At 57.0% G+C, this 118,201-nt stretch overlaps 3 protein-coding genes and 1 long non-coding RNA gene across 9 annotated transcripts; 1 reads left to right on the top strand and 3 right to left on the bottom strand.

Moving 5' to 3' along the window:
- Window positions 1-265: 265 nt before the first annotated feature.
- Window positions 266-29,079, bottom strand: NECAB2 (N-terminal EF-hand calcium binding protein 2). Its single transcript, XM_042968088.1, has 13 exons — window positions 28,855-29,079; window positions 26,325-26,349; window positions 21,444-21,552; window positions 19,338-19,363; window positions 19,091-19,188; window positions 8,932-9,068; window positions 6,779-6,897; window positions 6,537-6,616; window positions 3,814-3,867; window positions 3,162-3,274; window positions 1,650-1,727; window positions 1,109-1,200; window positions 266-770 (listed from the first exon to the last, which is right to left on the bottom strand). The coding sequence occupies exons 1-13, from the start codon at window positions 29,077-29,079 to the stop codon at window positions 742-744; spliced, it is 1,185 nt and encodes a 394-aa protein (XP_042824022.1). The 3' UTR covers window positions 266-741.
- A 1,799-nt stretch (window positions 29,080-30,878) lies between these two features.
- Window positions 30,879-62,721, bottom strand: OSGIN1 (oxidative stress induced growth inhibitor 1). Of its 6 annotated transcripts, XM_042969676.1 has the most exons (8): window positions 62,606-62,721; window positions 44,587-44,694; window positions 44,034-44,132; window positions 37,587-37,691; window positions 36,140-36,276; window positions 35,149-35,340; window positions 34,789-34,880; window positions 30,879-32,177 (listed from the first exon to the last, which is right to left on the bottom strand). In XM_042969676.1, exons 4-8 carry the CDS (start codon window positions 37,651-37,653, stop codon window positions 31,229-31,231), a joined length of 1,437 nt encoding a protein of 478 aa, XP_042825610.1. In that variant the 5' UTR covers window positions 37,654-37,691; window positions 44,034-44,132; window positions 44,587-44,694; window positions 62,606-62,721; the 3' UTR covers window positions 30,879-31,228. The 6 variants fall into 6 exon arrangements, with proteins under 6 accessions (XP_042825610.1, XP_042825611.1, XP_042825606.1 ...); XM_042969677.1 differs by lacking the exon at window positions 44,587-44,694; XM_042969672.1 differs by lacking the exons at window positions 44,034-44,132; window positions 44,587-44,694 and having other exon boundaries at window positions 62,606-62,676.
- A 108-nt stretch (window positions 62,722-62,829) lies between these two features.
- On the top strand, window positions 62,830-63,511 carry LOC122234258. The gene is made up of 2 exons (XR_006212029.1): window positions 62,830-62,941; window positions 63,205-63,511. It is a non-coding gene; the product is annotated as an uncharacterized LOC122234258 (long non-coding RNA).
- An 8,735-nt stretch (window positions 63,512-72,246) lies between these two features.
- MLYCD (malonyl-CoA decarboxylase) lies at window positions 72,247-86,943 on the bottom strand. The gene is made up of 5 exons (XM_007082888.3): window positions 86,407-86,943; window positions 79,031-79,143; window positions 78,020-78,176; window positions 75,276-75,425; window positions 72,247-73,490 (listed from the first exon to the last, which is right to left on the bottom strand). Exons 1-5 carry the CDS (start codon window positions 86,941-86,943, stop codon window positions 72,957-72,959), a joined length of 1,491 nt encoding a protein of 496 aa, XP_007082950.3. The 3' UTR covers window positions 72,247-72,956.
- Between the last annotated feature and the right edge of the window lie 31,258 nt (window positions 86,944-118,201).

Genomic DNA, 118,201 nt, shown 5'->3' with positions numbered 1-118,201 from the left:
GCTGTAAGCTCTGTGCCTGGCCGCTCGTGGACCCCGGCACGTCTTTCCTGGGCTGATTTTAGTCTGTACCCTTTTGTTGCTGGGTTCTGGGAGTCCCAATGCATTACCGAGCCAGAGGGTGATCCTTGGGGCCTCAGGGAACTTTGTAACAGGCACCAACTTGTCAAAACGCGTACCGTCTTACAGATAAGGAGACAGGGTGTGATGTGGTCAAAATTTCACAGCTAAAAAGGGGCCCCAGACCCCGTGACAGCTTCACTCCTCTAGCTGCCGTCACTAGAGCACGCGGAAGAAAAACACAGCACGCGGCCGTTCCCGACCAGAGTTTATTGGGGCCTGACGGCCGAGCACGGCACGGGCTACGTGGGCTCTACTGTCCTGTGCGGCCCTGGCACAGGCCTAGGTTGGGCACTACAAGGTCTCGGCTCCTACCAGGACGCTAAGGCAGTGGCCAGCGGAGGGGAGGGTCATGCGCGGCCACTGGGGTGGGGGTTCCAGGAGGCCTCCCTCTCCCTGCTGCCCTCTGGCTCCAGCAGGGGTCTGGCAGCTCCGAGGCTGCTCTGCCGATGGGGGTGGGGGGGGGGGGGGGGTCTGGGGGGACGGCAGGGGTTCTCCTTCACTTCACACAGCAGGGAACTACATTCTTGTCTGGAAGTACAGTGAAAAGACGGTATGTGTACCAAAGTTTCTAGAAAACAGGGGGCAGGGTGGCAGGTTCATCCGAAGGCCTCGAGGAGGTGGTCAGTCACGGCCCAAGGTGCACCAAGCAGCTGGGAAGGGCGGGGGGAAGACACGTGAGGCAGAGCAGGTGGCCTCTTTCCCCAAGGGGACCACGGCCAGGGTGGGAAGCACATGTCTGGCTTGTGGGGAGGTGCTTGCTGGGGGCCCTAGGAGCCAATTCCAAGGGGGGGAAGGAATGTCTGGGGGGAGGGAGTAGGGGTACAGGGGGGCACCTAGAGCCACCCTGACACTCTGCCCTCTCCCTGCAGCCGACTCTCCCACTCGTTGAGATCGTAGCCCTGCCCTTCGTGTTCAAGGGCTGGCCTAACACTCCAGCCCTGGGTCTCCCTCCTCTCTAGGACCCCCTGCACACCCAGCTTCCCCGTACCTGGCACCAAGATCCGGGAGAAGGCCTCAGGCTGACTCAGCGTGTCCACCTTGACGTGCCGGAAGGCCTTGCACACGGGGCTCTGCAGGTGCCTGTGAGTCGGGGGATGGGGGGGGGGTGTTGAGCCTCCACGGGAGCTTGCGAGGAGGCCCTGCCAGAGACGGGGGGGCTTCCCCTGCCCAGGCAGCCCGGCTCGGCGCTTTCAGCCCTGGGGGGAGGGGAGGCTGACGGCTCTGGCCTCGGAACAGCCAGTGGTCGGTTGGTGGGGAGAACAGCCAGGTCCTTTCTGGAGTTTTAGCCACAGGGGTAGCAGGTAGCAAATGCGAGCAACCTCGGCCACCAGGGTGGGCCAGGAACCCGGGTTCAGAGCCCAGCTGGGGGAAAGGGGGTCCCTCCAGAGGGACATAGAGGCGTTCAGGGCCCCTGTGGGCCGCGTGAGGCCAGCACTCTGCAGCTGGAGGCCCGAGGAGCCAAGGACCCTTGGTGACCTGCCCTCCTTCCCCCCCCCCCCTGCCCAAGGAGGCTGCGGCAGACCACTCACCTCCTCCATTCCTCCTCCGTCTCCCAGAACTCATAGACCACGAAGGTGAGGCCATCAGCCAGCCTCACTGCTGCGATGCTGGGGAGAGAGAGGCTCCAGCTGGAGGGCTGCCCCCCAAGAGCCTGGCAGAGGTGGGAGGGGCCCCCAGCACTGCCCCTCTGGTGTGTTCAGTGAGGATCCCCAGCACCTGATGCCAGGCCCAGTCCCAGAAGGTGGCCAGGAAATACTCACTGAACGAATCGCAACGAAACGACACTTGAAAAGGCCTTACCGCCATTTAAAAACCCCACCTTTCAAAATAAAAACATCTTCCTTCTCCTGCCTTCTCTGTAATTGTTTCATTTAATCCTTATAACTCTCCCGTGACTTGAAATTGACCCAGCAACGGGGCGGGGGAGGCCAGGCACCTGTTCCTTCCTGTGTGACCATGACCTGTGTGCCTCCAGGGCCGGGAAGGGACTCCCCAAGTGAGAAGGCGGCTGGCCTGGGGTGTTGGGTTCCTTCCTCGCTAACCCTGGCCTGACCCACCCCCCACTCAGAACACAGCCTGAGCCTCCAGGAGGAGAGCTCTCTCGCGCGGCTGCCGATCGCCGTGTCATTCCAGGTAATTCCATGTTTCACCGGACAGGAGCCGGGAAGCAGGACTGCTAATGGCATCGTTAGTTCACCAGCTCCAGCCTCCGACCACACCTGGAGCCGGGGCTCCCCCTCCCACCCCCCCCCACCACCAGATACACGTCGCCTGCCAGTCAGAACCCATGGCCCTTTGCGCCGCTTGACAAAGGTCATGGGGGCAATGGGGACTATCTGCATTTGGTTACCGGGGGATGAAAGCGAGCCCGGGGACCGCATCTGCCTGGCCGACAGCACACAGCAGGCGTTGGGGGCGCGCCCGTGGGCAGGCAGGCGCAGGGTGCAGGGACGACGGTCATTCCACAGGCGAGAAGCCCCTCGGCGTCCTGCTCCCCCCTCCTCCCACGTTCTCCCCCCACCATGAGCTCGCGATCGCCCACCTGCACGACCGCACCTGGCCTGCCGTCCTAGCGTGGCCCGGAAGGACCTGTACGACGCCCCCACCAACGCTGCTGGCCGCCTCCTGACCCTCCCGCTTGGCCCCCAGCACCGTCCTGTCGGTTCGGCCTTAGGGCCTCTCCCCGCCCCTCCCCCATCCCAGCCGCTAGCTGGTCCCGTCAGCCCAGCTCCAGAGCCCAGGTCACTCAAAGACCCGCCCGGACCGCGGGGCCTCTCCTGGCCGCACCCGTCCCCGCTCACCCCTCCTTCACACAAAGGAGACCTGACCAGCTCTGGCTCGAGCATCTCCGACACGGTCCCTACCAGCCCCCAGTCCTTTCCTGTCGTCACAACCGGGCCGCTCGAGGCGCTTGCTATGTCCCCAGGTCTCGGCTCCAGCCGATGCCCCCCGCAGACCGCCCTCCCCCCCGGTTCTGCGGCCGCTCCTCGCCCGGCCTCATGCACGTACGGCCCCCCACCTGGATCAAGCAGGTCACTCACTGGAAGCAGGTCCTGGCCCCCGCGGTCCCCCGCAGGTACTGGCGCAGGGAGTCCACAAACTCGCTCAGCTGCTCGGGGCACACGGCCATCTCCTGCCGAACCAGCTGCAGGTGCTGTGGGGACACAGGGGAGTGAGCGCCCGGCCACCCCCGCTCTCCCTGCCCGAGCCCCGGCCTCCCCAGACCTTCCGTCAGAGAAGACAGGACAATTGGGCCAAAACAGAACCCAAAACCCCTCCTCGCTCACGCGAGGGCTCATTCTTACGCCAAAAGTGGACCAAATGGCTAAAAGCAGACGACAGCCACGCCCAAGCAGGACACCACAGGAGGGTGTGCACAGAGGGGCTCTGCGGCCGCCGGGAGCTGCCCGCCCGGCACTCTGGTCCGAGACACCACAAAATCAGGGCCCAGCAAGATTGGCTTCTGGTCGGGTCAGTGTGTGGGGTCACTGTCCCGATCACTTCGCCCCGGGGCCAAACTGTTGTTGATCAGAGGACACCCCTGGCTGGAGAGGCGTCCAGGGCCTAGGGCCGCATCTCCGCTCGTGGTGGTCGCAGGGGGTGACACCAGGGGGTGTCAAGGACCTGGAACTCAGTCCTGGCTCCGGCAGGGATGGGGCCACAGGAGAGGGGCAGGAAGGGAGCAGGCCTCACCATGTTGGTGCCTTCTTCATCTGAGAGGCGCTGCTGAAGGTCAAACCAAAGGGTCTGAAACAACAAAGCACAAAGACGTGTCGGAGACCGAGGCCCCCTCCCCCAGGGAGGCCTCCAGCACTACCACAACGAAACCGGAGAGTCCAAAGCCAGCAGAGAGCTCCAGCCTCTGCACCCCCAGGTTCCAGGGGCTCTGGAGTCCCTGGGGCCAGGCCTCGCTGGGCCACCTACCCTCCAGACACAGGGCCGGCTCTGAAGGAGGCTGGGAGGCCCGGCTGGGAGACGGACCAGAGGAAGCGGCACAGATCGTTTCCGGCCTTGGCATCTGAGAAGCGCAGAAGCCAACCAGACCTAGGCAGAGGGCATTCGGCCAGGGGCGGGGTAGTCTTGGGACAGGACAGTTCTGAACCCAGGATGCCGCTGCCAGCGGCCCTGAGATCCCCCGTCGGCTGGCCCATCACCCCACGTCAAGACCCCCGGTGCCCCGTGAACCTGATAACGGTCTGAATGGGGTGGTTGTGCTAACACTGGCCTCCGGCAGGCCTCGAGCTACATGCTTCACGAATACATCTTGTCTAACTTTCCCGACTCCCGGAGGTGGGCGCGGCCCCACCGTCAGCTCCAGGAAAGCAGGAACCCCGGGCGCGCTGTCACCGACTCACACCGGAGTCCAGAACACAGCCCCCGATGGGTACTCGGCAGTTTCGCAGCGCACGGCCCCGGGGGTTTGAAGCCAGGGCTCTCTCCCCCGGACCCACAAAACCGTGATTCTTCTGCAACTCGGGCGAGCGCCCGGCACCCCATCAGCCCCACCCAGGCAGCGCCAGGCCCAGGTTGGCACGAAGAGGGCGGAGCCCCCTGCCGGCCCCGGATTGGCCCCCGCGGGCGGCCCGGACCAATCAGAGGCCAGCAAGCGGGGCCCCGCCCCGTCTCCAGGACACCCAGGTGCTCCGCGGTCTCCAGCCAGCTGGTTGTTAAGACGACCGGAGGCTAAAAATAAGCTTCAAAGAACCTCCCTCTGGAGGCGCTGGGAGTTGTTATGACAACCCGGCCTCGGGGTCCCGCGGAGCCTTTCCCACCGCTCCCACTCAGCTGCGGGCTTCACGGGAGGGGGGATCCCACCTCGGCCTCAGCCCACCTCCCCCCCACCCCCACCCCCGTCTCCAAGTCTGGCCTCAGCCCCCCTCTGCGTGGGGGGAGCCCCCCACCCCGCCCCCATGAAGCCCTGAGAAACCCCAAGCCCATCAAACTGCTTTTTTGCCCTTGCGCAAAAGATGTCAAAAAAATTCAGAAAAGCGGGAGAAATGTAAACTCGCTCAACCGTACGGTTCGGAGATGCCCGCCGGCTTGGTTGACGTAGGGGTGCTGGTCCCGTGCGTGTGCACAGGCTTGGCGTCGGAATAGGGGTGACGACGCCTAACAACTGCTAACATTGCAATGCTCACGACGGAGCAGGCTCCGGGCTAAGCCATTAAGGCTTCATTTTCTTGGGGCGCCTGGGCGGCTCAGTCGGTTAAACGTCCGACTTCGGGACAGGTCATGATCCCCCGGTTCAGGGTCTGGAGCCCCAGGTCGCGCTCGGTGCTGACAGTGGAGAGCCTGGAGGCTGCTTCAGGGGCTATGTCTCCCTCTCTGCCCCTCCCCCACGTGTCTCTCTCTCTCTCTCTCTCTCTCTCTCTCTCTCTCAAAACTAAAATATTAAAAAAAAAAGACATTTTCTTTAATCCTTACAACAACCCCATGACAAGCGCTAGTCTGAACATTTTCTCTGTGGTTAGAGCAGGAATCTGAGGCTCAGAGAGGGCAAGTCACCGGCCCAAGGTCACAAAGCTGCTAAATGGTATAACCAGGATTTAAATATGCGCAATCTGATACCTGAGCCCTTTGGTAAACCTTTAGGCAACCTGTTCTCTTTCTTCCGACACATGGTCATTGTTTGGGCTGAACTGTATCCTCTCCCAAATCGGAAGTTCCAGACCCATCTCCCCCCCTCCGCCCCCCCCAGCACCTACGAATGTGACTCTGCCTGGAAATAAGGCCTTTGAAGAGGTAATTACGATGAGGTCACATGGGTGGGCCCTAATCCAACGTGACCCTGATGGTGTCCTTGGAGATGAGGACAGAGCCGAGCATTGAGGGAGGATGCGTAAGGACACAGGGAGGAAGTGACTGTCCTCATGCCCAGGAGAAGGCAGCCCTACCCCCAGCCTGAGCTCGGACTTCTAGGCTCTAATGTGACGGAAGAAATGGCCCCGGTCTGAGCCCCGCCTGTGCTACGTGGTCACGGCGGCCCTGGGAGACAAAGGCGGCCATACCGCGAGGACCCGCCGAGTCGTGAAACAGCCTCTGAAGACAGGACTCGTGTTTGAGAGATCTATGAGGGCCTCCTCATTCCAGAGGACTCTAAGCTCTCCTGGGACGCCGCCGGGACCCCCCGGCCCTCACCCACCACCCTGCTGCCTCCTGGCATCCCCAGGCCGGCCTGAGAGCAGAGGCGCAGGGAACCCTGTCCCCTCCCCGCACACGCCCCTGCTGACTCTGTGTTCCTTGAGACGCCCCTCCTGGCTGCCCCTTGCCCGGGGCACCTCTCCAGGACAGGTACGAGGGACAAGGGACATCTTCCCCCCAGTCCTGGTGGCCAGGCTCCCAGGCTCCTGCCCGGACTCCGGGCGACGCTGCACCTGCTGGGGGCAGCGGAAGGGGGCGTGGCTCCGCAGGCTTACCTTGTTCTCCAGCCGCCCTATCAGCTCTGCCAAGCGGCTGATCTGGGCTTCGAGCCCCTCCTCCTTGGGGTCCACGGTGACTAGGGGACAGGATCGGAGATGCTCATGGGGGGAGGGGAGGGCAGCCCCCTCCCCCACGCTGTCCCAGTCCCGCTCGGAGGCCCAGGCTGCATCCGGGCCGCTGTCAGAATTCCCCCCCACCCACCCCGTGCTCCCCACCCCAGGCCGCCACACTCTCTCACCAGGCGGAAGACTCTTCCCTTGTTCCGCGGCCCCCAGCTTGTGGTTGGGGGCCTGGGGGGGAGCGGGGCCGGCACACCAGGTCTCCGCCGCGCCGTGGCTGGGTTTGCTGTGGTTCTGTCTGCAGTGTGAGCGGAGGAAACACACGCTGTGAGGGAGGCCGCAGGGCCCCGTCCGCTCTCAGCAGCTTTGGCAAACGTTAGGCAGCGGCCGTGAGCCCAAACACAGGGCACTTGACCCGGTCTGGCCCTGTTCCTGCCAGGCGGGCGTAATGGCCTCTGTGTCGCGGCAGAGTCGTCGAAGCCCGAAGGCAGGTGACTTCACCAAGACCACCCAGCAGCTGGCAGGGCAGTCAGGATCGAACTTCACTGCATTCTAGGACCACACGGCCCAGCCCCGTCCCCGAGAGCGTCAGTTCCGGGGCTGGGGTGACGCTGAGCCAGGCCCCCACCCCACTGCCTAACTCGCAGCACCCCCTCCCCCTCCCTGTGCGGCGGGGAGCCCGGGTCTGTGCCCGCGAAACAGCCCGCCTCTCTGCAAAAGGGAGCCCTAAGACACGGTCCAGAGAGACCATGGAACAGGACAGAAACATCCATGATCCTGACCTCAGCCGGGCCCTAGAGAGAGGGGCCAGGCCCCGTCCCCCGTCCCCTGTCCGCTGCCCCCAGGCACACCGGGGTGCACACAGGTGCACGGCCCTGGCACGCCCTGCCAGGCACACGCGGCTCACCCAGCACGTGCCTGGCACGACAGTAGGGGCTCAATCGACGCTCGGTGAATTCCCGGACACCCGCGTGCCCAGAGATGCTGGAAAACTCACCGCAGACATCCAGATACACCCAGACACACACAGCAAACGCGCCCTGTGCCCAGCCCCCCTTCTGCACCTTGGTGCCTGCCTCTCCCCTGTGCCGGGGGGCCACCCCAGCCTTCCGGGAGACGGCGGAGGCCACGGAGTCTTTGAGGCTCCACAAACCAGTGGCAAACTGCGGCGGGAGTCCCCCAGGGGCAGCGGGGCTTTGAACCAGTGGCTGGCGCCTGGACGGGGTGGCCTAAGGGGACTTTGCAGCCCGGAGCCTCAAGAGCTGAGATTTGGGGCAGTTTGAGGTTGGAGTTTGTGTCGGGAGGTGTCTCCCCTTTGTGAACTGCACCCCCCCCCCAAAGTCCCACAGGAAGGTCCCAGCACAGGGGCGGGCAGGTGTAACCGCCCGCCACGGAGCTGGCGCTGGGCAGGAAATCAGCTACAATTGGGCGGCAGCCTAATCTACAGCAGGAGAAAACACCACGTTTTTCACCGAGAGAGTGACCCCAAAAATGAAGGAAAGCGAAGTGTCAGCTTCCAGAGCTGTGGCCGTCACCACCGGGGATGCTCAGAGTCGCGGAAGCAGAGTTCTGGGCTCATTCCAATCCGGCAGGCGCGGCCCGGGGCCCGGGATCTGCATTTTACCTTTCCCAGGTGATCTGCCCACAAGGGGCTCAGAATAAACAAATTTTGGGAACAGTGTCACCGAGCAGCTTTCGCGACCGTATCCGGTTGGGACCAGCCCCCGCCGGCCAACATTCACATGCTCAACCCCCGACCCCGCACTGGACAGCAACCCATATCCTGGCTGGGCCGAGCCTCTGGCTGTGAATGCACAGCCGGGCACAGCCATCCGAGGCCCAGCAGTGTAGACATCTGGCTGTTTTTCTCGTCTACCCGGATTTCTTTATGGCCCCTCTGCACCAGACGCATCGGCTGCTCTGGAAAGAAAGGGCGAAGGAGACTTGGTCTGAACTTGGGACGGCAAACGTGAGGGCTGGTGACCCCAGGGCCTGGCATTGCTGGCTGGCAGGAAGGACTCCTCCTCTCTGGACACCAGGCTTTCCCTTCCCGACACGGCGCTCTGCCTGAGTTGGGACCTCAGGGCCTTCTCCCCGGCACTCCGGACGCACGTACCCCACGCACACCCGGCATTCTTCTACGCGCACGCGGTCTCCTCACGCGCACTGAAGACGCAGGCACGGGATCGTCCCCACTTGACAGACAAGCGCGGCGCCCGGCCCAAGGCCACTCAGTCCCCAAGCACACGACCCGGCCCCAACAAGCAGCAGGTGGCCGCGTGTGCGTGTGAGACACATGCCCACGTGACCCTGCGAGGTCCCAGTGACGCACCGGATCTGGCTGGTCTGTTCTTCAATGGCCTCCACCGCACTCTCCACGGAGCTCAGCAGCGACTGGATCTGATTGGCCGTCTCCTTCAGGAGAAAGCGGGTCACAAACTGGTCCACGTTGCTCCCGCCCTCGTACACCTGTGGAGGGAAAGAAAGGGGCACACGTGGGAAAGGGGTTAGGGAGGGAACTTGGGTGTGGGGTCTGGCACGGAGCGGGATGGCGGGGGTGGGGGGGCACCTGGGGCTGGTGTCTCTGTCTCGCAGGAGGACATGGGGACCCCAGCGCCTCCAGCTTGGAGCATCAGGGAAGGGGCTATGGATTCAGAGATGGCGGTTTGAGCCCTGGCTTCCCCATGTACTCGTTCCTGCCCTCTACGACCACGGTTGGAGTCACTTTAGTACCTATCCTACAAGGTCCCATGGAGGACTGGGTGACAGAATGCGTATAAAATGCCTGGCACAGGCCCTGTAACATAGCAAATACTCAACGAGCGGCAGCTGCTGGGATAAAGATGATGTTAATACCGACGATCGTGGAGGGGGGAGGAGGAGGAGGGGGGGAGGAGGAGGGGGGGAGGAGGAGGAGGGGGGGAGGAGGAGGAGGGGGGGAGGAGGAGGAGGGGGACGAGGAGGAGGAGGAGGGGGAGGAAGGTGACGGCAGCGATGCTGATACTGGGAGAGATGGGGAAGACGATGATGGGGAGGGGGAGGTGGTGATAAGGGTGGTCGTTGGTGGTGCTGTTCTTGCGGACAGGGGTGAAGTATGTGGGGAGAAGAGTAAGTGACCCTACCCCCTCCTTCCTCCCAGGAGGCTTCCTTGGCCTCGTGGGCCTTCAGGATGCTACGCAGAGAAATGAAGGAAGACTCAACAGCGACCGGCTGGGGACGTCCAACTGGCTCCTCCCAAGAAAAAGCCCGAGACTCAGTGTCAGAAGCCTCCTCCCGGGTCCTCCCCTCCCCTCGGGTCAGCAGGGAGCCTGGGGGGCACCCAGAGACGAAGATTCAGAGGCCACGAGGAGAAGAACTCAACTCGAGGGAAAAAGAAGGAAGAGGGTTTCCACAGACTTCGCGGTGGCGCGGCTCTCCCCTTTTGTCGAGAGTCTGCGGCAAAGACCTTCCCCAAGGCTTCCGGATCCGGCTGAGAAGCCTTTACGGCACAACTGAGGTTCTGGCTGAGCCAGGTCACTCAAGGATGGTAAGGATCCCGCTGGGCCCTGAAACCCTGTGCGACTCTCCCGCCTCCTCGGCCGAGACCCCACCCTCCCGAGCCAACCGCCCGGCACTTTGGAATTCCGCCCGGTCCCCGGCAAGGCGAGGAAAAACAGGGCTCTCAAGGAAAGCAAATTAAACCATCCATCACTCTGACTGGGAATTGATTAGCAACGAGGGCACGAGGGAAACACGGCTGGAGACAGAGAGGGAAACAGAGGCAGGGGAGGGGAGCACGGGGAGGAGAGGCACACACGGGGAGGCGTGGAGGTGGCCACCCTACGCCAACACCGGAGACGGGTCCCGACCACACAACAGTGGCACAGAGTACGTAAGGTTCTGCTCGCCTAATGCGTTTCGATTATTGATTATCCTCCCTAGCAAATAGTTGAAACCACACTCAATCCGGTGATCAACGGGCCCTGGACAAACGAACGGCCAAAACGAACGAGAAGATGCAATGTGCTAAGAAACTGAAACGCAAAGAGAAAGCCTGCTAGGAGCCATCAAGCAGAAAAATGAGCTGAAGTGAAGTGTGTTAAGAGCACTCGGCTCAAGTGACTGAGGGTGCAGCTAGCGATCCGTGAGCGTAACCCGTTAGCTGAATTCCAAAAAGACACGTGACTTTCAAAGGAATAAAAATGCAGGGGCGTCTGGCTGGCTCGGTTGGTTGAGCATCCGACTCTTGATTTCGGCTCAGGTCACGATCTCGGGGTCGTGAGATCAGGCCCCGTGTGGGGCTCCGCACTGAGTGTAGATAGAACCTGCTTGGGCTTCTCTCTCCCCCCGCCCCACCGTCTCTCTGCCCCTCCCCCATTCATGTGCATGCATACACGCGTGTGCACGCACACACTCTCTCCAAATAAAAAAAAATGTTTAAATTTTTAAAGGACTCAAAATGCAGCTTTTACGGATTTCTCCTCCACCATAATCAATGCCTGCCTCAGCCAACAGAGCAACTCCACCGATTCCAGAGGGAAAGGATCAGATCTGGGAATCGCGTGTCGTGTAGACACACGACTCCTCTTCGGGGTATAGGGCGATATTCGGAAATCTGCAAATTTCTGACGTGTTACCACATGAGCACCTTTCCGGCAAAAAACTGCCTGGGAGTCTCCCCCCCAAACACACACATATCTAGGGCTGAGTCAAAGAAAACAGTCTTGAATAGGGAAGTCATGGAAGGAAGGGGCAGTGATGCAGCCGATTAAATGTAAGGTTGCAGGGTCAGGAGACGAAAACGTTCATCGGCGATAGTTTAATTCCAGTCACACTGGATTATGTCAATAAAGACCGGAGAAGTATGGAAAAAAAATATCTGAAAAGCTCAAAAACGCCTTGAACTCCTCAAAAGGGAGTAGATGTTTCCGATTAGCTAGGGATAAAAACACAATGAGGAACGTTCATGGTGCCAGGGGTGCCTGGGTGGCTCAGTTGGCTGAGGGTCATCCGGCTTTGGCTCAGGTCGTGATCTCACAGTTCATGAGTTCGAGCCCCGCGTCAGGCTCTCTGCTGTCAGCGTGGAGCCTGCTTCGGATCCTCTGTCCCCCTTTCTTTGTCCCTCCCCGGCTTGTGCGTGCTCGCTCGCTCTCTCTCGCGCGTGCGCAAAAATAAACACCCTAGAAAGAAAAGGGGCGCCTGGGTGCCTCAGTCAGTTAAGTGTCCGACTTTGGCTCGGGTCACGATTTCGCAGTTTGTGAGTTCACGCCCCCCGTCAGGCTCTGTGCTGTCAGAGCAGAGCCTGCTTTGGACCCTCTGTCCCTCTCTCTCCCCGCCCCTCCCCTGCTTGCTCTCTCTCTAGCAGAAAATTCACAGCACCTGTTTCAGAGGTTGTCCACGAAATGAAAACTACAGCATCTACCCAAGACCACAATCAATGCTCTAAACAAAGCTGACCATCAAAAGGCCACAGGTCAAACGGACAAGGGAAGCACACAAAACGGGAATCGTGAGAGATTACGAGAGCAGTTGGGACAGACCGATTACGACAATAACGAAACGCGGCCTAAATTCCCTCACGTAAAGATACAGTCCCAGATTTGATGAAATGAGACCCAAATGGAGGCACATCGAAACCAAAACAGCACCGAGCGATTTCCAAAGAAAAGTCTGGGCAAAAGTCCTGTCACCAGATTTGGTCAAATGAAGACGTTGCACGAGAAGATAGGATTTAGAGAACACGGTATCGCACAAGGTGAGAAGGGTCACGAAACAACGGCAAGAGGCATTCTGCACAGCAAGGGCAGGATGTCACCGCACCATCATGCAATCGGAGAGGATATTGCTATAAACATGGAGGTGGGGATTCACATGGACACAGCCACTTTTAAAAAATTTTTTTTTCAATGTTTATTTTTGAGAGAGAGAGCGCGCATGAGTGGGGGAAGGGGCAGAGAGAGAGGGAGACACAGAATCCGAAGCAGGCTCCGGGCTCCGAGCTGTCAGCACAGAGCCCGACGCGGGGCTCGAACCCACGAGCCGTGAGATCATGACCTGAGCCGAAGTCGGACGCTTAACCGACTGAGCCGCCCAGGCGCCCCGGACACAGCCACTTTATCAAGCAATTGTGCTTTCTCTCCAGAGCCTTGCACCGTCGCAGACGAGGGGTCTGGAGTTCTTTCTTGTCCAGCAAGAGAGCGGACGCAGAAATGAATACGAGAGAGGCTAAAGTCTGGGAGGAGACAAGAGCCCCGAAGAGGAATTTCGTCTCCGTATTTGAGGTCTCAAGATCTTACACATGTGGTAACCATGGAGAAAACAATCGGACAGTAATCATTAACTTGTGTGACTAAGAAGCAAAGGGTCTGGGGGGGGGGGGTGGGGACAAGCGGTGTTTGTGATCAAGGTACACATCTGATTGGCATCAGATGGAAAGTAATTTCCTGCAGGTGATGGAACAAGTTACTCGTGATCCCGGTACAATATCGCGCTAGCTAACCTCCAATGCTTTCGCCCAGTGGTGGCAGCTTTCCGCTCTAAGCTTGTTTCCAACCCATTTAGGTAAATAGAACCTATTTCCCCACATTGCACGGCTCCTATTCTTTGACTCAGTCATTCCATTTACGATAATCTGTCCCTAAGAAATCGTGCAAAATGAGCACAAAGGCTCATGTCCTGAGGTTACAGTATATATTCACATTAGCAAGAACCTGGTAATCATCTAATACGCCCCAAAACAGAGGAAAAGTAAATTTAAGTAAGAATGTTTAAAAAAAAGATGCTTCTGGACAGTTTTAATCACATAGGAAAAATGCTAAGATATTAGGTGGAAAAAGTACAAAAAATAAGTTTTGTACACAAGACAATATTAAATATGTTAAAGAAATACACATGGGAAAAAAGGTTCCGAGGTAATAAGAAACATGTTAACTAACAGTGGTAAGGAATGGTGGGAGTTACAAATGGTTTGAACTTTTTCCTAATACTCTTCTTTATTTTCTAAATTTTACAAGCTGAATATGTACCATTTATATGATAAAAAAAATAAAGGTCTATATGCATCAAACAACATGGCTAAAAACCTAGTAAGGAAAACCATTAAAAACACAGAGTAAATAATTTGGTGTGACAAATTAGCTCTTCATTGTCCCATAGGGGAGATAAATTGGACGATAAATAAGGATGCAAACACCATTGTTAGGGGCGCCTGGGTGGCTCAGTTGTTTGAGCATCCGACTTTGACTCCGGTCGTGATCTCTCAGTGTGTGAATTTGAGCCCCACATAAGGCTCTGTGCAGTGCAGAGCCTGCTTGGGATTCTCTCTCTCTCTCTGCCCCTCCCCTGCTCACATGCTCTCTCTCAAAAATAAGTAAAACATTAAAAAAAAAAAAAAAGAGCATTGTTAGGTAAATGTGAAAGTCTTTTTTTTTTTTAATTTAAACAAATTTTTTCATGTTTATTTTTGAGAGAGAGAGTGAGCAGGGGAGGGGCAGAGAGAGAGGGAGAGAGACACAAGGCAAATATGGAAGTCTTTATTTTTAAGTTTATTTAAAAAAAATTTATTTTTTAATGTTTATTTATTTTTGAGAGAGACAGGGCGTGAGCAGGGGAGGGGCAGAGAGAAAGAGAGGAAGACAAAGAAGCTGAAACAGGCTCCAGGCTCCGAGGGGTCAGCACAGAGCCCTATGCGGGGCTTGAACTCGGGAATGGCAAGATAATGACCTAGGCCAATTTGGATGCTTAGCTGCTGAACCACCCAGGTGCCCCATAAGTTTAATTCCTAGACAGAGAGAGAGAGTGAGCACGAGTGGGGAAGGGACAGAGCGGAGAGGGCAAGAATCCCAAGCAGGCTCAGGCTCTACACCGACAGCTCAGAGGCCGACGCGGGGCTCGAACCCACAAACCGTAAGATCGAGATCTGAGCTCAAGTTGGAGGCTCACCGGACTGAGCCATCCAGCCGCCCTAGCGTGAAAGTCTTTAAAACGGACAAGAAAGATTACTGGGTTTCCTATCAGCAGGCCCTGTGGGTTAACTAAATCTTCCCTTGTTTGGGGGCTCCTTTTAAAACTCCGCAGAATGTACAAGAGAGATGATGCTGAAAAATAACTCTCATCCACAGCGACGCACAGGAATTTTGTCTGGCGGAATGCAATTGTCGCCGTCACCGTGGACAGTGCCCGGTTCTGCACCGATTCACAGATTCGCTCAGAGCTCCTAGTTGCCTCTATCCATGGTGCGTGGCCTTGGAATTTTCCTTTGAGCTAGCTGTAACATCCTGCTGGTTCTCACGTTAATTTAGGAGTTTTTAAAAATATTCATGTTGCCTTAAAAAAAAAATGGGGGGGGGGGGAGCTTGTGGCTGGCTCAACTGGCAGAGCACGTGACTCATGATCTCAGGGTCATGAGTTCAAGTCCCACACTGGGCGTGGAGTCTACTTAAAGCTAAAAAAAATTGGGGCACCCAGGTGGCTCAGTCGGTTAAGTGCTGGACTTCGGCTCAGGTCATGATGTCATGGCCTGTGGGTTTGAGCCCCGTGTGGGGCTCTGTGCTGACAGCACGGAGCCTGCTTTGGATCCTCTGTCTCCCTCTCTTGCGCTGCCCCTTCCCCACTCCTTGCGTGCTTGCTCTCTCTCAAAATTAAATATTAAAAAATGTTTAAAAATTAAAAAAATTAAAACTTAAAAAATTAGAATATTCAAGTTCTGTATATTGAGAATAGAAAACTAAGACAACGTAATTCTTTACTTTCGTTATTCAGTCATGATAAGATCATAAATTAGATCATGAGTACCTTAAAAATATTTTTTTTTAACGTTTGTCTTTGAGAGAGAGAGAGTGTGAACAGGGGAGGGGCAGAGAGAAAGGGAGAGACAGAATCTGAAGCAGGCTCCAGGTTCTGAGCCATCAGCACAGAGCCTGATGCGGGGTTCACACTCACGAAACGCGAGATCATGACCTGAGCCAAACTCCGACCCTTAACTGACTGAGCCACTCAGGCGGCCCCATCGTGAATAGCTTTTTAAGTAAATAGTGGCAATATGGTAAATGATATAAGGATTTTGCGTGAAAATCGTACCCCCAATCCAAATAGATGTAAGTAAGTGATATGAACTCTGTTTCTGGGATTAAAAAATTATTGAAGAAAATTCCCACCTGCAGAGAAAAAAAAAGGCTCAACTGATTTTTCTCAATTTTGAAACAAAAATTTACAGTGGCTGGTGTTGTTAACATCCGTAATACAAATTAAAATGTTGGTGCTGAAAAAATGAAATAGCTCTACTTGTACAAGAGACAGCATTTCACCTTTGTATAGTGTATCTTTTAGGAGCGTATACGTCATAACAAAGAAAAGCCAAGTTATTTTCCCATTTCATGCTCTGAAAAGATCCAGGTCATTTTCTCAAGCGTCCAAGAGATCATTAAAAAAACAACTTGGGGCACCTGGGTGGCTCAGCTGGTTGAGTGTCCAACTCTGGATTTCGGCTCAGGTCATGATCTCACGGTTCATGAGTTCGAGCCCCGCGTCGGGCTCTGTGCTGAACGCTTGCTCAGAGCCTGGATCCTGCTTCGGATGCTGCGTCTCCCTCTCTCTCTGCCCCTCCCCGGCTTGCACTCTGTAAATGAACTTTACAAAGTTCCCTGAAAGTAAATGAACTTTATCGAACATGCAGTGCCTGTTTTGTGCCAAATAAGGTTTGAGATTTTTGAAAAAAATCATCGACAACATACGACGCATAACTGATCACAAAACCGAACACGGCCGTGATAGGTTTCGGGAAAACTAGCTAACACGGGCACAGAAAGTGACATTTCACTGAAGCTAGGGTTGACCTTGGAAAAAACTACTAAGAGACTCTTCTCCCCCCGTTTATACCTCGACCCCAGCCTCGTGGATAAATTCTTTCGGTCTCTGAACGGAAAAATGACTCTGTGATAGAGAAGCGGGTTCACACACAGCAGATATTCAAAAGGCCTCAATTTCTGAGAGAGAGAGAGAGAGAGAGAGAGAGAGAAATCGCTTGGCTAGCGGGAGGGCTGCAGAGCGGTGTGGACGAACTCGGCGACACTCCAGTTCTATCACAGGTTGATCACAGGAAGTGAAGGATTGTTCCACAGACAAGACTCTAAAAATAGAATCCGCCCCATCAATCGCTTCAGAAAAATCACGTAATCACAAAGGCAATTTAAAAACTTCACTACCACCTCCTAAGACAAAATTTAACGAAGGGAAGGCAGAGATAATGTTTTGCTTTTTTCCGAACAGGCTGAGAAGGATTCTAAAAAAGGAGCTGGTATTAATATTGTAATTAGGGGAGAAATACTGGAGACACGCGCTTGAAAATCAGGGGCAAAACAAAGAGAGCCGAGGTAGCACCGGGAACAGGACTTCGGAACGGCGGGAGGGGGGGGGACACAGAGATCAGGGGGCCGCACAGCAGAAATGAGTCAGCGCGCCGGTTTGCAGCTCACGCCAGGACTGCGCGGCAACAAAAAGCAAACGGGCCAACCCAGGTCGGTGACGAAGCGTTTGAAGTAACCAGGGAGCTGAGCTGCGTTTCTACCGCCGGAAAGCAGTTCGAAAAAAACGCAAGCGAAAGAACTGCCCATCACGGCTGCAAAAACCATCAACTCGGCCGCTAAAAACACACCATCACGTGCGCGTGCTTTCCGAGCGCAGGGTGTCCGAAACCGGTCCGAGGTGAACGGGGAGATAGGAAAATGCTCTCCTTGGTGGGGAGTTCGGTGTCCCCTCTGAACAGTTCACGGCCAAAGACCAGGAAGTAACCACGCGCGTTCGTGTCGTCGCGAGACGGCACTGCTGGGAAGGGGCTCCATCTCCGGGAGCCCCGTGGGGCCGGGCGGTGAGGGTCCCGCAGCCCGTCCGGAGCCGAGCCGGGGTGACGCCCTTGTCCGCGCAGGGATTGCAGAGCCTGGGGTCCCTTCCACCCACCGCCCACCTGACACATTCAGAGCGTCCAACCACAGTCCGGGCAGACGAACGACGACAGGCGACCGGTCTCACACGATATTAAAATACGCTCGAGAAAAGCGAGACTCATGACGGCAGGACACGACCACAGGAACGGAAACGTGGGTTGAGTGGAGGCGCGCGATCAGGCCCAGCAATTCTGAGACCGGCGGGAAGACAGGGACGCCCTAACACACGGCAGAGGACCCCCTGAAAAACCCGAAGACGCTGATACCTCTGACGCACCGAGTACCGTCTGAAACACACACACGGAATCGGTCTTACGTCCGCCTGGGCATACAGCAGGAGCCTAATGAGAAAACGGTCACCTCTGCTCTGTGCCGGGCCCCGAGCTAAGCACCTGAGAGACCTTATTTCATTCGACCCCCGTAAGGGACTCTAAGGTGAATGCTGGAGAAACTGAGGCCCGCCGGGGGGCAGCGACTGGCTCGGGGCCCTTCAGCCAGGTCTACATGTCCCTCCCGTGTGTGTCTTGCTCCCGACCCCCACCCCCCCCACCCCCCACCCCGCCTTGCTCAGCGTGCGAGGCTCCCCTCCCGGCTGACTGAGCCTCCAGTCACCCCCGGCCCGGCCCGGAGTCCGTACCTCCTGCCGGGTTCCTGACCCCGCTCCCTTCTCCTTCCGGCCAGCAGCTGTGGCCATCTAGCTATGGACCCTGCAGGGATCACCCTTCCGAGCCTGTTTCCAGAGCTCTGAAACGGGGGCAGCGACAGGGTGACAGTGGCCACGCACAGGGCAGCAGCGAGGATTAACCTGAGCGTTGAATCCCGGCCATCGCGGGTCCTCAGCCAACTTAGCGCCTCTTCTCCGGACGCAGCGAAGGGACACGGCCCCCCCTGCCCCTCCAGCAGCCACCAGCCCAGCGGGGTGTGGACTCGGAGGCTGGGGGACCGGCTGCTTCCGCCCACGTGCGCGTCAACAGAGAAGGCGCGACGTCCGGCCCCCACCCTGGCCCCGGCGCCCCGCCTTCTGTCCTCCTCCAGGGCACATGCTAACAAGGGGGTGACAGGACTGGGGGCTGAGCCGCTGGAGCCACACGGGAGACCTCTCCCCAGGCCACGCGGGGGTCCCCGCACCGGGCCTGCTGCCTGGACAGGGTTCACACACCGGAAACCGCCTGAAACCTAGATCGGGTGCAGACGCGTGAACGCGCCCCTTTCGCTCCCCATCCTGCCTCGTGACCCGGGGAAGAGGGTGAGATCGTTAGGGTCCACACCTGTCCGAGGACCCTGGCGGGCTCGGGCCGGCTGCCGCTCCCTCTCCGCGACGGCAGGCCCGGGGCCGGGCCCAATTCCGGGACAGGGCCTCACGCGCCAACCTGCCGCTGGCCAGGGCCGGTCACCGACCCAGTGCGTTCACTTCACAGCTGAACCCGGCTCCCTGCGGGAGCCCCAAGGAAAGCCCACCCCGGACCCAACCCCTGTCGCCACAAATCCAGGCACCCTGGGGTGAGGACGCCCCGTAAGAACCCTAACCAGCACTCAGACCTCGGAGCCCCAGGGCCGCCCACGCCTACCCACCTTCTTGGTGTAGCCCATGGCCTTCAGAACAGAGTGATTCAAGGTCTCCAAGGAGGCCAGGACGTCCTCATAATCCCCCATGTGGTCCACAAAGTAATCTGAGGGAGGGGAAAGCAAAGGTCAGGGGTCACAGGAGGAGGATTCTACCCCAGCCCTCGGGCCTTCCCGTGCATCCCACCTGTGCCCCCGGGACTCCCGGGTCCCATCCCCCGACCCCAGTCCTGGTCCCTGCAGATCGGGCACCTACCACACAGCTCCTTGGTGTCCACGTGGCTGCAGAGAGAACGAGGGAGACTCAGGTCAGGCCTGTCCCGTCCCAGCCGCCCTCCCCGCCCCCCTGCCCCAACAGCACGCAGGGCCCGGAGCTCGTCAAACACCTGCCGTGCCTCCTCTCGGGACCATCCTACGTGCCGGCACCTGAGCCAAGTTCACAGGTGAGGCGCAGCAGGTAAAGGATGCCCTGCCCCCCACCCGGAAGGACAGAGCAGGGATCCACCTCTGCGTGACCTCTGACCCCACTACCACTCATTTCCTCTCCCCTGCTGCGCCGACCGTGTCCCGAGCGCATAGGACCAAGAATGGGGCTAAGTCAGGGGCTGGGCAAAGGGAGGGAAAGGGACAGAAGGTGGAGGGCCCAGGACTCTGACAGGCTGTCAACAAAACTCATGCGACACGCCGCCCCTCGGCATCCCTGCCGGCTGGGTCCTGGGCCAGCCGTCCTCGTGCCCACCCCAGCCCTGGGGTCCCGTGGCCCCGTTCCTAAGGCGTGGAGAGGACTGGGCCCTTCCTCGGAGGACGCTAAGCACCGAAATGCCACCCAGGCTGGTGAAGGTGCACGTAGCAGCCTCAGAGCAGAGACGTGACGGCAGGGTGTGCTGGGGGCGGATGCCAAGGGACCCGAGCGTCTGTGCAGTTCTGGGAGCCTTGCCCTGTCTGGGCGCCAGCTACCTCACTGAGAGAGGAGGGGCTCCCTGGGGTAGAGAGCTCGGGGAACCCCAGGTGCCCAAGATGCTTTCTGGGAGAAGGCTCCTGGGGCCCCATAAACCTGGGTTCAGAGGCTTTGCCAGCCCTGTCTTGGGAAGCTCCTTGAATTCCCACCACACGTTAAATGTTCTGACGAGTCCCGCAGAGAGGAAGCCTGTTTCGGTTGGGCTTAAACTAGGATTTTTACCACTCTTTCTGATCCACGTGAACCGTTTTGGGCAGAAAACCTACTTAGCATCCCAAGGAGCAAATGTTTATAGGTCACACCCCAGGGAATGCTGGAGAGACTCATCCTAGAAGCCTTTAGAGTTCTGACCTTCTAGAAGGTCATGGCTAAACTCTCTGACCGATGCCTCCACTCGCCCTGGCCCTTTCAAAGCTCCCTGGGGATCACAGAGGCCTCCATCCGTCTCCAGAAACAAAGCCCTTCACTGGGTCTACAGCAGAAAGCTGTTTCTTTGACGCGGCCTTCCTTGGACAAGGACGCCTGGCCACCTGGTCCCCAGCCTGTGCCTCCCAGGACACTCAGCCCCGGCCTCTGGTCCAGGTGGCTACTGTACCGGGTCCCTTGCAAACAGGCTCGGTAGCAGCTCCTTGTCCACACTAGGCCAGTCTGTCTCAGGGGACCCCAACTCATCAAATCTGCTTCACGCAGCACCCCCCGCCCCCGGAACTCGGGTCCCCATCGCCTGAGTGGGGCCCGAGGAAGGTGACCGGGTGGGGGGCGGAGAAGGGGGCTGGGGCATCCCAGGCAACGAGGGAGGCTGCCAGGTCGGGCAAGCGTGAGTGGAGCATACACTTGGCACTTGACTTCGGGGTGGGTGAGGCCAGAGTTTCCGGTTAGTTCTGAGACGCAAGCTCGGGGGGTTATGACGGGTTGCCTCGGACACCGAGCTAGAAGCCGGGTAGAAGGGAGAGCCAGGGTGCGTATCTGGTCGGTCCGGTCGAAGACAGGACCGGTGAGGACCCAGGTGATAAGAGTTGACCCTGGAGCCGGGGTCACTCACACCAGGGCTTGAGTTCGCAGAAGGGTGACGTCACTGCCACTCTTCCCTTTTCGTTACCCTGCGTCCGTGCTGCAAGACGTAGGGTCTCTTCTTCTGTAGCCACGTGTGCTCAGAAGACAACTTTGCCGGCACAACAGCGTCCTGCCCACGCCCCCAGGTCACCCCAGCCGGCAGTGGGACGGGGGGTGGGGGGGTGGCCAGACAGATCCGAGGTTTGGGTCAGCCAGCGTGGGGGTGTTTCAGGGGTCCTGCTCCTCCAGGGGGGTGGGAAACGGAGACGGCTCACTAGCTGCCGAGGAAGAAGCTCCCCCCGCCCCACACCCGCCGGACGCCCCTGCCCCGACAAGAGGGACCTCGCTCACTTGGTGTTGTCAGAGTCGATGGTGTGGAAGAGAGCCTCCAGATCCTTGTCATCGAGGACGCCATCTGCGAAGAAAAGCTGGAACTCCTCCAGGGACAGCTTCCCATCGTCTGCGAGGGAGGGAGGGAGGAGAGAGGGCAGCCGGTGTCTAAGAGATAAGACATCCCAGATCCCGACAGTCCCCCGGCCACCGCACCCCAGCCAGATCCTCTGTGCCTGCCCCGGGACTGCCCGAAGTGACCAGCACCCTCCGGCGCACAGAAAATCCCCGCCTTCTCCAGCTAATTCCCAAGCCGACACATCAACACCCTCTCGCAGCTGATCCCCGAACCCACGGCGACTGCAAGCAGTAGCCAGTTGGCTCAGGCTCACGACGGCCACGGTCAACACACACACAGCCCCTGCTCCCTGCCGGCTCATCTCTCCCCTGATTCTCCTGAGCACCTGCGGTGGGTACCGTTGAAGGCAGCACCACGGCAAAGCCGGGCCGTCTGAGGACCCTTCTCTCTTGCTTCCAGATGCCCAGACGACCCCCGACCCATATCTGCATCATCTCCAGCCCCAGCACCCAGGTCCTGACTCAGGGGAGGGGACACCCTCTTTCCTCTCTGCCCCATCCGCAGGGCAGACCCCGGGCCCACACCTTCACAGCTGCCAGGAGGGAGGGACTTCTCACCCTGCCACCACGAAGACACCAAACCGCAAGGCAAGGAGGGGGCGGGCCTGGCAGGGGGCCAGCCTCTGTGGTCCTGAGATGGGAGGGGCCCCACGGGTCACTGAGGGGCTCCAAGCAGCCAGCGACTCTGGGAGAGGCCGAGGGAGCTCCCACCCTCAGCAACTTGCACTTGGGCACACCTGCTGCGAGCTGACCTCTGCCCCCTGCAGCCACGACCCCTTCCTCAGGGAGCTCACGCTCCTTAAAGGAGCCGCGTCTGTGGCAGGCAGTTGGAAGTGAGGGAGAGGGCAGCCCCCAGCCCCTCCACGCAGACCTCCTTCCATTACTTCCAACCAGGCTGCAATCAAAGCCCCTGCAAGCCCACCAGGGTCTGCGTGGGTTAGAAAGGGATGGCCCTCCTGGGATGGGAGGGAGAGGCAGGTGTGGCCCCGTATCAGGACTGGGCCACACGAAGGCAGGCTGGATCTGAGGTCCTCCCTTCCATCCTGAAGGGGCCCGACCATACACGGCAGGCCCAGCTGGGCCCAGAGCAGAAGGATTCTCTTGTATCGTATTTTTTAAGAGTGTTTTTTTTTTTTTTTTAGTTATCTATTTGAGAGAGAGAGAGAGAAAGAGAGAGAGAGGGCGCTGAGCAGGGGAGGGGCAGGGAGAAAGGGAGAGAGAGAAGCCCACCCAGGGTCCGCATTGCACGCTGAGCCCGACACGGGGCTTGACCTCATGACTGAGAAACCATGACCTGAGCCGAAATCAAGAGTCAGACGCTTAACCGACAGAGCCACCCAGGTGCCCCTTTTTAAAGATTTTACCTTTAAAAAAAGAAAAGTTTATTTTTGAGAGAGAGAGACACACACACACACACACACACACACACACACACACACACACACGCAGAGTGTGAGCCGGGGAGGGGCAGAGAGCGAGGGAGACGGAATCCGAAGCAGGCTCCAGGCTCCCAGCTATGAGCACAGTCTGACCTGGGGCTTGAACTCACGAACCACAAGATCACGGGGCGCCGAGGGCGAGTCTGCGCCCTGTGGACGCGTGCTGACTGACCGGTCGTGGTGGCCAGGGGCACAGAGTCGGGGTGGGGGTGGGGGGGATCTCCCTGCCCCCATCTCCTCCTGCCTGTCCTGCCCGGGCACCTCCATCCGGGGTGCCCTGTGGAGGGCAGGCAAGAGACGCCCGCCGGGCCTCCCGAGCACGGCCTTCCTGGCTGACATTTCCCTTCAATGTCCTGCCACAGCCCGGATGAACCCAGAGCGGCTAATGAGGGGAGAAACACCTGCCCGGGCTTCTGTGCGATCAGAGGCACAGCCCCGGCCCCCCCACTCTCAGCAAGGACCCCCGAGCGGGTGGCCGTGTGCGGGCGTCTTGGCTAATGAGCACGAGCTCAGCCTCTGTCACGGGGACCTTTCAAACGGCCGCAGGCTGCCAGCGTCCACGTCCCTGGGGACAAACGCACCCTGGCGCCCGGCGGTCTGCTGGACGCCCCGTGCCGCCCTTCCAAGGCCCCAGACCCCTGACCCTCGGCCTCCCCTCGGGAGCCTCGACGGGTCTCTATCTCAGCGCAGAAGCCTCTGTCCTGGGAGCCGCCAGAGCGCTCGGCCCTGGGACCCCAGGGACTTAGGGGAGGGGACCATACACTGCCTGGCACCCCCCCCACCCGGCATCTGCCGCAGCGGACGCGGGGGGCAGGGACTGCGTGAAGTCACTGCGTGCGTAGTTCTAGCCGCACTCACTCCCGGCCAGACGTGTTCTCAAGCCAGGCTGGACGGGGTCAGAACTGCCCAGGCTGCTCCCCAGCCAGGGGTCTATGGTCCCGCCCCTGCTCGGTCTGGGCCTCGCTTTTGCCGTCTGTAAAACGGGGGCGGGTGCTTCTTACCCCAGCAGGAGCACAGTGAGGCCCCAGTGAGGTGCCTAATGGGTGCCCCATGGCCCCTGGCAGCTCCCCGGATGGAAGGCACACGTGGGAACCCCACACCTGTGGGCAAACCACGGCGTCCGCGGCCACGGGCCGTGCTGGGCTCAGGGTCTCCCATGGCAGGTGTCCCCGGGTCCCGTGCCGGCTCCACCAAGGCCCTCTGAGAGGGGACTAGTGTCATCACGCCCACTTACAGATGGGGAAACCGAGGCCCCAGCTGACTGGCCTGAACTCACAGAGCTGCCAAGTGGCCGAGCCGGGACTCGAACCCAGGAGTCCCTGTGACACAGAAGGGACTCTTCCCCGGAAGCGCCCCTGGAACCGACATCACACTCCCGCATTAACCCTGGGGACAATCCCCCCAGGGCCACTCGGCGGTGGCCAGGAAGACCCGAAGCCCCGGGAGGAGAATGGGCTCGGCCCCTCTGGAGCCCATGGAGAGAAGTCAGGGGACCCCAGAGCAGTCCCTGGGGTGGAAACTCGGCCTCTGACAAGGCAACAAGTGACGAGGAGGAAACCCCACCTGTGTCTGAGGGCGGCCAGTGAGCCACCCGCCCACGTGTGCCACACACATACACCCACACACACAGGGCCACGCGCACTCAGTGTGTCGAGCGGCAGTTACAGAGACACGGCCGTCTGGACCCACGGACACCCTCCGGGAGACGCACAGCCAGACCCACAGCGCTGCGCCCCAGGGTCGTGCACCCGCGCCCCCCGCATCGGCAGACCCGTTACCCGTAAGCCCACAAACGTCTGCTGGGGACCTCCTGCGTGCGAGCATCGGGCCCATGCCAGGGACAAGCCCCGAGTCCTGCCTGTCAAGTGCTCACGACGTGCCACAGGGTCCTGGCCAGCACATGACGATGGCCACGCGGCCCAGGCCACTGCACTCTGAGGTCTCCAGAGAGATGCCCGTGTCAGGGATCAAGCCCCTTGACCTGCTCTGTAGCCTCTGAGGCTGCGAGAAGAGCTGCCACGACCCCTTCTCGGGTCACTGAAGCCCCCCCCGCCAGCCCCCTCCCTCCGCCCTGCTCCGCACGGAGCTGCTGTGGAGAGTCCTGTGTCCCAGTCGGCCTGGGAGGCGCCGCTGTCATGCCCGAGGAGGGGGACAAGGGACGGAGACCCCTGGCTGTGCACCCCAGCCCCCGAGGCCTCACGTCGCACCCCCAGCACCATGGGGGGCGGCAGGTCAGCAGTAACCGCCGGGGTCAGGGAGGGAGGGGTTCGGGGGACCCGGGTGAGAGCTGCCGCCTTCAACTCCAGCCCGTGCAGGAGGCGCTGGGGCCTGAGGGCCCTGGGGACAGGCACCGGGCCCCCTGTCCCCCACCCTGCCCCCCGGCAGGGGCCCTGACACTTGATCAATTTTCCCAGCGAACAAAACAAACCGTGAGTGAGCCCTGCTTGATTCTCTCGGGAACTCTGTCGCCACATCTCCTCGCTCCACAGCCAAGGCAGTTAGGTGAGTTAAGCGTTCTCACCCCACTTTAGAGATGGGCAAGACCGAGGCCTGCGGAGAGACCGTGCCTTGGTGACAGTCCGGGGAGAGTCGCCCGGGGCCCAGCGATGAGGACAGCGGTGTTTACAGGAAGCGGTACTGACTTGTGCTGCAGCTGTGAGGCTCAGACGGGCCTTGCGAGGCTGGGAGGCGGGAGCCTCTCCGAGAAGTCAGGAGAAGTCTGACTTCTCTCTGCTGGCCACGACGGGCCACTCACGTGGCTGGGGAGGGGGCGTGACGTGGGGAAAAGCTCGGGGGTCTGCAGCACAACCTTGACTGCCTTCGTGCAGCTGGGTGGCCCCGGGCAAGTCACTTAACCTCTCTGGGCCACTCCGGAATCGTCAGGACAGGAGCGGCAGCCGTGAGCGTGTGAGGTCACGGTGAGGAAAGAGGCACCAGGGCCGAGAGTGAGGCTGGGGGCTTCCGTGAAGGGTGGTCCCTGGGCACCCCCCACCCCGGGCCGCTCTGGCCCAGCCCAGCTGCGTGAGGGCGATGATGGTTCACCAGCACGTCCCGCACGACAGACGTCTTGGCATCCGAGACGGCCACACGCTGAACCCCCGCGGCATCCCTACCGCGCGGGAACTACGGGAATGCCCCCAGACGCAGATAGGGAAACTGAGGCACAAGGCAGCACCGGCCTGTGGTGTTCTGACCTCCGAGGCCTGTACTTGTCACCGGCAGGTTCAAGGCCGTCCACGCCCCCATCCCTCGGCCCTCCCCCCGAGGCGCCGGGACGGGAAGAGCCGGGGCCTCCTTCAGGGGACAGCCCGGGAGGGGAACTCACCGTTTTTGTCCGCACGTCGGAAAATCTGCAGGGAAGAGAGGTGGCGTCAGTGAGGGGCCCAGAGGGGCGGGCGCCCTCCAGCGGCCTCTGACTCATCTCGAGATCCCCCTCCTCCCGGGAGGAGACCCCGGCTGGGATCCAGGGCGGGAGGGATGGGAGGGATGTTTCAGGCGGAGTCCTCCCTGGCGCCGGGGAGGAAGCAGCGCCCACTCGCCTTCTGTGCCGCCAGCCCACCCACGACCGCACTGACAGACACGCGCACGCACACGTGGACACACGCACGCTCACACCCAGCCGCGGGCCCGCGGGTGTGCCTCCGGAGCCACTGGTCCACGCGGCTTTCCCACCGTGCCACGCTCGGTCACACGCTCAGAAGCCGTGTCCCGTGGACGCGGCCACACGCCTCGCACCATCGCACCCCTCGGGGAGCCCCGGTTTCCTCCAGCGGGGTGGCTTAAGTCTGAACAGAGGCGTCTGCTAAGGGGACCTGGGGGGGGGGGGAGCCTGGTGACTGGACTCCCCAGGGGCAGGACTGGATTATTTCTCGGGTGGGGGAGTGGGCGGAAGCAGGCCACCAAGAGCTCAGAAAACCAGGTGCACTGCAGGTGCAAGTCTCTGGCTGCCGTGGGAGGGGATGGGGGGGGACAGCCCAACCCCCACCCCCCAAACATGAGCCGAGACCCCATAACCCCCCCCCACCCTGTGGTATTTTTGGGAGCGGATGAGCCACACTGATAAGAAGGGGGAGGGGGAGGCTCCACCCCCTCTGGCCATGCTACCTTGGGCCCAAGCCCTCAGGCCAAGGACAGATGTCCCCCCCCATCCCTCCTAGCACCAGACACGGTGACAAACTGAGGCAGCAGTTCAGGAAGGGCTTCTCAAACATCACCCCCTCCCCTTAGCTGAAACCCTAGTCTGGGGTGCTGAGCAGGAGCAAATGTGGCTGGGGCAGAAGGGGGACAATTATCAGAGCACCGGGGCCCTCCCCCAAAGCCCCATCGTGGGCACTCCACACCCTTGCCCCTGACTGCAAAGTTCCCCGAGGCCAGGGTCCCACCCTCAGGTGCCCCCCTCCCCATGCCTCAGGCAAGTCAATGGTGCAGACCACGTGATGTGGCTCCGGGAGTCCGCTCGTCACCCCATTTCCTAGATGAAGAAATGGGGTCTCGGGGGCCCGCACACGCCAGCTTGAAGAGGGCACCGGAGCTCACTAACCCGTACTGTTAGAAGCAGGAGGGGTGTGGACAGGGCTTCCCTACAAGGGCAGGCCCAGAGCTTTCGCCTCGAGAGCTAGGCTGGGGGTCCTGAGGGAGAGGATCCATCTGTGCATGTGTGTGTGTGTGTGTGTGCGTGCGTGTGTGTGTGTGTGTGTCTGGGGGCGAGGCAGCCACAAGCACCCACGGCACAGCTCGCCCTTCCCCGCCCAGCCCTCTCTGCCTGGAGCCAACTGTGGGTTCCAGGAGACAGGAGGTTCGGGAGGGGAGAGGAGATCTACGCTCCCAGCCAACCATCAAACACACAGACACAACTCTCCCAGAAACCCAGCCCGCACAGGACCCTCCTCGGGACACGCACATCCTAGGCTCCGCTGTTACCGGGTGGGGGTGGTGCCCAGGACAGAGCCCCCCTCCGCCTCCCCCGGGGAGCCTCCCCCCACCAGCAGTGAAATCTCCCTCCCACTCCTCGGGAGTGGGTGGCAGGATGAGGTGGGCTTCCCAGAGGTGGGTGGCTTGGGTCCCAGGGGGAAGGGGGGGGGCTTGAGTAGAGGGGATGGAGGATGGAGGGGGCTCCGAGTGGAGGGGGGGGGCGTCGGGGCCGGGATCCCAGAGGTGTCCAGGCTCAGAGCAGATGGGGATAGTCCTAGCTGTACTCAAAGGAGAGGGGAAGACAGGGGTGGGGAGGGGGCTTCACTTTCAAAGAGGTGGTGGCTGGGGTGGAAAGGGGCTTTGGGGATGAGAACACAAGGTCTCAGGGTCTACCGCCAGAACGAGAAAAGGGAAACCAGAGTTAGGGGTTGGAAGGGGGGGGGGTGGTCTCAGAAAAGTAGCGATTCAGGCGATGATCCAGGATGGAAAGGAGGAGGGGGCCGGAGGCGGCAGGTGCTCGCATCCGACAGCGGATGGGGGTAAAGGAGGAAGTGCAGGGCTGGGGAAAGGGTAAGGGCTCGGCCAGCTTAAAAGTAGGGGGGCGGTGGCCGGCAAAGGGCTCCAGGGCTCGGAGAAGGTGGGGATCCCCAGAAGTGGAGGGAGGGGGCGGGTGGAAGGGGATCGTCCTGGTCCAGCGACAAGACTAGACCGGGATGGAGACCCGCCGGGACTTGCAGGGGCTGGGGTCGCGCTCTGGGACGCAGAGGGGCCGGGTGCGGGTCCCGCTCCGGGCCGCCGAGGGGAAAGCGCCCGGGGAGGGGGGGGGGGTCCCCCGCCGGGGGAAGAGGGGGCCTCGCGGGTCCCGGCGGGGACGGAGGAAGGCGGCGTCGGGAGCGCCCCTGGTGGGAGGAGGGGGCTCGGGGTCCCGGCCGGCGCGTACTCACGTCCAGGATGACGGCGGTGCCCCCGCGCGGCGAGCCGGGCCCCGGGCCGGGGCCGGGGTCCGCGGCGGGGGCGTCGGGGGCGTCGGGGGCCAGCGGCGCCCGGGGCTCGCCCATCCTGGCGCCCACCCAGCGCAGCAGCCCGCCCAGCGCCCGGCCCTGCGGCGGCGGCTCCCGGAGCAGCCTGTGCGCGCCGGCCCTGCACAGGCGCGCCGCCCGCTCGCACATCGCGCCGCGCCCGCCGCCGCCGCCCGGAAGCCCGCCGACCCCCGCCCGGCCCGCGGCCCGCCCCCGCGCGACCCCTCCCCGCCGCCGCCGCCGCCGCCGCCCGCGCCGCCCGCGCCGCCCCGCCCTCCCTCCCGCGGCCCCGCGGCCGCGGCCACCGCGGGGACGGGCCGACACCGGGGGACTGGGCGGGGGCGGGCGGGGGCGCTCCGCCCGGACCCCGAGCCACGTGCCTCGTGTCCACCGCCCCACCCCCTCTGCCCCCCACCCCCACCCCGGGAGCCGGGCGCGGCGGCCGAGGGCTACCCGCGGGGGCGCCGGTGCTGGGCGCCGGACCCCAGCCCCGGCCACGGAAGGGACCGCCCGGTCGGCGCCGGGTTGGGGGAGGGGGGGCGTCTGGCTGCGCGGCAGGGGGCGTCCCTGGGGGCTGTGCCCCCCGAAAGTCTCCCGCTGCCCCCCCTCCCGCAGGTTCCCCCCACCCCACCCGCGGCGCCTCCGCAAGGGCCGAAGCGCGGGTGTCCGGCGAGTCCGGAGCGCCCTCTGCTGGCTGAAGCTCCCGAGATCGGTGCCCAGGCGCTGGGCCTCCCCCAGCACTCCCGCGAGGGCCTGCATGCCTCCTCAACCGTCCCCCACCTCGTCGCACAGCGCCCAGACCAGTCTTTGCACCAGAACACTCTCTTCCTCTCACACCCCTATCCATCCATCCATCCATCCATCCATCCACCTGTCTTTCCATCCATCCATCCATCCACCCACCCACCCATCTATTCATCCATCCATCCATCATCCATCCATCATCCATCCATCCATCCATCCACCATCCATCTATCCATCCATCCATCATCCATCCATCCATCTATCCATCCATCCACCCATCCACCCATCTATCCATCCATCCATCCATCCATCATCCATCCATCATCCATCCATCCATCCATCCACCATCCATCCATCCATCCACCATCCATCTATCCATCCATCCATCATCCATCCATCTATCCATCCATCCATCCATCCATCTATCCATCCATCCATCCATCCATCTATCCATCCATCCATCCATCTATCCATCCATCCATCATCCATCCATCCATCCATCTATCCAGCCATCCCTTCATCCTCAACGGGTCCGAAGGATGAGTTAAGGAGCATCCACTAGATCCTAGGCCCGTTGGAGGCACTGGGTTCCACTAGTGAGCAGAACAGACAGGGCTGGGGGGGTGGGGTGGTGTCCTTGGCCTCCTGCAACCTACACCCTGGTGGGCAGAGTCAGATACGGGAGCGATTCCACAGATAAACCAACCCCGAAAGCTGAACTGCCATGAAGAGGCAGAACCTTGGGCCGTGAACGGGGGACTATCCTGGTGGCTACGGAGGGGCTGGTGGCAGTGGAGGCTTCCCGGAGGAAGTGATGGGCTTAGGCTGAGAGGGTGGAAGGAAGAGGAGTCAGAGAGGAGGGAAAGTGTCCTGGGCGAGAGACCGGCCCCTGCAAAGGTCCTGGGGCAGGTGCAAGCACGGGAGCATGAGGGACTGAAAAGCGTGTGGCCGGGAGGGAGCGTGGGAGAAGGGCCGGGACTAGACTGGAGGGGTGGGCAGGGGCCGTGAAGGCCTCCCCGGCACACCATTTCCCCGCACACGGCCTCCCCCCGCTTCCCGCCCACAGCTGTACCCCCATGTGCGGGACCATCCCTTGTCACACAACTCCCCCGCCCGAGGATCTCCCACATGGCCCTGTGCCGCCCCCCCCCCCCCCCAGACACCCAGGCCCCTCCCCACGCAACAGAATCCTCAAGACACACGAGTGGAGGCAGGCACTGGGTTTAATTGGGACCTGATTCCGGAAGGAGCAAGGCCTGCAGTCCTCTTGGCTCTGTGCTCAGCCGGCCCTGGTGACCCCAGCTCGTACCAGCGGCTTTCACCCCAGATCCCAGCCTACGCCGGCCCGCGGCTTCTGTTCCCGGCCCGGGCACTGGTCTGCGCGCAGACTGCCTGGGTCCCCCACTCATCTTCACCGGGGGGGGCCTGCTGCATGGGCTCGCGGCCCCTCTTTCTCCCGCCAGGGGAGGCCCCCTCCGCTCACCGGGGCGTCTAGCTGGGCTGTGTAATCTCCCTTCCTCTTTAGGGCCTGGGGACGAGGGTGCCAGGCCGGGTGTTAGGGTGGCTTCCTGGCCTCCTTCCTCAGCAGGGAGCTGGCCACTGCCAGGGCCCCGCCCTGCACGAACCGCACGAAATTGTCCCCAGCCAGCGGCCCCACGGCGTACAGGCCCTCCTGGCGGGTGCTCTGGTAGGTGAAGGGGTCCACGTCGATGGGGTTCCTCTTGGCGCTCAGCGGCTGGTCGGGGTCCATGGCCAAGTCCGCGCCCGCCCCGGGGAGGAAGGAGAGGTCGGGGTGGGAGCCGATGAGGACCAGCACCAGGGCGACCCCGAAGACTTTCTGGAGGCCGTCGCGGTCCCGGAACACGGCCTGGCGGTCGGCCTTAAAGAGCAGCAGCCGGTGTTCGGGGAGGCTGAGGTAGCCCCCGTAGGGGCTGCGCGACAGGATGGACTGCTCCCGCATCATCTGGTGCACCTTGTGGTACTCGGGGTACAGCATCTTGGGCAGCTGGTTGAAGACCAGGCCGGGGTCGTCCACGGGCCGGCGGAAGGTGTGGATCACGGGGATGTTGCAGTGACGCGCGGAGAGGACCGCGTCGGCCGCCGACAGCCCCGCGCCCACGATGAGGACGGGGTCGGAGGCTGGGGTTACCGCGCCCGCCCTCACGGCCGCCTCCAGGGCCGCCAGCTCATAGTGGACGAAGGGCAGGGCCTCCCCGGGGATGCCCAGCCGCGCCGGGCTGTCCGACGTGCCCGTGGCCAGGACCACGTTGCGGGCGCACAGGGAGAAGGGCCGTCGGCTCCGGTCCTCGGTGGTCACGAAGCCGCTCACCTGGAAGAGGGGGCTGGGCTCCCGGCCCCCGGAGCCGCCGGACTCAGGCGTCCCCCACTCCACGGCCGTGACCACGGCGCCGGACACAAAGTTGCGACCCAGGTCCTTCTTGGTCACATAGTCCCTGTAGTAGTGAGCGATGTCCCCCGCCGTGGCCCGGCTGTTGCGAAGGCCTCTGAAGGGAAGGATTGGGGAAGCGGGGGTGTCAGAGGGCAGACTGGGGTGTGGGGGCCACAAAGGGGCCATCGGGGGGGTGACCAGGCCGGCGGTGGGCCGTGGTGAGGGCCGGGGTGAGAGTGTGGCCACCAGAGTCAGGTGGCCTGGGTTCAAATCCCAGCTCGGCTGCCGGTGAGCTCTGTGCCTGAAGCCCTCCATGCGTCAGTGTCCTCATCTACACAGCGGGGAGGACGGTGGTGATGGTTCTAGTTCATGTGGTTGCAGAGAGGGTTAGAGGGTCATGTGACCAGAAGCTTTAGGAAACAACCTGACAGGTAGTAAGTGACAGGTTAAGCCTCAGCCACTGTTATTACTCCCAAGGACTAAATAACGACCCACGTAAATACGGTGGGATTCCGGGGCGCCTGGGGGGGCTCAGTCGGTTGAGCGTCCGACTTCAGATGGGGTCACGATCTCGCGGTTTGTGGGTTCGAGCCCCGCGTCGGGCTCGGTGCTGATAGCTCGGAGCCTGGAGCCTGCTTTGGAGTCTGGGTCTCGGTGTCTCTCTGCCCCTCCCCCACTCACGCTCTGCCTCTCTTTCTCTCTCTCTCTCAAAAATAAATAAAGATTTAAAATGTTTAAAAAAAAATAACGGGAGGATTCCATGTCTATAAAGTTCAGAAACAGGGAAAACTGATCCACGGGGTGGGAGGGGAAGGAGAGGTCCCCCCCGGGCAGGAGGAAGGGGTCTGGGATGGGGACTGTCACCATACTGGGGACCAGGATGAGGAGGCCTTCAGGGCAGGGAAGCTAGTTCCTGACTCTGGGCAGCTGAAATGCAGGTGTGTCCGCTTCGAGACATTTCCTCTGCCTGTGTGCCTTTGAGTTGCGCCCTTTCTGTAAGTAGGCTGTACTTCAGTAGACAATAACCGGGTAAAAAATAACCCGGGTACAGCACTGAGCACCATCCCCAGCACACACAGCCACAGGAGAGGCTGTTTTATTGCAGCACTGTTACTCTTGTCGTCGCTGTTATCACCGCCCCTCCCAGGGCAATGACCGCAGGGCCGGGATCGAGGGTGGCTGAGGGACAGGCTTGCCATGATCTCAGCTCCTCTCTCCAGCGACCCGTGCGACCTCAGGGGAGCCAGCTTCCCCGAGTGTGGGCGTGTCGTTAAGGAGGCGCTCACTGCAGGAGAATCCTCTGTGACTCCCCCAACGGGACCGAGTGTGGCCTGAGCTCACGCCGTGTCCCCCGAGGCTGTGCCTCGTGGCCCAGCTCGCTAGCCTGCTTCTGAAACCGGAGCCCTGGGGTCTGTTTCTGTGAACTTGTCACTTGCCCTTCTCGGAGTCAAAATGGTTTCAAAGAATGGGCCTGAGGTGTTACCTCCAGGGTTCCTTCTAAGAAGGGCACGTGGGACAGAAGGCGAGCCCCGGGACCGGGCAGGGCTTAGGAACCGTGGCAGCAGCAGCCCAGGGGTAGGGAAGGCACCTGCTGTGGGTGTGGGCCGCCCCCCACCCCGCCTCAGCTCAGGGCCCCCGCTGTGAGTAGGATAGTCATAGGAGTAGGCGGAGAAGTGCTGAATTGGGAATATTAGGCGGCCATGTAAAAGGCTGGTTACGAACACTGTCCTCACAGGGTGAAATCCTGAGGCCAGAGCGTTAAATTTAAAAGTAGAATATAAAAGGAGGGGCGCCTGGGAGGCTCAGCTGGTTAAGCGTCCGACTCTCGATCCCAGCTCAGGTCACGATCTCACGGTTTGTGAGCGCGAGCCTCGAGCCAGGCTCTGTGCTGACCGTGCAGTTCCCGCTTGGGAGTCTCTCTCTCTCTTTCCCTCTCTCTCTTCCCTTCCGCCACTCGTTCTCTCACTCTCTCTCAAAATAAATAAGAAAACATTAAAGAAAAAAAAAAGAAAGAAAAGTAGGCTATAAAAGGGCACGCCTACAATTACAACCTAAGTTCCCATCTGTCTGTTAACACGTCACGACGCTAGCCTGGGTGTCTTCCGACCAAATCTGCAGGGACACAAAGGCTTTGTGAAACGGGGTGGCTGGGTGGGAGACAAGAGGCCTGTGAGGGGCGGAGGGGACAGGGCGTCACCACCCGCGCGGCGACCCCCTCCGACCCCGAGGCCCTGGGCAACTTTCTGCCTCGCTCCCCAGGCAGGGCAGGGGCTGGGACTCGTTTGTTCGGGGAATGGGCTGTTCCCCCAGGATGGTCAGAAGCGTGCAGGGAGGTCACGACGGAGCAGGAAACAAGATGGACAGAACTACCCACCCCCCCACCCCCACCATGGGCTAGCGACAGGCAGGGACGTGGGGGTGAGGGGAGCCTGGTCGGAGCCCCAGGGCAGGACCAGCTGTCCCCCTCCCACAGGGGCTGGGATGCTGCCCAGGCCCCCCGTCAGAGGCTTGTGGGCCAGGCGGGAGGACTGGGGGGGAGTCCTGGGGTGAGCCCAGCCCCGGGCGGCCCTCTCGCCACCGGGGCCTCAGTGTCCCGCCCCGGGCAGGAGGAAGGGCGGCGTTGGTGGCCCCGAGCCCCTTTCCCTCGGGCTCCTGGGCTCCGCATGGGGGCAGGCCCGGGTCACCCCGCCCTCCTCACCCTCCGGGGCTTTCCAGAACTGCCTCACCTCCGCTTCCTGCGTATCCACTCCTTGACCTGCAGGTCTGGGAGCCCCATCCACTGGCCTTGGCTAAGGGTCACCATGGAGCCTTCAATGGACTGTGGGCAAAAGGGGTCCTTTGGTCCAGGCCTCTCCTAGCCCCTAGCCCAGCAGGTCGGCAGGGGGTGGGAGGCCTTAGCTGGGGAGGGGGGAGAAAGGGCAGGTGGGGAGGGAGGCAGAGGGGCGGTGGGTAGAGCAGGAGGGGGAGGGAATAGGGAAAAGGCAGGAAATGGAAGAGTCCTAATCTTTGGGAGGAAATCTCTCCGACACTCCGGGTAGACTGAGCCCAGATCCCCCCCCCGCCCGCCTCTCCCGGCCCCCACTCACATGCCAGGCCCCCCCAGGCAGGTTCCGGCCTAGGACCATGTGGGGGATGGCTCGCTCCTTCTGGTGCTTCCAGGTAAGAACGGACTCCATGTTTCCCCCGAAGTCTGTGTCTGGGCGCAGGAGGGCGTCAAAGAGCAGGGCCACGGGGCTTTGGCACCGGCCTTCGAGGCCTTCAGACAGGTAATCCAGGTCCTGGAGGGGGTGCACGGGTCAGAGGGGCCACTGGACCAAGGCTGCCCGGTTTTGCATTCCCACCCTAGTATCAGGGTGGCCGGACAAACCCGGAAAGTGCTGCCTCTCACTAGGAGATAAAGGCACGGCAGCATGTTAAAGGCTCTGACAAGTCCTGCAGCCGAATTTCCCTGTAGTTTTACCAAACCCGAGCATCTCTCAGACTTCCTGGAGTAGGAACGTCTTCTCTGAGGAACCGGTGTCCTGTAGAAGGCATTTTGAAAGATGCCGATCTAGACCAAATGCCAGCTTGCTTCCTCATCCACCAGCTTGAGGGTGGGAGGGGCTAGGAGGAGGGGAAAATGCTGGGAGGAGGAGGTGGCCAGCCAGCGGCCTTCTGGAAGGCCAGGGGCGTGGATGGAGGATTGGTGAGCTCCCTGGGGCAGGGGCTAGTGAAATGAACTACCCAGGGCGGGATTTCTCAACTGTGCGGGGCCGGCTCGCGCTCTGTGGCGGGAGCGTGTAGGGTAACCGCCGTTGTGACAACCGACGTTGTCCCCGGGGATGGCCGAGGGGGCCCTGGAGAGCAGGATCGTCCCCCGGTTTACACCCGCTGGTCTAGGGGACGTAAGGGAAGCTGGTGTCGCAGCTGCCGATCGCGAAAGACGGCTCTGGTTCCTGGCACGATTTCCGCGCCGGCCCCTGCGGCCGCTCGCCTTCCTCACGTGGTCTTGTGGTCTAACCACCGCGTATTTTTGTTCTTGCCCCGCTTCCCCAGGGTGTGCGTGCCCCCTGCCCCATCCCCAGAGCTCTGGCCCACCTGGTCCAGGAGGGAGACCCCCGGCGCCTCGGCGAGCTTCCTCTGCAGCAGCGGGTGCGGGTGGACGGCATCTGGCCTCACGTAGGGGGTGTAGCCGGACAGCAGGTAGGACAGGCAGATGCCCGAGGGGCCGTTGCCTGAGGAGACAGGGTGGGGTCAGAGGAACCGAGGGCTTTGGCCTTGAGCTGACTTGTCAATCGATTGGCTTTTCGTTCGTAAAAACAGAACGTCTATTCCGCTGTTAGCCAGCCGGCCACTGTGCGTAACAATGGCCAGTGACCGAAGCACTGAACGATCGTCGAGAGCCTACTACGCGCCGGGCGCTGTACTCTTGTACTACTCTCACGACAATCGCTGGCATTTATCGAGCACTTGCGATGTGTCAAGGGATTTTAACAACCGAATAATAGGAAACTGACCGATCCCCCCGCCGGACCGGGCCCCGCACGAGGCCCTGTCGTGCGTGCCTCGGCCCCCATTCTCTCCCGATAACATTCGTGGGTGCACGCTACCCTTTCCCCCTTTTCATCCCGGGAGGGAGCGGGAGCTCAGAGAGGTTGAGTAACTTGCTTGTGGTCACACAGCAACGTGACGGAGATTCTAAGACCACTAAGAACTAGTCCCGTTAGCCCAGAGCTGACCGTCTGGGATGTCACATAGACGAGTAAAATATTAGGGCACAGATTGTCCCGTGCTCTGCAGGGGTGAGAGCAGGGGCGCGGAGGAGGGGTGCGGAGCCACCTGTGGGGGTCTCTGCTCCCCGGGCCTGAATGACTCACACCGCCTGTGCGTGGCACTTCTTGGGCATTTAACCTCGTGACATCGTTTCTTATCGGTCTTTCCCCTCCTCCTTATCTTGTGCTGCTGAGAAGATTACTCGTGTGTGGAATTAGGACAAACCATATGAAATCGCTGACGTTCAACTCTTTTTGATTTACAGAAATGGCCATTTCGGATCTCGGCTCGCACGGGGGAGGGGCCGCCCGTCTCCCACTGGGCAGCCCTGAGGCAGGAACCACATGCTTCAGCCGTAACCCCTCATGCGGGCACCTAGCACAGGGCCAGGCGCAGGGCCTGTCGTGGGCTTAGGACCAGGCCTCCCCCCTGCACTGCCCTCCTCCGCTCTAGCCGGGCAACCTCAGTGATGGTTCTGCTCTGGCCCCCTGGGTTCCTGGAGGGATTACAGGGAACGGGAACGGCATTTTATAAGCTGCTGGGCACCTCATCAGGCGCACCGTGAATGCTCAGCGGCCAATTTTTTTTTTTCCATTTAACTTTTAGTTTTTTTAAATATGAAATTTATTGTCAAATGGGTTTCCATACAACTCAGTGGCCGATTTTAAAGGCAACGGTGGTAAAGAAAGGCCAGGCCTGGGCTTGCCTGGCTCCTGACCTTCCACTCTAGGGGCTCAGCGTGTCCCCTCCCCCTGCCCCGGGCAGCACTCACCGATGATGAGGACTGGGAGGGGCTCCGAACGGTCGGTGCCAAGGTGGTCCCTCCTGTGGCTGTTCATGGCTGGGGCTGGTGGGGGGCTGGGAGCCGGCAGCTGATCTGGGGGAGAGGAAGGGCCACTCGGTGAGCCTTGGGTGTCATGCAGGCACTTCCCAGCTACGGGGTATTGTCCTTTGGCCCTCAGGGTCAAGTCCAAGATCCTCCCTGAGGCCAGTCAAGATGCCGCTCCCCTGCTCCTTCTCCCCTCCTCGCACCTGCTCCGTTCCGAACAGTCCCCTCTCCCGACCCGGTCACTTCCACATCTGAGCTGCACCCCACTCGCCCCATCTCATCGGCGGGCAGTGACAACACCCAAAGCTTCCCGTCCACCTTCTGCAAGGCCTCTTCTTCTCAACCCAGGGGCAAGCCCTGGCCGACAACGTGGTGACAGCCACCGCCCCCACCCTGGTCCAGCCCTCAGGTCTCTGAGCAGCCAGTGGACTTTGGAGCCATCACCCGGCCCTAGCACGGCGCTTCCTAGCTGGTGACCAGGGGCCCATTCCCGGACCTCTCTGGGTCAGGCTCCTCGTCTATAAAGTGGGAGTAGCAGTCTCCACCCGGTAGGGCTGTTGGGGGACACAGTGAGGTGACGGCCGTGAAGCACCGGCTGGAGCAAAATGTGCTGCCGAGAAAGGACCAGGGCTCACTGCCTGCTCCAGGGGACTCGGTTGGAACAGGTGGGCTTGTGGAGAATTGCTCCCCCCCCCCGCCCCTGCCCTGGGGAACTAGGTTTGGAGAAAAGTCTTCCAAGCTGGCTGGTCTCCGGAGCATCAGCGCCCCCTGCTGGCCGCAGGCCCGCATCGCTCACAGCGACGCAGACCCCGTTCTTGACGCTGCAGGTGCAGAGGAGGCTCCAGACTCCCCTTCTCCCTCCACGTCCCCCAAACCCAGCTAAGAGGGGCCCCCGGGCTCGCCCACTGTCCACACCCTGCCGTTCTGAGGGCCCCAAGGCAGCACCCACACGAGTGCGTCAGGAAGGGGTGGCCGTTAGCACCGGCCTAGCTCCTTCCCGTGTTCTGCTCGTACGGCCCCGCGCAGAAAGCTCTGTCAGCTATGATCCCATTTCACAGATGCGTAGACTGGAGCCCAGAGGGGACGCACAGGTCGCTCAGTGCCACAAAGCTGCCTCTTAAACCCAGGGCTAACTGGTGCCAGGCTTTGCCCGGGTGCACCATGCGTGACCCCGGCCAGCCCCAGGGAGACCCGGGGCTTGTCACAGGGTCACACACACGTACAAAGTGAGTGGGTGGTCATATGGCCCCAGGGAGGGGGGCCCAGGGTCACTGCCATCAGAATTCTCCCGGAGAAGGCGGAAATCTGGATTTCTATGTGCATTCTCTGATTTGGAAAAGTGGGCGACTAATTCACACACGTCCAAAAAACCGTGAATAGCCGACAGAATGTGACAGAGCCAGGATACGACTTCTGATGCGTGCACAGTGACAGAAACAGCAGCCCCCACTCCCAGGCAGGCCCTGAGAGGTGAGCCGTGTCACCTCCACCTGGCAGGAAAAGGGAGGCTAGAGGTTAAAGGATGTCTCCGGAGTCACATGGCAGGAAGGGGCACCTCAGGGGGCACGTCAGGGACTCCCTCCTCGGTGCTCTCGGGCCCCCTGAAAACAGCCTTCCATGCCGCTGCTGGGCCCAGGGGAGAGGACTTGGGGGTGACCCCCCCCACCACTAACAAGAACGACACAAAAGGCTAACACTTCTGGACTTCTATGGAGCTGGCTAGGTACCAAGCATGTTCTAAACACTTTATCCACATTAATTTGATTCTTATTTAATTAGCAGCATGCACTGTCATACGTACTCTTAGACTCGCTCCCATATTACAGATAGTCAAGCTGAGGCCAGTGAGCCCTTGTCCAGAGTGGAGTGTGACGGGGGCCATTCCCAGCCAGGCTCATCCTTCTGCCCTGTCCCCTCTGCTGGTGGGGAGGGAGGCCACGGGTCCACGTTCCCAGCTGGCAGGGAGCAGTTTCTCACTAACCGCTGGGCACCGGGTGAGCCTGGTGGCCCTGGGGAACAGGATTGTAGCTCCCAGAACACTTTCTCCCGGAACCGCCAAACAGCCCCAGGGCCCCACCCCTCCTCATGACTGTCCCCAGGAACAACAGGGACCCAGGTGATGTCCTTGCTGAAAGCTGTGCCTTAGCAACTTTCATTCTCATGCAAACCCACTTCACTGATGTGAAAACTGAGGCTCAGGGAGGTGAGCCCATGCCCCTGAGGTCACAGAGCCAGTGGGTGATAGAATGAGGGTTTGGCACCCGTGGTTTGGGTTCACCTAGACCCTCCACAACCCCCCGAAACGAGCACGCAACCTGTTCCCAGGGACCCGAGCCCGCCCTGGGCATGCCCGTCCCCTCTCTTGTCCCTTGAGCGTCCCCACCCCCAGTGAAGAGGGGCACTCCCCGAGCCCTCGTTTGCCCTCTTCTTGTGCTTCCCGGAAGGTGGAGGAACCCAGTTACCACCAGGGCTCTTGGGATCCGAGTCCAGGCCTCCCAGCGGCCTCTGGATGCCACCCATGTGAGGTCACGACCCAGGGGACACTCCTGTGCAGCGTCCCAAGGTCCTGAGCAGCCAAAAGCTCTCATGACCTTGGAAGAAGGCACACACTGCCTACTGACAGCAGGCGACCTGAAACCACACCCATCCCAGTTACGCTTTTTAGTGCTGTGGTGTTGGCATGGCCACCTTTTTAATGTTAACTTTTTCTTTGAGTGCCCCCCCCACCCCCCCCCCCCGCCCGGCCCGCGCTGCCTGGACAGCAAAAAAGCTCCCATGAAAGACTGACTCTAACTCCCAGAAGCAAATCGGCATCAAAGGAATGGAAATAATGGCATCTGTAAATGATGTTTCTTTGAAGTTTGTAGCACAGGCACTTTCCGGGGGAGGAAGGCTTAAAACTGTTCGGAGACACTGAGGCACCAGTTCGGCCGCACTTACTGGGCACCTCCGGAGGCCCTTTGCTCATTTGACTTTGATGACGCCCCCCACCCCGGGGCACAGAGGCGCCGTCTTGCCTGGGGAATGTCCGAGATGATGGCCTCGAGTGCGAGGCCTGCCCGTGGATAACCGGGGAAAAGACTGCACGATGACAGTTGCCACCAAGAAAGTGACACGAGGCTGCGGGGCAGGGTGAAGGTGAGGGGGCGTCCCTCGACACAAGGGCCACTTGCCGGCAGCCTGGGCACACCCCCTGCGCCCCCTCCCTTTGGAGCCTCCCCCTCCTGAGCCCCAGGAGTTCAGAGGCTCCCAGACCCCTGGTTCTCAGCACCCCAACCTTCTGTCAGACGCCAAGTGCTGGGGACCCCCCGGGGCGGCCCGGAAGGCCGGGAGAAGCACCCGGCCCAGCAGCCTGGCTGCAGGACCCAGGGGCCTCGCCGGGCAGCGCGCCGGGCTGACCACGCCTCTTTCCTGCCAAGAGCAGCCTCACGTGGACCGGCGACAGCGGCGGCGGGGACGGAGGGTGCCAGGCACCTGGAGATGGCCATGGCATCCGCAGGGGCGGAGGAGGAACCCGGCGGCGGCCCGAAGGGCTCCTTAGTGGGGCCTGCCGGCCCCCCTGCCCAGCCGCGCCCCTGTCTCCCGCCCCCAGGCCACTCACCTGACCCGCAGGCGTTGCAGGGAACCCGGGGAGCCTGACCTGGCGGGCGCCTGGAGGGCCGGGGTCACAGAGCCACCGGGGAGCGGGCTGCCTTTGCCCCGTGGGGACCCGACCGAGCAGGCTGTGCGAGTCAGGGAGGCGAGGGTATTTCACGGGCTGGGAGGAGGCGGGCGGGCGGGGCGGGGCCAGGAAAATCACTTTCATAAGCGTGAGTCAGCAGGGGCCCCTGGATGAATGAACTTGCACCAGACCCAGGACCGGCCTTAAAGGGCCCCCACCGGCCAGGGCGGGGGTGGGGGTGGGGGTGGCCAGGCTGGCCCCCACCCCTGGGGCTCAGTCAGTAAACGGAGGCCCCAAGGGACCCCCAACCGAGCCAGCCTGGCCTTTTCTCTTAGGGAGGGAAGACAGCCTTCCCAAAACTGGAGGTGGCCCTTGTGTTGGGAGTGGAGAAAGCCACACACCCTGCTTGCACTTGGTGGCCCCCCCCCCCCCCCCCCCCCCCCCCCCCGCCGCCGGCTGTTCTCCACTCCGCCTCACCCGACCCAGTGACCAACCTCCTGACATCAGCCTGCCCAGGGTGAGACCCCGGGCTCTGCCATTTCCTGGGCGAGCTGCCTCAGCTTCCTCATCCCAGAAACGGGGCTGGCTAACAGGCTTTCCCCCCTGGGCTGGGCGTGGTATGTAAGCGATGTCACCCTTGGCTCCCTAGTTCAAGTCCCCCTTTCTTCCTTATTCTTTCTCTGCACGCCTTACGGTTTGCTGACCCTTACTATTATTTCATCGTCTGTCTCCCCAGACCAGGAGGTGGGTCCTGCGTGGGCAGGGGAGTGTTTCCGTGTCTGCTTTATCCCGAATCTAGAATGCTGCTCTGCACACAGTAGGCGCTCAAGAAGGAAGGAGGGAGGGAGGGAGGGAGGGAGGGTTGGGACACTATTTGGCCCACAGACCTCAGTGCACATTAGCTGTGATTTTCATTATTGACGTGAATGCCGCCCCCTCATCCTTTCCTGGCCGGAGGGGCCTGTGGCAGGCAAGGGGGAACTCGCCTTGTGTGCAAAATTTAAGGGTGCACCGAGAACACTCAGTGATGAAGAAAATAGTATTTTAGTGCAAGGTTTTTTGGAAAATCATACCTAGGGGCGCCTGGCTGGTCCAGTCGGAGGAGCGTGCGACTCTTGACCTTGGGGTCGTGAGTTCGAGACCCACATTGTGTGTAAAGGTTACTTTAAAAAAATAAATAAACCTAAAAAATCAAAAAACAATGCCAAAAGTGAAGGATACACAAAAGATTACAATTTCAAAACCAAACAGGATCTGTAACCGTGCCGAGCCATATTGGAGCCTGAGCACAAAGAAAAATCAGAATACTGATGCTGTCTTCATTTAAAACCTTGCTATGTTTCTTCATCTTGGATTTTTGGCGTTACTCTTGACTTTTAAAAATACTGCAGGAACACAAGACCTGTGGGTCTTGATCATGGAATGCTTTGGTGCCCCTTATAGTTTGTGCCCGAGGTGATGTCTCTCTCCTGGTCCTGGTGGCCACAGGGGCTGGTGCTGGGGTTCGCACAGCACAGGGTATGCACAGGGAGGTGAGGTGGGGGGACGAGGAGGGCGGGGACCAGGTCAGATTGTGAGGCTCTACTGGGGACAGAGTGTGGTATCCCACCAACGAAAGACAACCTCTGAGGATACAGAGTCCCGCTGAGACCGGCAGGGACAGATGGACCGACAGAAGCCACGGAGTGGGGGGAGGAGAGGATGGGGGAGAGGGAGGGAGGTGAGCTGGCACAGGGAGGGCTGGAGGCTGGGGATGGGTGGAGGGTTTGGGGGGCAGTGCGAAGAGCAGGCTGAGAAGGGAGACCCTGGGCTCAGGGAGGAGATTAGGGGTCATGAGCTGGGAAGGCGGCCCCAAAGGCTACGCCTGAGGGGAGCCCCTGCCTCCCGCCTGCGCTCTCCTCCTTGGGGGCTCCTGGGTATGTGCCCTGTGCCCGGGACCCCACTCTCAGAAGGGCCCTGGGCTTGCTTTAAAGCTCTGCTGTCGCCACTTTAAAATCCTTATTAGGGGCGCCTGGGTGGCCCAGTCGGTTGAGCATCCGACTTCAGCTCAGGTGATGATCTCGTGGTTCACGGGTTCGAGCCCCGCTGACAGCTCGGAGCCTGGAGCCTGCTTCACGGATTCTGCCTCCCTCTCTCTCTGCCCCTCCCTGGCTCGTACTCCGTCTCTCTCTCTCTCAAAAATAAATAAAACATGAAAAAGTAATAATAAAAAATAAAGTTCTTGTGAATTTTTGAATGAGGGGTCCCTCATTCTCCCAATTTGCACCGGGCCCCACAGATCGCATGATGGGCCAGACTGGGCTGCACCGAGTATGGCCTGCTGGGTGCTGGGCTTGGGCGCAGCCCCCCGGGCTGGGTGATTTCTGCTAAGGCACTGCCCCCCTGGATCCTCGCTTTGCCCACGGGAAAATGGCACCCACAGTCCCGGGCCCCTGAGCAGCAGTGCTCCGCGGGGTCCTATATGACACGGTACATAGCAGGTTGGGGGGGGGGGGTCAGCGGGAAACCCACTGCTCTGGGCTGCGGCTCCCTGGGTGGCTTCTAGCCCCTTGTAGGTGTGCTGTGTGACCTTGGCTGTGGCCTCCCTCTCTGGGCCGTGGCTGTTTCCAACGGCTGTGGCCGTTCCAGCCGTGGTCTTGTTTCTAACGCTCCCTGACACTCTGAACGGGCACCGTCCACGCACCAGGAGCCCAGGGACAGCCTGGGGAGTGCGGCTTCCACAGACATACCTCTGCTGCAGGCTGTATCTTTGCCCGGCCGCCACGTCGTCTCCACCTCCCCATCCCAGGGCTCTGGTCTGGAACTTCCAGTGTGTTTGGATGTGTAAACTGAGGCAGAGAGAGACACCCCGGGTCAGAGGTTCCCACTTGGAGCGTCTCAGCCCACGTGGGGCGAGAATGAGGTTCGGGGTCCAGAAAGGAAAGCCTGGGAAGGAGTTGGGCGCCCGGGTCCCCCATCTCTGGGTCTGGCCTGTCCTTCCTCCTGACCTGCCTCATGGCCCCTGCTAGCCCTGATCCCTTTTCCGGATTTTGAAAATCTGCTGATACAGAGAATTGTGGGCGAGATGTGGACTTTCTTCCCCGTCGCCTGTTTATCTGCCAGGAGATTGTGGGAAATAGAATGTGTTGACTTGCTTCCAAAAAGCTTGGCCAAGACATAAATGTCACGGGTGACAAGGGGACGGTGGCTGGGGACCATGGAGAGGGAAGGCAGGTCTGTGGAGGTTGACTCTGGGTGACTGGCTCTCTTGGGACTCCACTGGGTGCCCCGACCCCTCCACACCTGCCCCGTCGCCTTCAGCATCTGGAATACGAGCGCCTAGATCCAGATGTGCTGAAATGAAGGTTGCAAGACGTAGCAAACACAAATACAGGCCCTCAGGCAACCGAACTGCAGATAAGATACAAGCTATGAGTGTAAATACATTCCATGCAATATTTAGGATGCACTTAGACGAAACAATTTTTTTTCATTGTTTATCTGAAATTCAGTTAATTTCAGCCTCTATTTTATTTGGCAAATCTAGCCGTAAGCATAAAGTACACTAGGTTTTGAATAGTACAATAAAAAAAAAAAAAAAAGGAAGGGAAAATGTCTCAATCATTTTCATATGGGTTACATGGTAAAATGAGAATATTTCAGACATCTTGGGTTAAATAAGACAAGGCATTAAAATAGTGTTCACCTGTTTCTTTTTACGTGATTAGCGTGGCATCTGGAAAAGCATATGCATGTGGCCCTTTTTAGGCTTTTACTGGACATTGGCACCTGCTGCTGGCTGGTCAAGCAAACCGGGACATTCCTGGATTTAGCAGCGAAAGTCCCGCCGTGTTCCAGGAACACTCTCAGTCCTTGAGGAATCACACCCATCGGGCGTCCGCAGTGCAGCAAGCAGCCGGACAGGGTGACTTGGGAGAGGCGTTTCCCTTCTGAGCCTCAGTTCTCCCATCTGGGCACTGGCCTTGCAAGGTGGTGACAGCAGAGGGAGGGGCCCAGCAGTAAGAAGGAGCTCAGACACAGCAGCCCCCCGCTCCCCCGGGCCTCCCCCAAGCTCCCTGCAGGTGCTTGGGTGCCGGGGAACCAGTGGAAGTGAGGACAGGCTGGCTTCGGGGCACTCCTCTGGGGGTCCTGACATTGGAAGGATCCCCTGTCAAAACCGCGATTTCTCTCTCCCCACAAGGTCCTAGGACTATTCCCAGGGGCTGCTTCTGGCCCTTCCGCCTCCCTTTTCCCCGTGGCGGCTCCCAGAGCACTGCCACTGGCCAGGCACCCCCAGGCGTGGACAGAAAGTGCTTTACGCACAGCTGAGGCTCAGAGAGGCCAGTCTTGAGCCTGAGGGCCCACAGCATGAGCAACAGAACTGGGGCTTGAGCCAGGGGCTGGGACTGCAGAGTCTGGACCCTTCCGGGGGAAAAGGAAGACCATGAACTAAGGAAGGGACAAAGTCTCCTTCCTGCCTGGAGCACAGAGGCATGGCCCGGGAACTCTCCCGAAGGGCCTACCTACCACCACAGTCGCCCTCTTTCTGAGGTGCCCACACTGTAAGGCGTTTCGGGGACGGATGCGTTTAATCAGTACACGAGTCCAGTGAGAAAAGTCTGCACGGGACTCTTATTTTCCCATGCTACAGGTGAGGAAGCTGAGGCCCAGAGAATGTAAGATGCGACCCCAAGTCACGGCGTGCGGTTAGAGTGGGACTGTGACCGGGTTCTTCCAGCTGCCCTGGCACAACGGGACCAGGCTTTTCCGGCACATGACAGTAGAGCTAATATTTGCCTTCCCCACTTACAGAGCTTTGCCACCACCTTATCTCACTGACTCCCCACAACCAGGGGGTGGGCAAATATTTTCAACAACAAGTTTAGTTTACAGATGAAGAAACCCAGGGAGACTTGCCCAAGGCCACTGTTTCCAACGGGGTGGCAGAGGGGACCCGGAATGAAATCTGTCTGTCTGGTGGCAGGGCCACGCAGGCTGCCCCAGGACAGCGGTGGGAGCTGCCAGCGGGGGTTCACGACCCAGGGAATCACCACAGATGCCTGGGGAGACGAGGTCAAAGCTGCGGTGGGGGGGGGGGGGGCTGGGCCCTCTTCCCACCCACGGAGAGAGCTGGGGTGGGGCTCAGGAACCACAGGCGGAGTGTGGGGTTGGCCCCCAGAGGAGAGTCTGATGGCGGGGCTCAGCCCCAGCCTGTGGCCACACTCTCTGCCTCCCGAATCCCCCTCCTCCTGAAAAGCCAGGGGGAAAGTTACGGCAGGAGAGTCAATGTACCTGCCCTACAGTCAGGGTGGACAGGGGGTTCTGCCCAGGAGGGAGACAAATGGGGACTCTGACCCCATCACTTTCAGCTGGGTGACTTTGGGCAGGTGACTTAACCCCTCTGAGCTTCCACGTCTTGCATGTGAGAGGCCGATGGCAGAGCAGAACTGTAGAGCCCCGCTGCGCATGGGACTCGCCCGGCGAGAACCTAAAGCTATACTAACGCCCAGGCCTCGGTCCCAGAGATTCTGACCTCGCTGGGCTGGGGTGCAGCTGGCCCCGGGGAGTCCCCGTGTGCAGCGGGGCCGGGAGCCTCTGCCCTGGCAGCTGCAGGGGACGAGCAGAAAGCCCCTGGCCCTGGGGGAGGAGCCCCTCCCACCTTGGCGGCGGGTCCCTTGTCAACCACATTCCGCATGCAGCTGCGGGGAGAGTCATGAGGCCTAAAAGAGGAATCGGCTTCAGAGGAGCCAGACCACCAGGACTCTGCTGGTGACCCCGGTGGGGGTCTGGCCGGAGTCCCAAAGAACCACCGACCCCACCACTGGACGCACCGCTACGTCCCCTTACTCATTTACCGCACGCGACTCACGTTCCCCGACTCGGTTCTAGGCCACTGCCCAGGCATCTGCACCGCCACATCGTGAGCCCAGAATTCCGGGGACCCCCCCCGTGGGAAACAGCTACGATAAGCCAGGAGACCCCCTCCCCCCACGTCCCCCCCGCAAAGGCGCCGATATTAACAGCAAAGGCCGTGAGCGTCTCCCGCACCCGCTGCTGACCGTGGGTCTGCGCGTGGTGGCGAAGGCCCAGCCTTTGAAAAGCGCAGGTCGGGAGCCAAAGCCAACGTGGAAGTTCAGGGTGATAGAAACAGGAGAAGCGGACCGGAAACGGTGGGGATTCCTGCCCCGGGGCGGGGGGGGGGGGGAGGGGGGGAGGGGGCGGGGGGAGGGGCCTGGGGGCAGGAACCTGAACACATTGGGGAGAAAAGAGGAAGCTGGGCCCACGGCGGCGGCGGAGGCCAAGGAGTCTCAACCGGATTTGAATTCGAATTCCCATTACCTTTGCATAACAGACACCAATAGTCATCCTAAGTGGAGACAATTTTTGAGCCGAGGGCCTTCTGTGTTTTGTTCACAGATGAACTGCAGGCGTCTAGCACGGGGCCTGGGACACAGTGCTGGCTCAGTAAACAGTGACTGAATGAATTAACGAGTCTCGTTGCTTCCAGACTTTCCAGATAGCCTCTGGAAACACTGCCGAACGTGAATAAAGCCCTCTTTATGTCACAGGCGCATGGACGGGCGTGCCTGACGTATGTTTCAGTCTTAGGTGACCCCTGGGAATTGGCCGAGGTTGAAGACAGAGCCCTGTGGCACACCAGTAGAGGTCCTTCCTTCCTCCGGGAGACACGGTCCCCCCATCGGCAGAGGGGAGCACACAGTGTCTGTGGAGTCAGAGACCATGGGTTGTGCATCAGCTCTGATGTGTCTTTGGGGTCGTTACTTCACTTCTCCGAGCCTCAGTTTCCTCATCTGTAGTACAGAGGTCCTCAGGGAGGCTGTGGGTCCTCAGGGAGAGGCGGACACCCCTCCCCTCTGTGTATCACCATGCAGACGTTCTCATTCTGGGCGGTCATTTACATGGACCTGCTCGTTTTCCAGCCACCCAGCCCAGAGCCCCACTCCCCGCAAACGTCCTTGAGGCCAGTGGTTCTGGAAATGTGGTCCCCGGACCAGCAGCAGCAGCACCTGGGAACTTATCAGAAACGTAGAGGCTCAGGCCCCCGCCCTGGCCCCACAACCTGCACTTTCACGAGGCCTCTGGGTGACTCCCGCCAGGTTTTGATCTGCTGCTGAAGGAGAGGACGAGAAATTCCATCAAAGGCTCTGCCTACGCCTGCACAGTCCTTTGACTTGACTGCTCTGGATGAGCCCACGCTAGGCCCTTGGGGGTGTAGTGCCTCTCTCCCTACAGGCTTGTAAATCGTAAGTAACCTGCATTCTAGGGCTGGAGGTTTAGCTGGCGCCTCGTCTGTCGGAAAACTGGGGCCCCACCTCCTGGTCCCTGCCCTTGAGGGTCCTGCCGTCGACCTGCAAGCCCCAGGCCCCTTGGCATGCTGAGAAGTAGGCTTGCAGCGGAAGGAAGCCCCCCAGACTCTGGGCTGCCAGGGCCATCTGACCAGCCTTTCCAACAAGCTTCCGGGCCCTTCCCGAGCGGCCCAGGTTTATTGCCCTGGACCCAGAGGCCAGAAGCGGAGCTGGCGCTCCTGAGCTGTTTTGTCTCTGGCGTCTGTGGCTTTTGCCCCTTGGCCCGGGGAGCGGGGGGTGGGGGTGGGCATCACTCGCTTTGTTTCATTTGGCCCACGTGCTACTAAAAAAAGCCTTGTTTGCCACCGTTATCAGGTTTTACGGGGCCTTGTCTTCTCGGGCAGGTGGGGTCAGGGCCTCCGGGATTTAACTTAGTGTCATGTGATCGGACCTTTCCCAGCGACAGGACAGGACAGGAGAACAGCTCCAAGAGCATTTTGCACGTTTCCCTGCAGAACAGCACTGGTGCCCAGCACGGAAGTCCTACGAAGACGGCCTCGGGGCTCCAGGGCCCAAGTGGGAGACGGGATTCCGGAGCCCCGTCCTTTCCCGCTGAGGCCCCACAGGCCCGCAGGGTCTCATGCAAGCTCACAGACTGCAAATGAGAGCCGGCACTCCCCTGCTGGACCACCTCCAGGGGCTCCCACTGCCCTCAGGCCTCAGATGCAGGCAGGCCCCTGCTGGAGCTGACCGGAAGGGCCTCCTCGCCCTCCTTCCAGGCGCCCAGGGAGCCCTGCTCTGCCCGCCATGCCCCTGCCCCTGCCTTGCTTTCCTGTGGTTCTGGGCAAGCCTCTCCACGCTCGGTCTCCACTCCCGCTGCTCAGACTAAGCACGGCCACTGGGGCTTGCGTTTCGTAGACGTGTGCTCTGTTAACCATTGGAGCCCCCCCAGCCATGAAGCAGACGAGGCAAAAGGCGACAAACGCTTCCGTGCCCAAGGGCCCAGAGTCGGAGGGGAGAAACGAGAAGGGGCTTTGGAGGGCATTCGAGGGTGGGGGCGATGGGTGTCACGGCAGCCGCTCTGGAGAGGTCGTGTGTCAGCTGAGGCGTGCTTGGCCACTCAGAGAACCGGGGTGGGGCGGTCTGGGGGCGCAGGACACACGTGCTCCCAGGAGAGGCCCCAGGGTGGGAGGTGGTTGCCTTGTTTGAGGACGGGAGGGTGAGGGGGGGCCCTGAGGGGTTGGGAGACAAGCTCGGCTGCAGCGGGGAGCCCCCGGAGGCCCTGGGCAGAGTGGGGGCTGTCCAGTGAGAGCCGAAGCTGCCTTGGACCAAGGTACCGGCCGTGTGGGTGCAGAACGGATGGGATCCATTTTGGAGCCAGCGTCAGCGGGACTTGGTGACAGACCGACACTGGAGGTGAGCCTCTTGCCTGGCTCAGCGTGAACCACTCACCCCTCTGAGAGCAGGGCCCTGGTGTGTGCACCTGCCAGTCCCTGTGGTGTGGATATTCCCACCAAGGCGGACTCAGGCTACCCGGTCCCCCCCCGCCGGCCCCCCGGGGGTGAGCAGGGGCAGGGAGGCGTCAAGAACGTTTTCCTGATGGGGGCCACGTGTGGGACGGTGGCAGGTGGGGCATCCGCTTCGGGGAGAAGCCGAAGAAGGGGGGAGACGGGGGTGGGGGTGGCCACGTACGGTCTTGCGGCCTGAGGTGCCTGTGGACCTCTCCGGCTGGGCACAGAAGGCCGAGGCGCGGGGCCCGAGGGGTCTCGGCTGGGGTGTGAAGCGCGGCCGCTGCTGGCAAAGAGACGACGTCAGAAGTCTGGGGATCGGGGGAGGTCGCGGAGGGAGGGCGGAGGCCAGGACAGAGCCGTCGCCGTCCCGTCCCCGTAGCACAGCCTGCTCGGGTGCTTGCGCCCCCACTACCCCGTGAGGGTGGCGCCCTCTCTGCGGCGGAGCCCAGCGGCGCTTAGAGGACGCAACTTCATGGGGCCGGGGACTGCCCCCCTCTGGCTGCGACTGTGGAGCCCCCGGGGCCTCGGGCCGACCCCGTGAAGATCTTGCAAAGCAGCTGACGAGCCCTCTTGGCGTGGGGCCCAGGGCCGGGGCTGGGGGGGCCGGAGCAGGAGTGGCGCCCCGGGGGGAGGGGCCGAAGGTGGGGCCAAACGGGATGAAAGCTAGGACGTCGTCCCTCCCAACCGGACCCCAGGCAGGTGCTCGGCATTTTCCCATCACCCCCGAGGCAGGAGCTCTCGGCGGCGGGCGGCCGCATTCAAACAGAGGGATGGGAGACGGGGAGGGGCGGCCCCCTCGCGGCGGCCTCCCTTCCCCGTCGCCCAGCTCCTTCCATAGGACCTGCGCGAGCGGTTTCCGTTTGGAGGAAAGGAGACCTACTTAGTCTCCTTCGATACCACCCTGAGCTGGAACCAAACGGAACCCTGGCTGGCTCCTGGCTGCTGGTCGCGATCACCGCCACCGTCTCCAGCAGCAGGACAGCAGGATGGTTCCTTGCCTGCACACCTGTGGCATGCGGGCCCCGGGACGAGCGGCCGGGACAGAGGTGCCTCTCTGACTAGACAGGGGCCCCGCCTTGCTCGCGGGGCCGCATCCGGCAGGACCTGACAGGCCCCAGGCCCCTTGCACCGACTTCTCCCCAGCGCGCCGGGCAGCCTGCCACCCGACCCCCTCTGCCGCCTGCCCTCTGCTGCGCAGGGGCGGTGCCGGCGGCGGGCGCAGTCGGGTCTGGGCAGGGCACTGGAGGCCCTGCATGTTTGGTGCCGTGGAGAAGCAGCCCGGCTGTCTGGGCTTGAAGAGATCTGCTGACATGTGTACTGCACAAGCAGAGCCCCCGACACTCCTCCCCCCCGCCCCCGCCCCTGCCCCGGCCTCACCTTGGGACAGTTCCTGCACTCGAGGCGATCCTGGCCTCAACGGTGGAATCCACGGCATGGAGACTAAATGTCATCAGGCTGGGCCTGGCTCGACTCCCCTCACGAGTCCGTGCAAGGATGGGCTTGTGCACCTCTCTCTGGCGGTCGAGGACTGCACTCCCGAGTCTAGCCTTTCCTCTGCTTCTGTGGCCTCCTGGCGCTGAGACCTCTGTGGCTCACCGAGGGCCTCGACATTTCCTTCACCCGGGTGCTCCGGGACAGAGTCTCAGGCACGAGGATGTCTGTGCTCAGAGGGAGCTGTCCCAGGAGCCCGGCACCCCATCTCCCAGGTGGAGCAGCTCGGGTCAGCGAGGGGAAGCGGTTCCTCTGGGGTCCCACAGCAGGAGCGTGCCTTGGAATTCAGCCAAGACCCCTGGAAAGGTCTGTGACCTCTAGGGAGGGAGCTCAGAGCCCCCCTGCCCTTCGGGGACTCAGCAGGAATTTCTTGCTGGGCGCTGTGCTGAGAAGCAGGCATACGATGGGGGAGAAAGACACAGACCTTCCCTCAAGGAGATGATGACCCGGTGGGGAGGTTAAGTCCATAGGCGTGCTCTCACAGACTGACCTGTTGGGCAGTGTGACGAAAAGCTGCCCAAGACAGACGACCGGGCTGGGAAGCGGGCGGGGGTATAAGAACTGACTAGGGACAAAAGTCTTGCAGGTGAGGCCAAGAGCAGGTGCAAAGGCCCTGAGGTTGGAAGGAGAGTTTTGAGAAACTGAAAGGGTGGTGTGTCTGAGTGTGGGGTGGGGGGTGGGGGTGGGGGTGGGGGAGGCTCACAGGAGCCGGATCGTGCAGGCTTGGTGGCCATGGAGGGATTTTGGTCTTTTCCCCAAGAGCAAAGGGGAGACCCCGGAGGAGGGTGACGGGATCAGGCCTGCAGTGTGAAAAGGTGGTGGGGAGGATGAGGGCAAGCACGGGTCAGATGCTGTGGCAGCCGTCCCAGGAAAGAATCAAGGCTTTGGCCACTTCCTGTTCCCAGGAAGAAGCTCCATCTGGGACGAGCCGGATTCCAGGATGCTGTGTGTGCGTGTGTGCGTGTGTGTGCGTGTGTTGTGGGGTGTGAGGGGCAGATAAGAAAGGTCAAAGTGTCGGTGGGTGGGGCTTGCCATGGGGAGAAAGGTCACAGGGCATGTGGGTGTGGTCCTCTCCATCAACCCCTTTCCTGACTTTTGTCCCCAGGCATTCGTGTTGCCTACTCTGGATCTGGACACCAATGGAACCTCACGGAATGTTGTCTCTCGTGTCTGGATCTTTCGCTCAACTTCGTGGCCCTGGGATTCACTCGCACGGATGTGTGGGTCAGTGGCTCCCGCTTTTTTATTGCCGGGCAGAGTCCCACAGTGTGCACACAGCACAGCTGGTTTATCCATTTCCTGGGCATTTGGCTATTTCCAGCTTTTTGCTGTGACCGTTCCCACGCGAGCCTTTGTGTGGACATCTGCTTTTGTTTATCTGGAGCAAAGCGGAACCACTGGGTCACAGGGAGGGCGAGTGTGCACACGGCTTTCTCTCTGCAGCTGCGCCCCGGCTGGCCCCCACCGGCGCCAACACCCCTTGGAGACCAGCCTCTGCCCTTAGGGGAAAAGCCTGGCACCGCGGGGGCCCTCCCATCTCCCCAGCTGAGATGCTGGCTTTCTCCCACCTTGACCCTCACGTTGCTGCCAGACCGAAGGCTCACGGTTCCCTGAACACACATCACTTCTGTCCTCCTGGACGAACTGTCCTTTCTGCCCGGAGCACACGTCCCTCCAGTGCCCTCCCGGGGACAGCGTCCCGGTGCTGTCACATCTCACTGGAGCATCTTGGCGACCCACTGACGTTCCCCAGGCCCTGACCAGCGTCTTTGGCCCACATTCCCCTGGTTCCCGGAGGCCACTTGTGCTCAGGCTCTCCTGAGGACCCCGGGCTTGCCGTGGGGTGGGGATGCCGTGTGGCCGGGCCACGGACACAGCTCACACACAGGAGGCCTCGGGAACCATGCAACAGATCAGTCGGTGAGGCCGAGTCTGGGTGGACACACCCAGGTGTAACCCCCTTTGGGCAAAGCACACACGGCTTAAGTGTGCACCTCGATGAATGTTTGCACACGTGTAGGCCCGTGTGACCGCCGCCCAGGTCAAGACGGGGAACACGCCCCGCTCTCCGTCTGAGTTCTGTCCCCAAAGATTAGCGCTGCCTGTCCTTGAACTTGCTCTAAAAGGTATCACACAGGATGTTCTCTCTCGTCTCTGCCTTCCTTTGCTTGTTCCAGACGTCGCCTCGGAGAGGCAGATCCCAGGAGCCTGAATCCCTTGGCCTCAATGGCCAGCGTCTTTGTCCCCGTGTCATTGTTTTCCTCTCTCTGCCGACATCTGTCTTTCCACTTGTCGCTTCTGTCCTCAGCCCGGGTGGACTTTGCCAGCAAGGCTTCTTCCCCCAGGGCAATGCCCTGGCCTCGCCCCCGGAGGGGTCCTGAGCACTCTGTGCCGACCTTCCGGTTTCCTGGGCCTCAGGGGGGGGGGGGGCCCTCTCTGCAGACAACGTAAACCCTGACCCACGGGTGTCCCCTTGGTCCACCTGGCCACACGCCTGGCTTGGTGTGATAAAACAGCGAGACCCTTTTATTTGTGGGGGAGCAGCCTTATGGATCAGCCCACCCCGGTCGGTGTGTTCTCAGGATCACGCCCAGGAGCTCAGGACGCTCTCAGGCCCCACACCAGACTCACTGTCTAGGAAAACTGTGTTCTTTTGTTTTTCCTAAATGTTTGTTTATTTATCCTGGCAGGGGAGGGACAGAGAGAGAGACAGAGACAGACAGAGAGAGAGAGAGAGAGGGAGAGAAAGAATCCTAAGCAGGCTCCTGGCTGTCAGCACAGAGCCGGACGGGGTTCGATCCCACAAACCATGAGCTCATGACCTGAGCTGAAATCAAGAGCCAGACACTCAACCGACTGAGCCCCCCAGCACCCCTAGAATAACTGTTTTCTTTCCTTTCCTTTCAATCCCCCGGTACTTCTGACATCAGTCGTGTGGGTGTTTCCCACACCGACCGGTTCTCACACACCAGACGGGTGTCCCACAGTTCAATTCGTTCCGATGCTAGCTGGAGCCCGCACAGACCCCACAGGTTACAGGCTCAGTCCCACAGATGCCCTGAGGGCACACACCAATCGCGAGGGGTGGGTCCCCGGTCCCCCACACTCTGTCTGACTTGGCTCCGATCGGAGGTTCCCACGACCCCCTCCCCAGGTTCACTAATTGCTAGAGCGGGTCACAGAACCCAGGAAGACCGTTTCCTTACCATCACTGATTTATTACAAAGGCTACCGTAACGGACACCGATGAACGGCCAGATTGAGAGATGCACAGGGTGACGTCTGGGAGGGTCCCGAGCACAGGAGCTTCTGTCCCTGTGGAGCTGGGTGTGTCCTTCCTGGCACAAGGACGTGTTCACAACGCATACGTGAAGGACTTTTATGGACGCTTGGTCACACAGGCAGGATGGACCAAGAACCCAGCCTCCAGCCCCTCTCCCTTACCAGGAGGATGAGGGGTGGGGCCGAATCGTGGTCTTTTCGGCAACCAGCCCCATCCTGAAGCTTTCCTGGAGCCACCCAGGGTCACCTCATTGGAACAAAGGACGTCCCCATCACCCAGGAAAGATCTCACCAGAGCGTCTGCGTCGGAACTGGGGTTAAAGATCGACTCTTAGAATCAAGGATGCTCCGAGCACGTTTATCAGTCAGAAAACCACAAAGGTTGGAGGCGCTCTGGCCAGGAGCCTGGGGTAAAGACCAAATTACGTATTTCTTATGATATCGCAACGCCACCTCCGGTGGATCAGAGCATCGGGCGGGGGGCCGGGCAGTCTGTGTTCCCGCAAGCCCTCCAGGGACCGTGGCACAGCTTCGGCCTGCAGACCACTCACCCTTGGCATGTGAGGATGCTGGCGACGCATCGGGCAGAATAGGAACATCGCTTTCTTAGAGTAAGAAGATGCTATCGTTATCCTAAGGAATATGACAGGGTTTTGCTACTCGGGTCTGACGTCCTCTGATACGTAATGTGAGCCCTGGCCGGAGCCTCCCCAGTGGAAGGGCCAGTTCCCAGCTGGCTGCCCGGGTCAGCGCTGAGGAGGCTTGAGACCCCGCACAGATGTCCACCCCACGCGGAAGGGGACGGGGGTCACTAAGTGTCTTCTGTCACCCTGACAGCAGAGGCCTGGCACGCCAACTGCGGTCCATCGGTTTCTCCCGCACCTGTTCCCTACCTGCTCCGTCTCAGTCTGAGCCCCGGGAGCCTGGTGCCCTGACCAGCTGGCTTCCGGCTGGGTTCCATCAGCGGAAGTCAGGGGCAGGAGGGCAGAGGGCAGAGCAGCCGGCATGGTGAAGTGCTTGGCATGGGCTCAGCCGCCAGTCTGGGGGCAGGGGAGGAGGGGGGGCTCAGCCGCCAGCCTGGGGCCGGGGGGCACTGTGGGGAGCCCTAATCTGCAGTGTTGGCCACTTTCCGTGGTGTAAATGCTCCCATCGGAGTCAGTTTCAAGCTAGCGACGTGCCCACCCTGCACCCGCGCACGGAGTCGGGAAGAGGCCCGAGGGAGCGTGTCACCACACAGATCCGTGGGCGTAGACGACCTCGTGGCCACAGCTGGCAGCAAACTACAGCCAAGTCATCAAGAAGCGAGGAGTTCTGAGGATGGGTTTTCTTAGTTTTGAAGAAGATTCATTAATTGTAAGTTTATAGAATTTACTTTTTAACAATGGGTGTGTTTACCAACTGGCTCACGAAATTCCCGGGAAATTGAACAATCGGCCAATCAGCTCTTGCAAGTGGCTATGAGCCGGTCTGGGCACCACTGGCCGGGTGACAGTCTGGAGAAGCCTCTGCGGCCCCGCTTCAGCCCTCTCATGCCCCTCCCCGGTCCGGCCTCATTCAGGTCCAGGGACACTCTTTCCCCTTGACCCTTCACCCCCGGGGACAGAACTGGCTTCCTGCTTTGCCATATCCCCACGGCGCCCTGATGCCTCTTACTCCCTTCCTGCCTCCCCTAAAGGGCGTCCTGGGGGTGGGAGACAACAGAGCAGGTGGCCACCCCTGCTCGAACCCCAGCCTACCTCCCTCTCTTTTACTTATCAACCTTCTGCATAAAAGGTCACCGGAAGAAACGATCCCGAGCCCAGAAACCAGAAACCCTCGGGTGCACGGCAGGCTCTCCTCGGACAGAAGGGCACTCTATAAAAGTGGCCGTATCCCCCAGGCACCGCGGGTGGGTGTAGCAGCTGGAACGCCCCCTTGGGAGGCAATGTGGCCACGTCTGTCACGACAACCATGCACATGGCCGGGGACCTGCCGATCCCTTGTGAGGTATTTGTCTTAGGGGCAGACTTGTACCCATCCGAAATGATGTGTGTCCGAAGTCATTCATTACAGCTTTGTTGAGAAGGGCTGAAAATGGGATGCAGCCCAAGTGCCGATCATTAAGAGACTCGTTAAATAGGTTCTGGCACATTCTTCCAATGGAGCATTTTGTAGCCGCTCTTTATGGAACGACATGAAAGGTGCCCTCAGGAGGTGGCAGAGCGGAGGCGGGAGGGAGAAGAGTGGGGGCAGGGGAAGGACACAGGAGGCCCACGCAGTGGCTCTCCCCCAGGTGGGGACCTGTGGACTGACTGTTCCCTCCAAGCCCGTTTGCACTTTCTGAGAATCGTACTGTTCCCACGCACTATGCCTGGTCAATACACAGACCCAACTTGAACAGAAGCAAAGAAATAGCTTGCGGAGTTTCACGGACGCCCCCTCACCGCCTGGGACCCCAGAACTCAAGCTGGCCAGGGCAGAGGCGCCCCTCCAGGACCTCTGCGTGACTCCGTGGGGGCAGTGAACCCGTGGCCCCAGGAAGGACCCTGCGGTGGGGACTTCTCCCTGGTCCCAGGCTTTCGTGCCCACCCCCCTCATCCCCACTCTGCTCAGCTCAGTGCCCACCTGAGAAAGAGAGCTCAGGGAACTGGGGGTGTGGGGGGGGGCATGCCCAGCCACACCGAGGGCTTGTACGCCCGGTCTACAGGAAGCCTGATTTCAGGGGGGGTTTGCCTTCCCCTGTGACTCATCCGATGACCTACGTAAGGGGTGGCTTTAGAGCAGCAGCATTTCTCACGCTCGCTGACCACACACCCATTCTTGGTGGACCATTTTGCACAACTGGTGTTCTCTGGAATGCTCTTCGGGAACCACGGGTTAGACGTCTGCCTGAGTACCTAAAGGCCTGGACACCAGGGATTCAGTGAGTCAAGCACACCGCCCGGGGCACCAGCACCTCCATCCCCCAGCCTGGTCACCCACTGCAATCACCGAGGTCGTCTCCAGAGATGCCGACTGAGTTGATTGATAAGGGGGTGTGGCCCGGGCACTGGGAGCTTAAAAACTGGCCCCGGTGCTCCCCACGTGCAGCCGGAGTTGAGCAAACGAGTGTTCCAGAGCTGGGGTCGGTGCCAGGAGCAACAGGACGGTCCTTCTGTGCTGCGATCTGGGGTCACATCAACAGAGGCATCGTCCATAGAAACTGGGGAGGGGGACGGTCCTGCCTGATTGGGCCGTGATCAACGGTATTTGGTTCTGAGCCCCACATCTTACCAGAAGCAGCTGACAACGGGAAAATGTCTGGAAGAGAGGAATCCGTATGGCGAGAAGGTTCAAGATTGGGTCTTAAGGGGCTCACCCTAGTCCTGCTCTTTCTGGAGAGTTCCTGTCACAGACACAGAGGTGACAGGTGCTCCATGGGGCCGTGGACACAGGCGCAGGGCCCCACATCTGCCCTTAGCTCTTTCGAGTTAGGGCTTGTCCTCGAAGCCACTCTGGTCTCTACCGCCCCGCGAGGCACCTGCTCCAGGAGAGATCCCCGAGACGGGTGCAGATGTTGCGGGGGAGAGGCTGAGAGGGTGGCAGGGGCCGATTCTCTCAACCTGACCAGTGACTCCCCAGGGTCATATGGGGGGACCGGCTAACCTGAGGCACAGCTCAAGGAGTTCATGCGTACTTGAGAGGTGGGAGAGAGGTGAGGGGTCAGGACGACCCTGCGGGCGGAGGCTGGTGGCGGGGCTCTGTCCCCCGGGTGAGGGCACACGGACGGCCTTGCTCTCTGTGCTCGCTGTTGTATTCCCCGCCCGGGACGGCTTGGCTGAACGGATGGGGTATCAGGAGCAGGAAGAGATCTGGGTTTGGTGGGGGGAGGTGAGTGGTTAGGAAATGTGTCTGAAGAAGTGACATTTCCCCTGCGACCAGAAGGGCAGAGAGCCAGCCACGAGGAAAGCACTGTAGGTAGAGAACAGCACGGGCAAAGGCCCTGGGGCTGGCTGGTTTGGTGTGTGTGTGAGGCCAGCCCCCGGACCAGGGGTACTGGACTCTGCGGGCGGGGCCCGGGGGATGTTGGACAGGCGGGCAGAGGCTGGCCACACGGGCCAGTGTGGTGAGGGACGCGCCTCAGGGGCTGCCTCCCAACGGCGTGACCTGGGGCGAGTGGCTTAAGGGCTCTGGGCCTCAGTTTCCTCACGGGCAAAGTGGGTTTAACAATAGCGACGACCGCACAGGACCCGGAACGGCACCAAATACGGAGAACGGAGCCTGGCTTGTGGTAAGCTCTGCAGAAATCCTCGCCGCCCCACTCCCCCTCCTCCCCCTCCTCCTCCTCAATGGAGGAGCCCAGGAGACAGAGCCGGGCCCAGAAACCAGGTCAACCGGCTCGGGGTTCTGCGTCTTCCCCATTCCCACTGCTTCCTCCCACCTCTCCCTGCACACACACCCCGATCTGGAAGAGTCTGCCCCTGGCAGAGGCCCAGGGCTTCTGGATCCTGTCCAGGCCCCTAATTGGGAGCTTCTGTGTCTCTACCGCTGTGACCGCATCCCTGGAAAGAGGATCTGGCGGGCCTGCCCACCGTGGCAGGCTGTGCGTGTCCCAGCAGGCCTGCCGCCTCCTGCCTCAGTGGGAAGGAGCTGGAGCGTCCCCCTGCGTGGTCCTCGGGCTCTGGCAGGGACCGCGAGGGGCAGGCGGCGACTGGAGGAGGGAGGGTGCAGCCCGATGGGGCAGGGAGGCTCCGAGGCCGGACCTCTCCCCGGAATCGCCCTCCCTCCCCTCTGGCTGCACCGAGTCAACCCGGACTCCTCTTTTGTTCACACCCAAGCTATCGGCAAACCCCATCAACGCTCCCTGCAGACACATCTGGAGTGTGATCCCCTCGCGGCTCCCCCGTGGCCACCACGTCTCCGCCCTGGGCTGCCGCACAGCCTGCCCGCTGAACGGGGCACCTTACACCGGTCCTGCTCTGACCACGGCCCATCGTCCACACAGCTGCTGTGATAACCGCTCCGCACACAGCCAGACGCTGTCCCTAGCCTCGGGTGACTTCCTCCCACCAGGGCTCCGCACCAGTCCTGTCTGACCCGCCCACCCGCCTCTCTGCCCTTCCGGGCTCCTTGCTGCCTCCGGCACACTCCCTCCCTCCGCAGGGTCTCCGCATTTGCTATTCCCTGGGCCTAGGATGCCCTTCCCTCAGATGTCCATGTGACTCGCTCCCTGAGTTCATTCAGGTCTCTGCTCAAGTGTCTTCTCAGTGAGACCAGAACGGCCTGTGTAAGAGAGAAACTCCCACCCTCCTTATCCAGCTGGTTCCACCTGGCCCTCCCCACCCGCCCTGCCACTGTATGTCCCACACGCCGCCGACCTACTTGTTCGTTTGTTTGTCTGGATCCCCACCCCGGGATGCAAGCTCCCAGAGGGCGGGTGTTTTGTCCCGTTCCTGGCGGATCTCGAGCCTAGTCCAGGGCCTGGAACACAGCAGGGGCTCAGTAAGCATCGTGACATAAACTGGGCCCCTGGGCGCTCCTTAAGCAAGAGACCACCAGGACGGCACTCCCCTGGGCTCCTTCCTCTGGGGCTGACCTTTCTGTCCCTGGAGACACGGCGTCAGAGGGGTCAGCTCCTACCGGGCTCCCGGAGAGCTGGCACACGGTTCCCTCCCCGCCCCCCCCCCCCCCCCCCCGCCCCATCGCCCCTTCCCCGTAGGGGCCAAGGAGGACGTTAGCATTGGAGCCAGGAGGCTGTAGCTGGCTGCTTTCTGGTCACAGAGCTGGGGTAGGGCACATTCCATTCATTCAGCCAGCGTGAGGCTGGTGCTGTGTGTGGGCCAGGGCCAAGAGCACCGGCAACGTGATCATGCTGCCGGTTCCCGGCCAGGCTTGGAGATCAGAGGGGACGGCGAGCCAGCAAAAGGCAAACTAAAGCAGTTTGCCTGGGTGCGCTCCACGGGACTGGACCTTCTGCGACAGATACCTGGGTGTCTCTGTGCCATCCTTCCTCCCCCATCTACTGGCAAGTGCTTGGGGCACCCGGCCTGAGGTCGACAGGGCAAGCTTATCCACGTGAGCAGTGACAATACAAGGCCCCGCAGCTTCTCAGAGGTGGTGTTCAGACGGAGACGGGAGCAGGGGGCTGAAGGGTGGCTCCCCAAAAGATACACTCACGTCCTAACCCCAGGAACCTGGACATGTGACCGTATTTGGGAAAAGGATCTCTGCAGATATGACCAATTAAGGATCTTGGGTTTAGATCACGACCGATTTAGCATGGGCCCTAAACCCAACGCCAAGTGTCCCTATGAGAGACAAGTGGATTTGACAGATAAGGGGAAGCCTGGAGCCCCCAGGGCTGGGAACGGCAGGAGGATCCTCCCCCAGACCCTCTGGATAGCTTGGTCCTGCTCACACCTCCGGAACGGGGGGAGGACAGGTTTGTCGCTATAAGCCCCCTGCTTGTGGCTCTGTGCCACCACGGCCGTGGACATCGCACAGCAGGGACCACGGGAGCATTAACGTCAGACCGAAAGACGATTGGGTCCAAGACCCCTTTCTCCTCCCAAGCGTCGGGTTCCCCGCCCGCTGGACACCTGCTCCCAGTCCAGAGCGCGGGGTGGGGGGCGGGCAGGGAAAGTGGCTCTGGGGGTGGTGGCAGTCAGTGCCTGGGCCCTCTGGGAGCACATGCTCAGCTTCCCGTCCACCCCAGATGGAGTTGCCAGAGGCCAGGGACCAAGGGAGCACGTGTGGTGCGGCCCACGGCCGCAGCCTCGAAGCCCCCAGAGCTCTGCCGTCAGCCTTGGAGGCCGTCTAAAATGGGAACACAGATCTCATAGGAGCCACGTTCTCCCAGCCACGGGTGAGGGACCCCAGCGTGCGTGAACACGGAGGCACGCTGCTCCCCAGAAGGGTGGGTGGGAGAACACCCAAGGCCTGGGATGGGAAGGGGGCACCGCTTACAGACCACTCACCCCACTCCGCACTTCACCTGTATCACATCACAAGGTTCCCCGGCTTCCCCACCAGGGAGTTGCAATCATAGGATTTTACAGACGAGGGAGCAGCGGCTGGGGGCCCGGGGCTCAGGGGAGCGGAGGCCAAGAGCTGGGGTAGAGCAGGGCTGGAGCGACCAGCACAGACGAGGGCTAACTGAGGCCTGGATGCCGCGCAGCCCAGCGTGGGACTCTGGTCTGGGTCTCGGCGGGGGGAGCTGGGGCTCTGCGTTTTCAAAGCTGATGCTCATGGGCGGCGAGGGGTGACCTACCCCCGTGGCCTTCTCTCCCTGGCCCCGGCATGGCAGGTGGAGGGGGGGCTGCTGAGGGCCTCTCGTTGAGGGCATGGTACTGGGAGCCAGAAGGGGTCGGCGCCCCGAGGAGAGCCCCAGTGCCCAGCCGTGACGGGGCCGGACCACAGAGGTCGATGCCCCGTTTCGAGCATCTTGTGCATGGACGCGCAGGGATGTGCCGGGGCCTCCCACGGAGGAGCTCCACACACCCCCCGCGGCTCCGTGTGGGACGGAGCCAAGTGAGCCCATTTTACTGCCGGGGAAACCGAGGCGCGGGAGTCGCGGTGCTTTCCCGAGACCACACGAAAGCAGGTGCTGGGGTTCGCCCAGGCTGACCCTACAGCCCACATACTTTCTCCAGGACTGGAGGGCAAGGGGGCCTGGAGCCCGCTCCTCCTCTCTGGCCGGGCCAGGCTCCACCCCAGACCCCACAGCAGCCCTGGAGAAGTCCCTGCCCATCCCCACCGCTGGCCCCACCTTACTTGGTGGCAAACAGGCTGGGTGCTGCAGGGTGACAGGTGACCAGTGCTGTCGGGGAGGAGCGGGTACAGGGGAGATGGTTTTCCTCCGGGCTCCCCCCGCCCCAACCCTGGCTTGGATGGAGCCACAGGAGAGTGAGGGACAAGAGGCCAGACTGGCCTGTTTGTCGCATCACAAAGTTCTGCCCTGGGCTGGTCCCAGGGGGTGAGTCGGGGGAAGCCTCAGAGGGGGGCTCTCCCAGGGACCTGGCCCGGCCGAGCTCCCCTCTCTGCAGCAACTCCACCAGAGTGCCCGCAGCCTCCGTGGGGTCACCATGAGAATGGGCACATCTTGCCAAGGTGAGCCCCAGGCGAGAGGCCCGGCAGCTGCAGGCTTCAGAGCCTGGGTCCCGGGGGGGCAGGCACCGCTGTTCTCAGCCCAGCATCATGACCTGTGCACCTGCTCCGCGTGGCCTGGAGCCAAGGTCTGAACCTCTGGAAGACTCGGTCTCCCCATGTGCGGTGTGGGAGCAGACCCAGGACACCAGCCCGTGCGGGCATCCTGGGTATCTCCAACAGGTGGCCCTCTGGGCCCCGGATGGAGCAGGTGTTCTGTTTTCTAGAGCTTTCTGGAAGGAGCTGCAAACAGAGAAGCAAGACCACAGCTCGTGTGAAAAGGAGGCACTGGGGCCAGCAGGATCCAGAAGGAGCCAGCCCACGGGCAGCAGAGAGGGTGGACGGGGCAGACGGAGGAGGCCGCCCGGAGTCTGGGCTTGTCACTGCCATTCGAGAGAGCCCGTGAATCGTCTCATCCAACGTTTCCAAACGTTTTCCCCCTGCAGCCACAGAGGCTTTTAATACACACAAAAATTCTCATTTGGAACGCCAGTAAGAAAAATTCCCAAATAAAAGAATTATTTTACTCCTTTACATCTATCTGTTTTAGAAATTAAAATTTTTTAATGTTTATTGATTTTTGACAGAGAGAGAGAGAGAGAGAGAGACAGAGCATGAGTGGGGGAGGGGCAGAGAGAGAGAGAGAGGGAGATACAGAAACCGAAGCAGGCTCCAGGCTCTGTGCTGTCAGCACAGAGCCCGACGCGTGGCTTGAACTCACAGACCTCGAGGTCACGACCTGAGCCAAAGCCGGACGCTTAACCGACTGAGCCACCCAGGCGCCCTGTTTTAGAAATTACAACGGATGCATGCACTTAGTGTAAATTCAGGAACGGCCGCACAGCTCAGAAAGGATGACGCCAGGACTGGCACCCATACCTGGGTTCAAACAAAGTATGACCCGGGCTCTGTGGTCACGAGTGGCCCGTGGCAGTGACAAAACGGAAGAAGGCACCTGTGGAAAGCATGGTTTGCGTGTGTGTGGAGGTCACGGATGTAACAACGATGCCTGGACACAGTCACGTCTGGGGGGGGTCCCGTGCACCATGTCCAGATGGGGGGTGCGGTACGTGGCTCATAAACAGACCAGCACCACGGGAAGCTACGCTCGGCCCCCCAAAGATCTCCCGGACTCCCACCGGCGGGAAGTAAAAGCTTGACGCCGGCCAGGATGTGTCTCCCGCTCCCCCGATGCCGGCAGATACCCAAGCTTCCCTCTCCCGTCCAGCAGTGCCTGTGTTGGATGGGGCGGCCCAGCCGAGCAGCCCTCACGGGCTGGGGGCCCCGTGGCTTTTTGATTCAAGGGCATAAAGCAAGAGACGTGGACCGTTTGTCTGGTCTCGGCTGGTGTGAGTGCAGGGGTGGGGCTCAGTTTGGAGCGACAGGGGCGCCACGTGGTGGCTGACGGCTCTCTTGCGTGTGTTTGCGAGACGTGAGGCCCTCCAAAGCGTGGGCTGCACGGGCCCCCCCGGGCTGGGGCCCACGGCTACTGCTGTTTGCAGTACCTCTCGCTCCTTTTCAGGCGTTTGGCCACCGGCTGCTCCACTGGAGGGCGCTGGCTTCGTGACCCCGAGGCCTTGGGTTAAAATCTTCATTTTCAGCCAAGGCTGATTTGACCATCACAAAAATCGGGAACGAGGGGCTTGGCGTGGCCGGTGCCTGCTTCCACAAGCCGGCCTGTTGCTGTGGCTGCGACCAAGAGAGAGCTGAGCCACGCAGACAAGAGGCTGCAAATGACCGGTTTTAGGCCTTTCATCAGAGGCTTTTCATCAACTCCGAGGATTTGGGGAAGGCGCGGGTACAGAGGGCTTAGCAAAGCCCGAAGCACCGTGTACCACAAGCGGACAGGTTGGTGGCTCCAATGTGCCAAGATCGGATACGTCACATCGCTGAATAGGCTGGTTTTGCGGCAGTCAAGAAGCTAGACATTTGGTTTTTAAGCAAAAGTTTAATCAAGCAGCTGTGGCGCTCCGGAAGGCGCAGAGAGCCTGGACAGTCTCCCGACGTCACTGCGCCAATGGTCACCGGGTCACACGGGGAACTGCCCACTTCCTGGCCACGGAGGGCGGGTCCCCAGGCCAGGACACCTGGTTCTGAGTTCTCCCTGCCTGTGGCTGTCCCTCTGGTCCCTGTACTCACATGCCTGGAGAACCTGCCTTCGATGAGCCCGAAGGAAAAGTTCACTTTGCGTGTCTGGAGACACAATCTCCGGAAACGTTTCCCGAAGTGTGAGACGGGCGCCATTCTGCGGGCTCTTGAGGACAGAGCAGTGATCTCATGGAGGCCTTTCCCGATCCTTGCTCTTTCAAAAGTCTTTTGGGGATTTTGTGAGTCCTCGGGGGGAACACCTGTAAGTCCGCTCCGTGCCTAGTCTACCCGTAATCCTTCCTGACGCTTACTCGTCTCTTCCTTGAGAGGGGAGAGGGAGAGGGAAGGCAGCCATATCTGACCAGAACTTAAGAACACTGTTTGGTTTTTACTATTATTTGGGCTCTCAACTCCTACTTGGTGACAGAAAACACTGACTTTTTACTCATGGCAAGGATATAAAAAGTCACGATGGTCACCAAATGACTGCAGTTTGGGGCCACGGCTCCTAAACTTAGCAGGATTTGTGATCTGGGCTCCATGCCTGAACCAAGAAGTCGTGTCCTCGGTCCTGAAGGACCGGAGAGGAGGTCCTCTGGGACAAATGGCCCCATTCCTCCTCCCCCGTAAATGACCTCTGGTTCCGTCTCGGGGCCCAGAGAGCTCGCGGTGGGGGTGCCTTGGGGAAGCCGGGAGCAGCAGGCTTGGGAAGCCCCGGATCATGCAGGGGCCCTGAGTGCTGTTGCGCAGGCCCCGCAGGCCCCGTGAGAGCTCTGGGTGCAGGTGTAACACCCGGGCAGGTGGTTACCAGGGGAGAAGGGAGATCCTGCGCCGAAGCCCCGGAAAGGAAGGGGCAACACCGCCACCTAGTGGCGAGCAGGGCGGGCGGCGCCCTTCCTCGGCTGATTCAGACCCAGTGGTTCCAGGCGCGGTATTTTTAGTACTGGACGGTCTCTGACCCCGAGGGACAGCGGCCCGAGGCAGAACTGGGACTCACCACTCCTTGCCTCTCCAGCCATGGCCTGTCACCATCCAAGGAGCCACCACATCTCAAGAGCCTGCTGTGCGGCAGGCAGTGGGCTGGGCTCCGACCCGCTTCTCTGGTCCAGCCTCCCACGCAGCCCCAGGAGGGGCCGCTGTGACATCAGCGCGCAGGTGCAACCCTGCCTTCACAGCCAGGTGACGGCATCCGGGGACATGGTCCGGCTTGGGAGCGGCGGGACTACGAAAGAGAACGGTCTTTTGAATTTCCCTGTGTTTGAAGAGAGGTGGCAGGGTCACTGGATGAGCAGGCCCCTCAGCCCTCTGGCCTCAGTGTCTTGTGCTGTGAAATGGGGACGGAGGTCTCCACCACTTGCAAGCCACGGCCCTGATTACGCCTTCAGGGAAGCACAGTCCCCCAGGGCAGCCGGGGTCATGGTTCCTGGGCAGGAACTGAATTTGGAGGAAGGGGGCTCCCGTGGGTTCCAGGGGGAAGGAGGGCTGTGCCCTGGTCCCACACTGTGCCCCAGGGCAGGACACATGCTCAGGACACTGTGAGGGCCAGGGCTGAGGGCCAAGCCAGGCCAGAAAGACCCTGCCTCTACGGGGATGAGAGGATTCGGCCCAGGAGCACAGCAAGACGACGAGTGCAGTCAAGGCCAGGCGTCCCTCTCTAGGTGTCTGGATGGGAGGTGGCCCTGGGACCCCCGTGTGACCTGCAGCCCAGCCCGTGCTGGTGGAAGAACCAAGCAGGACCCCGGGCCTTAGGGAGCCTCTACCTAGGGGAGGACACACACACACACACACACACACACACACACACACACACACGTGCCTCGCTGAGAAGGCTATAAGGAGGGACAGGTCCCCGATGTGAGGACAGCCTGTTGGGGGGTCAGGGGCACTTCCTGAGGGAGGAACATTGGACAGAATGCAGAAGATGGAAGTCCCTCCCCTGGAGGTGGCATGGAGAGCCTTTCAGGCTGAGGGAGCTTCATGCTCTGGGCACAGGGAGGAACACAGGGAGTTCTGGGAGGAGCACGAGGAGTTCCAGGTGCTGAGAGAAGGCCGCAGACAGGAGTGCCCAGGACAGTTCTGGGAAGGCTGTGTGTGTGTGTGTGTGTGTGTGTGTGCGTGTGTGTGTGTGTGTGTGTGTGAGAGAGAGAGAGAGAGAGAGAGAGAGAGAGAGAGAGAGAGAGAGAAGGAGAGAAGCGGGTAGAAGGAAGGAGTGAGGATGAGGGAGGAGGGGGGAGAGGGGAGGGGGAGGAGGGGAGGAGCGGGGAGGATAGGTCTGATTTGCATTTCAAATGGCAACTGTGTGCTGAGGTGGAAACAGATCTGGAAGCGTCCTGCATAGACACAGGCCAGCGGGGAGGTTATTTCTTGCAGGAGATGACAGAGACGGGATGCAGCCCGGGCTGGATCCCGAGGTGCAGGTGGGACGTGGGGGAGCATGGGACAGCACAGTCCGGGTGGGGTGACAGGCTGGATGGCTTGGGGTGGCCTCGCCGGGAAGGGGTGAAGAGCTGGTTGTGGAGGGTCTGCACGTGGCCGTGGCCACGCGGAGTCCACAGGATGGCAGGGACACGCGGGACGTCGAAGCACACGCTCATGTCTGGGGCACTGCGCTGTCCACACACACACACACGTCGTCGGTGGGCGGCCACAGAGGTGACTGTCCAAACTGGGCCACTTCTGAGAGGGAGGGGAGGGGACACTGTCTTAGCAGCTGTTCCAGGACCACAGCGCCTCAGAGACTGCTCCAGGCCAGGGGGACGAGGGTCCGTGCTGTCCTCATGAAGACGTGGGTGGAGAGGAGACCCTCCAGGGGAAGGAAGGGGCTCCTGGGACCAGGCCTTGAGTGATCTGCAGGGCTGGGGAGGCAGCAGGCCGGCCAGGAGAGCACGTGTCCTTCAGGGCCCGGACAGTGTGTGGGGAACCCCGCAGTCGGGACTGCCGCCCACAGAGCACCTGCTGGACTCGGCCCCCTGGAAGGCGTGGCCAGTCCCCCCTCGGGGCAGTCTGACCCTCTTAAGGCAGCTCCCGGGTCGCCCTCCACCCCTGCCGGTTACCAGGCAGGGCCGAACCACGCGGGCGGGATGTGCCGTCCGGCAAGCAGCAGTGAGAAGTGTGCTTCTCCAGTGGATGGGGAGTACGTACTGGGCCCTTCCATGCGCCAGGCACCACAGGAAGACCTGGGGCTTTCGGCCTCTGTCCCAGCCTCGTACTAGGCTCGCCCCTCCTTCGTCCTGCTAGGAACTCCTCTGGCCTTTTGGCGGCTCACGGCCAGTAAGGGCAGTGGCCGGAGGGCACCACAGAGAGGGCCAGCCTCCGGCCAGACGTCCCAGAGGACCTGTTTCCTGTCTCCGAGCAGGGCCACCACCGTCCTGCCCTGGCCGGGGTGGAGTCGGGTGACCAGAGTGACCTAGGGACGCGGTGTCTGCGGCAGAGGCCCAGTGGGCCCGGCCAGAGCCGGAGGAGGAGGGGAGGCGGGGCCCCGGGCGGGAGGCAGGCCTCTCCTGGGGCTGGCTGGTCCACGTACCCCGCTGTGTGCGGGCGGCCCTACCTCTGCTTGCGGCTCCTGAGCCCCTGTTCCTTCCGCCCAGAACTAGCTGGCGCTGGACATCTGTCCCTGTCATGCAGGCAAACATCGGCGAGCCCTCTAGTTCCACTGGAGACGCCAACAGCCAAAACCAGAAAGAGGCAAGACCTCTGAACCCACCGCCATTTCCTATCGCGCTTTCTTGGGGGCACTGACAGTGTTGTGCAACGGCTGGAACATTCCAATCACCAGGCCCGAAAAGCCCTGACGGAGGCAGAATGCCTGGACGATCCCACGCCACACGCCCCCTTTGGAGCGCTGAGCAGACACCGCCCCGCCCATGTCACGCTCCCTGCCTGTTTCGCACGTACCCACCCCCACACCTCTTCCCGTAAAACTCTAGGTGTCCATCTCGCGGGGGGGGGGGGGGGGGGTGAGCTGGGTGGTTGAGGCTTGAGCCTCCCACCCCCCCCACCCCACACTGCTGGCACCCGAAACGCATCCCTCATCTCCTGAGTGACTGGCTTCTCTTGCTCAGCAACTGTGTTGGTGGAACCCAGCCCGGAGCTCTGCTTCCGGTTTGTCCGGCCCCCTCGGGATTCCCCGGGATGGGCGGCCGGCCCACGGCAGCACCCGCCTTACCCGCTGGTTTGCAGCTGGGATAGATAGGTCACAAAACCGAACAATGTAAATCATGTAAATGATTTACGCTTTGGGAGAGTCCTGCCCGGGACCCATCCCTCTTTGCCAGAACCTCAGTGTCCTGACATTCCTTGCCCTCGTCACCCTGCCGGCCCGGCTGCCTTTCCGACTCTGTCCCCTGTCACTCCTGCCAGGTGGCTGGGTGTCTCCTCTCTGTAGGTGGGTCAGTGCGGTGGGGAGGCAGACTCGGGCCCTGGCCAGGCCCTGGGCCTCCCCGCTCCTCCCTCACCAGCTGCCCAGCCCTCCCGGGGCCTCAGTTTCCTTGCCTGTAAATGAGAGACACGCCCTCAGGCTTCACGGTTGGGAGGTCGGGAGACCGTGGGGCCCGGAGCGGAGATAAATTCTATTTCTTGCTCCTTTCCTGGAGGCTCAGAAATTAACGACATGAGACACGCGGATGCATTTGGAAACAAAAAACAAAGGCAGGAAGGAGACCTGGGATCCCCTCCGTCAATTTTGCTAATTGCAAATAATGCGGACACTGTGGTGAATGGAAGCCATGGGGCAGCTGTCCGTTCTAACAGATCAAAATGGACTTCATATTCCCACGAGGGCTTTAGAATCCAATTAAAAATCTGAGAGACATTCCCTCCATTTAAATCTCAAATATGGCTAATGCTTCATTTCAAACAAAGCCCAGAATGAGCTGATCCTTGCAAAAATGTTAGGAGATTCCTCCCCCACCCTTTCGAGCCACATACAGAGTAAGGAGGAAGCACTCCCCCTTGCTGGGGTGTAATGCCCCCGGATGGATGCCGGAGGGAGGGCAGAGCTGTGCAAGCCCTTAGTGGCTCTTGATCCGGAGGGCAGTGGAGGTCCGGCCCTGAGAGAGCACAGAGGGAGGGAGGGCAGGAGGAAGGGGAGAGGGAGGGGTGGTGGAGAGGGGGAGAAAGAGCAAGCAGGCATCAGTGACTCCCCGGCCTTGGAAGTTCCCGCCTCTTCTTCCCCGGGGAACAAATTACGCCACTTGGTCACCTCTAGAAATTGTCAACAGAAGCCAGAAAACCGTCATTCTAATTTCCAGATAAGGGGATGACAGGATCCGCAACCTATACCCAGGTGAGCATGATGGTGGTCCCCTCCTCCGGGCTTCTCAGCAGCCCTGACGTACCCGTGTGCTGTGGCTCCCCCGTGTACAGATGGGGAGACCGAGGAAAGTGAGGCCACGCACTGCCTTTCAGAACAGGATGGGGCCACGAGCAAGTGTGAGCGGGTCGGTCCCAAGACCGTCAGCATCCCCGAATCAGAATTAACCCTATCTCTAGCAGACCTGAGGACTGAGCCTGTGGCAAACCCCTTGTGGAGAGAGACAGGGGAGGGGGAGGTGGGGAGGTGTCTGAAGCACAGACCCCCAAGCAGCGAGACGAAGGTATCGGAGCTCCGACCAGCGGTTCAGGGGGAGGGGAGCAGAGCCTCTCCTCGGATGGGGTCTGAAGGGGAAGGTGGGGGACACGGAGGGAGAGCAGGCTCTATGGTTGGGGGGCGCGGAGCACAGCTTCAGGCCTGAACCTGGCGCGCTATGGAACCCAAGGACAGTCACGTACTGAGCATCTGCTGTGAGTCTGTCCCCTCTGTGGGCACTTCGCAGGGGAAGACACTGTGGTCCGAGGGGCTGTCCAGGGTTCCCTGAGAGCAAGCATGCTGGAGCCCAGGTCCGGGAGACAGCACCTACACCCGCGTCCCCCGCGTAACGACGTCACCTGGGCGGTGGGCGGTGACCAGCGGGACGTAAATTCACGACGCGGGGATCCAGTGACCTGCTGCAGCCCTCCGAACCCACCGCTGCGGGGCTATTTTGCAAAGGATGACATATGTACACCTGGGCGGTCTGGTCGTCCCTCACAGGGAGTGGTGAGCCGGGCCATTTGAGCCGCCTCTGCCCTCCTGGGGGCCGTGGGGTTGAACAGACCGCCTCTGCCCTCCTGGGGGCCGTGGGGTTGAACAGACCGTAGCACACAAGGTGTGAGGTGAGCGTCGGCCCAGCGCGGCACCACGAGGCGGCCCGGCTCGCTCCCTTCGGTGACTTGGACTGACGCCCGGAGACAGGACACCCACCCACCCGCGTCCATCCATCGCAGGCCGTCTGGGCTGCTGTGACAAAAGATCACCGACCGAGGGGAGGCTGGAGATCCAAGGTCAGGGTGCTAGCACGGCTGCGGGAGGGCCGTCTTCTGACCTCACATGGTGGGAGGGGCCGGGGGCTCCGTGGGGCTGCTTGTTAAGGGCACTGATCCCCACCTCCTAATACCATCACCTTTGGCGGGGAGGGTTCGAGGTAGGAATCTGGGGGGGTACAACGCTCAGAGCACCGCACCACCCACATCCGCCCGGCCGGCCAGCCGGCCCATCTTACGAAGCGCCGGAGAGGAGTCATGACAAGAGGCTTGACAAGAAAAAACCACCCCTGGCTGTGGCAGGAGCCGGGTGACAGGCACGTGGGTCATTAGGCTATCCTGTCCGCTTCCGTGTATTTGGTTTGAAAAGCTGCGCAAGAGGAGGCTAAATAATGCGAGAAGGTGTGAAACGCGGGGGTGCAGGGTTGGGGTCTCAGGCAGGCAGCTCTGGAAGAACTCTCCCCGAGCCCCTCGAGGGCGAGGACCCCGGGCCTGGTGGGGCTCCAGAGCTCAAGCACTAGATTAGCTGGGGGCCAAGTGGAGCAGCACCAGAATGCTGCCCCCAAGATCCAGGGAGAGAGAACTTTCTAGTGGCGACCACCATCACGCCGCTCATGATCAGGCAGCAGCCCCACGTGGGAGGTGACGCACAAGGACCGGGGGTCGGGTCTGGAAGATGAAGGGCACGGAAGGCTGGGGGACCCGTCTGCAGGAGTGAGGACACGCACACACGGATACCGCACCCCTCCCACAACCCCGGACGCCGCCCCTCCCTGCCTCTCTGTCCTCACGCTCTCCTTCACGGGACACCCGCACCCGCCCAGCCCGTGAGGTCTCGGCTCTCGGAGGTGACCACACACACCGTCTTAAATAACCACCTATTTAATGCTTCGCAGAACAAAACCGTTCTGTACTACGAGGATCACTGGAAGCCTGCAGCACCGCAATCTCCGTCTCCGATCCGGTTTAAGCCCCAGGCAACCACACCTTGCGTGCTCGGCGATCTCGGCAAACGGTGTGCAGTCACGAACATTTTCACACATTCAGCAGCTCCCAAATCTAAGCGAAATGGAGCACAGCCCGCTATCCCTGTGCGGCGAGTGGAGAGAATCGGCTAAGACAACCACGGCTGAATTACGTTCTAAGCTCGAGGGAAAATCTACTCTCACCCGGGCCACCTGCCGGGGTCCTCGCGAGGCTGCCCGGTCCACCGCGGGACGACAGCCAGCAGAGATTCTAGACCTTTCTAAAGATGGAGGTGCCACCGCACCCCCTCTGGCAGCGGGCCAGGCCGCTCTTCTGGGGAGAGCACACCCACCCACCCCGCGTCCACCGGAGCCCCCATCGCGCGCCAGGCACCACGCCTTCGCTCTCTCGCGATGGGAGTTAGGACACAGCCTTCCGGTGCGGCCCTGCTCTGGGCAGGAGAGCGCACTTCAACTCTGCTTTACTAAAAAAGCCTCTTTTGATCCATAATCCGCCACCCCAACCCCCCCCAACCCGTCCAGAAAATTATCCTTTTCTGAGTCAGAGACATGGCTTGAGGGCAGGTTTAAAGTTTGCTGTTCTTGTGAAACTGGGCCACAAGGCCGAGCACCTGCTCGGAAGCCTTGATGTTCTTGGCGCAGAGGTAGCTGGTGCTGTTGGCGGCCGTCTCCTCCAGGTAGTACCGGTAGTTGACCATCAGGCCGCAGGAGCCGGTGACGCCCTTGAGGCTTGTGTCGGCCAGCCAGTTGAGGCGCCACAGCACCGCCCCGTTCTGCAGGTGGAAGTTTGCCACGGGGTTCAGGGCGTAGCCCCGGTGCTTCTCTCCGTACAAGTACCAGGCACAGAGCCTCATCAAGGGGGCCTGCAGCACCCTGACCAGCTTCTCGGACTTCACCCACTCGCTGCTGCTGAGCGAGACCTTGAGGGTCTCGTTAACGGGACCGCCTAGGATCTCCGAGATTTCTCTGCATTCGGAATCTGTGAGCAGTTCACTCCTCCCGTGCTCCTTTGCTTGTGAGTTCAGGAGCCCCAGAAGCCACTTGGTGAAGCCGGGGATAGGAGACAGACTTGAGAACGTCCCGAGATGAGGAAACTCTCTCTGTAGGGCACGGTTGGTGGGGAAGGGAAGGTGGAGAGAACACACACACGTAACTCAGCAGGCACGTCACCGAGACGGAAACGCCTCTCCACGTATCATTCGCGCACCGTTAAGGGCTGCATGTCGCTGTGCGGTTTACCACGTGCCCTCTGGGGTGCATTTTCTCCTTTCGAGGGGCACTTATGAAGAACCTGACATATGCCAGGCCCTAGAGAGACCCTGAGTCCCCAAGGCGAGCCTCGACGACGGCTGCCCTGCCCACGCCACCTGTCAGAATGGCCAGTCAGGGGCCCGGCCCGACATGAGCAGGGGCTGCTGCTGAGAAGCGGGGCACGCAGTCTTGTGACCGCATCTCCGGAGCGTCTGGTCTGCCGTGCCCCTCCCGGGGACTGCTCTGTGGCCACACAGCCCGGCCTGCCATTTTACCCGGGGACCGTGTACTGAACAAATCATCGCTTGCAGAGCTAGCCCACAGTGGGTGTGGACTGTGGGCCAGAAGGCGGGGGGGCACCGGGGGTTTCTCCATAGCAGACAGGACGGTTCATGTTCAAATTACAGCGACATCTCAAGGACAAGTTGTTTGTTTTTTTTTTTTAAACCCAGCATTTTCTGATTAAAAATGTAATTTATGGTCACTACAGGTGAATTTTTTTAATGTATGATGGAAGGAAAAAAAAAACCCCAAAACTACCATAGTCCACAAGTCTGAGATAACTTAGTCTCTAGGGTTGATAAAGTGTAACTCCGTCTTTCTCCGGTTTTTACGCGGGCGAGGCATTTAACTTCTATCCCTGCTTTCTGAACTTACGTTGTGACAATTTTCTCCTTTTCATTCAGAATCCAAACACATAACTTAACAGAGTAAAAGATAAGACTGTACCAGGGTTCTCCTAACCGTGTTCCTCTCGAGTGTCTGCCTTTATAAACCGCGATGAACACTCTCGTGCAAAAGAGTGACACGGCTTTTTGGGATTCTCTCTGGTGACTTTCTGGCTCGCGGCGGGGTGCTGTGACCAGCCAGCAGGATGGCTACTGGGCTGAGGGGCCAAATCTGACCGATTCAGAAATCGACTCTGCGGGTGAACCTCTGACTCTGCCTTTCTCACCGATACGCCCCCGCCCCCCACCCCATTCATCAACACCTCAGCAAAGAAGAAGGAAAGAAGAAACTTAAATTAATTAGATGTGGCTCCTTATCGCCTCCAGGGAAGAAGTGACAGAGAGTGATTCTAATGAAGCTGATCCCTGCTGAACCCTGAGTTCTCAGATTTAACATTGATTATGAATTTAATGCAAAGCACGCTGATGTTTTAATTCCACTCTGTCGTTCTCCACGGAAGGGTTTCTGCTGCAGCGACACTGCTGAAACCACACAAATAGGAGGACACCACTCTCAGAGCCAATTATTAGCCACCTAATTATTTTACCTTTAATTAGATTCTGCCCATGGCGGTTCACTCAAGCCCCTTAGGAGAGAGTTTCAAAAAGCTAGACCCAGACAGAACCTGAGCGTTTCTGCTGTAGGATGGCGAGGGGCTTTTCCCAGGGTAACGGACAGAAGTTATTACCAAAAAAAAGAAAAAAAGAAAAAAAAAAGCCAGCCAGCCTATCTGCCCCCAAGCTGCCGGGTCTAACCTCGGCACTACCTCCGTCCTGAGTGTTCTCGGGGAGCCTAGAACGTGCCAAGGGCCATCTGGCCCTTTCCACCTCTCCTACCTCCCTCTAGATCCCCTCTCGTCCCCCGTCCCCAGGGGCTGACACCCCCTGCCCCCACACCGTTCCCACCTGCAGCTCCTTGAGCACTCGCTTGACGAGGAAGGTGCCCAGCTCTACCCCCTGCAGTCCGGGCTGCGTCAGGCTGATGGAGTAGAAGATGGCCGCAGAGATCTGGCTCCCCTCCTCCGTCTCCGACGGGGGACACTCCTTCACTATGGCCTGGAAAACACCACGGTGGTCATGGTGGGCTTGGGCCCCCCGCTTCCCACGCCTGTCCTACCTCTTGGGGCCGGGAGAAGCCAGTGAAGATGGGAGCCCGGAGACCTCGGCCCTGTTCAGGGCCTCGGCTCTCGAGACCCACGGCCTGTTCCGGTTTGAGACCTCTCCAGAGGCGGCAACGCACGGCCTCCCTGGGTTGTTTGCTCCCCCTGCACTGTTTCTATCGCAACGAACTTCTCACCAAGCAATGCATGTTCCCTTTGCCTTTTCCGGGCCTCTGTGCGGTCAGAGACGGATGAACCTCCTCCCCGCCAGCACCAGACGTAACCCGCCGACCCGGCTGGGAGGCCAGCGCCTCCCTCTCCGTGGCTGCCCTGCGTGGGCCTGACCGTTCTACCCTGCAGTCATTCTTGCTCCTTGTCTCTGAACTCTGGGCTTTCAGATTTCTCAACAGGCCATACGCAATCCCATAAAGTCTTTCTCTCAGCAAGTTCACCTTTCCGTACCCTTTTGATTTTGTGCTACGTCCTTGTTTTTCCTTGGGGAAAACACACATCCGTACAGACACACACACGAAGTAATGCAGAGAGACTCCTACTGGGAAGTCCCTTAGCCAAGGCTGACTTTATTAGCTCTGAGTTCTGGGTGTGGTTTTCTGAACCTCAACACTCTGAAGGTCACCGGACAACAGTGGAACGGCAGGCGGGGACCTCCAGTTTGCTTCGAGGCAGGTGCACCAGCTTGCTTCCCAGAACGCATTTAAGCTGCTAACTTCCATCAGTGACACCCGATTCTGGCAGCGGGGGTGTTCCCTCCACGAAGTCTGGGAGTCCACGAGCTTTGTGAAATTGTGTGTGGAATGTGCGGGTCTGCGCGTGTCCCCCGGGGGACGACATCCTCGAGCTTTCACCCCCTGGAGATGCTCAAAGGGTCTTTCCTGTGGCTTCTGAAGAGCTAAGAACGCCGCTGCTGTAGGAAGGCGGGGTGGATGGGGACAAAGGGCCAGGGACACCCCCCGGGGCCGCGCTCTGACAGCTCGGTGCCACCTGGGTCAGGATGCACCTCTGCCTCATGCCTACTCTTCACCGTGTGAGGTCGCCTCCGCTGTCTTTCTGGAATGCTGCAGGTTACCTTGTGTTCCTTGCTCAAAATGTTCCAGCAAGCCTTTTTTTTAAAGTTTTCAAAACACAAACGAATCTTTCTTTGGTTACACAAGAGACTGCATGATGTCAACGAGGCAAAACGTGTACGCGTGAGGAAGAAATCACAAGTTATTCCCAAACCAAGTCCTGCTGTTAACCTTCCGGTGAACACCTTCCAGTCTGTCCCATTGGCGTAGGTGCGTGCACACTTCAACACACACACACACACACCCTGCGCACGCGCGCTCTCCCCGCGCCCACGCGCCCCATTCTCCCACGCCCTGAGCGCTGGGGTGGAACCCCGGTCTCACCCTTACTGGTACTGGGATTGTGGGCAGATCTCCCAAGTTACCCTAAGCCTCAGTCTCCTCGTGTCCACGAGGACAATAACAGGAGAAACGCTGAATGCCCAGGGTGGCACGAGCAGGGACGCGGGGACATGGCTCATGAGCTGACGGGCACCCAGCAAACGCGCGATCCCTATATGCTTAAGCGCACACTGAACATGCCGGTCTGGAGCCTGAACTTCCGGCCGTTCAAGACCCGGACAGTGAGCAACCGTCCACGCTCCCAGGTCCGAGCATCACGTGGGGAGAACTCCCCAGGGTGGAGATTGTAGGTCGCACACAACGCACGTCTTCTATGTCGACAGACATCGCCAAACTGCCCTCAGAGAGGCTGCGGCAGCTTCCAGCGCGTGCGGGTCCCGCAGACGCAAAATTCACAAGGGACTTTCTCCGTGGAGGTCAAGAACACCCGCCCGCTGGCCCTGCTTGGTCTCTCCACCTTCTGATACCGTGAAAGGCTGCCTGGATGCCCATCCTGGGATCGGGTATCATCTTTCCAGCTTCCGGACCGGCCATCCCGGACCCAGAGCCGCAGCCCACCGTGCCTCGGGTTCTGACAAGCCCCAAGTGCCCCCGGGTCTCCGCTCCCTCGCCTGCTTCACCCTCCCCGTGGTCAAGTCCCTGCTCCAGCCCCCGCACTGGTTATTCTCCAGCCCCGGCAGGAAGGATCTGCACCTTCCCGTCCACCTCAGAGCAGGCAGCGCCTGCCAAACAGGGTCCCGTCTCCTCGGCTCCCCGGGCCGAGCTCTGGGCCCACATCAGGCACGCCGCACGGTCTGATTTTCAGTGTTTTAGTCACGGGTCTTGAAACCCGGCCCCGGGGCCCCTTAACGACCACTAAAGTGTTGAAGGGTGCACCCTTTCTTCCTTAGCCACGTCTTAGCTGCAGGTCGATGTCCCCAGAGGAGTGTCATCCTTGTTCTGGAACTGTCTATACACGACGTGTCTACACTCTGTAGCCACAGACTGGGAGACTTTCTCTAGCCGATTCAAAACTCCACAGATGCCTGGGGCAATCTACTTCACGAGTGGGGGGGACACAACCACATTTAAAACAGCGTCAGGGACTCTGCGACGCGGCCCTGAGCCGGCCGTCCGCGGGTACCTGGATGTTGCTGGAGATCTCGTTGGTCAGCGCCACGTGCAGCACGACCAAGGGCTCCTCGGGGCTCGCACAGTGAGAAAAGAAGTAACACCTCCTGTAAGGCCCGACGCGTCGTTTCATATCCATCCAGTTTTTCACAGGATGCACGGCCTCAGACCTGGGGGAAAGTCAGAAAGAAGTAAGTCCGGGGGACAGCTCGCAAGGCAAGCAACCACTGCCGATTCCTGTGCGTACTGCCAAGGGAGCCTCGGCGGCTCGCTCAGTGAGGCCCAGTCCTCACTACAGTCCATACGTCCTTCGCATGCAGCTTCAACAGACCTGCCAGGAAAATTCAAAGAAAACCGTTTTAATGTGAAACAGCGCTGGCTGAGAAGAAGAGCAGCTAACGACCCTCGGACCCACAGACTGCCCCCCACTTCTTAACACCTGGCCTTAAGGCTAGTTTGCAGGCCCCGGAAGCAGATCCTGACACGGGTAACCTGAGGATGCTTGCGCCTCCCGGCCGCTCTCTCCTCCGAGTCTGCGGCGTGAAGTCCGTGCTGCAAACACGCAGCCCGGGTTGTCCAGCGGCCTCGTCAGCCACGCGCTGTTTGCAACGTGTCAAATGGGAGCCCCTCGGGTTTGTCACGCTTCAAAGCGCAACCTTTCGCGAGCCTCAGTGTCTATAAGACGGCACGGGCACCAAGACCCGCGAGGGAAGAGCGGCTCCTGTCCGTGGGGACCGCTCGGGCTTCGCCGTGTCCTGGGCACGCGGGGACCACGCCCCACACAGCCCATCCAGAGACTTACGCCAGGGAGGTGCTGTCACAACTACGGGAGGCAGATGCCGTTGGGGTCACTAACGCCAGGAGTCGGCCCAGCGGGACCCTGTGTCTCGGAGAATGGGGTGTGGGGAGAGGCGGGCCGTGCACTTGACCATGGGCCACACACGTTGTGCCTGGGCCACAGCGCTCGCGGACAGAGGCCGGCTTTCAGCTCCTGTTCGGGAAAAGTGACAACTTGAATACTTACTCGCTGATTTTCTGCAGGACCTCACACGGCGAGTGCCAGGTGACCCGTTCCAGGCTCAGGAACCCCGAAGAGAACCACTCTGAGAGCATGCCCTTCAGCACTCCGTTCATCTCCTGAAAGGGAGAACACAGGGTGCTGGCTTCTGGGGACAGGCCGGCCAGCCCGCCTCTGTGCCACCACCAGCCGACACGGGGGGATCAAGCAGGCAAGAGGGACGCGAAAGCAGACCGCGGGGCGCTTCCCCCAACGGCTTCCTCGGTGACAGCTCCGCGGGACTCACCCCACCCAGGTGGCCGGCACCCGGCTCTCGCCCCGCCCGGCCACCCCCGTCAGTAAGACCTCAGCGGGAGCTTTCGATCTGAGCGAAGCTGCCCGATCGGACGGCGTGTTCCAGCTCACGCACCACAGTGAACGCGACCGGAACTCGTGAAGTCGACAGAGCGACGGCTGGTGCGCCATGAAGGGAACGCTAACACGGGGGGCGCAGGGATCAGGACATCCCCCTCTCGGGAACATTCTGGGACGTGCCCAAACGTCTCTTGTTTCCTGAGAGGGGCAAGCACTGGGGGTCCGGGCACCATATCCGTCAACTCAAAGGTGCGCGTTTTCCTATCATAACGTCTCTGAAGTCGGGATTCATCTTGCAAACGATGGCGGGGTCGCCGCTTCACTCGTAGCGTTTTTTTCTACCTTAGTGGGACATAGAATAGAGTGTGTCCGGCAATCGGTGGCTTTAGATGTGATGAAATTATTCTAAGTTCACTTCACTGATTACACCTAATCTACTTCTGGAAGTGAGGAGCCAACTTTACCACCCAAGACACGTGCGCCCAGAAACCTTTCAAGCAAGAATGGAACCAGAGGCACCCAGGGTAAGGCAAGGGCGCAGGGGCAGACCCAGCTCGGTGTAGCCCACTGTGAACGCACTGAACATGTAACCACAATAGGCTTCCTGACGGCTAGAGCGAGAGGATGCCGGGGCCCCAGACACGGCTGGTTGTTCCTCAACAACTGTTTCCTTTCCTTCCAAATCGACAAAAGTCTTATGCTTTAGGCAGGCACATGGCTGTCCAGGTTCAAGATCACACTGCAGCCAGGGGCAGTCAAAAGAGCGAGTCCTGGCCAAACAGATGTAAGCAGAAGTAAACATGGCAGGAGCATGCCCTTTGCTCATCTTTTCTTTGTTCCTCTCACCACAGCCTGGAAGGTGATGTGATGGCTAGAGCTGGAGCAGCCATCCTGGGCCATGAGGTAACTTTGGGGGAGGAAGGTTTTTCGGGGAGAACAACAGACGGAAGTCTGGGTCAACTGAGGGCATCACAGAACAGAATCAGCCCTGGGGTGTCTATCTCCTCTCCAGACTTTTACATGAGAGACAGACTTCTGTCTTATTCAAACCACCATTATTTCGGGTCTCTGTTATTCACAGATGAACTACATACTAACAGATACACTGAATGTTACTGAATAATAACATACATCTCAGTATATCCAGTACAGAATTGACAGAGAGCTACCACCGCAAAAGCTGTAAAAATGTTCACATTTTATTCCCTGATAAATGAAAGGACTCACAACTGTGTCACTGGAGGATAAGCTTGAAGTAAGTAAAATAAAGGGTTGGTGGCTCTGAAAAGCTTTCAGGATGAAGTAAGATCCCTCTTTAAATATTTAAGGCCTGGGGCACAGAACCAGCCACCGATTTGTTCTGTGGGACCCCATGGGGGCGAAGAGGGAGGTAAATATAGGACCAACAAGGGGGAGTCACGGACAGATAGACTTGGACCGAATTTAATGTAAAGGAGAAGTCTGGAATAGCCAGGGTTGACCAGAGATGCTATCCGGGGAGAGTGAACATCACCATGAGCGGGGACCAAGGGCAGGGTTTACAAGGATTTGGCGGAGCCGTTCTAAGGATTTAATGGTTGGACCAGATGCCCTTTGCGATTCTCTTTAACTCTGAATTCCATAACCCGGTCTCCCTCCCTCAGCTCCACGCTCGGTGAGGGCAGAGGTGGCTTTGACGCCACACCACTGGGTCCACAGGCATTCAGCGGGCTCTCCCATGTGGAGGACGGTTAACAGACTGATGTCAAACGAAAAAGGGGAGACAGACTAGACAGTGGAGAGGATGAAGGGGCAGGAAGGGAGGCCAAGAGAGGCCAAGGGCCAGGCATACAGACGGCTGCTCATACAACTGTATTCACCGCACTGGATCACAGCGGTTCTTAAACTTCCCGGGGTCCTCGCGTGCTCGAGTGCTTGCTAAAAACCACGGACGTGCTCCCCAGAAAAATGCACATACATTCCTCAATTTTTGCACCCAGTTTCCTGGGAATCGTGGATGCCTGTGAAACTCATCTATGGATCATCCCCGGAGGCTCACAGACGCCGGACTGGGAACCTCCACACTGGACGGTTGGGACTGGATCGGCCGAACTCCATGGAGGATGTGCGGGCATCTCCAGCGCATCCCTAACAGGAGAGTGTGGGACATGCCTGGCTTCGGTATCGATTCAGGATTAATTATGAAAGAAATGGCTTGGCTGATGAGAGCTCGCCCTCCAAGGTCTCTTCGTTCTATTTCGGGCTACCGACGGCTATGAAATGTGACACTGCTACATGAGAGCTGGGAATCTAGGTGAAAGGGCACACGTCCCCAGGCTCAGCGCCCATAGGCCGCAGCTGTCCCTGCTGGAAGGCACCAGCGGCCCGAAGGCTGTGGGATCACCGACAGCAGGAGGGAGAGAAACTGCCTAGGCTTCTCGCTCATCAATTCAGCCATCAGTTGTCAGGTGTTCGATCCAAGACTCCCACTCACAACTGCCGGGGATGCCAGTCAGCGTGGGCTCAGTCTTCCGGACCCGCCAACGCCTGTTATCTTGGAGGACACTGAGCGGAAGGCCAGCCAGCCTCCCCTTCTGGCAGAGAAAAAGCGGTCCCCCACCCTCTCTTCTGGAGTTTTTGGCTATCAAGATCTCCCGATGTCTGGAATGTGGAGAAAAGCTAGTTTTCACTGCTCGGAAGCCCTGAGCTGGGCAAGCGGGCCCGAAGCACAGGACAGGGTCACAGGGCCACAGCGAAGACATTTTAGGTCTGATTCCAACTGACAGAGGCTCCCCCCCCCACACACCACCCCAGGGGACTGGGGCAGCCTTGATGAACTACAAATAAGGTCCTTTTTAGTTTAGCTAAGCACAGAATTTAGGAGAGCCAACAAGGACCTCTGTGTTCACTGAAAAGCAGGACGTGTCACTAAAAGAGGCCGGACGACAAGGTGTCCGGTGCGGCCCGACATCGCAACGGTGGGGACGCTGGCCCGTCCGGCACGAGTTTAGCCCCCTCCCCACCGTCAAGGCCTGCACACCTTTCACCCCACTGGAATTTCTCCGCTCAAACCGCCATCAGGAAACCCTTTGGTTTTCTAAATGCCAACTTCCCTCCGGTGTCCCCAAACTGCTGGACAGTGCTCAGACCTTCTAGAATATGGACTCAACTCGGCCTCACGGGGGACTTTCTCCCTGAGAAACTGCACTCTTCAACCCCAAGAGGCCTTCGGAGACGCCTCCGGAGAAAATCAAAAAGCGTCTAGACCACACACACAGCAGGCGTGCGCTGATCCTCACAGCCCGACGTCCGGTAATCACAACCCCCGGGCAGAGACCAAGAGCCGGACAAACCGTGCCCGCGTCTGTAAACCTTATTTTTAGCAAAGCTGAACAACCCTCACAGCATTTCCTGGAAGAGAAGCAGGCTGACCTGGAGCGTAGCAGCCGCCGGCGCAACCTCTCACGTCGGCGCACGGCCAAGGGGCTAAAACCACCAGAAACCACGACTGTACCCAGTGCATGGCCGTGGGCCTCACACTAGCTGGCTCTCCTGAAAATGCCACGGCGACCTACAGGACTCAGCACCCAAGAGCGTGTGGCAGACACACATCCCGGGGTAAACGCTCGGGGCTGAGTCCGTAGCAGCCCGCACGGCAAGTGGAGCGTGTTCACGTGACTTCCTCTAGCGTGTCCGGAAGTCAGCAGGTGCCGGGGAGCAGCACAGCTGTGGTGAGGTGCTGTGTGCCCACGGTGAAGGGTGCCACGATCTGAGGCACGGGGGGAGCAAGCTCCCTGCTCCCCCAGCATCACGGGGCACCCCAGGCCCCTGGCGCCCGAGACTCCTGCCTTAAAGCTTCGCGTGCCAAACTTCCAGTACTTTCTGACAGCGTATTCCTAAAAGCAGAAAGTTCTAGCTGCGTCGCCTCATCAGCTTGGATGCAAAATCCAGAAAGTGGGAGGAGAAACGGGAGTCAAAGCGCGGTACACACATTAAGTGATTCTGGCGATGGAGTACAAGGCCGGATCCCAGCGACATTTTCTAGGGACAGAAAAAATGATTCTCTGAACGACTTAAGTGACAGGGGTTGAGGAAACTGTTACGTGGCTATGTGGGACACGGGAGAAGGAAACCCATGGATTCGGCACTAACGGTGACATGCACTAGATACGAGGCCAGAATTTTCAGGCAAGAGGAGTGACTCGGCACCTGGAAGAGAGAGGCGTCTTGTAGCCAGTGTGTCCAGACCACACGCGGAGGCAGAGGTCAGGCTACGGTCGTCATCCTCTGTTCAAGAAAGATCTTTACTCCACACGACTTTCTGCCTGTGGGTATGCAATGTTTCGTCTGCGCGTGCACAGCCTTGGTTGAAAAAACAAAGGAAGCCTGAACCCCGGAGGGCCCGGTGTCGCTGCCAGCTTGGGCTCTCCCCGGAGCACGCCCCTCTCCCCCAAACAAGTCTCAACGTCACAGCTTCCAGCTGCCACCTTCCAGCCTGCACGACGGCCACCTTTTCTCGTGTGGGGAAGAGCAAAGGCATGGGCACATTCAGTTAACATCTCACAGAATCGGAGGACTCAGAACCGGATGGGACCTGAGAAATCACTGGGGCCAACACCCTGAAATCGGCAGTCCAAGTGTCTGACACAACGCCTCCGTTGGCCGTGCAGAAGCCTTCCGAGCCCTCTGGGCTTCCCTCCAGGCTCAAGGCTCTGTGTGGAATGGTCTGATGTCAAGACACTTGGGAGCAGTATGTGCTGACCTGCTCTTGTGGCGGGGGACCTGGGAGTCTCGTCTCATGCATCATCCAGCATTTTGCTGTGCTAGACGTTGAAGACAAGGCTCCCGGTCTTCAAGGGGCTGATTATCTAGTTGGGGTGGGGGAGGGTTGGCGGAGTAATCCATCTCAGACGCTACATTCTGTGGTTAAGGTACAAAATGCAGGTGAGGTGCACAAATAATAACGTAGCCTGTGAACCGCCAGACCAGGTAAGGCCACCTTGCACTGGAGTGTTGGAAAGGCTCAGTGATGAGCAGCTCCTACTCTAACGGGCTTCCCAGGCAAGAATGGCGGAGGAATGTGTGTTCAGGAACTTTCCGTCAAAGAGCCGGCGTGGCCGCAGAGAGGTTCTGTGGAGGGGGCGAGAAATGGACGGTACGGCTGGCAATGTCCAGGGTGGTTTGGCGTGAACCAAAAATGCCGGAAGAAAGACATTAAATGTTGGTCCTTCCGGCCTTCAAGGGAGTAAAGACCGACTTGTGGTGTCAGAGAAAGATGAGCACTGAGGTTAGTCATGAGACAGAAGTTTGTACGTTTACTCTTGGAAAGAGCAAATGCAGTCTCAACCAGAGAATACTAATGTATTCTCGTGTATCGACGTGTACCCACCAAGTACACAATTCGGGAGTCATGAGGACGGGGCTCGAGTTCCGGCTCTGCACCCTGGGCACTGCACTTGACTTTGACAAGCTTTAATCATTTCCTCTGTACAACAGGTCCCTATGGCTTGCTGGCAAACGAGCAAGTGCATGAGAAGCACCTACCATCCACCGTGACTGCTGCTAACTCTTCCCGTACTAGAGTGGAAGCTTCTGGACCGAGTGACCTTAGTGCCAAGACCATGTCCAGTGGTCACAAGTCACACAGATGGATGGACAGACAGGTAAATGATTTCATTCTGGGACAGGCGACATGCTACCCAACTCTTCAGTCTCCTAGGCAGTAAGAATCAAGTTTCAGAAAAACCACCATGGAGCGCTGGTCCCTGCTTCAAGAAAAGAATAAAGTATGCTTGGATTGAAGACTAGACCCAAGCAGATGGGAATGTACACGGTGTGTCGAACACAGTCTCGGCCATTCAGACCGGGCTTGAGCCAGAATCATGACCAATTCGGATCTTGGCATTATCAGTTAAGCAGCCATCACGAGTAATCAAATCACAGCACTATTATCACTGAAACGAACCCCATCCTTAACGATACACGATCTTTCGCACATAAAGTCTTTCGCGAACACTGTAACTCCTGCAGCAGGACGTGGTTATAAAGCCTACTACGAAGAACCCCAGACTTAAGATGTGCGTAGGTGATTGGAGACGTATCTATTTGCTCTAAGTTCTTGGTCAAGTTTCCCCACCTCAGTGTCTGTCTCCTTAACCCACGTAAGAATAAGGCAGTGAACATGAAAATTACTGTGCCAGTGTTAGAGTTCTAAGTGAATTAGGACATAACCGATCAACTGCTCAATTTTTTAAAGCCAACTGCACCTTAAAAAGTTCTGAACATCAGACGCTTCTTGCAACATTTACATCATTTTTTGGTCGTTGTTCACTAAAAGGGCAGGTTAGTGGTCCTTTCGTATTTAATACCAATAGTATAAGAGCACTATATTCGCCTATCGGAGATCTTTCGTGTCGTTATTTAAATCCTACGGTATTTACTTGCATCCAACATGAGCCCACTGTGCTACGCACCTGATTACTCAAGTACTCAACTTGGAATCATCACATTTCAGGGCTGAACTCAGGAAAGTGAAACGTCCTGCCCAGCCAGGCGGCAGAGCCCAGAGACATCATCTTTGTGTGTTCCAAAGGGTTTCTTATAGACGAGGCTTACACACAGAATGAGTGTGCAGCTAACGTGTGCCGACACCACCTGGGTTTTTGGAGGCTACGTGATGCTCAGTTTAGTACTGGTTCAAGTATACCACATACAGGAAACTCCCAGCTAAAAGAGTAAAAAAAGAGACTTCGTAGAGCACACTAACCAGGAAGGAGGAGTGACAGTCACGTTAAAGGCAGGCGGTGCTGAGTTTCTAGTAAACACTACACGGTCAACACTGGAACCAGGCAGGGATTCAGAAAGCCTGGGAAGGAAGGGGACGGGGCAGGGGTTCAGGGGGCTGTAACTCTGGGCAAAGTGTGCGCGGCTTCGGGCTGGGGGAGGTGGAGTGTTTGGGGCTGCAGGGGCAGGTGAGGACTCTCCGGGGAGGGCCATCAAGATCGAGGACCTGGTGCAAGGCGTGGGGGCGGCCCGGGGCCAGGCCTTACCCGGACGTGCGGCCCCTCCACCAGCTTGAGCGCCTGCGCCTCGAGCAGGTCGGCCCGCAGCCGCACCAGGAAGCGCACGCCGCCGTCCAGCTTGCTGATGTGGTGGAAGAGGCCGCGGTAGCGCGGCACCAGCGCGTAGCGCAGCCGGTCCTCGGCCTGCAGCAGCACGGCCGCCTCCCGCGGCTGCTGGCGCAGCTGGAGCACGCCGGCGCTCTGCTCGGCCACCTGGCCGTGGTCCACGCCGAAGCCCCGCGCCAGGCGGCTCAGCAGCTCGGCGCGCTCGGCCGCCTCGGCCAGGCCGCCGTAGAAGCTCACGAAGTCCGCGCACTGGCCCTCGGCCGGCGCCGGCGTCTTCTCGCGCAGCTCGTAGGCCGGCGTGGCGGGCACTGCGCGGCGCAGCAGCTCGTCCATGGCCCGCTCCAGGGCGCCCGCCTCCGCCGCCGCCGGCCCGCTCGACAGCCGGGGTCCCGGCGGCCGCGGAGGAAGCCGCAGGGGGAAGAGACGCCGCGCCGTCAGCGCGGTCCAGAAGCCTCTCATGGCGCCGCACGGCAGCTACTTGAGGACGCCGGCGCCGCGGGGCTTCCGGCTTCCGGCGCGCGCCGTCCCCATTGGCCGAAGCTGGGGGCGCGGGCGGGACGGTGGCCAATCGGAGGGCGGGGGGGGGGGGGTGGCGGCGCGGAGCCAAGTGTTACCAAAGGTCCCGGCGGGGCGGAGACGCGGGCGTGCCTCGTCCCTTCGCCACCCAAAGTCACCTCCCCTGCCGCTGTCCTCTTGCCCCACCTGCTCTGCTGCCTGCGTCTCCCCTGCTCTGCTACGTGCAGGCGCTACACTTGCGGATTCCTGGTCCATCACGTCTGGGGAGGAGCCACGGAACCTGCGTGGTAATTCACTGGCAGGGTAGCCTTGGTCTTACCTCCTGCCTAGGCGCTCTCAGTTCGTTGCCAGGGTCTGATTATACAGGTGACTCCCACGGCCGCAGCCCTCCTCTGTCCGGAGCTCGGGACCTAGCTTTACAGCTGCCTGCTGCAGAGCTTTTCACGGATGCGCCAAACGGGGCTTTCCTAACCGTCTTAGTCCCCAACCTGTCCCTCCTTCCTAAGTCCTTGATCACTCATCTATTCAACAGGGTGTTTATGAACTACCTGGTATGTGCCAGGTCCTGTCCCCGGCACGGGGCTAACAGAATGAGCCAGACAGACCCGATGGTGCCTCATGGAGTTTACAGTCTAACGGACAGGAGAACATAACGACAAATTGGACTCCTGAATGCATTCCTTCTGTCTGGCCCCCCCGCTCCTACAGCCCATGTCACTTCTCACCGGGGCCACTGCAGTAACCTCTTTGCTTCCAAGCTCAGTCCTCCAATCGATTCTTTGCATCAGCTGCTGAGTGAACTTTCTAGATTATCCACTTAGGCGTGTCATTCACTTGTTCAAAAACCAACTGCTTTAGCGTAACAGGCAGAGCCCTCACCAACAGCCCCTGCTCTCCCTTCTAGCCACATCTGTTGTTCTGCCCACCTCATTTCTATTTCTCTGTGGCCTGGTGGCTCCCAGACTTGTAGATTTTGGAACCCATTCTTAAAACACAAGACAGGGCAGGAAATGCAGTTGTCGGTGGCCTTGTTGGTATCCGCGGTGGTGGAATCACACTCAGTTTGTAAGCCTCCAAACACACATCTATTTCAGTCTCTCCTTAACACGAGTGAGAGTTCCACCACGGTTAGTGAGTGTTTGGCGGGAGTTTGCAGGGCCTGATGCCAAGTAGAGCAGAGTCCAAAAGAAAATCCAGCCAAGAGCTCACTGTGCTCTTTAAAAAGAGAAGCCTCCTCTAGGTACAAAGGACGAAGGACAGCATCAAAGAGCCTGCTGAGATCAGAGGGTGGATAGTGGGCTTTGGGGAAGGGGCTTTCTTGTTGGGGATATACAGGGCACCTTGTGATCTGTGGGTACCAGAGAGAGGACCCCTTTCTTTCTTAGTCACACAGTGGTAACTGATGTCCCATTAAAGCCCCTCAGATGTCCCCGATATGTCTTTGAGGAGAGAGACGTGGGCAGGCACTGGCTATGCCCTTTACCCTCCTCTGCATGCTAATAAAAGCACTTTACTGAGCACGTACTATATGTCCTCTGCCCTTCTGGCACGTAAACACATGATCTCAATCCTCACAAGAACCCTGCCTAACTTCAGACTGTATTAAATAAATTCTAGATGGCCTAAGGAGTTAGACTTTTACAAAATGGAATAAAAGTAAAGTAACATCAGAGAGAGAAAGGTCCTTCGAGACATGGCACAGACCATAAAAGAGAGATTGATAAAGTTAAGTACATAAAATTTTTAAAAAAGTTCTTTATACTGGGGGCATCTGGGTGGCTCAGTTGGTTGAGTGTCCCACTTTGGCTCAGATCATGATCTCGTGGTTCATGAGTTCGGGCCCCACATCAGGCTCGCTGTTATCAGCACAGAGCCTGCTTTGGATCCTGTGTCCACCTCTCTCTGCCCCTCCCCGCTTGTGTTCTCTCTCTCTCTCTCTCAAAAATAAACAAACATTAAAAAAATTTTTTTAAAAGTTCGGGGCGCCTGGGTGGCTCAGTCGGTTGAGCATCTGAATTTGGCTCAGGTCATGATCTTGCGGTTTGTGTGTTTGAACCTGCTCTGTGCTGACAGCTCAAAGCCTGGAGCCTGCTTTGGATTCTGTGTCTCCCTCTCTCTCTGCCCCTCCCCTGCTCATGCTCTGTCTCTCTCAAAAATGAATATGTTAAAATAAAATAAAAATTCCTTATGCTTAGAAACAAGATCAAAAGACAAACACTACCTTGGAAAAATATTTGCAAGGTATATTGCATACAAACAGCTAATTTCCCTAATACATAAAAAACTAGAAGGCAGTGTGGGAAGACCATCAACCCAGCAGAAAAGCGGAGAGAGGATATGATCAGGAATATGAGAAGAAATTGAAACCGCTCTTAAAAACATGAAAAGTGCTCAACCACGTTCATAATTTTAAAAAGGCCAGTTAAAACTCCACTGAGCTACCAGTTTTCATTTTTCGGGTTGGAACGATCAGAAAGTTGATAAACCCCCATGCTCCTAGGCTGTGTGGAAACAAGCACCCTCTAACTTGCTGCTGGGAGCATATCCTGGTGCCAGCCCTGTGGAGGGCGCCTTTGCAATATCCGTCCACGTTGCAAGTTGGCCCAGCAATTTTTACTGATGAATACCTGATCTGCTGAATGGGTTGATGACAGAGGGGATCAGACTTCCGGCACTCAATCAGCAGGACCAGGAGACAGGCGCAGGGTCCAGGACGATATCGGGCCCCACGAAGGAGACGCAGGTGAGGAGACGCAGAGAACCATCTCTGACGGTGGCTGGGACTCAGCTTCAAAAATCCTGCTCTAGAGTCTTTTGGCCAGTAAGAGACTGGGGGATTGTGACGGGGACTGTTGGAGCAGCCACATTTGCAGAGGCAAGCAAGGCAGGCGGGAGAGCAACACCGGCTCTGAAGTCAGCAGGAGGCTGTGAGCATGTGTCCTGGGCCTGATCAGTTTCCTCACCGGTAGTAGGTTTTGCCACTTTCTAAAGGCTATTTCCACACCTGAGAGATGTAGATGACAGCAATACCTATCTCACAGCCTTGTGGGGGTTAACTGAAACAATTCCCTTCAAGCATAGAGCAGGCAGTAAAGACAATAACATTTTAGCTACGTTGTTGTAAGTAAATGAATGAAGTCAAGTGTTGTGAGTTACTGAGACCGACATGCTCTGGGGTGGCTGTCTATTTGCAGGGGTCCAAAAGGAAGCAGTGTGTTGACCCCCTGACCCCGGGGCAGGATTATCTCCCCATGACTCTGAGACCCTGTGATTCCTGTGCAGCTTCTTCCTGGGATCCTGAAATAGGTGTGGGGAGACGCAGCTGGGGCGGGGGGCGGAGTGCGGGCAGGGCTGGGGGGCTGGCTGACCCAAAGCCACATCCTTGAGCAAATGCCAGGATGATAAAAACACATTTTCTTTTGAAATGATTTTCCAACAGTCACAGTTATTTTTATTTATTTATTTATGTATTTTGAGGGAGGGGGAGGGCAGAGAGAGAGAGACAGAGAGAGACAGAGGGCATCCCAACCAGGCTCCACACTGTCAGCACAGAGGCCGATGCGGGGCTCGAACCCACGAACTGTGAGATCATGACCTGAGCCGAAGTCGGAGGCTTAACCGGCTGAGCCACCCGGGTGCCCCAATAGCCACAGTTACTACGAGAGATTTGTTTTGTCCTCTAGGAAGTCAGGCTCTGAACTCCCTTCACTTCTTCCTTCTCCGTTTCCCTAACCCACTACCTTTATGGAAGGAATATAACACACCAAGCCGCGTCCCCCACCCCCAAAGGCTGGAGGCATTATCACTAAGATGTGACTTCATTTCACTTCAATGAAAACACAGTATCTGTTGTTCAAGGGAGAGAGGAGTGGAGCCCCCAGTTGACTATCTGTAAGTGCCAGAATTTCATAGGTGGAACCCTCCAGTGCAAGTATTTTGATATAAAAATCCTGGGAGGTAGTTCTATTTTTTTTTTTTTAATTTTTAATGCTTTGATTTATTTTTGAGAGAGACAGGGCACGAACAGGGGAGGGACAGAGGTGGGGGAACAGAAGAGCTGAAGCGGGCTCTGCGCTGAGAGCTGCAAGCCCGATAGGGGGGGCTCGAACTCACAAACTGAAAGATCATGACCTGAGCCACAGTCAGACGCTCAACTGACTGAGCCACCCAGGCGCCCCCTGGGAGGTAGTTCTTTATGAGACCAGCCTTTGTTGCGTATGCCTGATCTCACAGGGCACGTGGAAATTACATTTGGCTCATTCTGGAAAAACACAGACACACTAAGCACCCTGAAGACCTGGCCTTGGGAGCACACCCCAGTTCCTCTTTACCAAGGAAGTGGAGAAAACTTGTCACCAGCTGCTAAGGAGCAGGTCCGGTTTAGATGGGCTTCTTTGGTGTTTGGCCACGTTGGCCACATCTGTGCTCTCCTCCAGCCTGGGATACTCCTACTTACCCAGGAGCCTGGTGTCCAAATTTATTTCGCTTAAGCATTTGCCCTAAGGACAGTTCTCAATCTCTCTCTTGGAACTGCCTTCCTTTTCACATCATTTCTGCTTTCTGCCTTTATCTGTGTTCAGACTCGTTTTTCTCTAGGTGTTACCATCCAGGTTTTTTTTTTTTTTTTTTTAATGTTTATTTATTTGAGAGAGAGAGAGAGAGAGAGAGATCAGGGGAGAGGGTCAGAGAGAGAGGGAGGGAGAAAAGCCCACACAGGCTCCGTGCTGTCAGCACAGAGCCCAGTGAGGGGCTTGATCTCATAAGTCGTGAAACTATGACCTGAGCTGAAATCAACAGTTGGATGCTTAACCGACTGAGCCATCCAGGCGCCTCCTCCCTGCTCATGCTCTTGGTTCAAAAGACTTCCCTAAGCCAAACATGAAATTAAGGAAACAGTTCACTTTACTGGAGTATAAAAAAAAAAAAAAAAAAAAAAGAAAGAAAGACAAAGGGGGGGGGAAATAAATGTAACCAAGGAAGCTTAAGGTCTGCACACTGAAGACTGCAGAGCATTGTGGAAATACCTCCATAAACGGAATGACATCCCTTGTTAATGGATTAGAAGCTTTAATATTGATTGTTAAGGTGCCAATATTTGGCCAAATTCATCTACAGATTCTCTGCAACTCCTTTCAAAGCTCCAATTTGCAGAAATGGAAGAGCTGAATCTAAAATTCACGTGAAGAGGTGCCCGGGGATGCTCAGTAGGTTGAGCCTCCGACTTCTGTTCAGGTCATGATCTCACGGTTCATGAGTTCGAGCCCCGCGTCGGGCTCTGTGCTGACAGCTCAGAGCCTGGAGCCTGCCTCGGATTCTGTGTCTCCCTCTCTCTCTGCCCCTCCCCTGTTCATGCTCTGTCTCTGTCTCAAAAATAAATAAACATTAAAAAAAATGGGCAAAGGATTTGAATAAACATTTCTCTAAAGAAGATATGCAAATAAGCAATAAGCACATGTAAAGATGGTCAACATCATTAGGGAAATGCAAATCAAAACCACAATGAAATATCACTTTAAAGCCACTAAGATAATAATAATAATAATAACAACAACAATAATAATAAAAGAAATAGTGGGGATGTCGAGAAATTGGAACTCTCATACACTGTTGGTGGGAATGCAAAATGATAGAGCTATTCTAGAAATCACTTTGGGAGTACCTCAAATAGTTCAACAAAGAGTTACCCTATAAGCCCAGCATTTCTACTCCTAGGTACTTGAGAGAATATAAACATTTGCTCGCACAGACACTCGTACATGAATGTTCATAGCAGCATTATTCATAATAGCCCCCAAAAGAAACAACCCAAATGCCCATGAGTGGATGAATGGAATACTATCCAGCCATAAAAAAAACAAAGCACTGATACATGTTACAACATGGATGAACCTTGAAAACATTCTGCCAAGTGAAAGGAGCCAGATATAAAAACTACATACTGTATGGTCCCATGTATATGAAATATCCAGAACAGGCAAATCAACAGAGTCAGAAAGTAAATTTAATGGTTGCCTAGGGCTGGGGGAGGGGAGAATTGGGAGTGACTGCCAATGGGTATGGAGTTTCCTTCTTGGGTGATGAAAATGTTCTTTAATTAGATAGTGGCCATGATTGCATAACATTGTAAGTGTACTAAACTCTACTGAATTGCACACTTTAAAATGGTAAATTTTATGTGAATTTTATCTCAAAAAAAAAAAAGAAAAAAAAGAAAGACAGACTATCCCAGAGGGATTAGCATCTTGAGTCCTCTCTAGCCAATCAGTAGAGAGAATGTGATTCGTCCAGCTAGGAACAGGTGCCCAGGGTGGGATACAGGGTCTCAGGGACCAAACAGGGCTGAGCAGGATTCAGTGTTCAGCAGACAAGGATATGGGCTGGGCAGTGGTCCCAAAAGATTTTGAGTATAAAAAAATAGCGTTAAAGAAAGTTTTAGGAAAAAAAACCAAAACACCCATAATTCTAGCATCCTAATTACGACAGTCTTTATTTCTGCAAATCCTTCCAGTATTTGTCCACAGGCCAACATATTTTTCTGAGTTGTAATCACTGTGTTTGTGCTGTTTACTTCCTGTTTTTTTCACTTCCCATCATATCACAAAAATTTCCTACGTTTCTAAATCACCTTCCTAATTATCCTTTTTAATGGCTTCATAACATTCAATTGAGTTGATGTACCATAATGTCTTAATCACTTTGCCATTTCTGGATATTTACATGGTTTCTAATTTTTTTTCTATTATGTATATATCAATTATACCGCAGGAAATACTTCCATGAATACTGATTTTTTTTTTTCCTTTACTGGAGTTGCCCACATTACCGAAAGAGACCAAATAGGATAAATTTCCCCAGGAAATGGCAAACTCACCAAAAATCCTAGAAAGAAAGAGACTCATCAACTCACTGCTGCTAGCTGGAAATGCAGCCTCAGTTCTGGGGACCCCCCTCTGTCTCCCCCCAGGGAAGCCTCTGTTCTCTCACCCCTGATGTGTTGCGAATGGTTTCCTGAAGTTGTGCGTGCTATGAATATGCTAATTCAGATTCACCTCTGCATTTGGGTTGTATCCAGGTTGATCTGTTTTCGCCGTTACACTGTCCTATGAACATCTTTAGACACGTGTCTTAGTCCTGGGGCACGGATGCAAGGGTCTCTCTGGACACCTCATAGTCTTGACACGATTACACACTTGGGGATGGACCATGCATGGGCGGGGGGTGGGGGTGGGGATTGTAGGATATTTAGCAACATCCCTGGCCTCTACCCACTAGATGCCAGTAGCACACCCCATTGCAACAACCAAACATGCTTCCAGACATGGCCAGATGTCCCTCGGAGGACAAAACGGCCCTCCGCTGTTGAGAATCATTGCTCTAGACTTGTGTTCCTCAAGCTTTGCTGTACTTTAGAATCGCGTAGGGGAGTTTTAAGCATATCCCATGCCCAGACTCCATCAGGTCCAATTAAATTAGAACCTGGGGGCATACTGTTGGCACTGGTTCTCATACTGCTTGGAGTCACCCGGGAGCTTTAATACTGATGCCCAGGCCGTCCACCCTAGAGCGAGGCCCGGGCATTGGGATTCTGAATAGCAAAGCCTTAGGTGAATCTAAGGTACAGCCACGCTGGAAACCACGGGGGCCAATGCCTGTGGGCGAAACTGTTGGGCTGCGGGGGCCCACTGTACTAAGTAACAGCCATCAGGTTTTTACACACGTCTGCCTTCCTCCCCGATCTATTACTCCAACACTGAGCTCCGGGACGGCAGGATCTGTGTCTCATTTCTCTTGACATTTCTGTCGCCTGGCACATAGTAGCCGCTTAACGTGTATTAGGTGTATCTGTTGTTGACTGACTGGAAGCGGGTTCTAATTTGGTTGCAATTAACAAACACCTTGCTGTTGGAGCCACTGGGCGAAGAAAGAGAATTACGGTGACTGGGCGTGGGGGGTCGGCACCCCCACAGAGCCCGGAACACACTCCTGGGAGTCAAGCTAAGAAAGGTGGTCAGTATCAGCCCTTCGATTACTTGTAGATGCTACATTCCGACAACAGGGGAACTGGAGACAGTTCAGACTGGAACGAGGGGCTCAGGGCGCTGGTGGAGAGGGGTCGGGAGCTTTGATGGGGAGGCCTGAGCAAGGAGAAGTGAATGGAGACAGGAGGGAAGGGACCCCGCTACTGTTCCGAGGTGGGCAGAATGATGTGCCCCCAAATATGCCCAAATCCGAATCCCCGGAGCCCGTGGTTATGTTAGGTCACAGGGCAAAGGGGAAGTAAGGCTGCAGGTGGAATTAAGGTTGCTGATGAGCGGACCTTGAGACAGGGAGGTTGTCCTAAGTCATCTCGATGGAAGAGGGAGGCCGGAACATCAGAGCTGGAGAGAGATTTGAAGGTGCTGTGCAGGAAGACGGAGGAGGGGCCACGGCCTAAGGAAGAAGCGGGCACCTCCAGGAGCTGGGACGGGCAGGGGAACAGATTCCCCATTTCAGCCCAGTGAGACCAGGGTTGGGCTTCAGACCTCCTGAACTGTCAGAGAATGAATCTGTGTTGCTATAAGCCAGGGACTTCGCGGTCATTCGTTAGAGCAGCCGTAGGAAACTCACATACCTTCCAAGGTTTCCTTTGCTTGCTCCAAGAGGAAATGCAATGGGAAAATACGTTTTGTATCAGACTCTGGTGTCTGTTAACACAAGGATAGGCAGGGGGCCTGGGTGGCTCAGTCGGTTAAGTGTCCGACTCTTGGTTTCGGGTCAGGTCATGGTCTCAGGGTTCGTGGGTTCGGACCACACCACCCGTCCCGTTCCTTGCTGACAGCGCGGAGTCGGCTTGGGATGCTCTCTCTTCCTCTCTCTCTCTCTGTCCCTCGCCCACTCTCTCAAAATAAATAAATAAACTTCAAAGAGTGGTTAAGAATAGGTAATGCTTGGTATCGAACTTATTAGGTGCCGGACACGGTGTCCCACACACTTCCCATGAACCCGTTCGCTTTGCTCTCGCAACAGTGCTGAGAGGTAAGTTCCGTTTTTATCTGCGTTCTTACTGATAAGGTAAACTGAGGCACAGAGAGGTTAAATCACTTGCCCGAGGTTGCCCTGGAAGCCTGGCTCCAGAGACCATGTGACACACGGCCGTGCCTGTGACTGCTGACTCTGAAGGTCAGTCTCTTGCTGGTAAGACTGCAGCCTCTCGGACACGTGGTGGGACCTACCCACAGGACCCCAGCGTGGACAGGAACAAGCTTGTGTTACCGCAGCGCGAACAAGCTTCCGCGTGAGGCAGGTGAGGGCTGCAGTGATGGTTGTCTTATGAGCCGTGAGGCTCCAGGAGACTTATTTAACTTCCCTGGGCTTTATTTCCTCGCTGGAACACAAGACGACACGTCTCTACCTTAACTAAAGGGTTGACGTTTCAGCGCCGTGAGGAACAGTATGAAAAAAGGACGAAAAAGCACTCAGTTAACGTATTTCCACTTCTTCCCCCTACCTGGTTCGGAAGGCAGGAGAGAGGTTAGGTGGTGAAGACAGAGGACACGAAGTCTTACTCCCCGTGTTCAAATCCCGAGCCACCACTTGCCGACGGCAGCCACAGGCAAGGTACTTCCCCCTCTTTAGCCTCAACTTGCTCATCTGTAAAATGGGTGTGGTGGTGACAGTACCCTTCAGAGAGCACCAGTGGATGCTGACTGGGGTATTAGCACTCTTATACCATGCTTCTATTTTTATTTGTTTAAAAAGCACTTGAAAAAAAGTTCATCAAAATGTTGATAGCCGTTATTTCTGGGAGATGACTTTTTTTTTTAAACGATCTTTTAAATATATTTTTGAGTTGCCTGAATTTTTTTTTTTTTGCCTGAAATAAAAAAAAAATTACGAGTATGCAGGACTTTTAATAATAAGAAAAAGCCATCTTTCCCCCATTTCCATTTTGGATGGCAAAGAAAACCTATATTCATCTGGCTCAAAATTTTGTGCGTCTTTGAGAAAGCTATGTTTCATCCTTCATTAGATGCGATTTGAGGCCGTGAACGTGTGCAGAGCATCTCCTGTGCGCCAGCTCTCGGCCCGGGTGGGACAAGGTTGCAGAAACTTCTCTTCTAGAGAGTTCCGAGAGCCCGAGCCACCACTTCTAGTGTTTAACAAAGTCTCTGCTTTGCTGCCTTAATAACTGTCTGAAATATAATTCAATCTCCTCTTGATAACTCGGTGTTCTCACCAAGACCCAAGTTACAGTCAAACTCACTTCCAACCAGGATTAAGCGGTCTTAGTAATAATAACGATGATCTTCACCCCCTCTGAGCACTGACTACACGCCAGGGAAGGTGCCATGGGGTTCACTGAATTCTCAGACGACCTCGTGAAGGAGGGGCTTACTTTCCCCATTTTACAGACGGCAAAACCCAGAGGTTGTGTATTTGCCCGCAGTGACACAGCTAGTCAGGGGGCGTGCCAGGATTTGAGCCCATTCCAGCTGATTCCAAGCCATAAGAGGTTCTTCTCTACGGTAGGGCACGTTTCCGTGTGCTCAACACGGGCTGCGACAGTGGCGCGTCCCCCAGATGGCCGCATTCGACAACTCCTGTCCAGTCTGTTGGTCCGGCATCTGGTGACCCCCCCACCAAGGGGCGGGGCCTAAGTCCCCGCCCCTTGGGGCTGCGTGGCGTCCACAGGTTCGCGGCTTGCGGCTCGGCTCTGCCTTGAAGAAAGTTGCACATCCAGAGGCCCGGACCGCGCTCCAGTAACACCTGCAACAGGGAGCACCTGCGGCCTGCACCCAGCTCTCCAGCCAAGGCCAAGCTCTTCCTGGGCAGCCCTGCCGGCCCCTCAGCAGGGCGCGGGGCTACGCAGCGGCCTCCTCCCTGCACGCAGCCTTGCCCTGGAGCAGGAGCTTGGGTGGGCGGCCACCGGCCATTCAGCACTGGCATCCCAGGCTCGCCCTGCCCCTTCCCTTCCAGGTGTCAGGTCCACCCTGTGGTCGGAAGGCTTTCCCCAGACATCCTGCCTGTGCCCTGTTCTCTCTTGGTGTTACCCCCGAGCAATCTCGTGGGCCCCTAACTCTGTCTCAGTGCCTGCTTCCCACGGGGCTCGGAGACGGAGCCGATCGCTGTCCTGTGACCATCAGAACGTGATGGAACTGAAGCCTGGGGCATAAAGGGCGAGGCACTTCTTCCCCCCTGCCAGGTAGGCAGGGCAACCCCTGAGCCCACCAGGCTGGGAGGGAGCCCAGAGAGAGGCCCTGGGACTACATGGAGGGACAGAGAGGCCTGGCCAGCCACCACGCACTCCAATCTCCTTCCTGTTCCTGGACTGGAACCACAGGAGGGCCGGGAGCCAGAACTGCCCGGGGGGAGCCCCTCCCAAATTCCTGCCGCCCAGACGGTGAAAAGCAAACTCTCATTGGTTGTTTGAAGTCAGAGTTTCCGGCTGATCTGTTCCTCAGCCTTAGGGTCACCGGTGTGTCAGTTGGGGACAGAGGTCCGTGAGCCCGAGGCCTGACCTCCTTCAGGCTGCGCAGGCCGCTCTGCGGCTGAGAGCGCGGCACGCAGTCGGAGTGCTCCCTCCCGCTTTGCCCGCCACTCGAGTTTACACGTAGGGGCTCCTTCTGAACCGCCTGGAAATAAATGTGTAGCCACTGCAACCACGTTCTCACCCAGTCGTGGTGAGGATCCGCTCTAAGACACCCTACAAACGTTTGTTGATGAGAGAAACAGAGGGCGCTTCTGAGACCTGGGATTTATTTCACGAGACCCTGAAACGCACAATTATGAGACCCGCAGTGTCAAATAAACAGACAAGATTGCCGCGAGGCACTGGCTCCCGACCAACGTTTACATCCGGATGTATGCATGCGGATCCTGGATTCTTGGATCTCCTTGCTACGGGCCCCTCCCCCCCATCCAGACGCATGCCACCATCTCTTTAAAAAGGAAGAGAGAAAGAAAAAGAATGGGGGCTGACAGCTCAGAGCCTGGAGCCTGCTTCGGATTGTGTGTCTCCCTCTCTCTCTGCCCCTCCCCCATTTATGCCCCCCCCTCAAAAATAAATAAAAACTTTAAAAAAAAAAAAAAAGAAAGAAAAAGAGAGGAAGAGAAAAGGAAAAAAGCGTCATGGCGCAGAGCAAAGTCCAGACCGGGAAAAGAGATCTGACGTCAGCCTTCCCATGTGGCACCGGACCAGCAGGGGGCGTCCGGTCTCAGGGGACTCCCTTGCATCCTGGCTGGGCTCAGTGCTCCCATCTGGAAATGCACAATAACAATAACACCTCCCTTAATGGACTGTTGTGGGAATTCAATGAGATAGGAGATATTATGTGATACATAATGAGATATACAAGTGCGTTTTATTGCCTTCAAGTACTTTACACACAGAAGCTTTTCTCATAGAAAATTACCAGGAAGGGGTGTTTATTTCCTTGTTGTGAGATCGCCCCTCATATAGCTTAGAAAGCAAACATGGCAGTTGAAAACATGGAGCTTTCGAGCTGTGCGTACCTGGGTTTGAAGCCCGTCCTCACCAACGCAAACATAACTGGGTTGGGAAAACTGTTGGCAGAATTTCCTCAGGCGGAACATATGCGTCCCATATGACCCTGCAGTTCTGTCCTAGGGATATGCCAAACAGAAGTGCTCGCATATGTTCACCAAAAGACATGTCCCAGAATGTTCATAGCAGCCCGGGTTTTAAAAGCCCAGACCTGGATGCTGCCCAAATGTCCCCAATATTAGTTTCCTATTATAGGCTGCGTGACAGATTGCCACAAAATTCGTGACTTGAGACGACACGCATTTTATATTCCGCAGATTCTGTGATGAAGGCATTTGGGAATGGACCTTGCTTCTGAATCTCGCAAAGCTGCAGTCCAGGTGTCTGCCAGGCAGTGGTCTCATTTCAAAGCTCAGCCGGGAAGGGGTCACTGCCAAGGTCACGTGGCTGCTGGCAGAATTTAGATCTTTGTAAAACCCCGGGCCTCAGTTTCTTGCTGGCTGTCAGCTGGAGGCCATCCCTAGTCACAAGAGGCCATCCTAGGCCACAGTTCCTAGGCTTGCCACATCGGCCTCCCCAAAATGCCACTGCTTCATCAAAGCCAGCAAGGGGGAGTGTCTGCTTGCAGAATGGAGGTCACAATCCTCTGTAAGGCAATCATGGAAATGGATTCCATTACCCTTGCTGTCTTCTATTGGCTAGAATCACATCACACACCCTGCCTACTATCAAGAGGAGGGGACCACACAGAGGCACAAACACAGGAGGAGGGCATCACGGGACCACCTTAGAGTCTGTCCACCACGTCAACGGTGCCATGTGTAAATAAAGCATGGATTGTCACCCCATGAAATATTCTAAAGAGAACGAGCAACTTGAACCCCATCAACAGTAAGGGCGAATTTCCAATCACAGTCTGAAGCAAAAGAAAGCAAAGAAGCGAAAGGGTACGGGCTGTGTAATCCCATCCTATAAAGTTTAGAAACTGTCGAAACTGACCTCTGCTGTTAGAAGTCAGGATGGTGGTCAGTCGGAGGCTGGCGGGCGGGGGGTGGGGGGGGTGGTGGTGGCGGTGGTGGCTGGGATATAAGGGGGTTGGGGGTGGTAAGTAATGTTCTGTTTCTTCATGTGGATGCTGGTTACAGGGGTGCGTTTACTTATAGAAAACTCATTAGGATAGGTTCACTTCTCTGTACATACGTCACGCGTCAAAAGTTTAAAAGAAGTGACCCAAGAAGAAGTGGAAAATCTCAATAGCCGTGGAGGACACGGAAGTGACAGTAAAGGAACTATAACCATTCCCTACTCCTTCCCTGCCCCTTCTTCCAAGACACCTTGTACTTTGTTCTGCAAATCTTCAGGGGTCACATAATTCTTCCCTCGCTTAATGGCAGGTGGTAGTTTGCGGCTGCATTCAAAATCAAATGTATACTCCAAACCATGGCCTACATGACCCTTTGGGTTCTGACCCTTCTAGTTTAACCATCTATTTTTTTTTTTTTTTCATTTTTAATTTGAGAGAGAGAGAGAGAGCGCGCGGGAGAGGGGCAGAGGGAGAGAAAATCTCAAGCAGGCTCCACGCTCAGCGTGGAGTCCAACACAGGGCTCGATCCCGCGACCGTGAGATCATGACCTGAGCCAAAATTCAAGCGTCAGGCGCTCAACCAACTGAGCCAGCCAGGTGCCTCTAGTTCTGCCTTTTCACCTCCTGCCACCACCCTGCCTCCCTCTGAGGCCCCAGTCACACTTGGCATCTCTCAGCCACTCGGGTGTGCCAGGCTCTTTCCGCTTTCTGACTTCAGGGCATTTGCACATGCGTCCTCTAGCCTGGACCTGTGCTCTCACTCTTCAGCTGGCCATCTCAAAGAGGTGGATTCTCACCGATACCACCTCCCTCACTCTACCACCCACCCACTCCTTCCTTCCTCTGTCACCACGGCTCGCCCTGCCAATACATACTTCCCGGCTGAGCTCTCAATGGTTTTTGCGTCTTCTCCTCCCCACGAAGACGCGAGCTCCCTGAAAGGAGGGACCACACGTGCCTTGCTCTCTCTCTGGGGTCTCTGCAGCAGAGCCGGGCCCAGAGCATTTGCTGGGTGAGCGGGAGCGCGCGGCCATCTCACATCTCCCTGCTCGCGGGCCCTGTGAGCAGGGGCTGAGAGGCTCTGAGTTCCGTTTCCAGATTCTGAGGCTGACGTGTGGCCCTGATCCAACGAGCAGTGGCAGAGGAGCTGAGGTCCCCAGTGGGGGTGTGTGGCCGCCAGAGGGGCTGTCTTGCAGCCGTAAAGCACTGCGTCGCTCCCCTGTGCAAAGCCTGTCGACACCCGCGGTCACCCAAAACACATCTGTCAGCAGCGGTCCAAGGCGATAGCAACCGGGGTTCGCGGCGTTTGTGAGTCATGTCCCAAACTAGCTGCTGCTGTGAAAAGTTAAAATATGGCTGGCTGCGGACGACTTAAACATGTTTTAAATTGGAGATTTCTGGGAGATAGATATTTGCCAAATGGAGGAGCAGGGAAAACTGAACATCACGTCACCCTCACTCGCCTTCCGAGAAAGTTCTGGGGCGGGGGGTGGGGTGGTGAGAAGCAGAAGGGGAGAAGATAGAACTTGTGTGTTTGGAGTTGTACAAGAGTGGAGCGCCCACTGAGGCTGTACTGGCCGCGGGAACTCCGCTTTGTCCCTCTGGAAAACGACGTCAACCCGGGACCTAGAGAAAGCGGTGGCCGTCCGTCACCCCGCGATGCCATCAGTGCCCCGTCACCCCCCTGGACTATAAGAGAATACATTTTTGTTGTTTGAAACTGCTAACTCGGTGAAAATTTGTTACAGCGGCCCCAGGAGACCAATACAAGGATTATGATTATCACCATTATTATTTCCCGTATCTCTTCTTTCTCTTTTTTCTGTCTGCCTTCAAGAAGATATCCATTCCCCCCCTCCCCCCAAAAATCCACCCAAAATGGATTAAGGACTTGGATGGAAGAACTGAAACTCTAACACTCCTAGGAGAAAACACAGAGGGAAAGTTTCTTGACGTTGATCTTGGTGATGATTTCGCGGACGTCACACCAAAAGCCCAGGCACCAAAAGCAGAAATAGACAAGTGGGACTACATCAGACTAAAAGCCTTCTGCCCAGCCAAGGAAACAATCAATTGAGTGGAAAGGCAACTTAGGGGATGGGAGAAAATATCTGCAAAATCTGATGAGCAGTTAATACCCTCAAATATACAAGAAATCCCTACAGTTCAATGGCAAAACACCCGAACAATCCAAACAAGAAATGGTCAAAGGACTTGAATGGACATTTCTCCAAAGACATACTCATGGCCAACAGCTATTTGAAAAGGTGCGCAACAGCACTCATCATCAGGGAAACGCAAATGACGGCCACAATGAGGTCTCACGCCACGCCACTTAGAAGGGCTACTGTCAACAGGACAAGAGGCAGCGAGCGTTGGTGAGGACGTGGGGAGATTCGAGCCCCTCTGCCCTGCCGGTGGCCACGCCGCCACCGTGGTCAACGGTATGGAGGTTCCTCAAAAAGCTAAAAGTAGAATTACCGTGTGACCCGGCCCCCTCACGTCTGGGTGTATTTCCTCCCCCCACCCCCAAACCCAATTAGGATCTCAAAGACCCATCTACGCTCCCACGTTCATGGTAGCGCTTTGCCCCGCAGCCAAGATGCGAGAAGAGGCCTGATAAGCATGCAGCACAGGGAACTGCCGGGGAATCGCGGGACGAACCAAAGAGGGAGAACGTGTCTGGCACCTGACGGTGTTTGCGACAATCGGGTCAACCCTGTGACAGCTCTGTGGTTTCTCATAGACGCAAAGCACCCTGGTGTTGCTGGAGCCCACGCCGGGCATGCGCACAAAGACCCAGCGGGAAGGACCAAGAATGACCCCCTTCGCTAGGGGCGCTCGAGGACACCCGGGAGACCTTGACGCTGCAGGGAGGCTCCGCAAGAGAAAAATCAGACTGCGCCTGCGCAGAGTCGCTAGCCCGGAGCAAGCGCAAATGATCCGCAGTTTGGGGAAGTCCCCGCCCATTCCCGGAACCCCACGTGAATATGCCACCCCCTTTACGGTGACCCACACGAAGCAGAACGCCACACCTACCCGTGGGACTCGGATCCCCCGAGGGCGCCCCCGCTCTCCCTCCCAGTGTGTACTTCTGGTTTTGCAATGAAGCGTCTCCTGCTATACTTCACTCTGACTCCTTGAATTCTTTCTCAGGGCAAAGTCAAGAACCTGGCACCTGCTGGTGGTTGAGTTTGTAGGGCTCCGGAACAACCCCCCCCCCCACCCCTCCCCGCCCCATCTCTGGTATCAAAATATCCAAGACAGATGAATGGACAAAGAAAAGGTGGTCTATGCCTACAAGAGACCATTATTCAACCTCAAAAAAAAAAAAAAAAAAAAAAAAAAAAGGAAATCCTGCCATTTGCGAGAACATGGACGGCCCAGAGGGCATTATGTGAAGTTTCATACGCCAAACACAGAAGGACAAACACGGCATGATTCCATTTATATACAGTATTTAAAATGATTAAACGCATAGAAGCAGAACTCGGACTGATGGTTGCCAGGAGCTGAAGGGGAAAGGGAAATGAGAAATCCCTGTGCAACCCACATGAAGTTTCAGCTGTGCGGGACGAGGAAATTCTAGGCCTCTGCTCTACAACAAAGGGCGCAAGGTTAACAATACCGTATTGTGCTCCTAACGTGTGCAGGGGATAGAGCTCATGTTCGGTGTTTGTGTCACACACACACACACACACACACACACACACACACGAGAAATAAAACAAATGGGACACAAGGAACCATTTGGAAGTGATGGATATGTTTATTAACGTGATCGTGGTGATGGTTTCAGGCTGTAGGTATAGGTCCAAATTCGTCCACTATATGCATTACATATGTACATTTTTTTTTACATATCGATTACACCTCAATAAAGCTCTAAATAAAAGAAGTAAAAAGAAATAAAAGAAAATCTCCCTTTTCCTGCTAAATCTTCCTAGAGGGACAGATTTGACGCCTCCATTTCTCTACCACCTGCCGCCCTTCATTCAGAATTCAACCCAATTCTCCCGGGAAAGCCACAGGTAGCAGGCTCACTGGGACAGGCAGGGGTGGGGTGTGGGGGTGCGGGGCTCCACCAGGCTCTGCTGCAGGATTCCTTGTTCTAATTCCTAGGAGATGGGCATGGAGTACAAAAATCTCCCTTTTTTTAAACAGATTTTATTATTTTTAAAAGTTTATTTATCTTGAGACAGAGCAAAAGCACAAGTGGGGGAGGGGCAGAGAGAGAGGGAGACACAGAGAATCCCAAGCAGGGTCCGCACTGTCAGCGCAGAGCCCGATGTGGGGCTCGAACTCAAGAACTGTGAGCTCATGAGCTGAGGCGAAGTCAAGAGTCGGACGCTTAACTAACTGAGCCACCCCGGCTCCCTCAAAATCTCCATTTTTCAAAAACCTGCACTCCGGAAGATGTACATCAAAGTTTAAGAACCACCGGCTGGAATGCAAAACGGATCTCACATTCAATCTTTATTTGTTCTGTTAAAAAACAAAATTCAATCGCTTGTCATCAGGGAAATGCAAACAGAAGCCACGCACCTGTCAGAATGTCTAAAATAAAAAATACAAGAAATAACAGGTGCTGGCGAGGATGTGGAGAAAGGGGAACACTTGAACGTGGTTGGTGGGAATGCAAACGGGTGCAGCCACTCTGGAAAACAATATGGAGATGCCTCAAAAAGTTAAAAATAGACCTACCATGTGGTCCAATAATCACACTACTGGGTATTTATCCCCAAAATATGAAAATACTAATTTGAAAGGATTTATCCACCCTTATGTTTATGGCAGCATTATTTACAAGGGCCAAATTATGGAAACAGCCCAAGTGTCCATCAATAGATGAATGGATAAAGAAGACATGGTGTGCATATGCACCTGTGCGTGCACACGCGCACACACACACACACACACACCCACAGAGGCATATTATTCAGCCATAAGAAAATGAAATCTTGCTATTTGCAACAACATGGATGGAGCTAGAGAGTATAATACTAAGCAAAATAAGTCAGTCAGAGAAAAACAAATACCATATGATTTCACTCCTATGTGGAATTTAAGAAACAAAATGAACAAATGAAAAAAAAGAGCGACTGAAAAACAGACTCTTTAAAAAAATTTTTTTTAATGTTTATTTATTTTTGAAGGAGAGAGAGACAGAATGTGAGGGGGGGGGCGGGGCAGAGAGAGAGGGAGACACAGAATCCGAAGCAGGCTCCAGGCTCTGAGCTGTCAGCACAGAGCCCGGCGCGGGGCTCGAACCCACCACCGTGAAATCGTGATCTGAGCTGAAGTCAGACACTCAACCGACTAAGCCACCCAGATGCCCTTGAAACTAAGTTAATACTGAATGTTGACTGTACTGGAATTAAAATTAAATAAAAGAAAATAAACAAAATTCGACTGAGCAAATTGAAGATCTCTTGGGGTTTATTAAGCAATTCAAGAATCGAGCAGCATGCCTTCTATCAAGTAGAGCTGCTTGCAGGAGTTTGACAAAATGGAAGTTTTTACAGGCAAGAGGGCCAGGCAAGGAAGTGATTAACCAAAGGAAAGAAAGGACATTGTTTTGGGGGGAAGGGACTGGCAAGATTTTATCATGGGGATTACCTCTCCAGGGCTGATCAGGAAATTTCAGATGAACCATTAACAGGCCATATTCCAGGAGAGACTACAACTATAATTCATTCTTGGAGTGGGGGTGGGGGTGGGGGGACGATCCCATTTAGGATTTGTTTTTTTCTTCTCTTTCCTTCTTTCTTTTAAAACACTTCTTAATAAATATTGTTGCAATACCTACAAGTTCCAGCAGAGGGGGATGTTACCGCACGAAAGAAAAAACCTTTGGCAGGAAAAGGGGATTGACACGCCCCGCCTTCCAGAGCAGGAAAATGAGGATGTTTGCTTTGGAGGATGTCCACCTGTGAATGGGTTTCTCCACCGCCCACACTCTTAGCGATCTCCGATGAGGATCAAGGCACTTTGTAGAACAAATACCGCTGATTGTGTTTATGTTCTGTGAATCTGGGAAACTGTCAAAGCCCACCGCTGAATTAATGAGATCCTTGTTTTTAAGGAAATTATTTCGACACCCATTGCCAGGTCAAGGATGCGTTTGGTTCTAGGTTGGTTGACTTATCAATGTCATGCTTGGCACGGTTTTTGAGGAAGCTATAAGCTTCATAAGCTGTATGTCTGTTAGTCCCTAAATGAAATTAGGAACTATTAGGAAGTTCCTAATTAGGAAGCCAGGAAATTGGTGCAAAGTGGTGTTCACGCTTGACTCAAATTGCTCTCACGTTTCCCCATCTTCATGGAGGCAGAAATGCACAGATGGAAATTCTGACTCCTAGAGGGAGAGAAACTGACATTTCTCAGCACGATCCTTGGGCAAGCAATTTATACACTGTGGCCTTTAGTCCTCCCTGCCACCCTGCAAAGCCTGCATTAGCTTCTGTGTTTTAAAGAAATGGTAACTCTGGATCAGAGGGGTGGGAAATTTGTCCAGATCATACAGGGAGAAGTGCCCGAATCAAGATCTGAACCTTGGTCCAGCTGACTCGGTAGACAGCAAAATAGCATCCCAATCTCCTGTTACTTGAACAGTAGGAAGCTTATTACTTTTAGCCAAAAGGGCAGAAACGTGACAAAAGCTGAAGACGTATTAGCTGAAGACACAGTCCAGCTCCCCTTCAAAGCAGAGCTTTGAAGGTGAGCTTGTGGGGACCTCCCTGCTGGGAGCTTCCACACCCAATCTGACCGTGGCCGGCACAATTTCTTTCTTGCTTGGGTCAGCTTTATCGTTCTTGCTCAAGGTTTCTGTAGAAGGCCAGAAGATGGCCCCTAAAGATGTCCACATCCGGGGTGCCTGGGTGGCTCAGTCGGTTGACTTTGGCTCAGGTCATGATCTCACAGTTTGCGGGGTCGGGCTCTGTGCTGACAGCTCAGAGCCTGGAGCCTGCTTCGGATTCTGTGTCCCACTTTCTCTGCCCCTTCCCTGCTCATGCTCTGTCTCTCTCTTTCTCTCAAAGATGAATAAATGTTAGAAAAAAAAATTAAAAAAAAAAAAGTCCACATCTTAATTCCCAAAACCTGTGAATATGTTACCTCACATGGCAGAAGGGACTTTGCAGATGTGGCTGAATTAAGGACCTTGCGATGGGGAGATTATGGGGGTGGGGAGCAACTTCATCAGAGGGGTCCTTGTAAAAGTGAGGCAGGAGAGACAGAGTCACAGAAAGAAATGTAACGATAGTGGCAGGGTCAGGAGCTCAGGGATGCAGGCCGCCTGTAGAAACCAGAAAAGCAAGGAAATGATTCATCCTTAGGGTCCCTGGAAGGAACCGGTCCTGTCGACATCTTGATTTGAGCCCAGGGAGACCCATTTTGGACTTCTGACTTCCCAAATTGTAAGACATTACCTGCGTGATGTTTTAAGCCATTACGGTTATGGTACTTGGATACAACAACTACAGGAAACGGATACAGTCTCCAGACTTTTTTGACCAAACATACTCGTCAATAAAAAAAAAAGTTTGCCGTGCACAGATAACATGCATATTGTGAAGCAAACAAAGACACTAAAAACTTAAACTTAAAAACTTAAAAAAAGAAAAGTAAAAGGTTAAAATCAAAAGAACACAGTATTTTAAAATGCATTTTACGTTCAAATGTTTAATTTTTAAGTTTAAAGTTTAAGTTTTAAGTTAACCATATGGAACTTTTTTGGTTATCATTAAGATTATTTATATTATAATGTAACGTTTTATTTTCTTATATTAAAAAATCTTTTGACGTTTATTTACTTTTGAGAGAGTGACAGTGTGAGCAGGGGAGGGGCAGAGAGAGAGAGAGAGAGAGAGAGAGAGAGAGAGAGAATCGGAAGCAGGCTCTAGGTTCGCGGGGCTCGAACTCATGAACTATGAGATGACTTGAGCTGAAGTTGGACGCTTAACTAACTGAGCCACCCAGATGCCTCTATATTACAATATTTTAAATCAGAGTGAAGGATTGAGTATGCTTCACCGTGTTTTAACTCTTTAACATTTTTTGATACCACAATTGAAGGCCTGATTCTAAGGGTCAGAGTTTAATGTATGGTTTGAGAGACGATCACAGCTGAAAAGTATTCCGTACAAAGCTTCGTGGCTCTATGTGTAAGAAGTTGATGATGCTTATTTTTCAACCCCAACCACCAATTATGCAAAGATTTTCAGTGACATCTGCCTGGTAAATTTCCACATTTCCTGATCTTGACGCTGTTTTTACAAACTAAGTGGAAGGTATTTTTTTTTTAACAAGTAGGTTCAAAACTCGCTAACAGTTTTTGAGAGATTTTGTAAATAGTAAGAATGGTTTATTTTCAAGGTTTTAGGCATGCAGCTGTGAGCACTTTTATAGATGATGCATTTAAAAGTAGGTTTATTTTGGGGGGAAAAAGTGACAAAGTAATGAAAACATTCCCCCAAATGCTCTCTCCATAGCAAGAGTTTCTTTGGAAAAGCAATCCCCTGCTCGTAAGTATCAAGAATAGCATCTTTCTGTGACAGACTGGTATGCTTATTATTTTGAAATTATTTGCGGGGTTACAGATTCCTCAGAACTACTTGTCATTATGGAAAATTTAAGCAAATTTAAACGTCACTTTTTTTTTTTTTTTTAAAGTAGGCTTCATGCCCAGCATGGAGCCCAACATGGGGCTCAAACTCCTGACCCCGATATCAAGACCTGAGCTGAGATCAAGAGTCAGATCTTAACCGGCTGAGCCACCCAGGCGCCCCCATTGTGTTTTTAAACAAGTGTAACATCTTTAAGTTCAACAACTCTTCTGTGGCCTCTGCCACAAGGTCCTCAACAGGTCTGTGAGGGTTCTCCCTGTCTCGTTGTGAGCTCTGGCTTTCACAGGGTCACCTGCACCAATGACATTTGGTGGCACTAATGTGTGCTGTGCTTCTGACTTCTCCAGTTTCTCTTCCTTCCTTTTGCTGTCCCCCCTCTTCTCCTTTCTTGACCTTGAGTAGAGAGTTGGCTTGAGCACACTCTTCCACTCATAACCAGCATCATTGACTCACCCACGATCTCTCATTGAAAAGAAATACTCCCTTGTGTCGCCATAGATCACTCCAACTTCTCTGGTTCACCAGGCAACGCTTCTGGTATTTAATGTTCTCTGGGTACGTGTCCTTGCAAAATTGTCATGAGATGTATTTTTTAAAATATTTTTTTAATGGTTATTCATTTTTGAGAGAGGCAGAGCGGGAACAAGAGAGGGGCAGAGGGAGGGGGAGACACAGAGTTGAGCTGTCAGCACAGAGCCTACCGCGGGGCTTGAACTCACAAATGGCGAGATCGTGACCTGAGCTGAAGTCGGACGCTTAACCGACTGAGCCACCCGGACGCCCCTAGGCTATTCTAGATATACCAGGTTAAATAAAGCCTAGTAACAATTTCACTTATTTTTATGCTCTTTATATAGGAAATTTACAGTTATGTCAGGAGCTACATTATATTTCCAGTGACATATGCAAGGCTAGAGATCACCCCCTGGTACCTTTCAGACATTGTAAACGTCTTTTCTTGTTCTGTCTCCTTTGTATCAACTTTACTCACGGAGGTCCTTTACTTTGGAAAAAGTCTCCATTTTGATCTAGTCAAATTCATTGATTTTGTTGCCTTACGGTCAACCCTTTGAAATGTGATTTGAGGATTTCTTCCCCTGTCCTGGCTCGCGAAGATATTTTCCTGTTTCTTCTTTCCCTTTCAACTCCTCAATTCATTGGAGGCTACTTTTATGTAAGGCTTTCTGCGGGGATCTTGTCTAGTGAGTGAGTTTTCTGCAAACCATCTATAAAGCAGCTTGTGGTGCAACCTTTATTGCACGTGGAATTCTTACACACACAGACACGCACACGCGTGCACACAGGTCTGAGAGCTCCCGTTCCATCAGTGGTTCTCCTTACACAGCTTTTCCACAGACATTATTCTCATCAGAGGATACAGCTTTCACTTAATGGCTCACAAAAGTGGTCTTTTGTGTATTTCCTCGTCGAGACAAAAATCTAGCAAATACCATTAGCTAGGACACATTCTTTTTTTTTTTTTTTTGTTTTGTTTTAAATCTGTGCTCTCACATGGATTTTATGTTCTGCATTTTTCTTTATATTATTTTATCCATTTCTTTTGTTGTTGTTGTAGCAGGAAGAACGAGCATTTCCCCAATGGCATGTGTCTCTTTTGCCTTTCCCTAGGAATCTCAAGAGAGGCTTTTATATATTTATAATTATGTTCAGTACAATTTTATAAAGTACTAGACTGGGTACGGCATGATCTTACACAGGGCTGGAAAAAAAAATTGTAGGGTTTTGTCTTCATGTCCTGGAGGTTTGGTTTTTCAAGGTCTTGTTACCGTGACTGCTTTGACTCTCAGTAGCTAACGGCCCTGGCCTAGCATCAGGTAGGCTGAGAAAGGGCTACATTCTGCTGACCCATTGGCCACCCCTCCTTCCTTCCATTAGCATCTTGATCTGATTTGGAGCAATCCTCACATGGAGTTTTTGTACCACTGGCACCAGCCAGTCTCATCTAGAGCTGGGCACACGACCCAGGCCCAGCCAATCAGCCTATTCCGTCCTCCGGGCCCCGATTGGCTCACGGATGGGCACAAGACTCAGGCCAGGCCAATGAGAGTCAGTTCTAGGGTATTGCTGGAATATTAGGAAAGAGAAACTCCCCTTCCATTGAAGGTGCAAGCCTGGGCCACTGGGGAAGACCGTCTGCCTAAAACCACAGCAGGCCTGATGGTGTTGCCCCTTCGGTCTTGCCTACCTGCCATGACATGAGCCAAAAAATGCCCCCCTCCCTTTTTGTTTATAGCTGTTTGGGTTTTTTAGGGTCATTGTCAAGCTAAAGAAAATCCGAGCAACCACGACACCCTTTCCTTTATCTTTAAGGCTATTTCTTAACTAGAAAGCTCTGTGGTGAAGACAGGGCAGAGGGACTCAGCGTCATCTGAGGTTCTGTGGTGTGGGTGACCTGTCACCCGCAGGTTTCCAGCTGGCCTGAATGGAAAGGGCCTTTGAATTCTCCACTCTGTCAGCCAGGGCTGATGGCATCGACGGGGACATCACCGGCTTCACTCCCAGACTACGTTAAAAACGTGAAGTTGACGATACTGGATTGTATACTTGGAGTTTACCAAGAGAGTAGATCTTAACTGTTCTCAACCCTCCCCCCCACAAAGAAAATGGCAATTATGTCACGTTATGGGTACGTTAACTGGCTCGATCGTGGCTATCCCTGTATCAAAACATCCCACTGTACACCTTAAATATACGCCGTTTCTATTTGTCAGTTACACCTCAATAAGGCTGATAAAATACATAATGCTGTGCTGAGAGCACTTGCCTCTTATTTCCGATCTTTGCAGATGTTCTGGGAAAAGAGAGGATGTACCGACTCAGCAAAGTCCTGTGCAGCTAATTACCCGGAGAATTTTGCGTTAGAAAACAGTGATGCTGGCATTACAAGGGAGGCAAGAACCCCAGACTCGACAGGAGCTCAGAGATTCTGATTTGTAGCCTTATAATCAGAGGACTTGTGTCATCCGAACAGAGACTCAATACTCTTGTGTAGTTCCATGGCAAAACCCTCAAGAAAAAGTCTGTAAGTTTCTTTTAAAGTTAACATTGACTTTACCCTGCAACCAAACAATCCCATCCCTGTATTTTCAGTCGTGAGACATGAAAACCTGTTTACACAAAGATGTGTACACAAATGTCCTCCAAAGCTTTCTTTATGATCGTCCCCAAATAGAAACAACCCAAATGTCCATCAACAGGAGACACAGTTTTGTTCGTTTCTTTCTTTGTTTTTTTAAGAAGCCATATATTCAGGGGTGCCTGGATGGCTCAGTTGGCTAAGCATCTGACTTCAGCTTAGGTCATGATCTCACAGCTCATGAGTTTGAGTCCCGCATCGGGCTCTGTGCTGTCAGCTCCAAGCCTGGAGCCTGCTTCTGAATCTGTCTCAGTCTCTCTCTGCCCTTCCTCCACTCTCTCTCTCAAATATAAATAAACATTAAAAAAAAATTAAAAAAAAAGTGATATATTAAGACAATGGAATACCACTCAGCAATGAAAATAAATGGATTACTGAACAAACAATCTGACTTAGAAACAGGCAAAGAAACCAAAAAGATATTGTCCCAAAGAAGACACAGGCATGGCCAACTGATGCACGAAAAGATGCTCTATATCCCTAATCACCTGGAAAAAGTGAATCAAAACCACAATGAGGGGCGCCTGGGTGGCTCAGTCGGTTGAGCGTCCGACTTTGGCTGAGGTCATGATCTCGCCGGTCATGGGTTTGAGCCCCGTGTGGGGCTCTGTGCTGACAGCTCAGAGCCTGGAGCCTGCTTCCGATTCTGTGTCTCCCTCTCTCTCTGCCCCTCCCCCACTCGCACTGTCTCTGTCTCAAAAATAAATAAACGTAAAAAAAAAAAAACCCCACAATGAGCTATCCCCTCATGCCTGTTAGAATGGCCACCATCGAAAGAACAAGAGGTAACAAGTGCTGGTGAGGGTGTGGAGAGAAGGGAACCGTGTGCCCTACTGGTGGGAATGCAAACCGGTGCGGCCGCTGCGGGAAACAGAATGCACCTTCCTCAAAAAATTAGAAATAGAAATGCCATATGGTCTGGCACTTCCACTTCGGGGTCTATATCCAAAGGAGATGGAAACAGGATCTTGAAAAGCATCAAGTAAACATGGCATTCCCATGTTTACTGCCGCATGATTCGTAGTGGACACAGACACAGAAACAACCTAAATGTCCACCAATGGGGGGATGGAGAAGGAAGATATGGCATGCATATTGTATCCAATGGGCTATTATATACAGCCACGAGAAAGAAGGAAGTCCGGCCATTTTCAACAACAAGGACGAACCATGGGGACATTACGCTAAGTGGAATAAACCTGACACAGAAAGACAAATACTGTCTAATGTCATATACGCGGAATCTACAAAAGCCAAGGTCACAGAAACACAGACTCAAAAGACGGCTACCAGGGGGCTGTGGGAAAGGGGGAGACGTCGGTCAAGATCACAAACTTCTAGCTCTAAGAGGAGTGAGTTCTGGGTATCTGATGTACAGCATGGGGAGTTTATTTCCCAACACTGTATTATATACTTGAAAGTTGCTGAGAGTAAATCTTAACTGTCCTCCCCGGGAGGGGTAGTCATGTGACCTGATGCAGTTGTTGTCAAATGCTCTGGTCAGCGTTACTTAGTTTGCAAAATGCAAGTGTATCCAATCAACAGGGGCACATCTTAAATTTACACAATGTTATCTGTCAATTGGGTCTGGCTAAAGCTGGGGGACGAAGGAGTGCACTACTGATAAACACAACAACATAGATGAATCTCAAACACATTCTGCTGAGTGAAGGAGGTCAGATCCCAAGAGCACATAGTGTAGGACTTCCATTAGAGGGATGCCTACACCAATAAACTGATCTAGGGTCTAAAAATCAGGACACGGCTTTTCCAGCGGAAGCTGGGGCCCTGGAGAAAAGGCAGCCACGGCCAGAGATGGGGCCAGAAATGCTGGCTTCCCTCCCGCCCCAGTCACTGCCAGCATCTCCACTGCCCAGACCATTTGCGCTGGAGCCTGGAAATACAGCCCAAGAAGTCAGACCTGGAAACCGCAAACGCCACACGGTCAGTGATGAGCGGAGAGGCGAACACAGGCCTGCCTTGCTCCTAAACTCAGGTTGCCAGATTTAGTGAACCAAACTACGGGATGCGTAATTGAATTTGAATTTCAGATGAACGACCATTTTTTTTTTTTGGGGGGGGGGGATTAGTATGTCTCATGCAATATTTGGCACAAACTCATCCTACAAAATCATCCTGTTATCTGAAATTCAAATTTAGCCGTGCATCCTGAATTGTACCTGAATTTTCTCGGTTACACAACACAGAAATCGCACGCAAACAAGTCAGGCAAAAGAACAGCTCATTAGCTGATAGTATCAAACCTTGGAAAGGGCAGGCCTCAGGGCCTGGAGCAGGAATCCAGCCTCGGTCTGCCCCTCTCAGCAGGGGCCTGCTCTCCAGGGGACTTTGCTCCTGTACCTCGACCAATGCTGGGCACCACAGGGGAGCCACCCGGCCTAGGTCACAGCGGGGCAGCCGCACACAAACAGGGCCTGGGGCGGAGTTAGCTGCAGGTGCAGGGGGGGGGGGGGAGGTATTGAGTGGTGGGTCGGAACCTGGCTCGAAAAGGAAGCACTGCCCAGGGCGAAGAGGTGTGGCTCTTTCCAGAGCGGGAGAAGGTTCTGGGCAGAGATCAGCAAACTGTCGCCCAATCCACGCCAGCCTCTCTGAACCGAGTTGCCGTTGAGTTCTCACGCGTTTTGATAAAATTACGCCTGGGAACTTGCAGGATCCCAGACCGTGGCATATGATGACGTCACCAGGACAGGTGCACTGGGGGAGGGGGACCCTGCCATCAGCCTTCCCCAGATGCATTCCCAGCCAGGTTTCTTTCAACCCGACCCCTCCTCCTTCCCGATGCAACTGACCTTCCCACTCCCTTCTGTCCGCAAACTGTGCTCAGCTGGTCACGGTCACCGGCATCCAAGACATGGCAATCAAGTGGTAAAAACAAGGATGTGGGCTTCAGCTGTCCCTTGTAAAGACCTAGCAAGGAGCCTTTCGCATTTTGTAAAAAAAAAAAAAAAAAAAAAAAAAAAAAAATGCTATCATATTAATATGCCTAAACTGATTATCGTTTCTTCATATGCCTTTCTTTTTTCACTTACGATATTAAGGCAGACGTTTTAAACCGAACTTTTGTGTGTCTCCAACATTAACGAATTATCAGACACTAATTGCTCTGGGTTCCAGCCTCCTCTCTAAACAAAGTTTTCCATTTGCAGAATTTAAAACATACCAGAGCAATTTGTGTTCCTTAATAGCTGCAAATTTGTTAGTTGACTTGGAACCAGCAAAACCTGGGAAGCTATTATGTAAATATAGATAATGTCTCTCCGATGATGGTAATTAATGCAGATTCCAGAAAGGCATTCTCTTTATGATTAGGTCTGTAATGGGGAGCGGCTGAAAGCCGGTGGGGTGGCGCAGAGAACCCCCAGAGCGTTCCCTCGTTCCTTCATGTTTGTTCAGTTTCCTTGGAGGGAAGTGGAAAAGGATGACGGCCTCCCTCCTCCAAAGCCCTGACGTTAACCTTGAGCAGAGAGGCCTTAGTGCTGGCTGTACCTCTTCCCCGGGGTCTCTCTCCACCTCGAGTGGTCAGTTCCCTTTCAAAATACCCAGCTGTGTCTGAGGTTGAGCCATTTAATTTGTATTCAAATCGGGGTCTTTAAAAGGTGTGCTTACTCCTGGGTGGTTCAGGTGGTTGAGCGTCTTGACTTTGACTCTTGCTGTCGGTTCAGGTCAGGGTCTCACAGTTGCCAGATCGAGCCCCTAGTAGGAACCTTTGCTGAGCCTGGAGCCTGCTCGAAACTCTCTCACTCCTCAGTACAGAGAACAAACTGAGGGTTGATGGGGGGAGAGGGGAAAGTGGGTGATGGGCACGGAGGAGAGCATTTGTTGGGATGAGCACTGGGTGTTGCATGTAAGCCAATCTGACAATAAATTATATTAAAAAAAAATAAAAATGGAAACAAATGAAAATAAACCCCCCAAAAGAGATTCTCTCTCTCACTCTCTCTCTCTCAAAAGAAACAAACTTGAAAAAAGAGCTGTGTTTACTTTTTTTTTTTTTTTTTCAACGTTTATTTATTTTTGGGACAGAGAGAGACAGAGCATGAACGGGGGAGGGACAGAGAGAGAGGGAGACACAGAATCGGAAACAGGCTCCAGGCTCTGAGCCATCAGCCCAGAGCCTGACGCGGGGCTCGAACTCACAGACCGCGAGATCGTGACCTGGCTGAAGTCGGACGCTTAACCGACTGCGCCACCCAGGCGCCCGAGCTGTGTTTACTCTTGATCGAGGCACAGATTGGCCTGTCTCCAGTCTCTAGAGGCAATGTGGTTCTATTTGCCATTACAGGAAAGGCCTTCCTGATCACCGGATCCAATGCTCGCATTTTCCTTTTCGGAAACTGAGGCCCAAAGAAAGGAAGTGATTCCTTGGAGCAGAAAAGCAGCAGACTGTGGAAGGCGACGTGAGAACCGCCTCTAAATGCAAAGACCACACTGGTCTTTATACTATCTGCTGACTTCATGTCAATGACCCCAACATTTGTGGGTTGTGTAGTGGGCTTACGCTTCTGTGCAAGGGAAATGTCTTGTCCTACTGATGAGGTTTTTTTGGGGTGATAGTGGGGTTTGTGGGGTCTGGGGCCGACAGCCAAGAAAGAATTACTGAAGAAATCTTCGGTGCAAAAAGGTAATTTTATTAAAGCACAGGGACAGGACCCGTGGGCAGAAAGAGCTGCCTCAGGACCACGAAGAGACCCTGGTTATATACTTGGGAGTGGGGGCAGGTACATAAAGTCAAGGGGAAATTTCCAGTGAGATTTTCATCTGCTAAAGAAGATTCCCAAGAGACTGGAGGCCTAGGAGCTATTGTCAGGCTAAGGTGGTGTTTCCCTCTAGCAAAGCATGAGCACTGAGACAGTAAGGGAGCCGCTGAACTCTGCCGGCCTCAAGGAGTTGCCAATGGGCTGCAGGATATAAGGAAATTGAATTTTATGTCATTTCCTTCCACCTTTGTTTCCCACATCACTACTGGCCACAGGGCCTTTACACCTGCTGTTTGCACTGCCCGGTTCACTCTGTCCTTCCCCCTCTCCCTGGTTAACTCGGCCTCCTCCTCCTCCTGGTCTGTCCTCACTTCCCTTCCCCTGGGAGAGGCCAGAGTTCCCCTTCTGCACTCACGGCTCAGTTCCTTAACCAGACCGGAAGCTCCTTGGAGCCCCAGCTGCTTCTTTATTGCTGTTGTGCTCGGTCACATGAGAGTGACAACTAGAATATGCTATGCATATTGAAACGACAGAAGACGCCTTGAGTTTACCAGAAGCCACCAGAAGGTCTGGAAGAGCGGGGACTTTTGTTCTTCTTCATTGCAGTGTGACCGACACAAACCACACACACTTAAGGTGCACGACGTTACGCCCTGATAGGCACCTACGTCGTGAAATGATCGCCCCCATCAAGCTCATTAACATTTATTGCAAGTCTCCTTGGCGCGTGTGCGTGTGGTGAGAGCACACGAAACCCACTCTCAGCGAATGCAAGGAATACAATTCCGGGTCACGAGCCACAGCCTCCACGCTGCGTATCACGTCCCCCAGAACTTCGTCCTCTTTCACCTGGGAGTTTGCACCGACGACTAACCTCTCCCCACTTCGGACCCCTCTCCTCTAGGCTTCTCGGAGTTCAAAGTTTTGTGCGTGAATAAACAGGGGCCCTTCTTGACTGACGGCCCCTGCAGGACATCTAGCCTCCCCTTCCCCCGAAGGCCACACCAGGCATTGTGCCCACCAGAATCGCCCCACCCCCGGCGTCCAGACGTGCCCCCCATAGCACTGGCTGCTCCTACAGACGCTAACCTGCTGGGAGGGGACGCCTGGGTGTAGCTGGAGGAGGCACTA

This window comes from Panthera tigris, chromosome E2 (assembly GCF_018350195.1).
Source record: "Panthera tigris isolate Pti1 chromosome E2, P.tigris_Pti1_mat1.1, whole genome shotgun sequence".
NCBI classification, from domain to species: Eukaryota; Metazoa; Chordata; class Mammalia; order Carnivora; family Felidae; genus Panthera; species Panthera tigris.
This window is presented reverse-complemented; position numbering and strand designations above follow the sequence as displayed.

What these genes read in the sequence shown, in the direction of transcription:
- NECAB2 (XM_042968088.1), bottom strand. Translation starts at nt 29,079, where the DNA reads ATGTGCGAGCGGGCGGCGCGCCTGTGCAGGGCCGGCGCGCACAGGCTG. An exon ending in ATCGACTCTGACAACACCAA is followed by an intron (nt 19,364 to 21,443) that starts GTGAGCGAGGTC and finishes TTCTCTCTGCAG; the next exon opens with CCACGTGGACACCAAGGAGC. An exon ending in ATGAAGAAGGCACCAACATG is followed by an intron (nt 3,275 to 3,813) that starts GTGAGGCCTGCT and finishes GTGTCCCCACAG; the next exon opens with CACCTGCAGCTGGTTCGGCA.
- OSGIN1 (XM_042969676.1), bottom strand. Translation starts at nt 37,653, where the DNA reads ATGAACAGCCACAGGAGGGACCACCTTGGCACCGACCGTTCGGAGCCC. An exon ending in CCTCCCAGTCCTCATCATCG is followed by an intron (nt 36,277 to 37,586) that starts GTGAGTGCTGCC and finishes CTGTCTCCTCAG; the next exon opens with GCAACGGCCCCTCGGGCATC. An exon ending in GGGTCTCCCTCCTGGACCAG is followed by an intron (nt 35,341 to 36,139) that starts GTGGGCCAGAGC and finishes CACCCCCTCCAG; the next exon opens with GACCTGGATTACCTGTCTGA.
- MLYCD (XM_007082888.3), bottom strand. Translation starts at nt 86,943, where the DNA reads ATGAGAGGCTTCTGGACCGCGCTGACGGCGCGGCGTCTCTTCCCCCTG. An exon ending in AGATCTCCAGCAACATCCAG is followed by an intron (nt 75,426 to 78,019) that starts GTACCCGCGGAC and finishes GGTGTTTTCCAG; the next exon opens with GCCATAGTGAAGGAGTGTCC. An exon ending in GAGTGCTCAAGGAGCTGCAG is followed by an intron (nt 73,491 to 75,275) that starts GTGGGAACGGTG and finishes CGTGCCCTACAG; the next exon opens with AGAGAGTTTCCTCATCTCGG.